The 118,316-nt window shown below is 41.1% G+C and overlaps 2 protein-coding genes, 2 long non-coding RNA genes, 1 other non-coding gene and 2 pseudogenes across 7 annotated transcripts; 5 read left to right on the top strand and 2 right to left on the bottom strand.

The window, feature by feature from the left end:
- Positions 1–3,325: 3,325 nt before the first annotated feature.
- On the bottom strand, positions 3,326–76,214 carry TNRC6B (trinucleotide repeat containing adaptor 6B). Of its 3 annotated transcripts, XM_036019652.1 has the most exons (21): positions 75,948–76,208; positions 71,571–71,592; positions 66,165–66,506; positions 61,975–64,320; positions 60,012–60,170; positions 56,602–56,777; positions 53,316–53,390; positions 52,191–52,236; positions 50,763–50,911; positions 44,971–45,096; positions 34,661–34,792; positions 34,318–34,413; positions 33,953–34,145; positions 27,172–27,309; positions 24,754–24,930; positions 22,988–23,134; positions 22,676–22,771; positions 20,063–20,287; positions 19,571–19,641; positions 16,539–16,678; positions 3,326–15,604 (listed from the first exon to the last, which is right to left on the bottom strand). In XM_036019652.1, exons 1-21 carry the CDS (start codon positions 76,002–76,004, stop codon positions 15,217–15,219), a joined length of 5,301 nt encoding a protein of 1,766 aa, XP_035875545.1. In that variant the 5' UTR covers positions 76,005–76,208; the 3' UTR covers positions 3,326–15,216. The 3 variants fall into 3 exon arrangements, with proteins under 3 accessions (XP_035875545.1, XP_035875547.1, XP_035875546.1); XM_036019654.1 differs by lacking the exon at positions 27,172–27,309 and having other exon boundaries at positions 75,948–76,214; XM_036019653.1 differs by lacking the exon at positions 44,971–45,096 and having other exon boundaries at positions 75,948–76,213.
- On the top strand, positions 59,894–73,247 carry LOC118499193. The gene is made up of 3 exons (XR_004901717.1): positions 59,894–59,903; positions 70,943–70,952; positions 73,115–73,247. It is a non-coding gene; the product is annotated as an uncharacterized LOC118499193 (long non-coding RNA).
- A 4,049-nt stretch (positions 76,215–80,263) lies between the features above and the next one.
- On the top strand, positions 80,264–85,584 carry LOC118499190 (annotated as a pseudogene).
- A 4,760-nt stretch (positions 85,585–90,344) lies between these two features.
- Positions 90,345–94,110, top strand: LOC114512900 (annotated as a pseudogene).
- Positions 94,111–105,790: 11,680 nt separating this feature from the next.
- LOC118499192 lies at positions 105,791–117,933 on the bottom strand. Its single transcript, XR_004901716.1, has 3 exons — positions 116,896–117,933; positions 116,447–116,454; positions 105,791–105,803 (listed from the first exon to the last, which is right to left on the bottom strand). It is a non-coding gene; the product is annotated as an uncharacterized LOC118499192 (long non-coding RNA).
- Positions 106,177–106,499, top strand: LOC114512833 (40S ribosomal protein S27-like). The gene has a single exon (XM_028531952.2). The coding sequence runs from the start codon at positions 106,210–106,212 to the stop codon at positions 106,462–106,464; it is 255 nt and encodes an 84-aa protein (XP_028387753.1). The 5' UTR covers positions 106,177–106,209; the 3' UTR covers positions 106,465–106,499.
- A 6-nt stretch (positions 117,934–117,939) lies between the features above and the next one.
- Positions 117,940–118,063, top strand: LOC114514285. Its single transcript, XR_003686006.1, has one exon. It is a non-coding gene; the product is annotated as a U6atac minor spliceosomal RNA (small nuclear RNA).
- The last annotated feature ends 253 nt before the right edge of the window (positions 118,064–118,316 follow it).

Below are 118,316 nucleotides of genomic sequence, written 5' to 3'. Positions count from 1 at the left end.
TTAAAAATATGTAGTTTCTTATATAAAATCTTGATGTAGCATCCTGTTACCCGTTAGGATCATTCATTTCACCATGGTGCATACTCTGTGCAGGCACTGTATTAGGCAGTGGGGTACAATGGTCACCTGATGAGATGAGAGAGGACAATAGGTGAGAAGAGAGGGAGGTAAACTTGGAAAAGCACATGGTAGCCAGACCTTGAGGACCTTGTTGGAAATATGGGTATCTGGTGGTTTTATTCTAAGCAATATAAAGCCACTAAAAGGCCTTAGGTTGGAGGATGACTTCATCAGGTTTTTTTAAAAAATACCATCCCAGCTATTACGTGTAGACTGGACTGGGGGCAGGGGAACTGACGTGAATGCCAAGCAAGACCAGAACTGACAGGCTTCACGATGGACTAAATCAGAGACGTGAAGCAGCTATGGGCTTGAATAGTTGGGTGAGCGGAGGTGTCATTTACTGACATGGGAAAGAACAAGGAAGTAGATTTGACAAGGAAGGTGGAGGGATTTGTCCACTAGACTTAGAGGTGGATAGGCAATTGGGTCAATTAGGTAGACCAGAGAGATCAGGAGATCAGAAAGGCCAGGGTTGGAGCTGAATGAACTCATCTGGGGGTGCGGGGGGGCAACATGACAAGAAAACAAAATTCAGGACTGAGCCCAGGGGCACACCGAGATTTAGAGGTCAGTCAGAGGACAAAGGAGAGTAAGAGAGGCCGGTGCGGTGGATATTGCTGCCTAGGATTTTAGCATGCAACAAAGGAGGGTTTGGGTGTGAGTGCTGATGAAATCCAACACTCAACCAGATAGAAGAGGATGAAAAGGGGGCAGGAAATAAAGGAACATATTAGACATAGAAGGAAATCCAGGAGCTGTGATATCAGGAGGCAAATGGTCATGTCCGGTGGACTAGGGGCAGCTCTTCTACAGGAATGACGGATGCAGAAAACACATTGGGAGAGGTTCAGGAGGGAGAGGACATTTCTCCAGGGGGAAAATGGGACAGTAGCTGGTGAGGTAGGAGTTAGAACATGAACCCCAAACAGCTTGGGATGGACTTGAGCATGTTGACTGGCAAGGACCCCAGCTAATCACAAGAAGAGAGAAGGGCTAATGGAGAGTTAAAAGTACCCAAGGGGGCAGGATGGGAAAGGATCCCAAGCCCTGGAGGAACCTGTGCTCACAGGGGAAGCACCTCTCTCTGCTCATGGTTGGGAAGCAGGAATCAGGGTGAATTTTTCTGATCCCTGCAACATTCTGTGTATTAGTGGACACACGGGATGCTTGTTGCGTACTGCCAAGGTCTCAATGCTGGCTGGTTACAGTACATTTATAGGAGCCCCCTCCACCCAGCGATGCTGCTTTTGGGTGCATTTTGGATAATAGGATTTTTCCAGAGTGGGGATTTTGTCACATGTAGGTGTCAATAGCAACCATGTTATTGAAATTATGGGCTATAAAATCTAAACTGGATTAGGAAGTGAGAAAAAGGAGAGGGATGATGGATTGGAAAAAAAGGAAAGAGGCCAGTGTCCTGGAGTTGTTGATGAGATCATGACACAGCCAAGGAGTGGGAACCAGACGTTTGGGAAGACAGGAGGTCAAGGTCAAGAATGCTGGAGTTAGTGATTCTGGAGAAGGGCCAATTTTGGTGAGTATGGGAGTGTGTGGCTGAGGTGGTCTGGAGGAAGGAGTGTAGAAGCCTGGCTTTTAGCACAGATTTTCTACGCATACACTACAGCCACCAAGGGAAAGGCAGAGCATGCCACTGAGGAGGGCTGAGTAAGATGCTCAAGTCTTAACCGCCACCTCTAATTCCTCAACACATCCCCCCTTCACCACTGGTGCATTTTTAATATGTCCAAAGTTTTTGTTGATAAAGCTCTTCATAGTTTTTGCAATGTCAATTTCTTCAAGAAAAAAAATTAGCACTTATGCCATGGCAGGGTGGTCAAGTTGGTTGGAGCATCGTCCTGATGCACCAGGGTTGCGGGTTTGGTCCCTGGTCTGGGCACACACAAGAATCAACCAATGAAGGCACGGATAGTGGAACAAGTTGATGTTTCTCTCTCTCTGGCTTACCCTCTCTAAAATTAAAGAAAAATAGCACTGATTTCTAACAGACTGGCTCTCAAGATGTTTTTGAAGCATTCACCTCTTCTCACTAATGCTTCCCAAGAGTTTATCTGAATACTATCTGGGTTCTTCACATGGCTGAACCAGTTACTGACACACATTTCAAATAAATAAGTGAATATATGACACGCTTAGAGCGGTGCCCAGCTCATAGTAAGCAGTCAATCAATGTTACTCCTTATTAACCGATTAAATTATTCTGAGCTGCAGCTTCTCCATAAAATGGGTTTGCTATCACACAGCATCATCCTGAGAAGTCCGCCCAATACAACAATGCCTGGGAGTTGGCAAGTATTAGTTTCTCTCCCTTCCTCCCCTTTGCCATTCTAGAGGTGTTCCATAATCACATGTCTTAACAAGTCTTATTTTAGCAGCTGACGGTCAAGCAGCCGCTGTTGAGGTGGGGAACACCTCCCCTTCAGGAGAAGGCTCTGGCGCCCCTCGGCAGCATGGCGGCACTCAGGCGGGCAGGGAGCGCCCGGTGGGTGTTTTCCAGACAGAGCTGGCTGGTTCCCATCCCCGGGGGCAGCAGAGGTGGGATGCAGTACAGCCCTAGGCGGGAGTCTCGGCTCTTCTCTCCTCTAGGGCTCTCACTCCAAACGCAAATAAGGATGAAAACGAAACAACAAAAGGCAGAAGGAGAGTATCAGTTTCTCTTTGAGAATGTGAAACATGCACTGTGGCAGGCAGCAGGAGCGAGGAGTAGAAGCCCGCCACCAACCTGCCCACAAAGGACACACCGAGGCAAGACAGACCAAGTGGAGGCTCAATGCAGACGCTGAATTTTGGCTCGCTTTTAGGTGTGGAGCAGGGAGAGAAGGGAGGGTAGAAAAAAATATAAACATTCAATGAACAAGCAAATTAAATTTGCAGAATAAAACAGGAAACCACAATAAATGCTTAGCAGCCAAACACATTTATTAGTCTTTTTTCTTTTTTTTTCCAGGAACCCAAAAATATTTTGTAGTTATAATGTAAAGCAACTGAGTTGCACATAATACAATCATATCTTTCCAAAATAAAATAAAATAAAAAACTAAACGAAAACAAAAATAAGCCGTTTAAAAGCCCCCAAAAAACCCTTCAGAAAACTCTTATATATGCATTACATCATCTCTCAGTTTTAATGAAATGACGAAGACTTAATTCCTTATTACTCAACCTGTCACAATCCAATAAAACACCCCCCTTTAGTTGTTTTTTTTTTTTTTTTGCTTTTGCTTTTTTTTTTTTTTTTTTGAAATCCAGCATGAGAAATACAGTACCTGCTATGGCAAAAAATACACATAAAATGCAACTTTTCAGCTTATTTGTACATTAGTAGAGTTTAACATTTTATTGTTTGTTTTTTAAGTGAACCAGTGATTTTAAGTACCACTATACTAAAGTAAAATAAAATACAGAAAAGGGGGGCCCAGCCTGCCATGCAAGTGCACCTCTAAAGTGCCTAGTTTCTGTGTCCATGTAAAACCAGTAATATGAGGAACAATTTCAACATATGGGAGTTTGATTAAACCTCTATGCTTAAGAAAAAAAAAAAGACAATGCCATATCCTTCCTTTTCTCCCCTCAAACTTCCTTGAATCACATCATCCACTTTCTCTATTGCCCACTGGAAGAGAGGAAAGAAAGCCACCAAAACAATATTGTAAAAGCTATTTCAAGTATAAGAAAAACAAAACACTTCTAGGTAACCTGCAGAGAGCATCAGCGTTGTGCAGCTATTCGGTCATGTTTACAGGTTCTGTTTCTGCTGACAGTGTTTCAGATGAGAGGATTTTTACTGTACCTTCCTGTTACCTGTTTGTGTGCAAAGTTGGAAAGCTGCCTTTGAACACTCCAGCCTCTTTTTGATGTCCTTCTCTGCACCTTCTGTTCAGAGTGGGCAAGGAGAGAAGTGAAGGGAGGAGGCTGGAGGAAGGGAGCAACATGTCACCGGTCACTGAAGTGGGTTCTCCGTCTCTCCTCCTCTGCACCCCTCCGGTCCCCTCACCGGTCTTGCTCACCGTCAGTGACTAACTCTCACTGCAGAGGTTCCGTTATTCAGTTTCCTGATTTGGTAAGGATGTATTTTACTCTGTAAACATAGCCCCCTAGGATTATGGAACCCAAAGCAGCATTTACATCTCCATCTAAGTGGAGAAAGACAAAATAGTCCAGAAATCTCTCCTCAGGTTGTTTTTGTTGTCTGTTTTTGGTTCTCAAAACAGGGATGGGTTGGAGGTGGGCATGGAATTTGAAGTTGTAAGCAAATAGTGGAGAGTTAGGAGCTGGCACAGCTGAGCTCTTGTGTCTGCCTTTTCCCCTCTCCCTCCCAGAAGGGACTTTTTTTTTAAACCTATTAAGAATGTTCCTGCCCCTTAAGTCATACTGAGGTTAAGGCCAAGGGTGCAGAATCTTGTGCACGTGTCTCTGTGAGCACATTCGTGGTGCATGCACCATTTTTGATGTCTTCTGTGAGATCACTGGACACACTTTGGTCACTGGTACGTGTGCAAAGGATGGTGGTGGGGGAGTGAGCGTCCCAGGAAAGAAGTGCAGAGATCAGCAAAGCCCTTTGGGAGGATCACAGAGGGACAAGGTCAGGAAGAACTTCTGATGGATCAGAGGACTGATAGAAAAAGAATCTCCAAACAAACAAATAAAATCCCAAGGCTGATAGGGCCCAGATCGGTGGGTGGTGAATGCACGTGCATTTATAATCAAGCTTCTTCCCCTCCAAGGAAGTCGTCATGTACAAGTCAAAACTAAGAAGGGCTTCTTGACAGATGCCCGGGTTCGTCTTTAAGACTGGGGGTGGGGGTGGGTTGTATGTGAAGAAACTATTCAAAATGACCCATTCTGACCCTGCCTTGAAAGTGGCCAGCCAAATCTAGGAGAGCAGTAGCTGACAGGTCCCTACAAGCAGCATTTGTTAAACTTTTGTCCCTCAACCTAATGTCAGCCAAGCCTCACGGAGGGGCAGTGTCTGAGGGTGCACATGCCTCTGGGGGCAGTTGTTGCACATCTCAGATGAGTTGCCTTGTAAGTAAGAAATCAACACATTTTCAGCCTCTTGCAGCGATGAAGCTGTGAATTCTATAGCATCAAACTGAAATGCCAGGGACTAATTCCCTTTGTGAATTACAGAATGCTGCTAACTCTGTGTGTGTGTGTGTGTGTGTGTGTGAATCAAGAAAGGTTGAGAACTCAAGGTCTCCAGTGGAAAACAATTCTGAACCCTGAAGGGGATGGATCTTTCTAAAGGAGAAACTCAGACAGTCCCCATCCTGGAGCTAGAAGGCTGGAACAGACGGCATCTATTCAAAAGGGGCACCAGACACTGGCCTGCCGCTGTGGACAGGGCTGCCGAGAGAACACCAACCCACAGTGCATGCCCACGCCCTGACCTGTTCTGTGTTCTCTTCTGCAACATGAAAGAATAAAATTGAAAACTTCTGATGGCTTAAAAAAAAGAGAGAGAGAGAGAAACATCATATTTTAGGGTTACTTTCACAGCAAAAAAAATTATAAAAGTTATCCTGCTATTTACATGTTCATATTTTCAAAAGGATAACCCACTTTTGTCAGAAAAGGAGCGGGGAAGTCAGGGGCTACACTGCAGGGGAAATGTACCTCGAGGTATTACTTTGTGTTAGACAGTTGAAACGTCAGGATTTTAATTTTTTTTTTGTTTTGTTTTTTTGTCTAAAGGCAATCTAACAGATTGAGACCCTGATAAGACCGTGCCCGTGCAGCCTCGCCTGGGCACAAGGAGACTGTGGTCAAGTCTGTAACTTGTTACAGTACTGTGGACAACAACAAGAGCTGCCGCGTGGAAACACTGAACACAGGCAGGACGATCTCTTGTGCACGATGCTGCGTGTTGCGAACAATGCCTAGGCCGGAGCAATGCAGGTGCCGAGAGGCGCCACAGGCAAGACCCACAAAGGAATTCTGTGAGGACAAACAGAAGGCTGCAGGCTTTCCCGGGTCAAACACCTCACTGCTCGCTAGCTAGACACAGCTTAATAAACGCCAGGGAAGAGAGAGATCACGTTTGGCTGAGGGGTAGTGGATGGGGAAGAGAAGCCTTTTTTGCCTGCCAAGCAATAGTCTTCTTTCCCTTAGAACAAGACAGTTTCCTTGTAATTAAGTTCACTTCGAAGTGACTAAGAAGGAAGAACAAAAAATTAAAAAGGAGTGAGGAGGAGAAGGGGGAGGAGGAAGAGGTTTCTGGAGTTGACGTAAAGACGAACTTGAAGGTCAGTACGAGTGAGGCGTGGTTTCCTGAGCTTGAAAGGGTTCTGAATTCAGGAAAGGATGAGTACTTTCCCCCAGGGAACACGGGGGGGGGGCTCTGGGGCCCCTCTGTCCCACTGGGTTAACACTGCATGGCTAGGATGGAGGATCCTGTACCACCTTGGTTTTGCTGGGCCACCAGGCCTGCCAGCGACCACAGGAGGACCCAGAGGTCTCTGCACCTCACTGTACTGACCTTACTGCTGCTTGCTCTCACCCCCCTTCTCCGCCAGGACATGGGATACCATGGACACAGAAACCATAGAACAAGATGCAAAGCTACTTCCTTCCTCTTTCTGCCCTCTCTTCCCCCCTTTTGCAGAATGCATAGTTACAATTCACGTTAACAAAATAAAGCAATGATGACCACATATGGGACCTTTTTTTTTTTTTGAAAAAAGAAAAAAAATCCAACAACCTCTTCTTAAATTCAGTATCAAAATTCACATTTGCATAATAATACATTTCAAGGCCATTAGAGAGGAATGAGAGTGAAGCTCGAGAGCGAGAGCGGCAGCATCTCTCCTCCCTGTGTCTTCCTGAATGAGCTGGAGGAATCTTGCGGGAGGGACTGGTTTCCTCTTGGGGAGTTCTGAGGAATTACGGAAATGGCCCTTAGCGTTCACTTGATATCTCTTTAGAAGATCAGGAGTGGGGAGAAGAGGCGGAATCGTTTGAAACAAACAAAAACAAATGAAGAGACACTGCAGGTTTCTATGTGTAGCTATAATAGTTCTGAAGAAATAAAATATGATTTCAGGTTTTTCTCTTTCCTTTCTCAAACACTTCCATCTTACGCTTTCAAAAGCCTTTTCCTTCTGTGTGTTACCCTGTTCGCATAAACAGCAACGTGAAGTGACTTCCATTTGGGGAAGCAATGGCCTTCTCGGGACACGGACGCTGGGGGTGGAAGGGTGCTGCCAGCTCTGCACGCGGGAGCTGGCCAGCGCCTCCTGGACATGCATGGATGTGTCACAAACATCACCGTATTTCAGTTCTCCAGTGCTTACAGAAAAACAAAAAGTAAAACCACCACACGAGCACACACACACATACACGAAGAAAACTAGGCAACGCAGATAGGTAATTCTACCTGCACTCTCGGACTAACCTGGGTCTCTGTCACCTGTGCACCGTCACCTCACTGCCCCCTCTCCCAAGCCCCAGAACTCTTCCACACAACCCTACACTGTGCAATATTGATGCTAATGAAAACAACAGCTGCCCCTGGAGACTGCCAGGAGAGACGCTGACTTCCCTAAAGTCTAGGAGGACCGCCGTTCTGTTTCATCCTAATGGATAGCTTCTTCCTAAAGCAGACGGTCTCTGTACTCACAAAGGCACGTTCAGATCAGAAATACTACACTTAAGTAAATAATTCCTTGGACAAAATTAAAAAGGGGGGTAGAGGTGGTGTTTTAAACACATTTATTCTAATTTATCCCGAAATTTCTGGCAAGAAGTGTATGCTGAATGCACCACTTACTGAGAAAATATACTACCTTTAAAAGGTACATAACTTCTTAAATGGTTCCAAAGGTTTTTCCCCTTGGCTTTGTATAGATACCCCTCTTTTTCATTTTTGGCGAACACTTGTAGGATAACTACCTTCCTCTCCATAAAGCTCTGCTGTAAGGCTAGTCCTGTAAGGCCGCTCCACCTCACCTCCAGTCACCTCTCACACCCCAGCCCTCCGAGAGGTGCGCACACCTTTCAGCGGCCCGAGGAGGAGGACTGCCAACTGCAGTAAGAGGTCCAAGAAAGCAGGGGAGGAGAAGGGAAAGAAAAGCACTTCATTTCACAACTTGGCTACAATATTGTAAGCTACCCTCACCACTTGTCTTTTGCTGCTCACCATTAGATGTGAAAAGGAATTTCACTTTTTTAAAAAACAATCCCAACTTCTTAATATTGCCTTGAAATGGGTCAATTACAATGGGGATTTTTTTTTTCCAAAGCAGTGATTTTTAGTTTGAAATCAGAGTTGAGGCACACAATGCTTTAAGGAAACACTTTCTTTAAAAATTTTAAAACAGAACATCTCTTGTCTTTATCGGACCTTCCCCCTCCCAGGATCACAACAAGTGTTGGCAGAATGAAGAACCAATGATGGAGTCTTGCAGAGACCCCGTGGTCAGGGTAGTACCGTTTTTCCTGGTGTGCGGTTGGTTTCGCGTTGAAAACAAACTCAGGTGTGGCGCTAACTGAGAAGGGGAGTATTTAAATTCTGTGAGGCAAGCACTGGCAGTTCAGGTCACTTTTGCTATTTCTGGTGGTGGTGGCAGGTCACTACAGAGATTGACAGCTTCAAAACCACTCAAAGCTTAGAATACTTGGTAATTACTCCAGATCCAGTCCGAATGACCACCTGCAGGGCAGCACGGAAGCCCAGGTGGTGGGGAGGCACGGTCTCCGGACCAGTGCCCCTTCGCCATCCTGGGAATGCTCATGGCCTCTTGTCTTTGGCAGTGTGGGTGGGGAGGAGGCGTTCTGAGCGGGGCAGGGAGGGCCAATGTTTGCTTTTTAAGTTACTACATTGTTTAGAGTTTGAAGTTGGTAATTATTTCAAATCTAAAGAATGCAATACCAGCACCTCCTTTGTCAAATTTAAGGTCAAGAAAACACCACCATCAAATGGGGACCACCTCTGAAAATACACACGCCTTTGGCACTGGTCATAAGCCTACAGATCACTTCACAGCGTGTGCTCTAACCCTGGAACTGTATGTAACAGTTTATGATTTTTTAATAGATTGACAATGTCCTTGACAACATCATGGATATCTGCTTGTTTCCAGACTGTGTGGACACCCTGCACTTGCAGATGAGAAAGCAGTGGGGGCGTGGCAGGGGGTGCAGCGGAGGGAAAGAGCAAGGGCGCCCTATTTTCTGTCTAACAGTTGACAATTCACTGTATACACACAGGCTGGAGTATTTTCATCTGCACTACCACATGCAGCCTTGTTGTGTACTCACAGGAGGGCAAACAAAGAGTACGAGTTCTTTTTGCAGTAACACTAAGAAGCGTAGTTAATGCATAGACGTGAAGTATGACAAAACTTGGCAAAAACACTGGAAAAGAAAAGTTTGATTTAACCAGCTAAAATATATATATCTCTACTCCTAGCTAAAGACCTTATAGATAATTAAAACAAAGGAAAAACCCAAACCCCCCAAAATAACCTACAAAGTGTCATATGTTGAATGTGAACTCAGAGGACGGGGGAGAAGGGAACCTTTTCTACATAAAGACTCAATTGTTCCCTAATCTTAGAGATGGCTGTTACAGCCAAGTCTGCTGAAAACATCCTGTTTACACTGCAAGGAAAACAGGCTTGGCCTAAGCAGTTTGCTCAGCACACAGACATCTTCATTCTGTTTTAAGAGTCAAGATGCCAGAATATAAAAACTAAAATGAAAAAGTACACAGCATCTGAGGTCGATATGGAATCTGGCTGTTAACTCCACAAAAATTGCCCCCTCTTCCCACTAGAGTGGAGAAAGTGAGAGTGAATATTTGCAACTAGTTAATAGCCTGTGAAATTTTAGTTTCTGCTAGATGTATTAGTAAAAGCTCTTCCAAATTCTTAGGAATTTCTCTTCCTTTTTTTGTTGCATATCTTCTATACCACATTCAACCCACAGGAATTTGGAAGAACCAACTGCTAATTTACGCTACATTCATGTCAAAAGAGGTGGGAAAGTTCTTAGAACAGGAGCCATAGTAATAGGAAATCAAACTGCTATAAATAAAACAAACTGAATGGCAGTCAATGGATCACGTTGCTTACTGGGGGACACTGATGAAAGATTTTGGTTTGGAATGCTAACTTGCAGCACTGCTAAGTTAACTTCCATGAATGTCGTAAATGAAAAACATCAAGGACTAGGGACTGAGGGATCAGAGATGCCACATCCACTTCTCACAGTGTCTCGGAGATATGAACTGAAATTAGGTCATGGCACTGGATCTCAACTGCCAGCAGAGGCCCCCAGTCTGACGGAAGACATCCCTTCCCCTGCTAGTGCTCCTTTTCTTTTGGCTATTCAAGTGGTAGACAGACGCCAAGTTTGTGATGTCTGAAAGAAAGACACCTCCAGCCACTAGTAATCAAACGTTTAAAGAAATAAAGGGAAACTAGTAAAAATTGGAAATTCAAATTTACATGATCAAAATGTTTATGAAAACCTGTGTAATGAGAGGTGACCAGCAGGCCTCTGTGCACATGCCAGAATGTGGTGAAGAGAAGATGCTCCCACATAATTTTCTAAGTGGTTCAAAGACACCTAACCTCTCAGCAGACACGGCTCCTGCCAAAAAATACCATGGAAAGAAGAGTTTTTCTCTTCTATTACATCTCACTGTATCCTGTTCTTAGGTCACTGCCAACCAATAAAGCAAAGCTTCCAGCAAGTTGACAAAAAAAAAAAAAAAAAAAAAGTTGGGGGGCGGAGAGGGGTTGATGGGAAGGGAGGAGACAAAGTACAAGAACAGAAAAACACGAACCCCTTTCTATTGGCCCAACACAGAGAGACGGCCCAAATCACTGCAGTTGCCACGTGGATGCACCTGGAGAAGTCGATGCACAGTAGTGGAGGGCAACAGTACAAGGAAGGGTCTTGGCATTCCACGTTATCAAGACAGAAAAGCGCATGTAACTTCCTTGTTTATTTATTTATTTTGAATGTAGCCCACTGCCTTTGGGGCCTGTCCAGAAGCACTCCAACTTCCTACACGGGCAAGTACTTTAATCTCCGCGGAGTGACCGGACCACCTGCACACACACGCGTGTCCCTCCTGCTCAGGATGTCTGGGTGTATGTACGAAGGCACTAAAGCGGTTTTAGAGAAATTGCAGGCAGCAACCCCACCCACTCCCTTTACCTGTTGAGCGGGAGTTTCTTTCCCACTGGGAAGCTTGGACGTTTAAAAGAAGCTGTGGTCATGCTTAGGAATTCTGACCCCTGGCCCCAAGAGGGAAAACAAAAGGAGAATTCGACATTACCAAAAACTGAAAGGAAAACACTCCACATCTCCGGCTGAGGGATGGGGATAATTAAGCAGCAGATCTTCAAAACAGCAATTAGAATGAGCACAACAGTAGCTGGGAGCGAAAAAATTAAAATCACTTGTTTCTTATTAGATTCTTCTATTATTTTCTCCTCCTGCCTTAACAAATGGAGGTAAGACAGACATTCTTCATTAATAGAACAGCTGATAGATATTTTTCCTCTAGTAATGCCTATATTTAAAATTTGTTCCAAAAGTTATTAACCTATATTTCCTAACTCTTTACATAGATTCTCAGCAATCCGACTGCACTATTTTACAGGTTAGGGTTACTTTTTTTTAAGCAATTGTTTCTTTCTTTCTTTCATTTGTTGGTAGGGCTGGGGGACAGGGAGAAGGGTTCCTTAAAAAAAAATTAGTAGGGGAGATTTCAGTTCAGTCTTAAATGGAAAGGAACAAAGTGATGGAATTCCCATTTATATACACCAAACACTCTCCCGTTAAATAACACACAATTTCAAATGAATCTGTGATAGAGCTCTGATGAAGCTCAATCCTTCTCCCATATTTTTTAAGATAATGAATTTATCTGTTGCTGCTAAATTGATCATATTTAAAAAATATTTCTTTCTACATGTTTTAAAATGTGTGATCCCCAGTATGACAATAATGTTTGGAGACGTTTTTACATTTTTTTAAGTAAAAATTGTTTAAACTTTTTGAAGTTTCAGGAACTTGTAAAAGTTTATTAACAGGAAAGAAACAGCCATCTATCTAGGATAAGATACGGTTAAATAAACCATCTTCAAAAAACTGGCTTCCTACCCTAGAATTCCTGAGAATGCTTGCAAATTTTAAAGCAGGAAAATAAATGTTAAAAACAAAAACAGAAAACACTGTTAAATGCTCCCAGAGTTAGTCTTCATCTAAAATATATATTTATATGTATATATATATATACGCACTTTTTGGTCTTTTTTAAAAGTTTTTAATTTTTTTCCCTTTAAGCTTATGATGGAAGAACATTTTAGCTTCTCATGTTTATTTTTATATATTTCAAATCCCTCATTATGTCTTGTAAACAAGAGGGGCTCTAGCACCCGGCTTTCACCGTAGTATGGTAAGGAACTCAACTAACCCATAGTGCAGGTCAAGGAACCCAGAGGCAAGAAGGGTGGAGGGCGGGGAAAGACACGGCAGGAAACCAAGAGCGGCAGGGTCGCTCCTGGCTCTCAGGAGCCTTGGGGCACGCTCCTAGCCCAGGGACACTAAGGTTGAGCCTTCTGCAGATGTCTGAACACAGCTGCTCTTCACCTGGAGGGCACCACACGACAGGGTTTTGCTCCACACACAGAGAGCAGCCAGTGGGGGCTGGGAGGAGACATTGTGTATGTGGGCAGAGGTGGAAGGGGCATGGTGGTGATGAAAACCGGAGAGCAGGAAGAGGGCACAGTTAGTTTTCTACAAGGCATCCGACGGGACCAAACCGATGCTGGAAACTCAAGTTTGACCACCTACCCATGAAGGGCTCATAAAGACTTGTATAAGAGAATGCTCACTTGAGTTATGCATGTCAATCTCTTTTGAGGCTAGGTTTATAATCAACAGGGTAAGCCGAGTGGACTACAGAATTCCCATTCTTTGTCTCACAAAACCACTTGAATGCGTTTTTGCCATTTCCTATACACACCCACCCACCCACCCACCCACACACAGACACAAGCTAAAAGCCAGATACATTAGGCATTGTTGTATCCTTCACTGAAGACGCTAAATTAGAAAGAAAAGCTCCTTTGTCCTCACTAGCAGCGAGTCATGGAGGACAGCAGAGGTCTGCTCCCACCAAGGGCTGGAATGGGCAGGTGTTTGCTGGTACAGAATGTCGGCACTTTATGTTAAACAGTATAATGCAGATTGGGATGTCCACACAAGTGCTAGCACGTTACCGGCATACGCCCCCTCCCCCCACCCCACCCACCATCTGCTCTGTATAAAGGGGTACCCCTTCAGGGCTGCTGTAACTCTCTTCACAAAAAGCAGTTTGATACATTTTGATTCCAACATAAGTACATACACGTTGGTGATAACTGTGGATTAAAAGTTGCCTCCTATTCGGCCCAGAGTACTACTACATTGATGCTTAAAAAATGTCTTTAAATATTGAAATAAAAAAAGCAACATTACAAGGAAAAAAAAGAGGTCAAAACCAAAAAAAGGTGCAATATTTAAAAGTCTTTGCTAAGTTATACCTGCCTAAGCAAAACCACGTACACAGGAAATACACAACACAGAAAAACAAAAGGAAACGCTTGAAGTACACACTGGTTTAAGAACATTCGTTAAGTAAACGTTTCTGTCAGTGATGGCCTGGTGCTGTAACACGCCACGGCCTGGCACAGGTAACGCTCAGCAAGAAAAGAGCAGAGAGGGAGGAGCTGCGGATGCTTTCAGGAGGCTGCTCACAACTTACTTTTTTGTTTCCATAAAATTAAAAAGAGAACAAATAGAAATAACTGAATTCAGCATTACGTGACTTTCTGATGAATTTCTCATACCCGATTACACAAGGAAGGGGGAACACAGTTTTTCTGCTTTGGAGACACCACATTATTAAAAACTATCTCATCACCTGTCCCCATTCAAAGTAACGAAAAGGCCTGCATGAAACTTAACAGATACTCAGATGTGCCTAGTGGCCACTTATTTAAAAAAACAGAAATAAATAAACACACAGATGCTCCAAGAGGTACCTCCTACTCTCCTAATATTTTGGACTTGGCAGTGCTCCACTCTACTGCTAGGTCAAAAGAAAAGCTTAGAGAAACTCACTTGCAGATGTGAAGGAGCTCACTGCTTTCATCATTAAAGAGCATTCTGTTCACCTTAATGCAGCCCAAAGGAGTTGCTTTAGTAGCAGTGGCTCCTCGTGCTTGTGTGTTCTCATAGTTAAAAAAAAACAAACAATCAAAACTAATAAAAGTAAAAAGCAGATGGCCGGCCAGCCAGCCTGCGGACTGTCAGCAATGCAGCTTTCTGAGAAATCAGAGTCAGGGAGGAGGAGGCGGAGGCAGAGGAGGACACAGGCACACACACACACAGAGACAGAGAGAAGGATGCACGCGGATGCACATGAACACACGTGCACACACATACCAGAACGAGCATGCCTGGGCAGTTACATGTGCCAGAACACACTGGTATTTATCAACCAGCCAATCACAAATGTTTTCCTTTTTTTTAGGTTTTTATGTTTTTGTTTTTAAAGTGAGGCTCCGTCAAGTCTTCCCTCCCCCCACCCCAACAATTCTTTTGAATTCCCCTCCCTCCCAAACATGGTAGACCTAAGGACGGAAACACACCCAGTGCAAACAAAGTTAAAAAGCTATTTTTTCAGTATATATGTTTCTTAGCAACAACTTCCATATAACATGAAAAAAGTGAAAAACTAGAAACTAATTTTTTTAATTTTTTTTGTGTTTAAATTTAAATGGTATGTGTACTTGCTTCACATTGTCTTTCTAGGTTGGCGTTCATGATTCAAGTATTTCAAGAGTGATATGTTCTCTTTTTGGATTCATATTCCAAACGAAAAAACTGAAGATATAAGGGAGGCAACTATGTGCTCAGACAGTCTGTCAATGACCCACCTTTTTTTCTCTCTCCGTTTTCTTTTTTCCTTTTAAAAATGTATTTATTGCAAGTTGAAAAAAAAAACGAAAAGGTCAAGTTAGTGCTGCTGCTGTTCCAAAAAAGGTAACGAGGTCAGAGTTGAAAGTTCTAAGTTCAGATTGAATCCGACCCTCCTCCCAGAAGGTCACCAGGTAGTAAAGGAGCAGGGCTGCCCATCCTATGGGGATCTTCCACAGTTGGGACTCCCCACAAGCTCGAAGAATAGTTTGGGGGCCCCCACAATGAAGCGCCAGCAAGATCGGCCCCACTGCTGCCACCAGCACTGCTGCTCCACTGCCCGAGCCCTGTCGACCCACCGAAAAGATTCAGAGCAGGCCCGACGGGATCTGACTGGGTCTGGCCGGTCTCCAGCGACTGCCAACCTGCTGCGGGTGCACTCGGGGTTGCTGCAGGTGTGGGGGGCTGAGCTTGTGCCAGAAAGCGGCTAACTTCATCATCGGTGGCAAACTCAGCCAGGATGGTAGTGTTTCCCAACACACACCTGGAAAGAAGGAGAGGGAATAACTACAGATTTGAGGAAAATACTAAAGTGCACAAGGGACTGAGTATTTTGAATTCTCATTATTTCAAGTACAGTCCTTTGAGTACAAGCTTCCACATTCCCTGGATACTTTTTAAAATGCAGACCCTCAGGATCAGAACCTGTGTTTTAACCAGGCTGCCAGGTACTGATCTAGAGCAATAAAGCAGATATCCAAAGACTACTGCAGGATACTATAGGTCGATATCAACTGGTATGTGAAATATGTATGTCACGAATAATGTCATCTTTTTTCCTTTTCCCCGTGGAAAGTACGAAAATCACTCATCAAGCAGCAAGGTGACCCAGCTTCAGACACCTGGAAATGCTGCTCTGTCTCAGGGGCGGGCTCACTGCCTGAGCCTCACCATCACTTGCTTGTTCTGTGTATAGCTTTTTACGGTGGCAGCTGCAGCCACAGGGAGTCAGGTCTTTCCTGTCCACCAGTTTGAGAGCAGCAGGGAGGGGTATGGCCAGAGTCTGACCCAATCCCACCTACTTCATGCAAAACTCCTGCTATCTACCAAGGCCACAATATTTCATCATCACCCACAAAGAAGCCAAAGTAAGCAGTTAGATACTATTATAAAAAGTGACAGTAATTATGCTTTCACATTTTCATAAATATTGGCTTTGTTTTATGGTACTTAAAAATTTACTCACTACCTCACAAATTCTTTACTTGTAGAATTCTGATTATTGGCCTAGGATAGACACAGGACAATCATGCTTAGGCAGATAAAGATCAGCCACCTTAGTACCAAACAAATGCTTATGTGATGATGGCATTTTGGGCCTGTTCTCATGCATCTTTGTTTAATTAAGCACGTGCTAGAATACTCACATGTGCATCTTCATGCATGTTTGTCTCAGTGAGCACAGGATGGATACTCACATGTGCAGTGCAGTTTGGGCCTTGGCCGCCTCCTGTTTGGTGCTGTATCGGATCAGGGCGGTGCCCTGGGTTAGGTTCAGATGGAATGTCAGCAGTGGGCCATGCTGCATGCAGATGGTTCTCAAGGTTGACCCATCAATCTAAGGAGTAAGGCATTTGTGAGATAAAAACTAGAAGTGGGGTGTGAAAGAAAGTCAAGTGACCTTTCTTACATATGACGAAAGAAGGGTTTCTGGTTTATAAATAATATAGCACAGTGTCAGCACTAAATAAGTCTTAGAGGGATAAATGAAGAACTCAAAGCAAGGAGAATGCACTGAATATACAGGTCTTAAAGGGAAATTTAAAGATAGTCAAAGCATTGGCTTGAGATCGAATGTGCCCATTTTGCAAATAAAAAAGTTTGCACAAATGCAGCTCAAAACAAAACCGTATGATTTAACCTGTGGTCTATATTTTTTAAGAGGCAAACAAGGACCTATATATTTTTAAGAGGCAAACAAGTGAACGTAAGGTAATTTGTAGAGGTTTAAAAAGTGGAAGTAAGCTAGTACCCAAATAAGAGTTTAAGAAAACATGCAAAGTTCTCAGCATCATTACTAATGTATTCTTACACCTCCCAAGTTAAAAATTGCACAAAGAGAGAAAAGCCACAAACAAGCAAAGCACAGCTAACCATCTGATGATAGAGTGTTGACTGCTGCCCCAGCTCACAGACTATTCTGTGTCCTTTTACTCCTACCCTGGCCATCTCAAGACCAGAGTATTTTGCCCTGGATGGTGTGGCTCAGTGGACTGAGTGCCAGCCTGCAAACCAAAGGATCACTGGTTTGATTCCCATGCAGGGCACATGCCTGGGTTGCTGGCCAGGTCAGGTCCCCACTAGGGGGCGCACAAGAGGCAACCACGCATTGATGTTTCCCTCCCTCCTGATGTTCCCCTGTCTCAAATAAATAAATAAAATCTTAAAGGAAAAAAAAATCAGAATATTTCTTCCCACTTCTCTGTTCTCTGCTGCCTGCAGCCAATGGGACCAATGGCTGTAGTCACTCACCTTAGTCAAATTCTCACCACTAAGATGTCCAGTGATTGGGGATAACTGCCCTCACCTATGACTCAAATGAACAAATCTATTTATTCACTCTAATTAATTTATTTGTATCAAAATCTTAACTACATTTATTTAAGCTGCTTAGTCCAACATTTCAGTTCATTTCTTTGGAAGTGAAACAGATGACTGTTGGAATAGCCTTCAGAAGCTGTGCTACTGGCAGCAGCAGTGGAAACATTCTGTGGTTTCACCATGGAGACCCCGCAGGAAAAAACTGGCAGTTTCACCACAGTTCTTTATAGAAAATGATTGGAGAAACAGCTCAGTGTTGTTTTTAAAGTGACGTCGGACTACAGAAGCATACCAGTGTATGCCACTAGTGACTTGTCAGGATAGATGTCTTCCAAACAAATTTTAGGTGATAAAAAGTAAATTTATCCAGGTACCAAAGATCTGACCTTGTAACTTCCTTATAAGGTACAACTGAGATTAGTCTGCTATTAGGTAGTGTTGCTTTTCTTTTGAAATTAATCAAGTCTTTCTAATACAAACACAGCCAACCCCTATATTCATTTTATATACATATACAGGTGTCCTTACTATTTTTCATGTTCTAAAACAGAAGTGAACAGCTGGTTAACTTGCCCAGGCTCATTTTAACACCGTGTACCCCCTATCTCATCCTAACCACATTACACCACTACACCATGTGACTATTTAGAAATAATGAGGCAGATACAGTTTTGAGGATGGTTATGTAAAATCTTCATGTTTCAATTAACTATTACTTAAATAACCTTGGGCTTTTAGCTGAGTTATTGTACATACAGGGATTAAAAGCCAATTCAGACTCTTCCTCATGTTAAACCATATTTAGGAAACTGCCTTCCTCAACATGTTCTATGAAATATAAGCCCTGGTTATACCCCCTACATATGGGTTCACAGGGCAAATAAATTTAGGAGAAGCTGTATTTCCCCACAGAGTACATGTGGCATATTAAAGAATCCAAGATGTCTCACAGTGAAGAAACCTGCTTAATTTTATTTAATCAAGTACATAATCCAAGCATATTAGGCCAGACACCTATTAACATCCCATGGGAACCACTCTGGAAAGTGCTAGCCTAGTAAAGTGTACACAAATCTGTTTATCAATTAAACGCTAGGCTAATCATTCTGTGTGTCAAAGGCAGGGGGGCATAACTGACCCCATTTAACAAAGTGTTGTAAAGGTTGTACTGTCAAGTCCAAATGAAGGTTATGGGCTAAGTTTCAATGGGTTCATTTAACTTCACTTGAATGTTCAAGATGCTGCTGCAGCAAATACTTCAGCTGTCAACAACCAATGTGAAGGGGAGGGTGCTTTGGTACAAATGAAGTCCCACCATAGTACAAACCACCCAGAGGGCATGTTCTGATGATGGAAATCAGTAATGCCATCTACAGAAAAGAGGGTTAACAGAGAAAACATCAGAAGTACCCATGGGACATTCGACATTTAAGCTGTGAGACAGACACATCACTTCTGCAAAGATAGATGGGTGATTGTTTTTGAAGCAGAAAAACAGTTAATATTGAGCCTCAAGTCTTGGATACCTAACACAAAAATAGGTAACATTTGTGTGTGTGTGATTAAAGCACTTAAACATCCATTTCCCACTGAGTTCCAGATTCTGACAGGCAGATCTACACAAGTTGTCTCTGCTAACAGAACTCACCAGATAATACCGCTGCACTCTTACTATCTTATAAACCACATACATTAACATCACCACAAAGGAAGGCATGAAGCTGAGTGGCCAACATCCCCCATTCAGCAGTAGGCTTCGGGCCTTGAGTGGGGAGACCCACCCTTGCAGGCTGGACCTCTTTGCAGTGACCAGAAAATAAACAAGCTTTCATATCTGCCCACAGTTCCCAGTTTCTCTCCCTTAACACAATTAAGTCTTATCTAGAAGATCACAAGAAAGCACGATTACCTGTGGAGTGAGATTGTGAAGGACCAGCCAGTAACTAGGACGAACTGAACCACCATCACTCCAGGTAGAAGCTGTAAGCAACCAGACAAAAGATTAGGAAGAGCCATCAAACAATTTAAAAAGAGGCAAGAGTGAGAAACATTTTCATACAGTGTACATGCTGCTTCTCTCCTTTCACAAATCATTCTTTTCCCCCCTCACTCTGACTCTTACCTTGTCACTGGATAGCCAGCTCTCTTCTCCCAGACCCAGATCCCCACACACTCGCATGCCTTCTCTACAGCACTTTCCTCCTAGTGCTCTCACACTCTGCCATTTGTCATCTTACTCCATCAGCACCCTGGGAGCTCTTGGGCCCCTCTGCTTTACACTGACCAGGACAGAAAATGTAGTTTTCTCTCTTCCGAAGACTTTATCATGTCTTTACCATCTGTACTAACATCAGACCCTTGTGTTTGAACGATGGTGCTCCTTTAGGCAGATCATCCTCACCTGTGGCAAGCCGCGAGTCCTGTGTCCCCCACCCCCTGACTGATCGGGGTGCTGTGCTGCTCCAGGGAGATGATGGTTTGGGGTTAGTCAGACCAGGAGGTGGGCGGGGCAGCGGTGTAGTGTTCCTTGAGGAAATATGGTTTTTCCACATCTTGTTGGAGAGATGAGTGGGGTTGTGTCCTATGGGATCTGGGGACCATGTTGATTTATAATCAGGGAACTTTGCTATAAGAATATTGAAGAAGGAATAAGGTTAATTAGACACAGTCACTTGTCACCAAATATACATAAATGTTAAATATATACACACACATTTAAATTCTAAAAATAGTAAGTGCATATTTCAAAGCAGCATACAAAATAATATTGTTCTTTGAGCTTATTAAATATAAAATTTTCAATGACTACTACTCAGAACTGACAAATTAACAAATGGACTAAAGATTTAATAAAGTAACTAAATCTCTGCTTCCTTAGCAAAATACAACCTGAAAGGGAAGATTAATTCAAGGCAAGTACTCCTGAAGCCATTAGTCTTATTGAGAACAATGTGAAACTGAGTGGGTGTTCTATAAATACTTACCAACTTACTGAAAAGTGTATTAGAAAACGACACTTTTCTCGATCCAGAATATTAGATATCAATATTCAGACAGATTTTTAAAACACAGTACCAAAATATTCAATAAAGGCTTATCATGCTTTAAGGGGCTACATCAGTGTGTGGGTAATATAAACAGTTATTCTCAGTAACTTCAAGTTCAGATGGGAAGGAACGGATGAGCAACATAACTGGTAACCCCAGGCAAGATCATGTATGTTCAATACCCAGAGGAGAAAGACAAGGCTGGGCTATCAGCAAAAGCTTTGTAAAGACAGATCTGGAAGGATTTACATAAATAAGTGGACTCAGAAAGCCTGGAAAATATAAACCAAGTTCAATTTAAACACTTTCTGTACCAAATGTTTCCCCTCAATTCTGGTTGAACAACATTTCCCAGGGGCAGAGAGGTAAAAGGAGGCTGTACAGGCAGCCTGGGGACTGATTAAAATACTGTCAGGAAATCTGACAGGAGATTCAGCACGCAGTGTTTAAAGTAGGGTCGAAAACCTGGATAGAACAGAAGACACAGGTAAGAGAAATGATGGCAGACTACACCACTTGGAGCAAGGGGAAAATAAAGAGCAAAAAAATACTGAGATTTTGTGACTTAGTGACACACGGGAGCATCACTGAGAAAAATACCTAGTTTAGTTAAAAGGAAAGATGATTTTGGAAGTGGGAAAATATGTGTTCGGTTTTAGACATATTTAGGGCAACTGTTGAGTCACCTCTCAGGCGAATGTCGAACTGTAGACAAAAGATAAAACAGGTCAACCTGAGATACGGGCAGTTTACAGGAATGAAAGAGGTAACAGTGAGTTTCACATGTAAAGGAGGAAGTCCTATAAATGTACAATCTCAGGGTAGTGGTTAGAAATAGGAAATACTGAGCTGGCTCCTTTGCACACTCACTCAGACCTGAGGCAAACTGTATCAGCCCAGTGGACCTCAGTTTCACCTACAAAGTGGAGACAACACCGGGACCTCCCCAAAGACTCTGGTGCAGGTACGATAAGAATTCATGCTGATTGAGGACACATGCACAAAGCCAAAGGGGGGCAGGATCAAGGGTGGGAAGCAGGGATGGCTGGGGTGGGAGGAGGTGGTGCGGAGTAAATGGAGACAACGGTACATGAACAACATTAAAAACATGTGGAAAAATTGAAAAATTAAAAAATTAAAAAAAAAAAGAAAAGAAATTCATGCCGAAGTGCTTGGCATGCTACCTGGTTTACGGGAGCTTTCAATAAATGATAGATTATCATTACTCTTGATATGACTCACAGGTGGAAAGAAAAAATAGAAGACAATTTGTAAGGCTATTAACCTGCAGTGTCTTAGTAGGTAGCTAAGGATTTGTTTTATTTACTTTTGCTAGACAAAGAACAGAAACCTTAATGACTTTAATGGCTTAAGATCCAACTTTTGCAAGACCAAAGTGCCAATTACTAATGATTTGTTTACCAATCTGTAAGGCCTTGTGTTCAGAGACTTCAAAGGCTCTATTACACCCATTAACTTTTCCATTCCCTCTTGTCTTCCTCCCCAAACCCCTCAAAACAACACAACAAAACAGTAAGGAACTCAACAAATGTAGGTACAATTAATCAAGGTCCTCTTTTTTCCCTCTGGCCATCTCACCTTAGCCTTTTGTAAATGGAAGGAGTTTTAGAGAAAAGCCTTAAGAATAACAACCTGGACTTCACTGGCTCTTCCCACGGTCCTGGATTCCCTTGGCAGACTGGTTAAGAGGAAAGCGCTTGGGTCATCAGGATATGATCTCTGCCCTCACAAGACCCACGACTCCCTGCAATTATGTCACCCTATGCCTTGTCCTAAAGCTGTACGTGTCTCAGCTCGCCTCTTGGAGACCAGAAGCTCCTGGAGGACATGGCCGACACAGGAGTCACGTCTCCAAAAGTATTTTTAAAGAAATAAATACCAATTTCCTCTGTAAAAGGGAATCTGAAAAGGGCTAACCAAAAGGAAAAAACAGGTCACACTCCTACCTGAAGTGCTATGAACGTTGGAAAAGGAGTTGTCAGAGGCACTGTAGGGCCAGGCACCAGGTGAAGGCAGCGAGGTGTTGAGGGAAGAATTAGACCCTTTGAGTGGCAGATGAAAAATGAGATAAAAATATTGCAGATAAATGTCAGTGTAATAAGTGGAACCTTTAAGTACGTATTTTATTTAACTTTCAATAGAAGGGAGAACACAATATATTTAAAAAATAAATGTGAAAAGCTTTATGTTCTTATTTTCTGGTTAAATTACTTGATAACAGCAAGTCCATATACGCAAGGGATGTGTGACTTATTCACCTGTGGTGTTATCCCGCAGAAGTTGGTGGTCAGTATCTACAATAGGAGATGTGGCTGTACCCCCCAGCACACTTCCTGGGGTGACATAGGGATCAGATTCAGGGTCAATGTTTTGGATACCTTTCCATGGCACTCCTGGTTGGAATTCTGAGAAAAGAAGAAAAAGTATGGGAGGTAAGAATTTGTTCAAAAAATGGTAAAATAGTTACTTTTGATAAGAAATGGATCTGTAAGAAGTCTTTAATTTTAGATTTTCATAATGAATTTGTAAAAAAAGTCAGCCTGAACATATACTCTGCCAGCAGCACCTTTGTGTTACCACAACACGTCAGCCCTCCCCTGTCTCTCTACGGCTGTGAACTTGATGCCAGGGCTCATTGGTGCCTGGCCCCAGAACCTGCTCTTCCTGCTCCCAGGGAAACTCGGTCTCGAGGGCAGGGAGGCAGGGTTAAGTAGTCTGGTGCTCATGAGACCTGGTCAGCCATCTAGGACAAGAGCTGGGAGAAAATCTAGGTTGGAGATCCATAACTTCTCCCATTTAACTTGCAGGAAATTGGCCCTGACACACAAGGAAACCCAATGCAAGTGACCACTATTGTATGGAATGTGCAGGGTTAACTGGCAGGAATAATTTGGCTAATGAGAAAGCCTGGAATATTTATAAATAAGTGTTTATGATTTTTAAAAAATACTTTATTTACTTATTTTAGAGAGAGGGGAAGGGAGGGAGAAAGAGAGGGAGAGAATCATCAACCTGGCACTCAGTCTATTGAGCCACATCAGCTAGGACTGTCTACAATTTTTTATTGGTTAATTTAAATCATATTTAAAGCTATGGAGCCTATGAATCAAAGGGTCACTGGTTCAATTCCCAGTCAGGGTACATGCCTGGGTTGTGGGTCAGGTCCCTGACTGGGGTACATGAGAGGCAACCACATGCTGATGTTTCTTTCCCTCTCTTTCTCTCTCCCTTCCCCTCTCTCTAAAATAAATAAAGTGTTTAATAAAGAAAAACAAAGTTATGTGATAGTACTACTAAATTTACTTTTCTAATCATGGTCAGGACAAGTAAGATGCATAATGTATCAACAACAGGTGTTATGAGTGTGCTCATAGAATGAAACTCGACATGTTCCCATCAAATATGACTGTATAAAGAGAGGTTTAGAAGGACATACCAAATTTTTAACTTTTATCTTTACTATACTAAATTTTTTTTGTACACTGAAAATAGGTTATCTGTATCAAAACAGAGAAAAAAGCAACGAATTTTCTCATTGTATTCACTACTGCAAACCTATAACCTAACTGGTAATAAATACCTCCTTCAAAAATTAAACAAATCAATTCAATAGACATTTCAGAAGAACCCAGGGTATAAGGCATCCATGCTATGGTGGATGCATGCCAAGTCCTGGCTGCAATTGTACCTTCTTTTATCTTCACATTCCCTTCCTCTGACTTCTTCAGCTTATCCAAGTCCATGCAGTATTTACCATACAGTAATTTACCTGGTCAGCGATCAGTGCCAACACCTTATTTTCCTTACTGAATGCTATAGAGCAGAGACCTTATGTAATGAAAATTTTCTATCTTCCCACAGCATAGCACATGCCTTGCTTTTATCAGGCAATTACTGAATGAAAAAATGAAAGTGGGTGTCTTAGTAAAGTAGGTGGCAAAAACAATCTGTTCAGAACCTAAAAAAAAAAAAACCACCCAAAAAACAAAATGATACCCCAGAAAACACACTTCCTGGACAATACCTGGAGGCCAACTGGCATTGCTGGATTTACTTCCGATTTTATTTGTTGGTGGAGATTTGGCAGGTAACCAGCTATCACCAGCAGGACCCGTATGGCCACCCAGTGTGTCACCTGGGATTATATCAAACTGGTTGTATGGTGACCCTCCTCGGGTCTTCCCAGGGGCCACTATAGCGCCTGACAAAAGAGAAAGAGGAAATTAATTCAAACTTGGAAAGGACTCCTGTGAACAGACCTTGTCAATCTTTCATTCAGAGAAACTCAAACAAATGCAGTATTCTGAAGTTTATGCAGTGGAAAGAGTACCACAATGGGAGGGCACACTCGAGACCCAGGATACAGTGAGTACGCAGGATGATCATGAACAATTCATCTCACTTCTCTGAGCCTTTCAGTTTCTCGGTCATGCACACAGCACTGTTTTCATTCTCGAATGTTCCAAATTCCATGGCCTTAAGAAGTTAACTAACTAAACTCTCATAAACTATGAATCATACCATTATCCCCACAGTTTGTATACTCATGACCTGAGACAATATAAATGGAGGGAAAAGCATCTGCAATTGCTTTAAATTCCAAAGCGATGAGACGGAATTCCTGCCGGGTCTCTGCCAGCACAAGACCAGCGGTGGCCTCTGCAGCTCGGAGGTCCACGGCCCCACACAGGAACAGCAAATCCTTTGTAGCTGCTTTCCCAAGAGGATTTCAGCGGTTTCGTCAGTGCCTCCTTTATGCATTTTATATGCCACGAGGCAGAAAAGAAATTAAAACCTTGAAATTCCCATAAGCAAACAATGAGCTTTAAATAAAATTTTTTGGCCTCTGTTAGATACCCTTCCACCTATTTCTCAATCAAGTTTTACATGTTGTATTGTGTCACTTGAGCTATTCTTAGTTAGGATCCTATTTATTGTACTGATAAAATTGTTTCCAAGGTAATATATTAAAATATTTGTATAAATATTGATTAGAATAATCTGTCTGGTTTGGCCTAACAGGAATACCATCAAAACTGTCTCCGTGCTCAGTTAAGAGGTCACCGATTTTCTGGAGCCTCTGAAAGAAATCTGATTCAGGGGCACATTACAGTGAAGTAGTAGAACATGAGAAGCTGAATCCCCTCAGGGATTGCTAAGGAAATAGGGGAAATTTCTGTAAGCTCTAAAGAGGTAGGTGACTCTTACTTTTGAGATGTCCTCTCATATGCCGTTTCGCGTTTACTGTCATGCACCTATCATGTCTTTGGGGAAGGAGGCAGTGTCAGTGCTCGAAGCTGTAGACGTTGGGCTTGGATTACTCAGTTCAGAAACAGATGCGATACTATGTGTAAATCATTCTTTATTCTGTGGCACAAAATGATGATGCTTTGGGATAGCAGGCAGAGAGCTCCAAGTGGCCACTTCAGCAGCCTCCAGATGGGTACATTTTTAAGAGTGGCTTCTAGCCCTGGCTGAGTGATTCTGTTGGTTGGAGCACTGTCCTTTACAGCAAAAGGTTGCAAGTTCAATTCCCAGTCACAGCACATATCTAGGTTGTTGGTTTGGTCCCTGGTGGGGTTCGTATGGGAGGCAACCGATCAATGTTTCTCTTACATCAATGCTTCCCTCCCCCACCCCTAAAATCGATAAATATCTCCTCAGGCGAGGAGTTAAAAAAAAAAAAAAAAAAAAAGAGTGGCTTATGAAGGAACCCTGGAAGGCTTCAGACTGATGGCGTCGAGGCCCGCCAGGGAGCTGCGGGAGCAGTTTCACACCTATTTATACTTGGTTCTCATAGATACAGTTGAGTCCAAGTGAATTACTGTCAACTGAGACAAACAATGAAACAAAGGCTGAAGGAAGACTCCAAGACCTTTTGTTTGTCTTATAGGGAAATGGAGAAGCTCTTACAGAGAATTATGGAAATGAAGGGCTGACCCACAGTGACAATCAAAGCCTGGAATGACCTCAATTGCTGTCCAGCAGATCTTGTAATTCATAAAGAACTAGAAAACTCTGTGGAAATTTCTAATCTCATGTATTGATCTATCAGTCATCTTTTGGAGCTGGAAGCGTTCAAAATCAGTACGATAGGTATTTGTTGTGACCTCTTACACCTCATTTGCTGATTCCCTTCTCTCAGCCAGTTCGTTAGGGTTCCACACTAACGGACGCTCAAGTTCACTTCCACCGCCCTCAATCCCATCCTGCTGCAGGTGGGAATTCTGGTCCCTTTAATTAGAACTAGCATTTTAAGCTTCTTATAATTTGAAATACACACAATCTTTTTTCATAGGTGATCATAAGATTTGGGGGAAAAAAATCAAAAGACATGCTAAGAAATAGCTAAAGATCCGTGTTTTAAAATAATTTTACAGGACACTTAAGGCCTGCTGAAGGTCAGAAGAGCTGCAACTCATAATGCTTTGCTTGCTCTTACCATTTTTGTGCATATTGGCTTCCTGTGTGGCTACAGAGGGCAACCCCTCCATCATGGAGGTCCACTGTTTAAAGCGAGACTCAGTTCCAGCCTCCTTCCCACCAACCATGCCATAGTCCATGCCGCCAGAGCTGAAGCCTAAAACAGAGAACCACATTTTATGTCTTTCTATAAATTTCTGGTATCAGTAACCAAGAGTTCTGAGGCAGAACCCATGAATAGCTTCATCTGTAACTTAAAGACTAGTTCACAAGGAGTCTCATTCAGAAACAGATATTTTAATTCATAATGCTGATCTGGCTCTTGCTTGCTGAAAACATAATGACCACTAAGATATGAGTCGTGATGACTGCCATGTAATTAAGACCATCTTACTCACTTATTACTTTAGCTAACATCTGTGACACACAGAATGCTGGGACCTGTGGTTCTCCAACTGAGATGGAGGTGTCCACACATCAACGTAATTTGGAAGGAGAGCAGCTCTGAGGTTGAGGTGAGAGTACTGAGGGAGGAAAAGCTCTGATTTGGGGCCTAGGGGAGATATGCAAGTCAGTCAAGGAAACCAAGAACAAAGCTCTAACTCATGACAGTAAGACATATTTAAGGAATGATGAGAACCCAATGTGACTCCAAAGCGTGGCTAACTACGGACGAAGTGAGACGGAGTGGCAGGACATGGGAGAGAAATGAAGAGTCATGCCATACAGGGTCTTTATGTACCAGGTAAAGGAGTCTGGGCTTTCCCCTCTCTAGGGCAGGAGATAAAATGAGGGAGTGAGAGGGAGGTAACTAACTTTATATTTTAGAAAGGGAACTTGGCAATGTGAGAATGGGGTAGATGAAGGTCAGGATAGACTCTGAGGGGTCAACTTGAAAGTTTTCATGTAGTGATCAAGACCCCGAAGCTTGAATAGGTCACCGGTAAGAAGCCCAGAGTTTACTTTGCCGTGAACCTGTGGGGAGCTGCAGGTGTCAGGCTCTCAGCACGAGTTTGGGTCGGTAAATGTTTCCCCACTGGACAGGGCTTGAGAGGCGAAAGCCAAAGTGAGAGGCTTACTGATGGAGCTGCACAAGGTCTACCATCCACTCTGGATCAGAATGTACTTAATATTTTTTCAAACCAATTGTCATAAAATAGAGGATTAAAATAAAGACATGAAACAGGGAAGGGGAGGAACAATGCAGACCCAGAGAGACCATTAAGAGCCATAGTAAACGTGGCCACCCGGAGAGGCAAGCAGGGTTCCCACCATGCTAATGTTTAGGTGGCCTGCCGGAGCCAAGGGCCAATCTACTCTTACTGTAGGTGTGCAGCTCAGTCTTACTCCAGACTCCACGCTGAATCCGCTTTATACTCCTACCATCTGCTGGTGTCTTATTGGCCTCTAAGTACCATTTATCCAAATCCCGCTGAGGGTCTAGGTCATGTGTTTCTCCCCTGTGCTTCTCCCAGTCGTCAAGGATGATTTTATAAATGTATGATAAATCAAGTTCAAGTCATTTCTAATACCTTCTTAACCTGTGTTTAAAATGTTGCTGTAATTATAGAAAACACTTCATGCACAGTGTAACTGACTTCACTAGTCTAGGTGATTGAAGGGTGGAGAGCAAAAATCCTTGGAATAAGCTGGAAACATTTCAAATTAAACAATTAAAAGAAAAAGGGTTTCAGGTATTTTCTTCTTTTGTCCCATGTAGCTGAGCTGAAATGAGACCGGAGGGCAGGAAAGTCAAAAGCAGCCAGGGCTCTCTCTGACCTAAGCTGTAATGGCCCACGTGCGCTGCTCCTCGGGCAAATGCAACACTGCCTCCGACGGGAAAAACCAGCGCGAGGTTTTGGACTCCAGGCTGCCTGAAAGGTGCCTCCAGTCAGTGCGAACGAGCTTTTGAAAATAATCCAGGGTTCTGGTGAAGATTAAAAAACATGTAGGGAGTTGTACGAGGAAAAGGAACCATTCCTTACACATTAATTCTCTTTCAAGTTGCTCTAAAATTACTCCAAAACTCATAGGGAATTAAAGATATTAAATTTCAGCTGTTTAGAGTTCTTTTGTGACACACAAAGTGTAGAAAATTTGTAAGAGTTATCTTAGGAGAGGGAAGAGTTTGAGGAGTCCATTTGAATCTTAGGCAAGTTGGGCATTGTTCCCATTAGAAACTTGGGGATCACATGCCACCAAAATATGGCAGCACCATAATTAATTAACAAGGTTTGGCAAGGAAAAAAAATGAAAGGGGTAAGAGGAAGAACAGAAGATAAAACTGCCTTCAAAGGTTCATCCTACAAACCCAGAACCATAGGAGGAAAAAAGTCAGTGCAAGGTTGTACAGAACTCTGTCTTTCTCGATGTCATGTAGCAACTGACGTGACGTTAGGATGCACTCAACAAACCTGGAGAGGAGGGATTCTTGAGCACTGTGCTCTAGTGGCTGCATTACCAGAAAGCAGAGGAACATATCAATTGTGACTTCTGGGCTGTCTATGCACTACCATACCTCTGAACCCAGGAAAACAATGACTTCATTATACTTTGTTTTATTAAAACCAAACTTGCTCAGTCCACCAAGTGGCCTCCCTGTAATTCTCCAGCTTACCAACACTTTAATTCAAATCAAACAAATCATTTGATTTGAACTAAACAAATCATTTAGTTCAGTTTAATGAGTATTTATAAAGAGCCTAATTGTGCTAGGTTCTGTGTTAGCAGCTGAGGTACAAATAGAGATAAAACATGCCCCTTGCTTTTCCAGGGACACATTTCACTAATATATTCCTTTCGCCTGTCTTATCATTCTTACAAAAACAACCCTTTGCCTCTCATCAGTCCTTTCTCCTGCTTCCACACACCTTAATCCATCAGCTACTCAACAACGCCACTAGGCTCAATGCTTACCACCTGGAGGACACTTTCAAATGAACTTGTCCTTAGCTGGTCACTCCTTCACTCCCTTTGTCATTCTTTATTTTCTGCTACTCCTTTTGTTGTAAATTAAAACACAAACTACTGCTTTTGCAATAATTATAGTACGAATAAATTATAAAATCAACAAATTACTGACACTGACCATTTAACACAACAGTTCTAATCCATGTCCACATGTACATGATATTGCCACATTCATAATTCAGGACAAATACAAATAATTCTCCTGCTATTTTAATAATCTATAATATCCATAACTCTTTCTCACTGGTTATAACACACATAAATATTATAAATTTTGTTACATTTTAACATAAAAAGTGAGATTTTATCAGAAATGCACTTTTTAGTAAGATGAGTGACTGTGAATTAGTCCAGCTACTGTGAATGACTATGACTTATTACTAAAATAAGACCAAGTTCACGCTACTGTATGCCTATTTTTACAAATTTCTGTAGACATAAAGCACAAAGAAATCTTATATAAGTAAGCAGATTGGAAAAGAAGGAGTCTTGTTGTAACATCTCTTATTTCTTTGAACTTCTTTTGAGTATATTCCCTTCTCCCCAAGGTTTGATAACACACATACTAAAACATAACTTTTAGATATGTCATTATCATCTGATAATTTAATGAAGTATATTTTTCAACTTTGCTACAAGCAGAGAATTATAAAACCACCTATTTTACAAAAACAATCAATTAAGAATTAGTTAAGCAATCGAAGTCATTCAGTTTTTTAATTTTGAGAAAACATACTAAAAGAGGCTTTATTAACAAGGAACTTTTACTTATTCCTCCTACTCTTTTACCCACAGGTATCTTTTTGAGTTTGATACACTCAGCATTACAAACACTGACATATTATTCATTTTGTTACATCTTTGCCATATATTCTTTCTTGACAAAAATTTAATCTGTATAAGCTATGTATATATTTTCCTGAAACTTTTATAACTATAGATTTAGTTTATTCAAAACAGGCAGTCAAATCAGACTTACTTTCAGTTTCAAAATATATTTTTCAATGAAAAAAATGAGGTAATATATATTAGGAAAAATAATACAAAATGCATCTTGTAAGGAAGGCTGTAACTGGTCAGATTACAACTAATATGATAAAGGGCTAATAAAAATTTAGCCCTTTATTTAATAAGTTATGAAATGTAAACAAGTTAGTAAGTCAGTATGTTCTTTTTCCTTACTTCATTTGGATTATGATACATAACTAAATTTATAAGTTCCTTATGAAGTAGGAGTACAAAAAATGAAAAATTTCTTTAGTAAATAACACCATTAATCTAACCAGACATCATGATAAAATTTTCCTATATATTTAGTAAATAATAAAGGTATAATATATACTGCTAACAGAGATTTGAAGCTAACATATAATTTGCTTTTAAAAAAAAATCTTCACCTGAGGACGTTTTCATTGCTTTCAGAGTGAGGGGAAGGGAGGAGGAGAGGGAGAAAAAATCATCGATGTGAGAGCCCAACATTGACTGGTTGCCTCTCATACGTGTCCCAGCCGGGGGTCAAACCTGCAACTTGGGTATGTGCCCTGATCAGGAATTGAACCCGTGACCCTTCGGTCTGCGGAGCAATTTTACTTTTAATAGAAGATAAAAAATATTAAAGATGTTGTAAGGACTGACTGTCAGTGGAATAGATACATCATGATTTTAGGTCTTTAACAATTCAATTAATTGGCTCATGTATACCCAGCCTAAAAGAAATCATGTAAAAGTTTATCCACAAACTTTACCTCATGCATTGTGAAAACATGTTTTTTTAGGAGTAAGTGTCACTAACCTATATGCTCAAGCTGTTTGAGGGTGCTTTTCTTTCTACCTACAACATGCTCTAGGACAGGGGCACCAAACTCATTTTCACCAGGGGCCACATCAGCCTTGTGGTTCCCTTCAAAGGGCAGAAATAATTTTAGGACTGTAGACATGCAACTACTCCTTCCTTAACTGTTAAGGAGTTGAAATTACATTTGGCCCCTTGAAGGCAACTGTGGGGCTGATGCGGCCCCCCGGTGAAAATGAGTTTGACAGCCCTGCTCTAGGATGAGTATTGAGAAGAGCTGAAGAAAAGAACCATATGCATTTAAATACATGGAAGCTGCCTTTCCATGTATTTAAAGCTGCCTGTGCCTTCCAGGTGTTCTCTTTGCTTTGAACTGACTGACTGCACTGTACTTTGAGAACTGTGTACTCTGACAAAAAGAAATGGAAGAAGCTAAGTTGCCCTTCTTTATCATTGCATATGGTATCTTAATTCAGAACAACACATAGCAAAATACTCAGGTTATTACGTCAAGCTTCATCCTTAACAGAAAACATGATGAAGAAGGTAAAAGATGGGAAACCCAGGAGGTAATGACACCTTCATCAGTCATTATGGGAGGCTTCCTCCTTGCCTGGTACCCTGGCATTCTACACCCAGGTGAGCATGCCCTAGTAAGATGGGAGATGGTGGAGAGTTTACCTTTTTTTAAGTCAAGTGGAAGAGGGGTTATATTGAACTTAAGTCAGTTCTCAGGTAGATCTTTTTTTTTTAATCCTCAGCTGAGGATATGTTTGGGTTTTGTTTTTTAATTGATTTTAGAGAAAGAAGAAGGGAAGGAGACAGACAGAGAGAAAAAGATCAATTAGTTGCCTCCCGTACATACCCTGACTGGGGACTGAACCCACAACCTAGGTGTGTGCTCTGATCTGGAATTGAATCTGCAACCTGTTGGTGTATGGATGACCATCCAACCAACTGAGCTACCTCGCCAGGGATCAGGTGAACCATTTTAAAGAAAGAATATAGTTGATGGAAGCTGAAAATCTGGAAATTAACTTCCTTAAAACTATCCTGGATCAATGAGTCCTTGAAGTCTTTGCTCTTCTCTGCATGTGGACATCCCAGTAGGAAGTGGGTACCTCATGCAAATTGAGTGCAGAGAGCAGGGCCATTTGCCTAGGGTCACTCTGTCACCCAAGAGCATGGATTTCAAGTCTCCCCAGTTCTTGTTTTTGAGTTTGCACAGAGTATCTTCCTTACCAAAATAAAACCCAAATGTCAGTGTGAGAAGAAACCTGCTGTGGTGTGTAGTATCTTTTTAATTTTTACATTTTATTTTTAAATGACTGTTGCCTCACTGATTGGATTCTGCTTACAACATGTTCCCAGTTCTGAAAAGAGCTACGATTTGCCTGCCAACAAATTCTTGATGAATGTCAAAGGTGTAACCTTACTTGTACCAATTCTATTTAAATCAGACGAACTACAAATCAGAACGATTTTGATCATTTTGCCTTATAATTTTAAATGTAGTGCTCCAGTTTTTCAAGAAAAGGTAATTTTATCAGTAGAGCTAAACATTTCAACTTGTACATACTTTAATGGATTATAACCTCAGGCACGTGCAGCACTCACAGCATGTACAGACATTTACACTGCCTTTTGAAAATTCCTTGTTCTGGGGAAGTGGACTCTCATTGGTTAGAGCATTGTCCTGATACATGAAGGTTGTGGGTTTGATCCCCAGTCAGGGCACGTATAAAGAGCAGCCAATGCATAAATAAGTGGAACGACAAATGTCTCTCTTCCCCACTTCCACTCTCTGTCTCTAAAATTAATTTAAAAAGAAACTGGAGTCCTGTTTCTGCTACTTACTGATTGAGTGGTAAGCTTCTGAAAGCCACTGAAACTAGTGTGTTGCTAACTCAGATACCTCATCTGTAAGACAGAGAATTAGACTATCTACTTTGTATGGCTGTTGTGAAAACAGAGGGTAGTGTAGGTCCAGCCCCGACCATAGGCTGAAAAAAAGTAGTTTCCATTACTAACGACTTACCAGAACCATATCCAGGTATTGGCCCTTTGGTTTGAAGGTCTGGGAGCCCCACATTCAGAGTGTTGGGTACCATGTTGTCCAGATGTGGCTTGGGCCCAACAGGATGAGATGGCGAATGCTTCATGCTGGGCTGCCGCTGCTGCTGCTGCTGCTGTTGCTGCTGCTGCTGGAGTGCACTCACCATACGAGCCAGCTGGAGGGGGGCAGTCGGAGCAAGGAGGCCCAAGAGAAAATGGACACATGATAAGCCAATATCCTGAACTTCACAGGAAATGACTGCATATGATTTGTTTTTGTTGTCAAAGAGGTTAAGCAGAGATGCACCTCATTAAAGAGCATAGAGGGACCCTTCCAATATCACGTACCTGCTGCTCTTGCTGCTGGCGTACAGCTTGAGAAATCTTTCTCTGGTTCTGTAACAACTGCTGCTGCTGCTGCTGCTGCAAGAGAAGCTGACATGCCTATGGGAAAGAGAGAGAGAGGCCCTAAGTAAGTTTCCTAAGACGGACTCACTGAGGACACTGAGATGGTGTGCGCACTGAAAGACAGGTCGTTGAGTCAAGTGTCCATGAGGAAAGTACCACTAAGCTCCTGGTCTAGTGGTCACATTCACCCTAGTTGAGCACACACAAAATGAAGCAAACCAAGTTAAAGAAAAAGAAAAAATGTATGACCTTCTTCGCTACGGGAGGAAAATCTGCTACTTACCAACTGAAACTGGGGAATCTGTGGAAGCTGGCTCAGCATGGCGATTTGTTGAGGAGATAACTGGGGCCCCACATTGAAAAGACCTGGATTCAGGCCACTGTTGGGAAACTGCTTGAGCATTGAGGCAGAAACCTAGCCAAAAAAAAAAGAGAGAGAGAGAGAGAGAGAGAGAGAGAGAGAGAGAGAGAGAGAGAACCGTGAGACTTTACAAGATAATTTTTTTCTGTGTGAAAACACTCTTAATAGATCTAAAGCAAGAGCCAAGTTTTTCCTTGAGAAATATTTATGAAATATATTAAATGACTGGGAGAAATACACTAAAGTGTTAACAATGGTTATCTGAGAGGTGACATTGTATAAGTTTTAAAATTCTTTTCTTAGACTTTCCAATCTTTCTACAACAGAAACGATGGAACTTGGCAATCAGGAAAATATCTGCAAGACCAGAAAATTTTAAAGACAATAATTTTTGTCTGATAAATTATTACTTAAAATGTGTCATGAGACAAAACATACCAAACTACATAAAGCTACAATAACACGCTTAAAAGTATTTTTGTTATATGAATACAAAAAATATTAACTTGTAAACAAGAGTCACCGGAGTTTCAACTCATGACTTTCACACCAAATACTCAGAGTCACAGAGAGGCAGAGAAGGGCCTAGAAGGTCAAATGGCTCAGGTGGTTCCTTCTCCATGGTTTTTGGGACTGAGCTAAGCTAGGTGGCAGGAACCTCTAGGAAGAGAGAAAGGACACCCTCCCATACTGGGACTGATCATTTAAGATGTTTTATCTGGCCTGGATTGAGTTTCTCTGCCCTGTCACTGAACCCAAAGAATTAGCTGGTGTCAAGGACAACCAACTTAATCCCTTTTCCTTGAGTGGCAAGCAGCACACTGGTTAAGAGTTTAGTTCACGAGGCAGACTGCATGGGTCTGCCATGTTTCAGCTGAGTGACTCAAGGCAAGCTACTTAACTTTTCTGAGCTTCATTTTCCTTATCTCCGAAAATGGAATAATAATAATTTCAGTGATTGAGAATTTTATGAGTTAATCCATGTCAAATGCATAGAAATGCATTCCATAAATGTTCTTATTCCACAGGATGGTTTTTCAAATGTCTAGAGACGATTACAGTTCTCGAGTCTTACCTTTAGGCTAAACAGAAATTTTTTTTTTACACCTGTATCTCATTTGAGTTCTCAGTGCAGGGCCCAGAACAGGGAGCCATTTCCCAGAACAGTTAAGTACTTGGTAGACCTGACCATCACTAACCTTTCTGTTAAAAGCCACACTTTTATTAACAATGCCTAAAATTTCTGATGACTGCATTATAACTCCCAATTCATACAATAAGCTTATTGTCACTTAAAACCTACAATATTATTAAATGTTTTGCTTCTGCCCTGTCTGGTATAGCTCAGTGGATTGAGTGCCGGCCTGAGAACCAAAGGGTCGCTGGTTTGATTCCCAGACAGGGCACATGCCTAGGTTGTGGGCTAGGTCCCCAGTAGGCGGCGTGCGAGAGGCAACCACACATGGATGTTTCTCTCCCCTCTTTCTCCCTTCCTTTCTCTCTAAAAAGAAGTAAATAAAATCTTTTAAAAATGTTTTGCTTCCCTATGTAATATTTAAGTGGCTTGGTTTTAAATTTTTATTAATTTATGCTTTGATCTTAGGACTTTACATTTATCTTTATGTGCATGGCACACAGTAGATGCTTGATAAATACCTATTAAGTGAACACTGTATTTTAACTTATTAACAGTCACTCCATCAACTTCTTTTCTACTCTATTATTCCACTTATTCCCAGTTTGTGTTTCTTCATTTGGTCATCCATGAGACTGTTGAACTTGACAGAGCTGAGGATAATCTAGTGGCAAGCCACTGAAAACTCCTTTCTGACCTGAAACTGATTAGCCTGGGAATAGTCAGTCAGTCATTTACTAATCCACACAACTGTTTCATCATTTAGCCTACATTTTTCCATCTCGTCTAAAACAAAGAGATGGCTTGTCAAAACAGAGATACAACTGTATCATTTTTATAACCCAAGATTATTTTTACCAATCAATGAAGGAAATGAGTTAAGCCAGAACTTGTTGGCAAGTTATGATTCTTGATTTCTATTCACAGGTGCTCAAAATCTATCCTTTTGATAATCTAGTCCAGAATGTTGCCTGGAACTGGCACAACGTTCACCAGTCTTTAAGCAACTTTCCTTATTCTTTCAACAATTGTTTTAAAAATTTCCCCATTTCCATCACTTCCTAAAAGGGCAGAGGTGGGTCTTTCCCACTTCTGATTGGACTCTCAGCAGAGGGGCATCTGCCTTTTTCACAATTGCAACACTCCGGGTCTCCTTCCTTTTTCTTTTAGCAAGCCTACAGGGAGAACTACCCCATTCCAGTTACTGGGGTTAAGTCTGGAGCTCAGCATTACGAAGCTCACCTTCTCCAGTATCAGCTTTCTCAGTACTAAAGGGGATATCTGGCCTCCATGTGCCTTTCCCTTTTGTCTTAAAAATTTTAGATTTGGGCAGCAAAGAAGGGTTCTGCCCTTCATGCTGGTCTATTAATTCCATCATTTTGGAAAGTCTTTTGGTTTAAAGCGATAGTTCTCCCAGCTGCTCCCCCTCTATCCTCTCAGAGATGCTAAGTGTTACCAACTAATGAAAAATTCTGTTTGATTTTCTATTTTAAGTGTTGGACCCCTAGCAGACGTGAGCACACCACTGCTGTGCATTTTGCCTCTATCAAAACTGCCTTTTGACCCAGCATTTCCATTGCTGGGAAATATACCCTAAGAACCCTGAAACACCAGTTCAGATGAACCTATGCACCCCCTTTGTTCACAGCAGCACTACATATAATAGTCAAGTGTGGGAAACAGCTTAAGTGCTCATCAGTAGGTACATGGAATAAAAAACTGTGGTACATTTATACAATGAAATATTATGCAGCAGAAAGAAAGAAGGGATTCCTACTCTTTGCAACAGCATGGATGGAACTGGAGACTATTGTGCTAAGTGAAATAAGCCAGTCGATGAAAGGCAAATACCATATGATCTCACTTATAAGAGGAATCTAATGAACAATAACAACAAAAAAACCCACAAAACAAAAACCAAAACCTAATGAACACAACAGAACCAGAGACATGGGAACAGAGAAAGACTGACAGCTGACAGAGAAAAGGGGGGAGAGAGGGAATGGTGGAAAGAAGGGGAAGAGATTAGTCAAAGAACATGTATGAATGACTCATGGACACGGACAACAGTGTGGGGATGGCCTGTGGGAATGGGGTGGGGCAGCATGGGAAAGGACAAAGGGGGAAAAACTGGGACAACTGGAATAGAATTAATAAGAATTTAAAAAATAAATAAAAGTGCTACTGAACAAATCAGCTTGCCTCCTGATCAACATATTTCTCTTGAGAATGTATGCCATCGCTTGGCAAGAGCCCTTCCATTACTCCCTCCCCTTACTCTTCCTACTACTCAAACTTAGCTAAAAAAGCTCCCATTTGAAGTACAAGATGCCCGTAATGTAGTGACCTAGAGAAATTTGTCCAAGGACAGAAATTTAAGAATATTCAGAGCAGCACTGCTCATAAAAGCAAAAATCTGGAAATAGCCCAATGTCAACTGATAGTAGAATTGGCAAATAAATGATAGCATATTCATACAATGAAATACTATATGAACCATAACTGCCAAAAGCAACATGGGGAAAATCTCAGGAACATTACTAAGTAAACAAAGTCAGAGAAAGCTATATACTGTATAACTTCATTAAATAAAGTGCAAAAAAGACAAAATAAAACAATATATTATTTAAAGACAGACATAAGAAATACTATGAAGTAAAGAGCAAGGTATTTTTAGAACTTAATTTAAATGCCAGCATCTCATATGTTCCACAAGTTGACAATTATAAAGACTTTAAAGGTTATACTTGAGGACTTCCTATCTAGCTTTGCTCAAACTTTCCCTTCTCCAGACTGCCCATGTACTGTCCTTCTCCGATGAATACAGAAAGACCAGAGAGAAGCACCACTAGCTCCTGGCAAACAGCTATTTGTACCAGGGTTGCAAGGTAATTAAAGCGCAGGTTTGCACATTCCCATAGCAGGGAGTTAATTATTCTGGCTTAACAGCCATCGATCTCCAGCTGGGTTGGAGAAAGTGAAGATCTAGTTGGAGCCAATATGACATTTAATGAAGCACTGCAGGTGCGAAATGACAGCAATTTAAAAGCAAGACAGGTCTGCTAAAATACATTACTTTCTGAATATCTGAGAAAGGATGAAAAAGGCAAGGTAGAAAAACCTATTGGTTTCAATGTCTTCTATGTTTACATGAAATATTGACTAACTCTTTTAAGTAGTTAACATGGGTATAAAATTTTAAAATATTTATCAAAATCTTTAAGAATGATCAACATGAAGACTACACAGCAGAGGAAAACTCAAAGCTGAAGGAAACAGCAGGATATAGAGACCACGAATGCAATGATGTGAAAAGCACACCTGTACGTGGAACAAAGACTGAACAGCAGGCTGTGTAGAAATAATCCCTATCATTATAGCTGGATGGGGGTTTCTGGAAGAATTTTTTCTCCATGTCCAAACTTTCAGTATGGCTATTATATTGTCTTTAAAAATGTGTGTGTGTGTGTCTGTGTGTGGGGGGGGCACACAAACAAAAAAACACCCAGAGGGCGGGCCTCTTGTAGTACAGGTGTCCCCTGCTATGTGAGTGTTCTAGGAACCCATCTGTATCAGTGCACCAGCTGGCGTTGTTGTGAGAGGCTATGCTGAGCTCCAGTAAATTTTTTTCTATCAATTTTATATAACAATGTATCAAGACATTATAATTTATATCTTCTTTTGCATTTTCAAGTTTTAGCTCCTACATTTAGGTAAAAAAAACTCATTTCCTTTTTATTTTTGTGTTTTACAGTTGTTCCAATTATTTTCCCCTTTGCGTCCCTCTGCCCAGCCTGCCTCCCACTTCCATAGTCAATCTTCACCCTGTTGTCCGTGTCCATGGGTTCTTCATGTATGTCTCACGACTAATCCCTTCACCTTCTTTCAAACAGCGCCCCCCCCCCCCACTCCTCTCTTACTGCTATCAGTTTATTCCATGACTCTATGCCTCTGGTTCTAATTTTGCCTATTAGTTTATTTTGTTCTCCGACTTTGTTCTTCTTTCTCAAGGCAATTGAAGCTATTCAGGATCTTTTTTTTTTGGCCCCAAGGCTTCAATGAATTTTTTTGGAAGACTCTTTCAACCTATTTCCTCATTTCTTGATCAGGATTTGTCAGCGCACCTGCCCACACCACAGTGAGCGCTTAGCAGTTTTTGCCCCAACAGCTGCACGAACCCTGTTGTCCTGCTCTCCCTATTCACCTGATCTTGCCCTGAGCAACTTTATTTATTTTGTTTCCCTGGACGAAAAATTCCTCAAAGGGAAACATTTTGCTTATGTAGAAGAGGTGAAACCAAAAAATGACAGAAACACTAAAAGGCTAAAATCAAGTCCAAAAAACTGTTTTGAGCAGTGCAAAAAAGTCTTGATAGATGTTCTGCATGAAATGGAGAGTACTCTGAAGGTGGCTGAAGTTTAAACATGTAAGAAAAACTACAAAATTTTTTAATAAATAAATTCTCGTTTTTTTAGGTCCCCCCATATGCGTCTGTCAGGAAAAAGTCCAGCCACTGTCAATATAATGAGAACAGTTTGTGTGACATCAATGTAACCTGGCAGCCAAAGACAGTGGACTGGAAAACACGTGTGAGCAATGACAACTTTGCTGTACTAGCCAATGGGGGCAGTAGATGCCATTGAGTGAACATGTGTACTGTGCGGCCGTCACATTCAAAATGACTGAGTGAATAGAGCAATGAATCTGCATCAGACTTTGCATTAAGCTTGAACACTCCTCTGCAAAAACTATTTCGCTGATTTGGAAGGCTGCAGCTGTGGGCAACCGGTGACTGGCAGCTTCATCACCACAATGTACCCACTCACAGATCACATCTTGTACAAAGTTTTTTGGTGAAACACCCAATCACTCAGGTGACTCAGCCCCCCTACAGCCCAGATTTGGCACCCTGCAATCCAAAACTAAAATCACCTTTGAAAGGGAAGAGATTTCAGACCATCAAAGAAATTCAGGAAAATATGGTGGGGCAGCTGATGGCAACTGGGAGAACTGTGTGAGGTCCCAAGGTGCCTACTTTGAAGGGGACTGAGGTGTAAGTGTCCTACGTACAATGTTTCTTATATCTTGTATCTTCTTCAATAAATGTCTCTATTTTTCATAACACGTGGCTGGATATCTTCTGGACAGGCCACATATATGGTTTCCAACTGCTTTGTTTTTTAAAATATGGAAATGTCAGAAAAAATGAACATCCCACTGTTTAATATTCTGCCCTCATCATGAATTAAATACATGTCAACTACACTTTATTCTAAATTTAAAAATGTAGGAAAACACAAATTCTTTTCCAACTAGAACGGACAGCTTGGTCATAAAGAGATTTGCAGCCCCTAATCTCTGGGACAAGTTAACAGTGCTTTCCTATCAATTCCACTTTCTAAGTCATTCAGAAACACATCTTCCCACGACCTGACATAAATTCAGTGAGCTCAAAATCTGTGGCCTGCAGTTGTGTGTTCAGGGTCCAGCAGTGAACAAGTCAGACACACATCCTGCCACTGTGATGCTGATCACACTCCAAGCGAGGGTGGGGAGGGGACGAGAAGGGCGAGTACAACAGTGGTGGTGAGGTACTGAAGCCTCTGATATGGGGCCTTCCAGTGGAGACCTGAAGGAAATAAAGATGGAGTCACGTGGCAGTCTGTGAGAAGAGAGACCCAGAACTGTGCTCAGTGCACTGGGCCCGGGTGGCAGGAGAGGCCTGAGCACACGGGAGAGTGGAGGGCTGGGGTGTGGATGTCACCAAGAGCATTAAAGATCCCAGTTAAGAGACGGCTTTGTGTTCTCAGTGACAGAGGAAGCACCGCGAGAGAATTCCCAGTAAAGCAATAACATGCTTTACTTAATTTTCTACATTAATGGAAATTTTCTACAGCTGTACTGTCCAAAGAGTAGCCACTAACTAGCTGTGGTTATTTAAATTTAAGTTAATTAAAATAAAAAATTCAGTTCTTCCATTCGACTAGTCACATTTCAAGTGCTCACATGGCTAGTGGCTACATTGGACAGCACAGTTTTAGAGGATCGGTCTGAGTGCTGAGTGAAGAGCAGGCTCAAGGCAGGGAAGTGTTAAATGAAGCAGGGACCAGTCAGGAGGCCCTTTCCAGGAGAGAAATGGTGGTGGCTCGGGCAGGGCTCATACCAGAGGGGATGAAAGGAAATGGTCAGATTCTAGACAAAGCTGTGAAGGGAGGATTTGTTGCTGGACTGGATGTGGACTGTGAGAGACTCACAATTACCGCTGAGATCTGTGACCCGAGCACTCACAGAATGGAAGTACTTGCAGAACTGGAGGAAGAGGATGTTTCTGAGGGGAGTGTGGGATGAAGTCAGAAGGTCCGTTTTGGACATGTTACCTTAAGATGCCTAAGGCATCCTAGGAGAGATCCCCAGAAGTCTGTGAAGTTAAGAAGAGAGATCTAGGCTGAAGACACAACTTTGGAACTGTAAGTATTTAAAGTCATTCCCCAGGGTGAGATCACCTACCAGTTGCTGTAGATGGTGAGAAGAGTCTTGAGGTTTGAGACTGGGGCACCCTGATGTTGAAAGGTTGGGAAATGAGAAGGAACTTATAAAAGAGCTGGAGAAGAAAAGGCAGCTGGAGAACCAACTGAAAACCAAATGAATAAAGTCTGTCAAAAAAGAAGGGAGTAACTGACTGGGCCAAATGCTGCTGATAGGCTGAGTGGCTGAGTAAGAAGAAACTGGAGAGCCCTGGCTGGTGTGGCTCAGTGGATCGAGTGCTGGCCTGCAAACCAAAGGGTCACCAGTTCAATTCCCTGTTTGGGCATATACCTGGGTCTGGTCCCCAGTAGGGGGCACAAGAGAGGTAACCACACATTGATGTTTCTCTCCCTCTCCTTCTCCCTCCCTTCCCCTCTGTCTAAAATAAATAAATAAAATCTTTAAAAAAGAGAAAGAAACCAGAGAACAGACCATTGTATTCCACAACACAAAGATCACTGGCAAAAGGTCTTAATTCCTACTGGCCCCAAACTCTTGGACTTCTAGACTGATCTCCTTTGCTCTAGTAACTCTGCCATTCAAACATGCCCTTTATATTACTGTCAGCATTATCTTTGTAAAACATAAATTTTCCTACATTGCCACTCAACTAAAAAAAATCTTGCCTTGTACTATATGGTCTGTAGCAGTAGCCGCCAAACTCCAGGGTACTCATAAAAATCACCCAGGTGTGAACAGCCTCTAATACCCAAGATTCAGTCAGTATACTAGGGGAGACCTGGGAACTCAAATATGTTTTTTAAGAAACAGGTCAAATAATGCTTTTAAGCCATGCAGACCAAAGGACAAAGTCCAAACTCCTTAGCAGGGCAAACAAAAAAGCTTTGCCAAGTTTGGTCCCCAAATTCCTGACTAGTTTCTTCCCATTTACTCTGGACAGCATCTGTTTGCTTCCACAAGCTCAAACTACCATATTTTTCAGACTATAAGATGCACTCCCCGCCCCCCAAATTTGGGAGGAATAATGGTTGTTAATGCTGCTGTTAAGTTCTGTTTACACTTACATTAGTGAAATATTATGTTATTTATGTTATTAAACACTACCACATTTTGTGCTTCAAAAAATTTTTTCCCTATTTTCCTCTAAAACCTAGGTGTGTCTTATGGTCCAAAAATACGGTAATTATTCAAACTTAATGCATATCCCTGAATGTGCCATATTCTTCCAGATATTACTGCCTCTTGCATAAGCTGTGACTCATGCTTTAGTACCCAGCTTAAATGTCACTGCTACTGTGAGGCCTTGCCCAGCTCCCCAAACCATGTGAAGCATTTCTATACATTTATCACACTATTTCCTGACTCTTCTTCCATCACTGCCACCAACTCCAGAAGGCAGCGATGTGAAAGAAGCCATCTTCTTCATCTGTGCATTGTCAACACACTATCTGGCACACTGCAGACATTCAATAGCCATGGGTGATGCCGATCTGATACTAAGGCACACTGGAGAGTGCTTCAGGAGTTAAGGTGCTGCCTCTGTAAATGCCGAGGAAGAACAGGTCTGTTTGGGGGGCATACCACCACCTGGGACTTAAAGTATGACTGGAACTTAGAGAGTGCCAGGGCACAGAGATAGTAACGGGAATCCCAGGCAGGACCATGAAGACAGGGGTGGGTGGCACACAACGAACATTTCTTCCTCTACGAAGACAAATGTGGACTCAATGTCAAAAACAAGATTTGAAATCTATAGATTATGGTTTGAAATAAACATTTTATGATTTTGTCTTAAAAGACATTTCAAAAAACTAAACAAAACCTGACCCGTTACAACCTGTTGGCTGGATCTTGAAAGTGCCCCGCCCCCCTTTATAGATGGGACTCAAAGCTCTTGCTCCTAAGTTCATTAAAATAACAGGAGACTAAGGTTACATGCTGAATCCTTACACAAGCTTATCAGCTTTTACTTGCTCCTAAGACCGTTTTCTCACAAAGAGGTATGAGGGACAGTATGTCACAGGTTGGCACAAATCTCTTACCTGTATCCACCTGTATCCTCTCACTCCATATCTCCTACTAGGAAAGGGACCTAAAAGGCTCCCATAGTACCCGAAGACCACGTCTTACGGAGCTGCTCCATGAGTGAGTTTCTGCCCCTTCTTTAGTTCAAGAACTCCCCCCAGAGCACCTATCTGTATTTGAACAGATAGATCCTCAAAACTTTTCAGAATAATCCAGAACCTGGCAATTCTCTGGTTCATCTGTGGGTGAGTCCTTGAGGACAACCAACCTCTGAACACTGACACAACAGAATTTATAAAGCAGTTTTAATCACATGCAATTAAAAAACCAATACAGTATTAGAAAATTACATAGATGTAAAAGGAATACAGAACCATAATGCTTGTCATTCAAAAACATCTACTTTGTATGTGAAATATAATAAAAAGGATTTAATACTTTGTTTAAAAAATCTTGATCCTTGGCATCTGGGTTCTTCAAATTTAAGACTGCTATTATTCCCTTTGTGCCCACAAAACCAGTCAGTTAACTGGTAACCACCTGGATGGGATTTACCTTTGAATTGTGGAAACACACAATTGCTTACCTGGGGAGAAATAAACTGGGGAGGCACTTGCGCCCGGAGACTAGGAGAAGAATTTAGTGGCTGCACTGGTGTGTGCATACCTCTCGATTGTGCTGTGCTATTTCCAAACAAACCATGATTGCCACCCTGCAAACATACCAGCAACAGTAAGGCTTTTTGTTAATGTAAGAAAAAATGCAAATAAGAAACAGTTCAGGTTTTCCATCCCTCAGAAGAGTCATATCCTGTGTTCCGTGGAATCACAGAATTTTATACCTGAAAAGATCCTGATCTTGGAATGCTCAGGAAAAGTATTCAAATTCAATGATAGGCATATAATTACTACCCCTATAGCCTGAGTAACTTAATAAACCAAAAGGGTTAAATTTAGTCAAATATTAGAAAAGATACTCATCTTCTTGTAATTGAAAGATATAGGCAATATAAGATTATTTCAACTTTCTTTTTTAAGATTGGGTTTACCAAATTTATTCTCAAGCATTATAATCTGAGACCCATCTTGAGAAGCATCTGAATAAAAATGTAGGCTTATGAATAACGTCACTGCAAAACAACACATGGTATTAGCTCTTTGCACTGGTTAGTTCAATCGTAGTATCAGTGGCACCCAATTCTGAGCCCAGCTCCATAAAAACCCTATTCCAGATCGAACACCCTTCCTCGTCCTGGGTCTGCTTAGTCCCTTCTTTGTTAGATGAGGAAATCTGAATCAATCACAGAGTGAGATTAAAAGAGGAAAGAGAGAAAAATCATTACAGGGCACCAAACATACATTACTCACCTGTAATTTCTCATTACAATGTTTGACTACTGGTCTAGTTAAAAACAGATTTAACTCCCTGGAGGACCAACTTCCTGGAGCACTTTGTAGACTGTTCCAATCAAAGAGCTATAGAAAGCGAGGCTATGAGATTGCCCTTCCTGTCTACAAAGTCTGTCAGCAAAGACACCGCATGACACTCGACACGGTGCTCCCTCTGACTGAGGAAGTTTTCTGACCACCTTCACTTGGCCTCTGCAAGGCCCAGCTCAGGGGTCATCCTCATCAAGAACACTTTCCCCCAAACCTTCCTCCTTTCACATTCACATTAACTAAGCCCACCTCTATGATCTCAAAATGCTTTAAAGCTCTTTGAAAACATGCATCATCAAATCATATTACAGTTATTTTCTGTTCTGTCTTTCCACCGCCAGCTTAATACCTCCTTTTATGTATTCCCAGAGCTCAATAATGCCCTGGTTTGTAGGGCATTCTTGCCCTTATTTTTCTCTTCAAAAATTTGGGCAAAAAAGTGTACATTATACATGGCAAAATATGGCACGTGAGAACGTCCCACTGAACATCGTCAGTGAAGACAGCTACACCAGTGCTTATACCAAGTATACACAATGAACTGAAGGCACCACCATCATCTTATCCCTGGAATCGTGGTAATAAGGTATGCTAAAGAAGAATTTTGTAAGAGCACCTTTAGGTTCTAGAACACTAAAGATATTTTAATGGCTTAATGATTTGAAATAGATTAAGGGACCACTACAGGGAAATTAATAAACTTAAAAGCACTGAAAATAAAAATGATTATGAACATAAAATAGAAATAGGAATCAAAAATCTATGTATATCTCAAAAGAAAACCCAAAGATCCATCATGAATTTTACATCTCCCAAAGGACTGTTTGAACATGAAAAGAACTTTATTTCTAAAATCTCTTAATATCTCTGCTTCTCCTGTCTTACCAATAAAATTGTCACCCTAAGGTAAAATGCACAGCTCTAACTTTTCTGTGATCATGGTAGTCAGTAGCTTAGCTACTAGTCATTCCCAGGAAAACAGGAAACATTTATTTTGCTAAAAATATTCTGCAAAGTCAGGATGGCTGAGTAGCCTAAGGTGCTGTGTGCAGAACAGTTCATTCTCACACTGTACTATCAAAGTAACAATCTTGTTAATTACGTTTTTGAAAAAAATTTATTTATTTTATTTTTAGAGAGAAGGGAAGAGAAGAAGAAAGAGAGGGCGAAAAACATCCATGTGTCGTTCGTTGCCTCTCGCAGGCCCCCTACTGGGGACCAGGCCTGCAACCCAGGCATGTGCCCTGACTGGGAATGGAACTTGGTGACCCTTTGGTTTGCAGGCTGGCACTCAATCCACTGAGTCACACCAACCAGGGCATTATTACATGTTAATTATTCATGAACTAGTCCTTGGATGGTAGGGTTTTTGGTAGTTCAAGTCTACCATATTCCACGGTTTTGCAAATCTATAACTGCTTTGTGAGGCTCATTTTAAATTTTAATTTTTCTTTTGGTAAGAAGTATTAAAAGAAGCCCTGGCTGGCGTAGCTCAGTGGATTGAGCGTGGGCTGGGAACCAAAGTGTCCCAGGTTCGATTCCCAGCCAGGGTACATGCCTGGGTTACAGGCCATAACCCCCAGCAACCGCACATTGATGTTTCTCTCTCTCTCTCTCCCTCTCTCTCTCTCTCTCTCTCACTCCTTTCCCTCTCTAAAAATAAGTAAATAAAATCTTAAAAAAAAGAAGTATTAAAAGAAATTGCTATTTTTAGTTTCTGTAAAATCAAGCCCTCCTTTCCTATTTCCAGTAGACAGATTCTACCCCACTTCCACCATGGATTTTAGGTTTTCAATGTCAAGTGTCCCTAGAGCTATACCAAGCACTTTGATACATGTGATGTGGTTAATACTACAGATGAGTCAACAGTGGTCTATCAAAAAGTACCTTCTCTATTTTTCTTCTTCTGTATTTTTTTATATGGAACCTTGGCTCCATAAGCTGATCATTTTCTTGGCTCAGAAGTAGTTATTTTGCACAACAATGTATTCAGTGGCAATCATACAGACTGACTCTTTTTTTCAAAAGTTATATTTACAAATTAGGAAAATGGTCCTCAAAAGGTTGTACACGTTAATGGCGGTTTATCTGGCTATTTCTAAAGCTTCACCGTTATAGGTGAGGCTTTTATGATTACCTGAGTCCTAATAATTATTGGTGAAATCTGTCACAACTACAGTGTTTAAATTAGAAAGGTATATAAATTGAAGTTGTGAAGCTGATTGAAATCTTCTGTGATTTGAAAAGAAAAACCTTAAAGTTTGTTTGCACTGAAAAACACTGTGAAAAAACCATGACCACATTTGGACAGAATACGTGTATCAACCTGGCTCATGATGGACCTTGCACAGCTAGTTTGGCTGGCCTGTTATGCTGAAGTGCACGTACTGACAGCAGCTGACAGTCATGTGATCCTGGAAGCATGTTTATAATTACCATTACCCAAAAGTGTTCTGACGACTTTATATTTTCTATACTTCTACTCAAAACAAAAGAGCCCCCCACCCAAACACTGATATAATTGGTTTCTTCTATGTTTATGTAAGTAATACATATCCATGTTCTCTGTGGAAACGGTAAGAGAAACAGTGAAATACAAAGGAAGAAAACAAAAAGTTACCTATAACCCCCAATCCAGAGATAACCAATCTGAACACATGAATACCATATATTCCACTCTAAAAAATGTACTAAGACAACAATTAAAAAGCATATGAAAGACCTATATGCGTACCGAGGACTATGGCGTAAGAGGTGTTTTGTATCATTCTTTACTTTATATGTGAAAGTCATCATGAGGAAACAACAGGAATACAATGAAAAACTGAATGTCCTTCCCTGACATCCTGCGGTGCAAGTGGCACTGACAGATGCATGCTCACAGAACACGACTAGGAAAATATCATTGTTGGAGTCATTGTCACAAAGGAGCTGTCTCCATATTCCTGGTTTTCTCCGCAAAAGCTGCAAGAGCAATCAGACAGAGGCCTGCTGCGTCCCCTCAGTCCTGTGAAAGCTGGCGGGCTGGCAGGCCCTGCCAGCCCTGCCAGCTTTGCTTGTGCGGCATGGCCCTTCCTTGGGGGACAGACAGAGCAGAGCCTAGGAAAGGGGCTGCTCCAGGCTGAACGAAACACTGCCACATCTGAGCAGCATCCGGTCTTCTCAAAGCCTAGTTATCTGGTAATTATTATATTTTTATATTTAAAGACACTAGATTTTAAGATGCTATAACCCTCAAATACTTAGTATTACTAGTTTTGCTATTTTCCAATTAGCCGTTTTGTAAATTGAAAAGACATCACAAGTATTAGTACTTTACACTCACTATAATGTTAAAAAAAGGGCAAATATGTTGCTAAATGAGGTGATTTAAGGTACCTATGTAGCCTCTTTAACATTTTCCTAAGGCAGTTGTTAGTTAACTAGAGAGCCTCATCCCCAAATGTGAATTTACGACCAAAAATGAGCAGACAAAAGAAAACAGATTTAAAATAAAATCTATGTCGAGAAACATGAAGAGAGATGGGTTCTATGGGCTGAAAGATCTAAAGCCTATATTTAGTATCATTCTGTGCATTCAGTAATCAACAAATTTCCCAAGACAGACAAATGATGCAATAAACTGCAGACCAGGGCCAAGGTGAGGCCACAGCCAAGCAGTTAAAAATCTGAGAGGCCTCCTTACTTGTCTAGCAGCGAAGTTTTGGGGGTTGAGCCCTGTGCCGATTGCTCCAAGGCTGACGTTGGGTAGTGTGGAACCAGAGGGAGACAGCTTGTAGCTGGGAGAAGGGGAGAAGGGAGAGCAGGGAGCCTCATCCCCAAGGCACCCATCTTGATTGGAGAAAGGCAAAGTCAGCTGAAAAGTAGTAGTTAGCCAATCACAATGAGTGTTGGTTAGTGAAGCAACAGAATGTGAGAAGGGAAAAGAGAGAAAACACTAGGAATAAACAAGTTAGACTGTATTAGCAATAAACCAGGAGGGAATTTGGATCTGATAATAATCATCACATTTTGCCCAAAGACACCATCTGTCATCCTCTTTGATATAGATTTTTCTTATCCTCTAAGTTAGTAATACATTCTGTCCATTGCACTAAGACAAAAATTGCCAGACACTTTATTTTTATGTATCTAATATTGATTATTTTTTGCGGCTGCTGAAATAGAAGCCAGAGTAATCTTCCTGTGAATATACTGCTGTCTGGACTAGCATCAATGGTGTCATAAATGTGTCAGATCTAAAACTTTTTACACTTTAACTGCTTTCTGAAGACCATGAACCTGGTAAGTTGGTATTCTGAATCAAAGAATAATCTCCATTAGAAATATGAAAATTCAAAACAAATGAGTATACACGACTTATTTAAATCAGGTAGCTAAGAATTTGAAATTATACCACCATACTATATAGAATACTAGGGAAATGGAGAAAGGATCACCAAAAAACTCTCTTAGAAAGAGCAAAGGAGAAAGTTTTGGGCTATCTTGACAGCTAGGAGGCAAGGCCTTAGGAGACACAAGAGTATTTGCACAAAATCTTGAAATTTAATTTGTAAATGCACAAAAAGTAGCAGAAAAAAGAATTCGAAATAAATTTTTCTCTAATATTTCTTCTCTAATGTTTTTTGGGTGTATAGTTCCTCCCTCAAGCAAAGTGAAGCCATTTCCCCCCTCCGAATTTCATGTATTTCCCAAAAGCCTAGACCTTCTTCACAATACTCACATCCACATCCCAAAGACAGATGGTTTAAGCTTCTGCCTAATCATCTGTTGACATCAACTGTTTTCAAGTCACCATTTAAATCAGGTGATGTTTATGTGTTGTTCATTAACTTAGCTCAGTAATTCTATGCTTCCTCCTGGAATTAATTATCAAAAGACAAATAGAAACCAAAGTGGCTCTCATGAATTAATATCTTAAACAAAGGATTCAACTCACCTTCTCAAAATAAGGCCCACTATCTGTGGTTCCCATGTCTTTGGAATTAGGTGGACGGAACCCAGATCGATCCTTCCTTATGATATCATTAAAATCCCCGAGATTCATTGCTCGCTTGTCCACATCAAATTTCTTATCTGTAAGGCTCCCTGCAAGGTACCACAGAAGGAGTAAAAATTTCAAGAATCACGGTCTCCCTCATGACCAAGAATGGCCTGCCCCACTCTCCTCCCCGGGTGCTCAGTATAACTCCAGAAGAGTTCTCAATGGTTCAGGCTGCTGGTGATCTTCCCTGGAACACATGTTGGCTCTTTTTCTTTCCAATTATTACAAAGAAAAGAAAAAAAAACCCAACATGTGTCAGTTGTAGTTTGTTTTCTATGGGAGAATGAGAGAGTCTTGGGGCTAACCTGGTAAATATCTGACTAAAAAAAATTTTTAGACTGGTTACTGATATGCTTGATGAGTATGTCTTGCTCATAAATTCAAATGTCCTCTTATTGCTATTATAACATGTTAGAGATAAATGGTTGAGGTTCTGAAACAGTTATTAGTAATAAGAAGACCCAAGTTGCCCCCAAAATTTAGCACTTGAACAGAGGAGATGGTGTGCTGCACACTACCGGGACAATGCCATTTCCCGGGCTCAATGATTATTTCCACTTTTCCTTGATAGCTCTATAAATTTGCTATGGTACACTGACATGATCCGTGCCTTAGGAAGCTAAGGTCTTAGTTATTCTCATATTTAAAATACCACAGACCAAAGACTATGTTCTTATTATCCAGGACTGTGCTAATCTCTTCTTGGCTTCAGAGTGAGCGGCAGCATGCTTGCAAGATCCCACAGAGGGAGGGCTGGTCCTGCGTCTGCTCCACTGGGAACGCGAGAGCTTGTCGATAATGAAACGGCCCAGGGCAGACAGGACTGGCAACCTGAGAGCCGAGTCCGGCAGGGCCACAGACACATTTTGTTGGGCCACATACAACATTTTTAGAAACTTGAATTAGTTTCCAATATTTAAAGATCAGGATATCAATATACAACTGAATTTTTTTTTTTTGGCCTCTACTCAGAATCAGAAGATCTGGCAAAGCTGAGCCTGAGCTCCTCCAGAGCAACAGCTGCTAAGAGCCAGGCAAGACTGGTTCCTTTAGGGGCTACGTATGCTCTCTGCAGCTAAGCAGGGCCCCCACACCCCAATTTCTTACACCTGGCACACACCACTCATTTACCTTACTTTCTTGGCTCTTGCAGTCACTTGAGTTTTCAACCCCTACCTAGTGTCTGGCAACAGTACCTTTGACAGAGTGAGTGTTCAATACTTATGTCTACTGAACTGCACCCATCCCAACTCAGACTGAGACGGGGATCCCGACAGGATGTCATTAACAACATTCCATTCGTATTGGTGGAGTGATACACACCTACAGACAAATCCATTTTGCTGCTTGGATTATCTTCGGTTTGACTCTGGAGAGTAAAGAACAGGGAGAGAAAATTAAAGGTTTGAATTAAATGTTTGAATCACAGAAGAGATGGCATTACTGATGTAAGAGTCACATCTTACTACTGACACTATGCAAGGTCTAACATTGTTTGCCTTGGCCAGTATGGCTCAGTAGACTGGGCATTGGCCTGCAAAGTGAAAGGTTGCCAGTTTATTGCCAGTCAGGGCTCATATCTGGCTTGCGGGTTCAGTCCCTGGTTGGGGTGTATACCAGGGGCAACCATTTGATGTTTCACTCCCACAATGATGTTTCTGTACCCCTTTCTCCCCACTTCCCCTCTCTCTAAAAATAAATAAATAAAATCTTTTAAAAAAGATAATATTTTTAATATGACTAATCTGATTGCTGCTGGTGCCTATATTCCTAAAGTCAATTTTCACATAAAATTAGCTTCAGTACATCTGTGGACAGAGCACTAGCTGAACAGCTGCTTGTAGAGATAAACCCCTGTCTTCAAGCTCCAGTCGGCTCGGGATCAAGTGTCACAAGTGGCAGCCAAATGATGACGACTTCTCGTGACTTGTCACGTCATCCGATCTTGAACTGTGCAGCCAAGTCAAAGTCATCTGTCTTCTGGCAACCGGGGACAGGGTGTCCCCATAATGTTCCCAAGAGATTAAAAAAATTAGAAATTCTGTAAGAATTCCCTATATAACTGATCACAAACAGTTTTTCTATCTTGCTGTTGTCGTCTTTTAAAAAATGGTAATATTAAAAGTGGTACACTAGTCAGAGAAAACTATATACATTTTAAGTGCCTGTCTCTTCCCTAGCTGTCTAAAGAAAAGGCTACAAGGACGATACATTTAAAAAAAAACATTAACCTTTAAATATTGGCATGTTTCATTAAGAATAAAAGGATAGATAAATACTGTTTAATTCAAATCAGGAACATTTCTTTTTTCTTTTTTTTTTTTTTTTAGGAACATTTCTTAACCAGTTTCTAAATCTGTAATTTTGTCCTGAATGTGGCAGTGCATTAAAATGTGTACTAAAAGTAAAAGTTAGGATACATTATCCATATGAAAAAATAAAACTTACCAGCAATCCCATATTTGAAAACTGTTTGGCAAGAGGATTCATCCATGAATCACTGTTTCCTCCTTTTAGTGAGCACTATAGAAATGAAATATGTAACTTCAGAACCAAATAATTTATTTTCTTTTCAATTCATATTTGAGTTACGTAAGTACTGATTGAAAATGTAGAAGAGTTTACCTTTTTGAATCCTAATTATTCCTCTTTAACTATTACTCTAAAACATTAATAAACCTTAGTTATATCTATGTTACTTTATTTGTTACACTGAATTAGAAGTAACTGGAAAAATATACAGCCAATATCAGATTTTCTAAATTATAACGTTTGCATGCTAGTACTTTCGAGAAAGAAGCCTAACTACACTGGTTATGATTGTCTGTGTGCATCCACGCAGCACTTTCATCTGCTGGCTTCTCAGCAGAAGAGACATGGGTCCCCAAAGGTAAAGAAGCCTGGCTGATCTTACTGCAAAATAAGGCAGACATGTGTTTTTGTTTCTTTCTTCATGGGACGCGCTAGCTAGTTTCTCCCCTGAACAAGACACTGATCACCGACTTCATTTATTTTCACTTCCTGGGAGAAAGCAGGCAGAACTATGATGGGGACGACTTGCTGGGGGTAGGGGTGACGGAACTTTGTGCCCTTATACATTCTGCAGTTGAAAAATTCTGTTTGTGTTCTGATGGCATTTGTTATATTAATTTTATTATTCTTGAAAGTAATAAGGTCCTTAAGTTTAGTTATATGTTTTAAGGTAAAAAAACCCTCACTGGAGAGAGGAGAGAAGCCATAGTTTCTGTTTAATGGGTAAAGGGTTTGCAGGATAAAAAGTTTTATGAATAGATGGTGGTGATGGCAGCACGACAATGTAATGTACTTAATGTCACAGAACTGTACACTTAAAATTGATTAAAATAGGACTTACAGTCAAGATGGAGACATAGGCAAACACACCTGGCCTCCTCGCACAACTATAGGAGAAATTACAACTAGACTACAGAATGAACATCACCCAGAACCGTCAGAAAATCATGCTGATTGGAAGTCCAACAACCAAGGATTTAAAGAAGCCACATTCATCCAGATGGGTGTGTTTTTCTACAACAGGTCATGCTACTAAGACAGAGAGTCAAAGCGGCTCTACCTAATACACAGAAACAAACACGGGGAGGCTGCCAAAATGAGGAGACAAAGCAATGTGGCCCAAATGAAAGAACAGAAACAACAAAGAGATACCACCCCACACCAGTCAGAATGGCCATCATTAATAAATCACAAACAACAAGTGCTGGCAAGGATGTGGAGAAAAGGGGACCCTAACGCACTGCTGGTGGGAATGCAGCCTGGTGCAGCCACTGTGGAAAGCAGTATGGAATTTCCTCAGAAAACTAAAAATGGATCTGCCTTTTGACCCAGCTATTCCGCTGCTGCGAATATACCCTAAGAACCCTGAAATACCAATTCAAAAGAACTTCTGCACCCCTGTGTTCATAGCAGCGCTATTTACAATAGCCAAGTGCTGGAAACAGCCTAAGTGCCCATCAGGTAACTGAGAGGATAAAAAACTTGGTAAATTTACACAATGGAATGCTACACAGCAGAAAAAAAGAACTCCTACATTTTATGACAGCATGGATGGAGCTGGAGATATTATGTTAAGTGAAATAAGCCAGTCGGTAAAAGACAAATACCGTATGACCTCACTTATAAGAGGAAGCTAATGAACAAAATAAACTAGCGAACAAAACAGAACCACAGACATGGAAATATGGAACAGACTGACAGTGACCAGAGGGGAAGGGGGAGGGGGATAATTGCAGAAAGAAGGGGAAAGGACTAGTGAGAGAACATGTATGAATGACCCATGGACATGGACAACAGTGTGGGAACTGACTGTGGAAGTGGGGGATGGGATAGGTGGAGGAGGGCAAAAGAGAGAAAATGGAGACAACTGTACTAAAATAACAATAAAAAAAGAAAATTCTTTAAGAACATGGAAAAAATGATTAACACAGCAAGTTTTATGTTAACTGTATTTGATCACAATTTTTAAAAAAGGCCCTCAATATGAAAACTCAGAATCATCACTCACAGGGCAGAAACATTTAATTCTCAATTAACTTAAATCTTGGTGGTTACATGAGTGGGCTAGTATCTTTCATTCAGTTGCTTCCTTTCAATAAGCAGTATTCTGAACTGTCTTTTAATTTGGTTTCATTGTTAATTTGTAAATAACCACAACAAAAAAGCCACAGCATACTCAACAACATGGGAGTACAAAAATGCTGAAGTTCCTTTTGTGACCAGAGTAAGAAAATAAAAATCCTTAAAAAGGGAAACAAAATGTTTCCTGAGAGTGCTTAAACAAAATGTCTAATAGTAATAACCTGTATTCCTATGCTACAGAAGAGTTACTGTATGAAGAACAAAATTAGCATCCTGCAGGCAAAGGGAATGAAGCCACAGCCCTTAGCCAACCAAAGAACTTCTAAGATGGCATCTGGAATTTGAAACCTGGAAGAACATTCGCTGTGAAGTGTTTCACAGGCAGCAGGGCTCCCATGCTGAAAGTAAGCATATGGCTGCCCATTTTTTATTTCCATCATTTTATTTGTGGAACAAAAGACTGGAATGAAACAAGAGTGCTTCTGCTGAGAGAGTAGGTCAGGTTCAAAGACTACTATTCTAGACTGAAAACTGAAGTCCTCATCAAACTGCAAACCCAATGAGAAACTGAGCTGTTCTAAGACACGCGAAGTGAAAAGTTTACAACATAACCTGGCACAGGATGTAGATGAATCATTTAGTTGCTGCAGCAGGGTTACACACTGGCTTCATTTTGTTGGGAGAAAGGTCTGGACCTTGGAATTTCCTGAATTAGATGAAAACCAGCCAGGCTGATTGCCACTGGAGAAGCTACCTTACTTTAGTTTCTCTGCATATTCATGGGGATTTACTCTGAGGACTTCCTTGGCTTTAGAAAACACAAGCATAAAACATTCATAGAAAGTGCCTTGAAAGCTTCCCAAGAATTATAATATGGATGCTAAAAGAAAAGAAAAAAAAAAGTTTCCTATCTTTGAAAATCCCATTTTACCCATAGTAACTGTTCTGTAGTCTGTGGTTTCAAAGACAGGGGGAAGGCAAATGAGGGGTAAAGAGGAAGTAGTCATTTGTTACAAATAACCTCAAGGGACTCCAGCTGCCCTACTCCTTCCATTAAAAATTTTCACTTCTGCCTTCTAAGAACGAATAAGCAAGCTCAAATATTTCTAAAGCAGACTACCTTCATTTGTTTCTTTCCTCCTTGTCCCCAGCTTGCTGAGTTGTGGGAGGAAGCACTTCCCTGAGAGCCAGCGGTGTTCCAGACTCCTCCATCATCCTCCTCTTCCCAGCTGGGATGGCGAGTTCCTGTCACTGGCCCATCACTCTCCCCCCAGCCGTCTTGCATAGATTTGGAATCTTTAGGAAAAGAATGAATAAACTGTATGTAATAGCTATACAATAACCACAATAATCATTTCCTGTAAATACATAATAATCGTTCCTTCAAAATATAGCATTTATGTAACAATAACCACAATAATTATTCCTTGTTAATATATAATGTAATTTTATTCATATGACAAGGAAAACATTAATTATATTTTATTGTTCAAAGAGATTATTTATTTATTTTTCGAGAGGAGAAAGGAGGGAAAAAGAAAGGGTTAGAAATATCAATGTATAGTAGCCTCTCATGTGTCCTCTACTGGGGACCTGGCCTGCAACCCAGGCATGTGCCCTAGACTGGGACTTGAACTGGTGACCCTTTGGTGCAGGCTGGCACTCAATTCACTGAGCCACAGCATCGAGGGCTATTATTCGTATTTTAGAGTCCAGAAATGGAAACCCATAAAAGTTCAATGACACAGAATAAGTTAAGAAACTACAGAATTAAGACCTCCTGACTTCTGGTTCAATAATGTTCCTCTTCTACAAAGGTGGACAGAAATTCCAAAATTGAAAAGAACTTATCACTACTTAAAAGAAATTTCCATTTAAATTAAGAGAAATCTGTTCTTAAGGATCATGCTTTACCTTCCTAAAAGTATGTTGTATGATTTATAATGGACACCTCAAATACGAGGTATAATAAGGAATACCTGCCTACCTTGTTTGGGGTAAAATTAAATAAAGAACATGAAAAAGGGAAGGAAAAAAATAAAATTTTGTTAGATTTTTAATATCAATATTATGGTGAAAGAGAAATTCAAAGATAACCATAAAAATTTGAAAGTTATTAATTTATATACTTGGAGTGAGTTAAACACTAAGAAAGATCCTAGGCTAAGACAATGTACAAACAATAGTCTTATGCTGTAAGCAGTGGATTTCAAAGGACAGGTGGGGGAAACTGTTAGAGAATGGGGAAGGAAAGAAGGAAAACAGAAACCACAGATGAGTGCTCTTATGTTCAACAAAGTAGAATGTCAGTATCCAGCTCTACTAACACCCCCTTCTCAACATACATCTTAATTTGGAGATTGGGATAAACCCTTAATCTCCTTCTAAAAATACTATATGGAATCGAAGGATACATTTTGTGGTACTAAGACCCTATAAAACGATGGAAGAAGGGAAAATGGGCTATCTTGCCTAGAGACCGCCATCCACATCTTCACTTTACCAAATGACAGAACATTTATGGAACAGGTAGTCATTTGATTTACATAGCTTCACAGGAAGAGTTTAAAGTCAAAAAGTGACTCTTTCCTTGAATGATGTTGCCACTCCCTGTGACCAGGCCTATGACAGCCATGAGGGCACCCATGAAGTACACAGAGCACAAGGAGGTTGGTTTCTTAGAACTGTAATACCCCCCACCCCCCGCAGGGCCCGAGGGAACCTGATGGACCCTCTATGGGGTTTATCCAGCCTTACATGAAAGGCTTTTTGACTGGACAGCAAGAGGCAGGGCTTGGAACCTATTCTCCCTGCTACTGGAAATGCCAGTGAGAACCAGGTTAGTTTCTTCCACATATGAGACTATTCATTATTATGTAAGCATAGGTCTTATACCACCCTCAGACAAGCAATAGGAATTAAAAGACGAACATAAATATCATACTGACCCCTTTATAAAAACAAAGATGTCCAAGATAAAAAAGATAACTTATTTTTAGGCATAGACATCTGTAGTCTAGAAGATAACAGGTCAATGACCAGCATCAGCTGATAGGCTGGGATGACCTAAGCCTCTTCCCTCTGAGTATTACACATTGAGAATACCCAGAGAAAGGGTATGATACAGCTACGATACAGACGATCCTGAAGAGTAGAAAGCATTTTTAATACCTAGAGAAAAATGAGGTTTTTAAAAAATATTTTATTTATTTATTTTTAGAGAGAGGGGAACACGGAAAGACAGAGAGAAACACTGATGTGAGAGAAACATCGACTGGTTGTCTCTCACATGCACCCCAACCAAACCTGCAGTCCAGGCATGTGCCCTGACCAGCCATCGAACTGGCGACCTTTCACTTTGCAGGACAATGCTCAACCAAGTAAGCCACACCGGGCAGGGCAAAAGTGACAGTTTTATGCTGAAACGGAGGTGATGCTGAGGTTGGGAAAGACATAAAAACCCTGAAACTACTGCTAAAGTACCCCTTTGCGCCAAGAGTCTCTTCATGTCTTCCGACAGTTTTTTGGATCTACTTAATAGTCTCCAGGATGGTTGTTCCCAATACTACCAATTTCACAATGAAAATCAAAGCTTTTATGAAGCTATTTCTATGAAGTTGAAGAGATACTTCATTTAAAAAATGCAGTCAAGTTATATATAGAATGTACCTAAGATCACAATCCTTCGTGTAGCACTGTAAGAGTCCTAAATATCGTAAAATAAACTTTACAATGGAATTTTCAAATTTGTGTTCGAATTTTGAACATTCAGTATGACCACATTTCTAAATCAAAAGACAATTCTTAAGTCTACAATGTAGTAGAAAAGGGATGTTGGAATACTTTTTAGGAAAACTACAAACATGTGAAAACTGGCATTTGAAACTGAAATTTTCATCCGAGGAACATCCACTGAGACATTCCAAAGCACTGGTTTACAAAGTTTTGCAAATTACTGTGACTACATATTGCCAGCTGGATCAAGGACAGCTTAGATTTTTAATGACTAAGAATTTAAGTATTACATGCTTTGTTTAAAAAATTCAAATGAAGAAATCTCTGTCGTGTTCAAGAAACCTTAAATGCCCCTATGCGGGTGGATGTATTGGAAGAGAGACAAAGGGAAAAGTAAGGAACAGAAGCACGAAGTCACCGGGTAGCAGAGACTATGTCCCACATTAAAAACCAAGAAACTTTTCCAATTATACTAACAAAAGAGTAGAAATGCAAAATAGATGTGGAGAGCAATATGTCACTTACTAGTCAAGAAAAGTACCACATCAACATTTCAATTCTGGCCAGATACTAAACCTAACTTAAAACATCATCAACAAAATTAACTTGTGACTTTCAGTTCACTGTTAACATTTTAACATTTGCCAATTCAAGTCACCACCATTTGTTACTAACCATGTATTAAAGGTTCAAGGTCCCAAATCTTATAACAAGTTTAAATAGTAAACAGCCCCCTAAAAATGTCTGACCCCCAAATTAACAGCGAACCCCTCAAAGGTAACAGTGTATACTTACTAGGTTTCATGGCATTTGGAGTGTTGGAAGGTGCATTCCCCCAGCCTGTGGTCGATGCTCCTGTGTCTTCCATTTCACCCCACCCAGGACTGCTTTCATTTGGCTCACCCCAAGCTGAAGTACCATTATCAGGAGCAGGTGGTGTGCTTTTGCTCCAGACTGTAAAAGCAGGAAATGTGTCTCTAAGAATGATGTGTTAAATGGAAAACGATAATATCCATGGGGATGGAGGGGGAAGGAACAGGCGCTCTGAGAAATATAGGTTCCACCTTCACAGAGGGCATTTGGCATTATCACTTTTGGCCCAGTAATTTCAATGCCAGGAAATTATACCATAGTTAAACTTATAAAAGTAAATGAAATTACATATATAACAATGCCCACTGCATCACTGTAAAAACACATTTGGAAGCAACCTAAATATCTATCAAAGAGGGACTGGTTAGACCAATTGTGGATCAACTATAAAATAAATACTATATACAAAGTAATTAAAAGACAACAATTGTACATGGAAATATGGAAAAATTTTATGTAAAATGAAAAAAGCAAGGTGAAGAAGTGCATATACTTATTTGGCTGTGCATAATGCACGACAACCTTGTTGTGCATACCATGCGTGGAATTATGCAATCATTACACCCATGAATAATGCGCGTTTCCTAATTTCCCTAAAAAATCTGGGCAAAAAAGTGTGCATTGTACATGGCAAAATACAGTACTATAATCTCTTCTGTGTAAAATGATTAAAGGATATTTATATTTTGATATAGGCATGAACAAAATGTTTGAATAAGACACAAAATTCTAAGAGATTACCAGTGGGGAGAGGGGACCCTAGGGGCTAAGATTCTTTTATTTATCACCTTTTGCTTTTCTGTACAGTATGAAGGCTTTTACTCTACAGCCATTCCTCAGTACATGGGGGAACTGGTTCCAGGACCAGAATCCATGGATACGCTAGTTCTTTATACGGAATGGAGTAGTATTTGTATATAACTTAATGCACATCCTCCAACATTCTTTAAATCATTTTCGGATTAGCGTTAATACCTAATACAATATAAAGACTATGTAAATAGTTTAAATAGTTGTTATATTGTACTGTTCAGGGAATAACGGCAACAAAAAAAGTTTGTGCGTGTTCAGTACTGTTGCAACTATCACAGGCCTCACTATACAGTATAATAATGTAATTCTGAATTTTTTTTTTCCAAATAGTTCTGATCTGTGATTGGGGAGTGGAGAGTTGAATATTGTGATTAATTTTAACTAAGGAAAGCTAAAACACTTGAGTGGTCTATCTCCTTAGTTTGTTGATATATGCTTTATGGGCACATTCCAGTTGACAGCAGTACTGGTTGATATTACCAGCACTGCTTTTAATTTACTGGGTTTGGTGTTTCCTATTTGAATACAGCGGGAAGAAATTTAAATCCTAGACAACTGATTACCATTAGATAACAATATCATACAAAGTACTCTACTTTCAAAGGTGATCACGTAATTATCTGGAAAGTGACCCACACCTTCCAGATGCCAGCTGTGCTAGTGTGCGGACAGCCCCTGTGAGAACAGCACACAACACTTCCCTTCCCTGGGGAAAAAAGAAACATAGAGGATGTGGCCATGGGTAGAAACAGAATGGAAATCAGCTCTACTCCTGCTATTTTAATTCTTTATTTTTAAATCTAGAGCATAGTTTGTTTACCCAGATATAAATCTTCTGGATTTCGCAGACCAATACAATTACAAAACAATAATTTTGGGAGACCAACACAGGGATACCAACTTCTAAAAAATATCACCAGGATCTATTATCACTATCATTTTATAAAAAGAGTTTCTGTTAATGCAGGAAAAATTCCCAGAACACAGCTAAGTTGAATAAGTACAGCTTAATAAAAATGCCTTGGTTTAGGATTTGTTTTCATCAAAACCTACAAGAAAAGCCACTGCCTACCTGATGCTGATTTACCGGTCATCGGGGTAGGCAGGTTTGGTTCTCGAGGTGCTGGGCCCCCTTGGGAATTCTTATCCCACAGATTCACATTCTTGTAGTTATAACTGTTGGGGTCTCCCCATGCTGAAGTGCCATCATCAATGTCCATTTTCCGACTAATTGACTGTGGGGATGGTTCTTCCCAACCACTGGGTTCCTCATCCTTAGGGGTTACTGGCTGCGGCCCGCTGCTCCAGTTTGAATTGGAAGGTCGTCCGTTGCCTGGAGGTGGTGGGGGTGGGCCTCCCCATGAACCAGAAGCCTCTGGTTGTGGTGGTGGTGGCTGCTGGGGCTGCTGCTGCTGTTGGTGCTGTTTATTCCAGGAACTGGGCTGTCTCCCTGTCTCAGTCCATGCTGGAGATCTCTTGCAATCTTCCCATCCACCTTTGGAAGCTAGGCTTGCATTCCCACTGCTCCCCCAAGTTCCAATTTCACTCTGCCCTCCTTCACCCCACCCAGACACAGGTTTACTTGCAGAACTTTCCCAATTGCTGTTTTTTGCTTGATCAACTTCTTCTCCCCAACCATTCTTTCCAGAAGTCCATCCTTGATTGGTCTGGCGTCCACCTCCCCACCCCTGATCCTTGCTGGAATTCTCATTCCAAGAGGAAGAAGTCTTTTCATCTGGTCGTCCTCCTCCCCAATTGGAAGAATTGTTGTTCTTATAGTCATTCCAGCCTCCTGTGTTCTTGGGTTCCTTCCACTCCGTAGAGGCTGAGAGCTCCCCCCATCCAGACTTCATTTGATTGCTTTGGCTGGGTGCGTCTCCCCAGCCCCCTGAGTTCTTGGTCTGTGTGGCAGCGCTCTCCCACCCCTCAGTTCCTTTGTCAGATTTCCCCTCAGGCCTTGGCACCTCTTCAATATCCCACACTGTGTCCTGCTTAATTTGAGTTTGGCCCCAGCCAGTGTTTGAGAGCACCCTGGGGTCCAAATCAGTTCGGCTCAAAAGAGTCTGCAAGACAGCCTGACAATCAGGATGTGTGGGCCTGTATGACCGACGGCCAGAATTATGACTGTCACTACTTCCTGCTTTGTGGTTGCTTCCAGTGCTTTGACCTCCAACTTCACTTCCTGTGGAGCTGGAAGATCTTCCCCAACAGGGAGCCTGGGCATTGCCTTGGTTTTCAGGGAGGGGGTGGCCCTTTTGATTGTCCCATGCTCCAGTGCTAGAATTTGGTTGGTTTGGACCACTCCATTCTCCAATTTTCAACTCATCAGACCCAGTCGGCTGTTTCCATTCTCCCTGAGAGACCCCAGATGTCATTTTGTTCCCTTCACCCCATTTGTTGTCATTAGAGTCCTGAGGGCCAAAGTTCCAGGACCCACCCGTAGACCTGTTATTATTGTCCCAAGAGTCATTTTTTGAGCCAGTTGACTTCTGAACAGAAGCTCCTTTCCAGGAGTCCTCTCTATCCTTTCCATTGTTCCCATTGTTTCCAGAATTGCTTTGTCCAGAGGCTGTGTCAGTTCCAGAAGGCCCCCTAGCTGCACCCCACGATCCAACACTCCCACTCTTTCGATCTCCAGTGCTTTGTGAAGGGGCATCAGTGCACCTGGAGGCGTTCCCCAAGCCCATTCCAAAGGGCATTCCCTTATTCTCCATGGGGTTTGGTGAACTTAAGTTCAAGGAGTTAGTGTTTCCATTTTTTGGTCCATCAGTGTTATGAATTTGAGCCTGTTCTCTGCCAGAGACAAAATTAACACCCGCATTTTCCATCTTTGACTGCTGTTCCCTGGATGCCTGACCTACTGTGCTAACCTGTGCACTGGAATTACTAGTATCTGTCTCCAATGCCCCTTTCCTAGAATTTCCTTCTTGTACCAGCGCTGGCCAGGCAGATGGGTTGCTATTTGGGTTAAAGTTGCTGAAGCCAGAGCCAGGTCCAATTCTATCCTGACCACTTACATTCCTCCAATTTCCAAGTCCACTGTTGTTCTCTGCAGCAGAGGTGGAAGATTGAACAGATTTAGCCTTAGGGTCAGATTTCCAGACCCCAAGATTACATTCGTTCCCAGAACTTGCAGACTGGCACTGGCTCCCTTTTCCTTTGTTACTAGTGGTGCTTCCTGGCAGAGTGCTCTTCTCAGAGCCAGGGTTCGAGGCACTGTTGTTATCGGTGGTGTTTTCGGAAGAAGACTCAGTGTCTTTGCTGGCAATACAAGGCCACTCTTCCATGTCAGACCCGTCTACAATCACCTTGTCCCAGGTGTGAATTGGGTTGGGGGAGGTGCCGTTGTTGGAGGAGGCTCCCGGGCCCCAAGTGGAATTTGCATAATTTGAAGCAGCAGCACCTCCAAGGGTTGACTCTGGGAAAGAGATTGTCTTATCAGTCAGATACAAATGCACAATCGATTAACATCTCAAGCTGAAACTACCCCCAAGAGAACTTATCATACTTCTCCACAAACTAACATTCCACAACTTGCACCTTCTCATCCAGGCACCATTCCCCATCAGCACTTACTGTTATTTTCTCCTGAATTCATACACTTAAATTTGCTCATTTTTCGGGGCCTAGTTCAAATGCCACTTCTTCTGTGAAGTTTTTTGTTTTTTTTTTTTTGAGCTTATCACCAGAAAATAGTCTTTCCTTGGTTAGAGCCATTTTGGTCAGTGCTGGAGTACTTTGTGTCTTCCCTCCCCTATGTTAGAGCCTTTAAAGGCAGAGACCCTGTTTTGCTAACATTTGAATTCCACAGGCCCAGCACATCGCTGCTCAGTGAGCATCGGCTGAGTATGAATGCCCACCCAGCTGGATGCCAGGGGCAGACAAGCGCAGATCAGTCTGTATGCCCAAGAACTTAATCTGATGAACTAGTTTGGCTCAGCACATATTCTGGTGGAATTTACTATATTTGGCAGGGAAAAAAAAATAGACATGACTTAAACCCAATTATTTCTTCTGAACTTACTTAGCTCCTTTATCCAAGCAGCTTAGTATCAATATGAATTTGAAAAAAAAATTACATAAAGCCATATAAAAGTAAGAAAGCACAGAATCTCACTCTTGAGAGTTAGGGGCCTCCTCGGTTTTAGGAATGTGAACAGGAGATTCTGGCTCACACTGGACCCATGTTGACATGCGGGCCTGGACAGACTGGGTTGCAGAAATGTCTGACACAACTGCCCCTCACACACTTCCTTTTCTATCTGGTTACAAGGGGTCAGGAGGCCTCTCCCAGCTGGCCTTGGGTCTGGCCTGATGGTCACCACAGGGAAAGCCTTATGCACAGGGCTTTCTCTGCATGAAGCCTACGTCACACCAGGTTTCCTTCCACCCTTACTCTGTGCATCAGACGGTGAGAGAATTTTCCAGGCAATTCTATGTTCAGACTTACTAGAATGAAGCATCCTGTTGTTGACAACCACAGTTCATTGTCCTTGCCAACGCTTAATGGTGCTCAAGCTCTGAATTTAACACAGTCTCAAAAAAACATTTTAAGAGATACTTGAAATCTGCTAATGAGCTAAAAAAAAGTTATTTGGAAGTTCTTAGCTGTAAACTGATTTAGTATTCACATGTTGAAAAAAAAATCTCAAAACTTCTAGTAGAACCCTTTAGCCAACAATCCTTGTATCTACATACATTTCTTAGTAAAGTCCAAAATCCAGGGCCTGCTAAAGAAATACTGCTGCAAAAAAAATCTAATAAAATGTAGAATGATATTATTTGGTATCCTCCTAAGATTCTACAGAGTAATCTAAGAGACCATTCTCTCTATCTGCTGAACATTCTGGGAACATAAACACGAGCATCTAAGATTCAGAACACACCCTTGCACTAATCCCACTTCCGGTCATACTTGGAACACACACACTTGTGGCAACTTGGAACTATGGAGGCTTGAAATTGTAATGCTCTTGTCTGAGAAGGGGAAAAAAAAGCTCCAAAGAGCAATGACAGACAGTAGCTACGTCAGCCTCTTACGCCAAGAGCACACATTCACTGGATGCAAAAACCCAGTCTCAGAAGAGAAATGCTGACACACAACTCGTACTGGGATTCTCTCCCATCTTTTGAATGGCCTCGGAAGTCTATATGGCTAATGTGTTCTGTGAACTTTATACCAGGCAATAAATACAGCAGTGCTACCCCTCATCCCTTTCTGAAGCTGCCATGAAATTCAAGCCACCGACACCGATTCCTCACCTGGTGCAGTCCCACTCTCACTCTGCAGCAGCGTTCCTGTTACTTGTGCGTTGTTTGGGTTTGCTCCAGGTGCTGTGGAGGGAGGAGGCCCTGCCCCACCCCCTAGGAGCATGCAGGAGGGTGGAGGGGGCTGCCCACGTTTTAGTAACACTTTGTGGTCCTGCTGGCAACGGAATCGCGGCGGCACCTCCCGAGGCATGTAGCGGGCGGCGCTTGGCGGTTGTCCGTTCGGCACTGCCACCCTTTTGGCATTGTTGCCACCATTGACTGGTGGCGATGGAGAGCTGCCAATTGGGCTGGCGGCCGTTGGTTGGCTTAAACTTGGTTTCGTCACTTCGGGCACTGAGAGAGAGAGATTGGGAAACAACCTTTGAAATCAAATACATTTTTAAGACTTTTTACATGATATCAATTGCAATAAGACAGCCCTTCTTTCATACTATTCCTGATGGACATGGCCTTTCCAAATCGCCCAGCACCTCCAGTTTACTGAAGGATGGAGATTGGGGGTGATGGTGACAAGGATTCAAAGACAGCAATACCATGGAATTCCATTCCTTTGACTAAGGGGGAGAGGAAAGTAATCCCTATTCACTCCCCTAAATCAACAGGAAATTCACTGAAGGGCTGCCTTGGAGGTCTAAGGGTACACATTGTCCCCAGGCAAAGTCCTTAGTAAAGTTCAAGGCTCTCAGCCCAAAGGCCCTGTCCTATCCTCCTCATTCTTGAAGGCCTACTGCTGATAAACTTTTCTGGAAGTCCCTGGTCTAGGGAGGCTCAGCGCCCTCCACTTACGCTCCTGAACACGCCGTCCATTGCACTCCACCACTGGATTTACCACATGACACTGAAGTTCTCCCTTTATAAGCCTCTCTCCCTCGCCCGAAAAGGCCGAGGCCCATCTTCCATCGTTTTTTTCTTAAGGCCTGCCACAGGGAACCTCAACCTAGAGAATCCCAGAATCACCAAATCAACTTGTTGGGTACTACAGCCACCTAAACTCAGAGACTCCTGCTTGGCACTGTGTGTAAATATTAGAAGCATATTAAATCTTTTTGTTTTGTGCCCCCCCCCCCACCCATTTTAAGTATACCTTGCATTTTTTGAAACTCCTTATTTAAAATAAAAATTTTAAAATGTAGATACTTTCCCTATTTAACAGTAATTTAATGTTTCTGATTACTTTGAAAAATGACAAAAGGAAGTGTGGGGATGTGCTGGACGACTGTGAAGCTACACTCTGCAGGACCCTCTGGCTTAACCCAACAGAGGCCATTCTTCTGCACCTGCACCTCCTGTGTTTCATCCTACCAAAAAACTGCCACCCTCCTAAGAAAATATGCCTAGCAAATAGGGGCTGGCAGTCACACAGAAACCATCACTGAGCCTGATAATTCAAATGACTCTGAGGTCAAAATCCCTGACATCCAGGGTAATGCTAGGGCCAGCTCTGGTGGCAATACCATTCTCACTGCTGAAAGGATGCTGAGCCAGCGTGTCAAGCACTGAGCAGGCTCCTTTATGAGGAGAGAGATACATCATCAGAAATCGGGGGCCCAATCTATACCCACTGGACACTGGTGAGTACTCTGAGTAACAGGAGAAATGAGCATCTGCCTGAAGCAACTTCAGGACAACCTTTGGGTTTAACCTTAGCCCATCAGGAGGCTGTACCCCAGTAAGGAAGAGATCCGCCCAGTAAGGAAGAGAGGTAAGAGGACCCATAATGTGATGAGCAGAAGAAACACAGGACTTGAGAAAATAAATTGATCATTGTCTGATATTTTTAAAAAATATTTTATTTTTAGAGAGAAGGAAAGGGAGGAAGAAAGAGAAACACTGATGTGCAAGAGGTATATCCATCAGTTATATCTCTCATGCCCTCAACTGGGGACGTGGCCTGCAACCCAGGCATGTGCCCTGACAGGGAATCAAACCGGCGATCTTTCATTTCACAGGCCGGCACTCAATCCACTGAACCACACCAGCCTGGGCCACCGTCTAATATTTTTAACACAGTACACTCTGCATGAGCTAGAATAGGCAATGGATAAGTAACTGATAAATTGATGAATAAAGATAAATTATTTAACAATCCATTTTCTATCTGTGCCTGAAGATTCTACACCATATGGCATTCTCAATCCCCTTTCCTCATCACGAGAATAAACAAGAAGCTGGCAAGGGCTGGGGGGATTCTTCGCAAGTGGTTTTTAGGATGGCAGGGGCTGTGTTTCTGTGAAGCTGCTCTTCTATAAAAGGGCTACAGTCTTCACTCTCAGTTAACAAGGCCTGTTACATGCTTTGACTCATTTACCTAAAATAGAATAAGACACAGTAAGACCAGCTTACTGGACTGAGGTCTGAACACAGCTCAGCTGATTCTACACCACTCACAGCACAACCTAAGAAATCCGCTGGGTATCACACACTGGGCAAGATACCCTGCTAATGCTCCTTGAGACGTTTTGTCACCGTCACATCTGAGACAGAGGGCATCATAAATCATTCCTTTACTCCCCCCCAAGCCACTTATTTACTCTAAGGATTGAATCTTTTCCTCTTTCCTGTTGCCTTAATTACCTTATGCTATTCTCATCTCACAGTCTGAACTTCTAATGGCCTCTATTTCTGGAATATTTGAGGCTTTGCTAGCCATATGATCTCTGTCCTCATGACTCATCTAGCACCACTGCTCCTAACCAGGTTCAAGTCCTCATTACCTTTCATGTGGGCCGCCTTTCTGAGCCACACGTCGTGCAATACCTTTATACTCACCCTCTCTCCAGAGAAAGCCAGTTCCATCTCTAACAAATGGCTCCCACCACAGTTAGGACACAAAGGTGTCTCTACAAGGTATGAGGGCTACTGCAAGTAATTTAGTTTATAAAATTACTTACTTGAGAAAAAAAATGCTCACCTCAAATATTAATTAGACTAGATTCAAAAATGATCCCAACCATCAATATGCACTCACTGTAATATGCCTCTGAAGAGGCTCAAAAGATAGCTGTGGCCAATGCACGGCAATGCTCCATCAGCCCAGGTGTGCTGGTGGAAAGGTGCTGTCCCTCAGCTGTGTCCCAGGGGGGCAAAGGTTATGAGTTATGGCTTTGGACAACAATATCTAATTTTTAAAAATTTATATTGAGCTGGAAATGTTTCCCTGGTCCTTTCACTCACTCCATTGGTACTTCTGGGATGAGAGTATGTCTTCAAATCTTTGAAGTCAGTTACTTGACCCACCCCAGCCAAGTGGGAAGCCTTGGTTCACATTCTTTAACCCATCTGACCCAAATGCCACACAGTCCGCAGAGGTTTATCTCTGTTCTTTCCATAACGTGGTGCCCATTTCAGGACTGCACATCGCTTTCTAGATACTGTATTTTTTCTAATGCAGCTATGGTCAGCTTAGTTTTTATAAATCTATCATTTCATACGGATACCTCCCATTAAGACAACCATCACCTGAATAACTTTTTTTTATCAGAAGAATTCCAGTTTATTAATTCTTTGTGCTATATTATAAATGGTATTGTGGACGAAAATGAGGTGAATCGAGCTGTGGTACTAAAATAAGGTTCAGATAATTTTTAAACCCTTTTCCCTACATTGTGAGACACACAATGGCATAATGGAGAGAACACTGATTTAGGTGTTAGGAAGTTTATGTTCTTCTGCCACGTATGCCATAAATTAGGCTGCCAACACATCTCGGGATCTTATCCTTCCTTTATCCATTCAAGATCTATTACATTCAACTATTATTGTGTCTGGTACCATGTTATAAAAAGGCTTAAACCATATGATCTCTAAAGATATTTTCATCACTCTGACATTCTAAGGCAAAGGCTCTTGGATTCTATCCCTTAGACTACTCTTCACTTAGTTTCTTTTATTCCTATTTCCACCATGTGAGGACAGGAGCTTACCATCTATTGTATACTCTTCTGCAACAGCCTCTTAGCTTGTCTTCCTGATGTCATAGCAGAAAAGACTAGGGAAGGAGGACAGTGGAGCCTAGCACATGGCATAAATCAAAGATGCCATGGGACTACAGGGTTCCCTAGTCTCACCCCATTTTGACCTCTAGGAGTACATGGGATTGCTAATATACCCCATTCCTGGCCGGGACTGGCTGAGGAACCAGGAGTGTGTCAAGAACATCAGTGCCAGTGGCTATGAAGCACTGGGCACTGCCTTAAACCTGCTTCCCCGTCAATTCATCTTCCATACCATACTCTTTGTTTGATATTCTTTCTATTTAACATCCTCTGGTGCCTGCTCACAGAGAGGAAAGTAAGTTAAAATTCTCTAGCACAGCACAGAAAGCTCTCAGTCTACATCTTCAGCACCTCCTGCCTCTCTGCAACCTACTCTGCCTCAGCTGGTCTAAGCTCTGGGCCATGCCCCTACACATGCTATGTTCTTGCCAACTTCCTGCCTTTCCTCTTTCTTTGTCTCCATTAACAAACTAAAGTCCCCATTAAAGTCACCCTCTGAGGCCAGCTTCAAATTTTTAACCATCTTTCTGACCACCTCCTATTGCTGAGTGTTAATTACTCCTTCCTGTGTGCTACTCTTCCTGACAGCTTAACCCTTCAATCCACTTAACCATATCAACAGTACCAGGAATTTCTGGGACCCAGTACTGACTACCATTTTAATATACTGAATATTTATCTGGCATTTACAAATTCCCCCTCTTTAATCCTTACAAAATCCACATGATACAGGCATTGCTATCTGTACTTTATATATATGGAAACTTAGCCAAGGAGAAGTTAAGTAACTTCTCTAGAGTCACACTGGTAATTTGGTGAGCTGAATAGCTTTTTAACAAGGCTAAATTGCTATGTCCAAATTCCTCCATTACATAGTCTATCTTTTAAATTCCAATCTTACCCTAATCCCTGTTAAATCTGATTTATTACATCAATCCCACAAACTCAATTCTAAGTCTAATACCCAACAAAGCATCTACCTGAGGTGCTTTTTATTATTTGTTACCTGGGCAGCAGGACCAACTGGAGTCCATGCCTTCATATAACCTCCAATTGAAATCCCTGTCCTGATCTCTCCAGAATTTTCACTTAAAAAAAAAAAAATGATGGAAGAATAGTTCTGAAAAGGTTCAGTTCAAAATCATGGCCCATATACTTTCAAAAAGTATTACTTTTTCTAATCTTTTTGCTTCCTAAAAAAAATTTAAGGCCACTACAAATACCACCACAAGTACTTTTTATTTGTCATTGCTGCTCTTCAGTGACTGCAAACCACCAACCTTAATTACTCTACCCTCACTCTCACTCTCACCAAGTGCACTGCAGGCTGAGTAAGCAGGAGTGTAAAATCTAAAACAAAAGGTTCTAATAACTTAAAAGGAAAAAAAGTAAAACAATTTACCTTTGGTTTTTTGTTCCGTGACCTGAAAAATAAATGAACAGATATGAGTAAATGAGATTTGCTAATTCAGTATTACTAGGCTACTTTAATTCTCATAACTCAAGTAACCAGCTATCAGATACACAGTAACAGTTAAAATCCTGAAAGAGAAGGTGGGACATCCTTTTACAGACAATAGTCATCATAACTTACATGACTGTCATTATGAAATCTACAAAAAATTAAAAACAAAAAGCATTCCACTCTCGTTAAATGATAGGTCCTTCTACCAGGAATGCTGTTTGCCATTTTGATTGTTATGACTACAGAGAAGCAAATGGATGTGGCCCAGAAACTGATTAGCTACAGAGACAAAAAGACTCCCGAGTATGGGTTCAAACACTTGATCTCAAACCTAGAAAGCAAAAGTTCAGAGGCCCATCACAGGAGGCATCAGAGGTCATAGTAGGAGAGCAGGATTCAGAACCAAGCTGTGCCACTTCCTGGCTGTGTGATCTGAGTTTTCTATTTATCTGCTGACGGGGGTAATAATAGCATCCTAGCATCCTCCCTGCAAAGGGGTGTTGTAAAGATTAAACAGATATCCTATGGCAAATGCTATTTGTAAATGTTTGCTATTTTTTCTTTTAAATCCTCACCTGAGGATTTTTTCATTAATTTTAGAGCAAGAAGAAGGCAGAGAGAGAAAGGGGAGGAAGAAAGAGAAACATCAACATTTGAGAGAAACATTAATCAGTTGCCTCTAGCACACACCCCAACCAGGGATCAAATTCACAACCTAGGTATGTGCCCTGGCCCAGGAGTGAACCTGCAGCTTTTGGTGTACAGGACAACACTCCAACCAACCAAGCTACCTGGCCAGGGCAATGTTTGCTATTTCTATTAAAATTTATATAAAACAACATAAAATAAGCAAAAGAGTAAAATATGTAAATTTTGCATAAATAAATATTGCTTTGCTAAAAGTATTTCCTTATATAGTAACTACTGTATCTATGAAAGTGATTAACCTAAAAGGTTGGACAGGCTGAATATAATAATGGGCTTTTAGAGAGTTTGGAAATGATAATTAGGAGACTCTTAGAAAACTGTTTCTACTAATAAGAGGAGAAAATAAAGGAGGGCACCTAAGTATACCTGCTCTATGGGCATACATTAGAAAATATCCAAAAGAAAATGCTCAAGAAAAAAAAAAGTCTCAGAATTCCAACAGGGGTTATATTATACATTACATTAATAAGATCATAGGTAATTTTGAACCCTTTTCATAATTTTCAATCTTCTACAGCATTTTCATATTGGTTCTCTGACTCTTGTTACAAAAATATTCCTACAGAAAAGAAGAGGTTTGATTATTTGTGCTAGTGACATACTAAGTTACTGTTATATGAGTGTTCATAAAAACATGCTCACCTTTGGAGGGTTATGGCCTATAGCTAATCAGCCCATTTCACAATGGATTCCAGCACAACAGTGTCAGATGCTAAATCTGAATTAGACAATCTACCTGTGTGGCCTCCTGGAGTGTTTCTTACATTCTTCAGTACACTCTACTGTACTGACTGTCTGGTAGTCAGTGTTTCCCAGTACAAACTGTTACAGAGCTCAATTCAACTGTATACTTTTTGTATAACCCCACTTTCCAAGAATGAACAGATTTGTATCCACATACCAATTCCTTAAGGTAATTTAAGGTTTATACCACTGTAAATATCTCTTAGAATGCCATTATGAAAATCAGTTATACAGAAAGTTGATGTATTCCCCAACTGTGAGTGACAAACCCAAACAATGTCAATGGGCCTTACAACGTGGGTCCTGTTAAAAGAGCTGTCCCCCGCATGGGGAAAAGCTGGATGATCAAAGCACGTGTTCTGCCAACACTAAACAGTGATCCTTGAGCAGCCCCAGCCCAATGAATGTTAATGGAATCCTCCTCTGACACCTCTCATGAATAGAAATCTAACAGTTCACTCAGTGATGGCTCTAGAAAGAGCAAACTGCCACAACCACTGAACACAATGGAGTGAGCTCATGCTTAATTTCTGTGAGAAATAATTTAATTTAGGTTTAAATAAAAGTCAATTTTTAAAGAAAAGTATGTTGCTTGCACTCATTCTTGACCAGTCACTTTTTAACAAACATTTTTTGAGTGACTATCACGCACCAGGCACTCACCATCCCGGTTACTGGAAATATAAACAGGAACCTTGGGAAACTTACAATTAGAGGAAGACAGAAGCAAAGAGATGATCATAAAGCAATGGGCTAGGCAGCGAGAAAGATGTGGAAGGGCTAAGAAGCACAACAAATGTTTGCTGACTGACTGGCTGAAGGACTGCATAGTAGAACCTCTGGCACATTCTATACAATTCTTTGCATCATAGCACATTTTATGCCTCCTAGCTGAGGTGTCATCTCTACAATAAAGGTGAAAACCACTAAGACAATCATGTGGTAAGCTTTGTTCTCTCCTTAAAACTGCTAAATCACAACTTCATTCTGAAATTTCACAATGGTTTAGTATGATAAAACAATACCAAAGACCACGTGTGGGTCTAGATCCTGTGTCAGCCAATCTAGAACATTTCTGAACAAAATGACTGGATTTTTATTGTTCATAATTAACCATCTGAAATTTTATTTATGGTGATTTTTCTCTTTACCAAAACATCTTAACCAACTCTTGATGCAGATGCAAGCACACAGAGATCATCCAGCTGAATAGACTACATTCTCTGCATAGGTAATCCCGACTCACTCTTGAACAGTAAACATAAACCATCTTTAATTTTAATCATTTTTCTATTAGTAGGGTCCATGACGCAAGTTTACAGATGTCTATCGTATTAACGGTTTCTAGATGCCGACGCTCGGTTTAAGAGAACACACTACTGTCTATGTGAAGAACAAGAATGGACTGCACAGATCCTAGTCAACTGCTTTACTTGGCATTTTCAAGTTCCCCAGTGTCCAGCCCATTAACCATCCACTCCCACAGACTGCAAAACCCAATTTTTGTACCAACTTAGTAAATGGAATATGAATGCCCTAAAAGAAAGAAAGCTTTTACCGAGGTTCACTCTCCTATCACTCCAGTTGGAGGGTCAGCATGTGCAGGGCACAGGGGCAATGCTCCTAACACCCTACGGCTGGTGGAGCTGCTATTCACAACCTCAATAATGTGCAAGTGGCTGCATACCCAAAAGGAGGTATGAAAAAAGGTATCTGGGTCATTATCTGACAACTTTAGTCAAGCTCTTTGCTGTCATGCAAGACACTTCTAACAAGCTCAGGTTAGGAGGAGCACAGGCACCCAGGTAGTATGAAGACATGACGGTGGGCACACCACTATTCATAGAAACAGAAACAATAGAAAGCAGACAAAGAGCATTAACTGTCTATTACAGAACCAAAGAATAATGAATACTTCTTTTAATTACGCCATGTAGAAAAGATAAATTATATTTCACAGGTTTCATGTGGCAGGGTTATAGGCAATCCAATTAAAAAAATATTTCCAGTATTGCTTTTAATGCAGGCACTCATAAATTATCCAATTTTAATTAATTTGGAAAACTGAACTATGGGAAACACTACAACCAACAGTGCTGGGAAAACTAGCGGAGTCCCTTTTACCTTCATGGGCTGTATTTGACTGCCTTGAGTCTGTTCTAAATCTAGAGTTCCCTATGAACCTTTCCACAGTTTCCACCTCTGAAAACTTATCTTCAGTAACCTGGGACCACATCAGGGACCCTTAAGCCTGTCTTTCACAGTGAGGCCCTGCTTCCCATGTTCTTCAGACAGTGGTAACAAGAACTGAAGGAAAATTATTTTGCCTCCCAAAAAAGGATTAAAGCAACCCTGCCGAGCCACCATCCACATGAGGCAACAAGTAAAGGAGTGGCAAGGTGGGCTCAGACATGAGCCCAGACAATGTCCAAGGCAGAGGGGCATGCTCTGCAGCAAAGGGAGCAGGGAAAGGGAGTCAAGCCCTCTCTGCTCCAAAAGCCCATCAGACAAACACTCCAGCCCAGTCTTGATAATTGACAGCTGTCTGCCCTTTTTTCCTTTTAACATCTCTTTTCCCCAGATCCTCAGCAAGGGATGTTTCTCTATGAAATTATCAAAAGGCAGGCTCATACAAATGACAACTCTGGAGATGGATCAAAAGGAGAATAGCAGAGCAAACTATGTCAACTCTGAAGTTATTCTATAAGCTTGCTTAAGAAAATGGAAATTAATTATGATACAAACAGGGAAATATGACCAGAGTTCAACTGATGGTAACTGTTTTGCCTTTCTTAATACTATTTACTGTTGTTTTCATAAAATCAGCAGCATTACTTAATAGATATATTTGATTAAACCCACCTTCTGAGTGGCTTCTTTTTTCTTTTTATCCTCTTTCTTCCTTTTCTTGTCTTCCATTAACTGTTCTTCCCTTTCTTGCTCCTTCTCTCTGTTAAAGGAATATCACACCAGAAGGTTAAATATCTGTTATTTGTGGCAAATCAAAAGCTTGTAGATGGTGTACAAGGCAACATTTTATCTCAGTGACCAAGGAGAACACATTATTTTACTTAAACTAGGAGGTTGCAAAAACTCACCACATTTAGTTATCCCCATATATTGGTTTGTCACCCCTTTTGCAAAACATAACATTAAGTTTGTTTTCAAAGAAATACATTAAAGTGAGGGTTTTTAAAAAAAAGATTTTATTTATTTTTAGAGAGAGGGGAAAGGAGGGAGAAAGACAGGGAAAGAAACATCAGTGTGCAGTTGCTTCTCAGGAGTCCCCTACTGGGGATCTAGCCTGCAACCCAGGCACGTGCCCTGACTGGGAATTGAACCTGTGACCCTTTGGTTCACAGGCCGGCACTCAATCCTCTGAGCCACCCCAACCAGGGCCTAAAGTGACTTAAAAACAACAACAACCTTTCAACCAAGGTTCTGGGGGTGGGGGGAGGGGGGCAGAGGTGGGGAGAGAGAAACAATGATTGGCTGCCTCCCATATGCACCCAGGATGGGGATCAAACTTTCAGCCTAGGTATGTGCCCTGACTAGGAATCAAACCCACAACCTTCTAATGCACAGGACAACACTCCAACTAAATGAGCCACCTGGTCAGGGCTAAAGTGAGTTTTTATGAGATCTTCCTAAAAGAACACATACACACTATGTGGGTGTTTCCACTCATCAAAGAACCTGATTTAAATATCCAGTATTTTAAAAATATGGCAACATCCAGTTGGCTTCTGGCAATATTCTTCACAAATAACACAGAACATGTTAATTTAATTATGGTACGAAGGTATTTATCATAATTTAGATGTTTAGCACAACATTTTCAGAGTGATTAGTATAACACTCTACGTTCTACATCTTGTGTTTTTAAGGCAGGTACCAAGTGTCCTATATATAAGGTATTTTTTATTGGGTGAGTTCACTGTTGCATCTTCCTGGCGCATCTGAATCAGGCTGTCCTCCCCTCAATTAAAATAAAAACAATACACAACAATAGGACTTCTGGCCAAGATGGAGGTGTAGCATAGGTAGATATACTTTGCCTCCTCACACAACCAAAATGACAACAATAAATTTAAAAACAAAAAACCAACCAGAACTGCCAGAAAATCGAATTGTATGGAAGTCCAACAACCAAGGAATTAAAGGGGAAACATTCATCCAGACGGGTAGGAGGGGCAGAGACGGGAAGCTGGAGAGGAGAGGACGTGTACCAAGGCAGTGGCTGGCAGAGTGGGCGGTCCCACATTCGCATGTGTATACTCCGGAACAACTGGGGAGCAAGACAGATCACACAAGCCAGGGTTCCAGCGTTGGGAAATAAAGCCTCAAAACCTGACTGTAAACATCTGTGGGGGTTGAGGCTGCAGGAGAAACTCCCAGCCTCACAGGAGAGTTTGTTGGAGAAACCCAGAGTCCTAGAATGTACACAAACTCACCCACCTGGGAATCAGCACTGGAAGGGCCCGATTTGACTGTGGGAAGTGGGAGAAGTGACTGAAAGCCAGCAGAGAGTGGAGCAAGCAGAACTGTCCCCTCTCAGACCCCTCCCCCACATACAGCAACACAGTGCAGCCACATGGGTTGCCCTGCCCTGGTGAACACCTAAGGAAGGCTCTGCCCCTTACTACTAACAGGCCTGTTAGAAAAAACAAACATTTTTTTTCCCCCAAGGCCCAAGTGAAAGAACAGATCAAAGCTCCAGAAAAAATACAACTAAGTGGCGAAGAGATAGCCATCCTATCAGATGCACAGTTCAAAAGACTGGTAATCACGATGCTCACAGAAATGACTAAGCATGGTCACAAAATAAAGAAAGAAATGAAGGCTATACAAAGTGAAATAAAGGAAAATGCACAGGGAACCAAGAGTGGCAGGAAGGAAACCAGGACTCAAAATCAATGATTTGGACCAGAAGGAAGAAATAAACATTTGACCAGTAAAGAATGAAGAAACAAGAACTCAAAAAAATGAGGAGACACTTAGGAACCTCCAGGACAACTTGAAATGTTCAAACATACAAATCATTGGGATGCCAGAAGGAGATGAGGAAGACCAAGAAACGAAAACCTATTTGAAAACATAATGAAGGAGAACTTTCCCAATCTGGCAAAGGAAATAGACTTCCAGGAAGTCCAGGAAGCTCAGAGTCCCAAAGAAGTTGGACCCAAGGAAGCACACACCAAGGCACATCATAATTACTTTACCCAAGATTAAAGATAAGACGAGAATCTTAAAAGCAGCAAGAGAAAAGGAGACCTTACCTTCAAAGGAGTTCCCATAAGACCATCAGCTGATTTCTCAAAAGAGACCTTACAGGCAAGAAGGGGCTGGAGAGAAGTATTCCAAGTCATGAAAAGCGAGGACCTACATCCAAGATTGCTCTATCCAGCAAAGCTTTCATTTAGAATGGAAGGGCAGATAAAGTATTTCCCAGATAAGGCCAAGTTAAAGGAGTTTGTCATCACCAAGCCCATATTATATGAAATGTTAAAGGGACTTATCTAAGAAATAGAAGAAGATAAAAAACTATGAACAGTAAACTGACAAAAAACTCACACCAACAACCGAACCTAAAAAGGTGAAAACAAAAAAGAACTAAGGAAACAGCTAGAACAGGAAGAGATTCACAGAAATAGAGATCACATGGAGGGTTATCAATGGGGAGGAAGAGGGGGACGAATAAGGGGAGGCACAGGGAATAAGAAGCATAAATGGTGGTACAAAAGAGACAGGGGGAGGTTAAGAATAGTATGGGAAATGGAGAAGTCAAAGAAGTTATATGTATGACTCACAGACATGAACTAAGGTGGGGGGAGGGGTGGAGAATGGAAGGGAATAAAGGGGGAAAAATGGGATAACTCTAATAGCAATAATCAATAAAATATATTTTTAAATTAATAAAATGGAATAAAATAAAAAATAAAAGATACACAATAAAATTTTAGTTGAATAAATGTGCTAAATCTTAAGAAATTAAGATAACATAATTTATACCTCACATTTGAAAAGTAAAATTTAATATTCATTCTCACGTACTACAGAATATAATTTAATATATATTCTAATATAATATATATAGAAAGCTGCTAACTTTCACTCTGTGTATCAACTGGAGAAAACGTATAAGCAACCACTGGCATAACTTCAAAGCTCAAAGCAGGAGACCCCAGATGCCATGTTAACTGAATTTCAGAACTTGGAGGATGGCTGGAGATCTAGTTCCCAGGTCCCCAACTTCTAAACAGATACAGCCTGCAGTACTTGTGATTTTAGGAGATCAACATATCAAATCCATGGCTTCATAGATATCTAGAAAAAGGCCAGAAGTCAGACAATTAAAGACCAATGTTAAGGTAAAGGTTTGCAGATACAGCAAAAATTACAAAGACAGTTCCTGAAGGACTCATTGGGGAGTGGAAATCACTTCACTTATACAGAAGGAACTGAAGATCAACACTGAGGTGAGCTCTCATGAACAGGTAATTAATTAATGCTGTACTTACAGAAGAGGAGAACAACAACAACAAAACCCCAAGAGTTTACCGACATGTGAAGTTTTTAGTGGCTCTGTCCACATTCACATTTTCTTGCTTACTCTCTAGACATAAGTATACAAAAGCCTAATGTGCACAATTCCTACTTTACAGGTAACTTCCATGAAAACTTTAAAAATACAATCATGAAAGAGACTTTACTGAAATTTCCTTAGGTTAGAACTGGATTTCTTTGGAGTCAGATTATGCGTACATCAGTCTCAGCATGGAGCTCTTGGTGAAAACCCACTCACAGCTGTGCATTAATAGATTTACGGAAATTGGCAAGATGGATGATGATCATCTAAGGTAGGCTGACCACAGGTCCTGTTACATTTGGCATCCAGAGCCCTTTCCTTCCTCTAGATGCAAAGGAAAGAAAAAGATGGGGTTCTTCATGACCCAGTTACTGTAACTTGGTTTTCATATTTTAAAGTGCAACTGACTACAGGAAAAGAGCAAACACAGCATGCATATCTCCTATTTAAATAAATATTTAATGCTTTACAAAGCATTGTTGTATCTTTCTATGGCTAGTCTAAAATTAAGAGTTTATTTCAAAAATGCAATGAAAAATAGCAGTAACTCTTTAGTGAGACACATTCTTAAAAAAACAACTAATCTTTTCAAATATTTCTCCCTATAAACAGGTAATTCGGAGAAAGGGACTGAAAGTCATGTTCACTACAAGCAAATTTACTTCCAAAACAAATATTTTTCAAAGCTTTCCAGGAGACAGGCTGTGCTTTCACCCTGATCTTTTAAAGTGTATATTGGTAAAATTGAGTCTTCTCTTTAAATTTCACGTCCTTCAGAAGAATTTATTTCCCCAAACCAAACCTGACTTAAAAACCTGCCATTCACTTAATAATGCATCACATAATGTGGGTTCGTCTTTCTTCTAACTCAGTGGTGCTCTATCTTTGCTGCATATTAGCATTGTTTGGGGAGACTGAAATAGTCCAATGCTGAGTCAGAGCCCAAGCATGGTGGGAGGGCACCCATGTAGGGAAGGCATGTAGATGGTGGTGATGCAAGACCAGTTACAGAAGGGAGGACTAATCAGTAAATAAATACATATACTAAGGATAGTGAGTCAGGTTTCTCACTATTACAAAAGGAGTTACCAAAATGAAAAGAGAGAATGCACCCTGTGTAGTTGGATCTACTGGCATGAACTCATGGTTTTTAATATACTATAAGCTACTTGCCTGTTAATTATTTAGTAGTCATCTCAATAATCAGATGAACTGTTCTTGTATCAGAGTGCTTGTGTTCAAGTAACTCTTATTTTACTAAGAGTAATGGCCCCAAAGTACCAGAGTAATGATGCTGTTGATTTGAATATGCCAAAGAGAAGCCCTGAAGTGCTTTGGTTAAGTGAAAAGGTGTGCATAGGAAAAACAGTGTATATAGGTTTTGGCACTATCCATGGTTTCAGGAATCCACCGGGGGTCCTGGAACATACCCCGTGTGCAAAGGGAGACTACCCCCCCCCCAACACACACACACACACACACACACACACACACTCTATTACAGAGAGGGCTTGAGGAACAAAGAACATGCAAATGCCAATGAATGGTATACTTACCACTCAGATTGTGGATTCTAAATACCATCCTTCGCTAAAAAAAATCCATAGTTCTTTGGAAAAAGAGCTGATCTGGGGGCTGAGGCAAGGAAAGTACAAAATGAGCCTGGAATGCTTGTTTGCCAAGAAGCAAGGAAATGTTCAACAAATGATGGGACATGTCAAATGGTGGCAGAGGTCAGTCTGAAGAGGCTTGTACATGTTAAATCTGGGACATGTGTTCGAAAGAAAAGCCTCACACAAACTAGTTAAATCACTGAACAAACATACACGGAGTTACTGCTCCACGTCAGGCACTGACCTATGCACTGCGGATGTAACAGTGGGCGAAAGAGACTGTCCCTGCCCTCTGGGAGATGACACTCTAGATGAGGGGGAGACAGACAAAATAAAAAGGCAGTCCCAGAAAATCATTACAGACGTGGTGAAAAAAATAAAGCCGAGAAAGGGACTAGAGAGTGATCAAAGGGGAAGGGACGAGGGAAGAGGGTGGGCTACCTTATACAAGACGTCCCCTGAAGGCCTCTCTGAGGCGTTTATATCTGAGTGGAGCCCTGAATGAAGCAAGCTTTCTGGGAAACGAGTGGCTGTACAGCAGAGGAAATAGTAAATACAAGGCTTATTTACTCCTGGATGGAGAGCTCATGGTGTGAATTTTTTTTCCTGGAGGGGGAAGGTGGCACACTCCCGTCTTTCCATCACCTCCCTTCATGGCAAACACCCCACACACCCTTCACTATTACTCTGTAGTAGTGCTCACTCCTACCAAAAGAACTGTGCATTGTTATTTCTTAAAAGCCTGCCTTCTCCTTCCCTCCCTTCATTATCCCAGTGCCTAGCTGGTACCAAGCACTGTGCTGGAAGCCGAGAATTCAGCAACAGAAAACGTGCAGTGCTATCTGCCTTCCTGGGGCTCTTAGTTTAACTTCTTAAATGGCTGTACCTTGCCTTACAACAGCTTCAGGGCAGGAAACTCTGTTCTTACTCTGAAGACAGCCTGCAGTGCCTTTGGAGTTTTGACCGTACCAGATCTTTGGATATGTGAATTCATAGCTTGTGATAACCCAGGTTAGAAATCAACTTCCTTCCACAAACTAGAACCATGAATAATAGTTCTTGAATTCAGCTGTCAAAGCCCATCATCCCTCAAACATCAGTAGAGGCGAGGCTGACAATGTCTTACTTGAAAGTGCTAATCACCAATACGCTGACTGGAGTGAAAAGATGTGAGAGTCTCAATTCAGCTAAACAACCAGGACTCATCTTGACAGGAAAACACCTTCAGATATAAAGAGAATTTTCCTTTTCTTTAAGGTGTGGATAACTGGTTATCACAGCATCACAACCTGTTCCTGTGCTCTGTGGTCACTAAGTGTGACCACTAGTGTGGCCTCTAGTGCCAGTTTATAACCAACTCCACACAACGGAGGGAGACAGACCTGAACAGACACAACTGATCCATCCAACATGTGAAACACGCCAGATGTAAATCAACACTCTAAAAGACCTGTTGATACATCAACAATTTAGATGTACCTTCAGAAAATTATGGTAAGTGAATAAGCTAATCCCAAAGATTACATACTGTGTAATCCCATTTATATGACGTTCTGAAATGACAAGTAGGGTTGCCAGGGGGTGAGATGGAGTGAGGCAGGTGTGGTTATAAAAGGGGGCAACACTACTGATCTGAGGCGAAGGAACTATTCTGTATCTTGATAGTGGTAGCAGGTACATGAACCTACATGTGATAAAACTACAGAATTAAACACACATACACACAGAAGTACAAGTAAAACTGAGGAAGTGTAAATAAGATCAGTGAGTTGTATCAACTTATCTGGGTTACTATGTTGTACTACAGTCCTTAAAGAAGAAACCATTGGTGGAAACTGGATAAAGGGCACATGGAATCTCTGTGTTATTTCTTACAAGGACACGAGAATCTGTAATTACCTCATTAAGAATTTTAATTTTTAAAAAAGCCCTCAACACTGACTCATCTTGTAGTCATCTGTTTAAAATTTTTTTAAGGGCTTCCTTTAAACATTTTTTTAAATAGCTGTTTGTGAAAGTCATGTAAGAGTCCAAAAGAATTTTAGAAATAATTTAGGTCCTGATATTCACAGAAATGCATCTCCAAATATATTCTAGAATCTGCACTTCACCCTAATATGTTCAAATCATTAGTTTTATCAATCAAGTTTCCTTAAGTACATTATACGATAAATATGATACCACAGGGTATTTAAAATGCTCTATTACCACAGTTCACAATGAATTTTTCTGTAATTGAGAATTTCAGTGATATTAACAGTAGTAGAAGCTATTATTTGACTTTTTGCAGGACACGTGCATCAGCTCAGTCAACTCCAATACCAAGCCCCTTCTGGTCTATTTCCTGACTCCCTTACAACTAGAGATTGGAATGTGCTTTGTGCTGTACCAATACGTTGTGCTTGTGTGTGACTTTAACAGGGAACTGACAGGGTACAGGCCATCCATCCTCTCAGGGAGCACGACAGAGATGATGTGGTCCTAGAGCCGAAGCCTGTTAATGGTGGTTTCCTGAATGCACAGGAAGAGGAAAAGGCTCCGAGGAGCCCCCAGTTTCATAGTGTAGTTCCCAAGGATCTATGAAATAGCCTTACCACTTAATAGAACCCTGGGACAAGTGGCAGTGAGTACTACTGTGTGCATACTAAGAACTCTGTCCAACACTGATTTATATAAGGTTTCCAAAGCATATCTTATATATGTGCCTTTTGTAGACATTTATTTCCTTAAAAGGCAATCAGTAATTTGGCAATTTATAAAACAGTAAGAAAATAACTAGACGCAAAACCATTAACAATCATAGTCAACTGAATATTAATGATAGCGCACACATATTTGGGATGAGGAAAATTAACAAAAGGAATATAATGCAAAAAGAGTTAAGTAATGTGCTTGAAGTATCCATTTAGACTGTTTTTAATTAAAAATGTATTAAGAAAAAGATAACACGTTGGAATATATCCATTCAGGCAGAGGAAATTACATAGTAGGGACTTCTAAATAAATGTATTGGAGTTGTTCTGAACAGTTTTTCATTTGCAGGATCTGAATGAGGGAATTTAATGGGATGCTAATATAATTTGCACATGATATTAAATTAGTAGATAAGATCAAACAGCACCGAAGCATAAAAATCATTCTAACACTGCGTAGCTCACAGGAAGAAAATTTAACACAGCTCCTTCTATATATGGGTTGTCCTATATGAAGTTGTATAAAGCAATGCTTTTCAAACTTCAATGGGAATCTTGTTAAAATGTAGATTCTTACTTAGTTGGTGTGGGTGGGGACCTACAACTCTTCATTTCTAATAAGCTACTGATCTCTGGACCTTACCTTAAACTGCACAGGTATAATGAATTTGGTCGTTTCTTTCCAAGAAGATATGGAATTGTAGCCATTTATCCAAAGATAAAGAACCTCATTAAAATCAAGCTGTGCCTTGTTATTACTATCTGTATTTCAGTGCCAAATTACAATGCAATCTTTATGAAGATATGTATATTGAAAAGCAATTAAACAACTAAGGTAGTAAAAATATGCATGGAATTTCACCGAAATGATAACACTAAGAATAGCTGGACAAGCTATTCCTTAAGATGGCAGCCACTAAAGATGGTTGTGGCTTAGGAGAAGTGGCTGTAGGGAATGAATGGGCAGTAGCTCAACTAATGTAGACTCCCTCCTGAAACAGCCTAGGAATGAGACTACAGGTACAGTACTAAAGAAACTAGATGAACAGTACCAAAAGTATAAGTTTATGGAACTTTGACTTGCTCAAAAGAAAAAAGGCTGAAAGGTCAGATTCCTGAAACTAGCAGATTTCAGAAATTCTAAACACATGCAGAAGAAAGAGAGTCCACCGACTCACTGGGGACCAGACCCTTACTGGCTGATAACCTGTACTGCAAAGCTTCAGTTCCTCCTACTGATAAAGTGTGTCTGTGGTTGGAGGCTAATGTAGTGCTTGAATATATTGATGAAGCTCACACATTGTTGGAAAAGAATTTATTGACTGCCACAAAGAATCTTGATTCGCTTGAGAAAGACCTTGACTTTCTTCAAGATCACTTTACTACCACAGATGTCAATATGGCCAGGGCTTATAACTGGGATGTAAAAAGAAGAAACAAAGATGATTCTATCAAGAACAAAAGCATAATGCTGGCAATAAAATTAAAGTAGTACAGTTTTCTAAACATGTCCATTTAAATACTCCAAAGTTTATCTGTAAAGGTTGAAAAACTTTGAATAATTCTTAACAGTATAAATTATAATTAAAACTTTAAAAAAAATTTAAACTTCAAACAAATTTTACTTGTTCTATCCTTTTCTAAAGTTTTAATTTTATTTATAAAAACAAAGTTAGTTTCAAACATTTTATGAAATTAGCAGCATTTTTATTTTTTTTCACATTTCCAATAAAGTAAAGGTAACTTTCATCAACATCATCATTTTTTTTTGGTTTCTCATAAGAAAAGTCTTAGTTGAAATGGCTGAAAATTGATGTTTGCTATGGAGGCTGAATTCTGGACACTTTAGCACAGTTTACCTTTTCCTTATTAGCTGACATTACTCTTACTTGATGTGGTTAAACCAGTTTAAAGGTAGGAAAGAGTCAGTTTGAAAATTGCCAACTTGCTCTTCTTTAGTACACGTGGGGCTTTAAATCCTCTGTCACTACTTGTCTTATGTACATGGAGATTCATGAATTACTGCTTAGCCAATAACTATTTATTATAATATTCTGTGCTTTTCAGAAAACTATCATTTGCCTTCTTAAACTTTAAAAGGGCTATTGAGACAACACTTTTTCTTATCTCCTATAAATGCACATTGTTTTTGCAACAACAACATAAGGAAGATTTCAGCCAAAATGAAATGACAAAATTATCCACTCAAAGCTCTTGGCTGAGGTGATTATGTATTTCTTTTCTTTTAATTAAAAAATTTTAAAAAATAAATTTTGATTATGCTATTACAGTTGTCCCATTCCCCCCCTTCATTCCTCTCCACCTTGCACACCCTCTCCCACCCACATTCCCTCCTTTAGTTCATGTCCATGTGTCACACTTACAAGTTTTTGGCTTCTACATTTCCATACGATTCATACCCTCCCCTGTCTATTTTCCACCTACCATCTATGATACTTATTCTCTGTACCTTTTCCCCCTTTCTGCTCCCGACTCCCTGTTGATAACCTTCCACATGTTCTCCATTTCTGTGGTTCTGTTCCTGTTCTAGTTGTTTGCTTAGTTTGTTTTTGTTTTTGTTTTAGGTATGTTGTTAATTATTGTGAGTTTGCTATCATTTTACTGTACTTGTTTTTTTCTTTTTCCTAGATAGGTCCCTTTAACATTTCATAAAATAAGGGCTTGGTGATGATGAACTCCTTTAACTTGACCTTATTTGAGAAGCACTTTATCTGCCCTTCCATTCTAAATGAGAGCTTTGCTGCATAGAGCAATCTTGGATGTAGGTCCTTGCCTTTCATGACTTGGAATACTTCTCTCCAGCCCCTTCTTGCCTGTAAGGTCTCTTTTGAGAAATCAGCTGACAGTCTGATGGGAACTCCTTTGGAGGTAACTCTCATTTTGTCTTGCTGCTTTTAAGATTCTCTCCTTATCGCCCTGGCTAGTGTATCTCAGTGGATTGAGCTTAGGCTGCAAACCAAGGGGCCGCGGGTTCGATTCCTGGTCGGGGCGTGTGCCTGGGTTTCAGGACAGGTCCCCAGTGGGCGCCGAGTGAGAGGCAACCACAAATTAATGTTTCTCTCTCGCTTCCTCCCTTCCCATCTCTCTACAAATGAATAAATGAAATCTTAAAAAAAAAAAAAAAGGGATTCTCTCCTTATCTTTAATCTTGGGTAATGTAATTATGATCTGCCTTGGTGTGTTCCTCTTGGGTCCAACTTCTTTGGGACTCTCTGAGCTTCCTGGAGTTCCTGGAAGTCTATTTCCTTAGCCAGAATGGGGAAGTTCTCCTTTATTATTTGTACAAATAACTTTTCCACTTGTTGCTCTTCGTCTCTTCCTTCTGGTACCCCCATAATTCAGATGTTGCAACGTTTAAAGATGTCCTGGAGTTTCCTAAGTGTCTCCTCATTTTTTTGAATTCTTGTGTCTTCATTCTTTTCTGATTGGATGTTTCTTTCTTCCTTCTGGTCCACTCCATTGATGTGAAACCCCGCTTTCATTCCATCACTATTGGTTCCCTGTACATTTTCCTTTATTTCACTTAGCACAGTCTTTATTTTTTCATTTAATTTGCGACCAAATTCAACCAATTCTGTGAGCATCCTGATAACCAGTGCTTTGAACTGTGCAACTGACAGATTGGCTATCTCTTCTTTGCTTAGTTGTATTTTTTCTGGAGCTTTGATATTTTCTTTTGTTTGGGCCAGTTTTTTTTTGTCTTGATGTACCTGTTATGTAGTAAGGGGCAGAGCCACCCAGTCCCTGTATGTGGGGCAGGGGTCCGAGAGGGAACAATGGTACTTGCTCAGTTCTCAGTCACTTGCTAGATTTCAGTCACTTCCCCTGCTTACCGCAAACAAACTGGACCCTTCTGGTGCTGATTCCTGTTTGTGTATGTCCTGGGTTCCTGTGAATCGCTCCAACGAACTCTCCTGTGAGGCTGGGAGTTTCTCCCAGCACCTCAACCCCCATGGGTGTTTTGAGGCTTTATTTCCCCACGCTGGGACCCTGGGTTGCACAGTCTATCTCGCTCCCCAGTTTTGCCTGGTTTATCTGCACATGAATGTGGGACTACCCGGCTTGCCAGCCACCTTGCGTGCAGTGCCCCTCTAAACAATCTGCCTCCTAGCTGGGTCCACCAACTGCTGCTTTGCATGCCCAGGGTCCTCCCACTGCTGCCTTGTGCGCTGGGGTCCGCCAGCCACCCTGCTGGGAGCCCTCTCTGTCCCAGCTCCCTGACTCCGCCCCACCTACCAGTCTGGATGAATGTGTCTCCTTTAACTCCTTGGTTGGCGGACTTCCATACAGTTCAATTTTCTGTCAGTACCAGTTGTTTTCTTTTTTTGTTTTTAAATTGTTGTTGTCCTTCTTTTTGGTTGTGCGAAGAGGCATAGTGTGTCTACTTAAGCCTCCATCTTGGCTGGAAGTCTGATTATGTATTTCTTAGTTCTCCAAAGCAGCTGAACAGGAATATTAAGATAAGTAAAAATGTGAGCTCCGGCCAAGATGGAGGTGTAGGTAGAAACCATTCACTTCCTCGCACAACCAAGAAGAGGATAACAGTCAATCTAAAATCAAAAAACAACCAGAAGCAACAGAAAATCAAACTACGTGGAACTCCAACAATCAAGGAATTAAAGAAAAAATCAACCAGAACAACCAGCCTGGTAAGGCAGACTGCTCAGGCCAACTCAGAAAAACCTCGTGGAGGCGTCTGAGGGGCGGGGCTGACTGCTGAGCTCAGCAGAGCTGCAGGGGAGGGACTGACTTAAGGGCAAAACTGAGGCTCAGAGCTGACTGTGGGCTACAGCTTGGGTTGCCTGGGTGGGAGATACTGGCAGTTTGACTTGAGAGTCTGTTGGAAAGTGTGCTAGAGACAAGTAGGCAAGCTGCATTGTTCCCTCTCGGGCCCTTCCCCCACAGGCAGCACAGCAAAGAGGGTTGCCCTGCTTGGGTGAATACTTAAGGCCTCACCCCTTACAACTTATCATGTGTGCCAAGACAAAGAAATACGGCCCAAATGAAGGAACACAGCAAAACCTCAGAACTAAGCTATGAGGAGACTGCCAACCTATCTGATGGAGAATATAAAGCCCTGGTAATCAAAATGCTCACAGAACTGATTGAGCTTGGTCGAAAAATGAAAGAACAAATGAAAGATACCCAAAATGAAATAAAGCAAAATATTCTCCCTGGCTGGTGTAGCTCAGTGGATTGAGCGCGGGCTGTGAACCAAAGGGTCGCTGGTTCGATTCCCAGTCAGGGCACATGCCTGGTTTGCAGGCCAGGTCTCTAGTGGGGGCCATGTGAGAGGCAACCACACATGATGTTTCTCTTCTCTTTCTCCTTCCCTTCCCCTCTCTCTAAAAATTAATTTAAAAAAAAATTTTTTAAAAGCAAAATATTCAGGGAACCAACAGTGACAAGAAGGAAACCAGGATTCAAAGCAAAGATTTGGAACAAAAGAAGAAATAAACATCCAACTAGATCAGAATGAAGATATTGAAATGTTCCAATATCTGAATTATGGGGGTGCCAGAAGGAGAAGAGCAACAGCAAGAAATTGAAAACTTATTTGAACAAATAATGAAGGAAAACTTCCCTAATCTGGCAAAAGAAATAGACTTCCAGGAAGTCCAGGAAGCCCAGAGAGTCCCAAAGAAGTTGGTCCTGAAGAGGAACACACCAAGGCACATCATCATTAAGTTACCCAAGACTAAAGACAAATAGAGAATCCTAAAGGCAGCAAGAGAAAAGGAGACAGTTACCTACAAAGGAGTTCCCATAAGGCTATCAGCTGATTTTCAAAGAAACCTTACAGGCAAGAAGAGGTTGGAAAGAAGTATTCCAAGTCATGAAAGATGAGGGCCTACATCCAAGATTGCTCTATCCAGCAAAGCTTTCATTTAGAATGGAAAGGCAGATAAAGTGCTTCCCAGATAAGGTCAAGTTAAAGGAGTTCATCACCAAGCCCTTATTATATGAAATGTTAAAGGGACCTATCTAGGAAAAAGAAGATAAAAAATATGAACAATAAAGTGACAACAAACTCTTAACTATTAACAAATGAACCTAGAAGAAAAGAAAAACAACAAAAAGAAAAGCAAACTAAGCAAACAACCAGAACAGGAACAGAATCAGGAAAATGGACATCACACAAAGGGAGTTCAGTGGGGAGGGGGAATGGGGGCGAGGAAGGTACAGGGAAGGAGAAACATAATTCGTAGGTATAAACAGACAAAAGATAAAAAATGGGGTAGGAAGCAGAGGACTCAAAGAACTTGTGTGTACCACCCATGGACATGAACTGGGGGTGAGGAATGCTGCAGGGTTGGGCTGAAGAATGCTGGAGGGGGGATAAAGGGGGAAAAATTGGGAAAACTGTAATAGCGTAATCAATAAAAAATACTTAAAAAAACAAACAGAAAAAGATAAGTAAAAATCAGCAACAGTTGAAAAGACTTGTGAGGTTGTTTTTTTATTCATAATAAAACCTTATAGGAATACTAGAAAATCCCCATGGAAAGCCATTGGTACAGTGGTTAGTAGTGGGGGATAGAGATTCTGGTTAAAACACAAATGTATAATTTCATCTCCATATAGTAAAAAATATATTTGTACAGTGTTTTATACTTATATTTTATGATATTAAAACAGTGAAGTTAAAGCTGAGTAAAAAATAGTTAGGACTGAATCTGTGCACACTAAAGGAAAAAAAGGTCTGGATGACAGCAAACGTAAAGCATCTATAGTCGAAGGGTGCCACCAACTGCATGCAGATGTCAGAGATGTCAAGCACGTAAAAGAAGAGAGTTGCAGACTCAATGAAATAGGTCAGTAAGACTTTTGCACACACAGCCTCTAACTCTTTCCCATTTTCCATATTTTGAGGCACATGCAAGGAATAAGTGTATTTGGAATTAATCAAGCCAAATAAAGTAAGATAATATATTTAAAAGAACTTGTTTTCACTTTCAGAAATTCCATGTGGCAAAAGCTGTAACCAATAATTTGGGCGATTGTTCCCTAAAAAGAAGTTCAAGCTACAATGGTGCCTGAGGAATATCTAATTTGAAACCATAATTCTTGTATATTACATACTCTCGCCAGGCAGCCCAGCAATCTCTAACAAAGGAAGCTCCTGACGTTCTATACAATTGTAGGGCAGCTGTGTAGGAAGTTCTTTATATTGCCTTGGAAACTGTCTCCTTACAGCTTCCACCCACCGGTCCTAAGCTTTCCTTTTCAGACCACAAAGAACAAGTCTTCTAAATATTTGTAGTAATACATTGTGCATCCCCAAGGCACTCTCAATTCCCAAACATTCCACATGTGACCTGGTTTTCTACCCCCTCACCAGTAGGGTCATAATCCCCTAAACAAGTTCCAGTTTGTCTGCACTCATGCAATTACTGGACAAAGCAGTGCCACACTGAGTGGGCCTGCTCCTTCCTTGTCCCAGATAATATACCACTGCTGATATGGTCAAAGAGCAAATCTCCATTTTTGGATAAGTTACACCTTATCCAAATAAGTTACACCTTATTAAATTACGACAATACAACCTCAGTATTTTTCACAGTACTACAAAGTTAGTTCTCCACAGCCAAGTGCAGGATGTTACATATATTCCTATTAATGTTCTCTGTGACCACCACCGCCTACAGTCTTCCCTGCATTGCAGGGAAAGGCTTGGAACTCCATTTTCCAGAATTCCATTTTCCATTTGTTCTAAGTTAGAGGTTGCCAGCAAGAGGGACCCACTTGATATTTGGGAGGCAGAAAGAAGTCGATACCCTTTGAAAACAGGTGCAAGCAAATAACATAGGCATCAGGAGAGAGGACTCCCCACTTTCACAGTAGCTTCCAGATGAGTTAAAGCCATAGTGCTGCTGCAGGCAGCTGAGATCACTGCTTTTCTGGGAACCTGGCACTCCGATTCATCAACTGTAACAGTGACTTCCTTGAATTCCCACCCCCCAGACTTTGTGATGGTTGTGTGAGCCCTTAATTCCCTACATTAAAATCTTTCCTTCTTGAAAAATACAACAGATCCTAAAAAATAAATAAATAAAAAAGACCAGAATTAGTATGCGACTTTATCAAGGTGGTAGGATACAGGACCACATATAAAACCAATTCTATGTACTAGTGACAATCAGAAATGGAAAAAATTTTAAATTTTATTTATAGTAGCATCGAAATTATGAAATAACTTAGGAATAAATCTGGCAAAAAAATGCAATCCCCACACATGAAAAACTCTAAAATGCTGCTGAGAGAAAAAAAAATAAGTTCAGAGATATACCTTATTTATAGATTGGAAGGAAGACTCAATATTGTTAAAATGTCAATTCTCCTAAAACTGATTTATAGATTCAAAACAATCTCTATCAAAATTCCAATAGGACTTTTTCAGTAGAACTTGACAAGCTCCTTTTAAAATTCAAAAGGATCCAGGCTCTGGAGCATGAACAAGAGTGGTGACAGGATGGGGTGGCAACTGATTCCTGGAGCAGCAAGCTGTGGAGACCCAGGTGGCGAGCAGGGCCCAGTGCCAACCCTGAGCACACATAATCTCTGTTCTGTGCATAAACCCCTCGCCTGGCCCACCTGCCCACTATGTACCCACCGTGAACCTGGCCAGCCAGGGCAGAGAGGTTGGCAACAGCCAGCTACTCTTCACTGACTTCCACCAGGACATCACACCAGTGGAAAAGGCACAAAAAACAACTTGTCTCTGTCATCTTGCTCATCCCTGGTCCATAGCTGTTGGTAGTAAGCCCAGTTACAAATTCTTCACCTTTTCTTCTGTGGATAAGCTGGAACACATCTATGAATGCACTGACACTGACTCCGGCTGAAGACATGGGCATCGTAGAAAGACTCTTCTCAAGCAGCCTGGTGGCCATCGTCAGCCTCAAAGCTTCTATGAAGCTAAAAGTTTGCCACTTTAAGAAGGCAATGGAGATCTGTAACTACAGCCACTCTAACACTGTATTGGCTGTGAAGTTGAACAGGCAGAGGCTCACAGTGTGCTGGAAGAGTCTCTCTATATAGACAACATCCGGGGCACAAAGGTACTGCACACCATCAAGGAGACCCCCTCCCAAGCCCAGCAGTCCTGTGTGTCCTGTCCACCAACAATGACAAATGCTACCTGGCATACCCTGGCAGCGCCACCATCGAAGAAGCGCAGGTCTTTGACACTATTAACTTGAGAGCTGCCAACACAATCCTGGCTCACGACAGTTCTTTAGCCATGCTGGCTTTCGTGATTAGGGTATTTTACATCCCAGAAAAAGAAGGACAGAAACTCTCTGAGTTCCGGAGAGGAGCTAAGAGGCATGTGAGCATCAGCTCCCTGGCCTTAAGCATGAATGGCATGTTCCTATCTGCCTCCAGCAACACTGAGATTGTGCACATTTTCAAACTCAAGACTATGAAGGAAAAACCTCAGGAGGAGCCCACTACCTAGATCAGGTACTTCAGAAAGGTGCTCATGGCTCTCAACAGATACTTGCCCTTCCAAATAACAGAAACATTCAACCAGGGCAGAGCCTTTGCCACGGTTCGCCTGCCTTTTTGTGGCCACAAAAACATCTGCATCCTAGCCACAATTCAAAAGATCCCCTGACTGCTAGTGGGAGCTGCTGATGGGTAAGTACCTGGACCCCCAGGAAGGGGGTGAGTGCATCTTGATGAAGCAGCACAAGTTGGATGGCAGTATGAACCAATGAAATCTTAAGACTCCACCTGTCACGACTGTCCCTTACCCTTAGTAACTCAGACCTACAGCAGGGCTGTAGCCGAAGGTACACCTGCATCTCTGACAAGACTTGCCTATGCAGATGAGCTGGGTGCTTATCTAGAGGAAGAAGCCAGAGCCCTGTGGCTGGAGGACAGTGAGCACCTGCTCATGATTCTCCAGACTGACTGAACCTGACCTGTGAACTCTGACCCCAAAGCAGAGAACACTGGCTGACAGAGAGGACTTTGTGTTATGCTGCTATGAACTTTGACCTGAGTTGAAAGAGGATGACAGAGATTTAAAAAGAAAAGAAAAAAATTGTAGCTGTAGTCTCATTCCATATTGTTGAGAAACACATGGTTTTCACTTCAGCAGCTTAAAAATGAATGAATGAATGAATGAATGAGTAAAATCCATAAGGATCCAGAATAGCCAACAAATTTTTAAAAAGAACAAAATTGTGGAACTTATACAACCTGACACCGAGACTTATTACAGATACAGAAATTAAGGCAGTGTGTTATTGGCACCAAGATAGACAAAAAGTTTAACTGGGATAGGATACATTCCAGAAAGAGACCAACACAGGATAGATAACTGATTTTCCAAAAAGATACAAAAAGCCCTGCCTGGTGTGACTCAGTGGATTGAGCACTGGCCTGTGAACTGAGAGGTCACAGGTTCAATTCCCAGTCAGGGCACATGCCTGGGTTGCCTGCCAGGTCCTCCAGTTGGGGACATGCGAGAGGCAATTGATGAATGTTTCTCTGGCACATCGATGTCTGTCTGTCTATCTGTCTGTCTCTCTCTTTCTCCCCTCTTAAAAAAATAAATAAAATGCTTTTTAAAAGGTGCAAAGGCAATTCAGCGGAGAAAGGATAGTCTTTTCAACAAGTGTTGGAACACTTGGATACCCATACGTAACAACAAAACCAAAAAAATCCCAATCAGTACCTTGTACTATATAAAAAAAAAATTAACTCAAAATGGATCAAAGATCTAAATACAAAACCTAAAACTAGACGAAAATGGGAAAGATAACATGTTTCTTCTAGGAGAAAATCCTTATGACCTTGGGTTAGGCAAATTATTTCTTAGATATAATACCAGAAAAGTGCAATCCATAAAAGAAAAAAACTGACAAATTCGACTCATCAAAATTAAGAATGTCTTCAAAAGATATGGTTACAAGAATGAAAAGAGCTGTAGACCTGGGAGAAAATATTTGCTATTCACTTATATGATAAAGAATTTGTGTCCAGATATATTGTATAACGAACACTCAAAACTCAAACCAGCTTCTTAAAGTTAAACATACACCTGCCATATGATCCATCCATTCCAAGTCTAAATACTTACCCTAGAGAAAGGAAAGAATACGTACAATACAAAGACTTCTAAGTGAATATTCATAGTGGCTTATTTATAATAGCTAAAAGCTGCAAACTACTCAAATGTGCACCAGTAGGTGAACAGATAAACAAATTGTGGTACAGCATACAGTGACATACTGCTCAGCAATCAGAGAATGAACTACTGATACACACAACATGGATGAAGTTCAAAATAATTACGCTGAGTGAAAGAAGCCATATGAAAGCACTCTATGTTCCATTTACATAACATTCTAGAAAAAAACCAAAATAATCTATAGAGACATACAGCAGGTCAGTGGTTACCTGGAGGCTGGGGAAGGTGGGAAGGAGAGCTGACCAAAGGGTATAAAGAGATTTTGGGGACAAGGATACAGTCATTATCTCTTTAAAATTTAGTGTCTGCCGAACACTTCAGATATGTACAGTTTATTATACCTCAATAAGGGGCTAAAATAAAAACAAAAAGGAAAAGAGGAAAAAAATCTTTCCTACATGGAATACCTAGAATGACCTCTGTTTTCCTGACAGAGCCCTGACTGATACACCAGTACAAGTGAGATCTCTTTATCAGTTGAAATTTCACCCAGGGTGTGCACACTGTTCCCTAAGATGGCAAATCTTCAAATCGGAGCTTCTGCAATGGATAATGTTCCTACCGTGTACAGTTTCATTTTTAAAAGCCTCCTGTAAAAGAAAGCTTACTAAGTCAAATGTCTCAATTTTTAGACGTTCACCTTTCCATTTCACTGCTCTTATGCTCTGGGGATCCCCATAAACTACGGGCATCTTCACTGGATTTTCTCATTAAGATTCATTCAACTGGAAACACCTATATGACGTGTTCGTGCTGTAGCCATGAATCGAATCTATTTTTTCAATCATTCTTGTGGTTTTGCTTGCCTTACACTAAGCTCCAGCAAACTCAAAGGACTCCTTAGGTTGTACTGTGCTAAAATCTGGTGACTAAATCTTTGTTTACACCATTTCCCAGCTTACTCCTGGAAGTGTGCTCCCATACACTACAATCAGTATGCCAGGCTCCTAAGGACAGCCTGAAATTAGGAGTAGTTCTAATAAATATCCAAACAGGCCAAGGAACAGCATCATCAGGAGGGCTACACCACGTCCTCTAATATTAATATAATATCCTAGAACCATTAAAAACTACGTTTAAACCTTACGGGCCAGACAAACCCACAAAGCCAGAGAAGCACTCTTCCTTAAGCATACAACAGCACAGAAAGTGAAAAGAAATGAGGTATAGGAGTCTAAGCCAGCCAGAGCTTTGAAAATCACTACAAAATAGTGATAAAACATGGTTCTATAGCAGAAAAGAAAATGTTTAACCATCAGAATCCACAGTGGTGAGGCACATCTTATTCAGGAGAATTGACAGCTTATTAACAGTAGATAGTGGGGCTGCTTTCTTTTTTATGTAGCTTCTCCTCCTTCATGCCTGCTTCCATGCATGGTATGACACAATTATTAAAAGAATAAATAAAAATAACAACTGACATTTGAAATCAATATGATTGTTAGCAATTCAACCAAAATTACAGTGAGCTGAAACTCCATTAAAAGGCAATTTTAAAGCAACGAAAGCGCGACATATCCAAGTGCACTGAGGAGAGACTTGGTGGCCAGGCAAAACGCCCGACGTGCTCTGGACCTGTCTAACCACGCCAAGGCCTCATCTTTGAAGAGGCTGCTTCAGAAGCCTTGGGCTGAGAGGTTCAGATCCCTGTGTGTGCACTCCCAGTGGGGACATATGGAGGATTCTGGGAGGTCGGTTGCCCACCAATACAGGGAAAGCTGGTTGGGCAGTGTGTGTCCTAAACTGGGAGACATTACCCTCATTCTCTGGATCCTTCTATCTCACTGACCAAGCCATTTTCTCTCTCAAGGTTATACCTGCACACATAAGGAAGGGGGTTGAATAATGTGTAATAATCTTTAAATGCATTTCTTAAATCTAAAGAACAAAAAATAATTCAAACAACAATTTACTTGGCTCTACTCTGACCAAGGGGCTGACGCATACTACGTTGACAAAGAGGCAGGCAAGGCCATAAAGGTATTGTCATAATGTGGCCCATCAAGGAAAATACTTTTTGAATACCTTTCTAGATCTGTGTCTTCAGGAAAAAAAAAAAGCATTATATGTTAAGAAATTAAATGGAAGAGGTTTGGACTTTCAGAGGTCACATAGTAATTACTGCAGTGAGTAAGCTTCCTGATTCTACCACACCACTACCTACTATTTTATTAAGTTTGTGCCTGTTATTTTAATTCTAGAAACCCTCTGAGGAAGGGTGCTATTTGTGACACTTATCTTGATATTGAAAAAATTAGCAAGAATGAAATCCACACTGAATTCAGAATTCCACAGGCGACAGTTGTACCCTACTTCTCAATGGTTTTAACTTGCGCTCTCTTTTCAGAATAGTAAAAATGGAAAATCATGTTCTTGTGTGCCAGCAGTCAGCATTTAAATTTAGTAAGTTGAATGATAATAAATAAATTACTTTGAGGAAAATACGTAGTTTTGAAAGATAAGCATGCTTCATGTTAATAAGTAACCAACTACAAAGTAAAGCTAATTCATGAGGTTACATGAACTAAAATTATACACCAGTGGGGAAAAAACTTCAAATTTAAAATATTATTTATATACAGCTGTTTGGGAGCAGAGCTAAGCCAACATATACCTATGTTTAACTCCTTCAAGATCAGATATAAGATGCTTAACTTCATTTAAGATGACATTCGAGTCTCTGTATAATACAATTTTGTACCTAATTTCTATTTAGGTATCCCGAGGAAAATTTTTAGAGAAGGATCTACCACTGTAATCTCTAATAAATAATCTCAGTAACAGCTATGTGTAAATATGGTTTTCTGAGCATACTTAAGTTTCTCTTAAACAAGGTTATCAATAGGATCCTCTCCCCCCACTTCTAGTTAAGAATTCTGCTTTCTCTCTATCATTTGAGTCTAGAGGCTTTCTTAATGAATGAGTGTGGTATTTATGTTATTTCTTTGTGTTTCAGGACCCTCAGTTTCCAACATCTTAGCAGTTCCTTTGATTCTACCTCCCACAATCCCACTTCCAAGCATGGTTAATTACAACAAGCAGAGCCCTCTACCCAGGTCACCAGATAAAGTGAAAACACACAGGCTTTGATCGTTTGATTGTTTTAAGACCAAACTCTATTTATCTTGGGACCAGACACTAATGGTAGGAACTTGGGGAAATTACCTGGCCTCTAAGTCAGTTTCTGTATCTATAAAATGGGGGTTATACTAATTCTGTGTGGATTAGAGGTAATGACCACAGATAATGAGAGAGGTAATTAGAGATAACAATACTCAGCCTAGGGTTGCCTTGCTGCTGCTGCTGTTTCTGGCAGCACTGTGCTCCTCCTCCTCCACATCAAACACCTATTATGTATAACGCACCAGAGAAGGAGCTACAGGCAATCAAAGAGGAACGAGACACACACCATTCTTGAGAAGGCACTCAAGAACCTCTACCACTGTCCCTGGCCAGGTGGTTCAGTTGGCTGAAACGTCGTCCCATACAAAAAGCAGTGGGTTTGATCCCTGGTAGGGGTGTGTACAGGAGGCAAGCCATCTGTGTTTCTCTTTCACATCCATGAGTGTTCTCTCTCCCTCTTTCTCGCTGATCCCCCCTTTCCTCTCTCTCTAAAATCAATTAAAAAAATATCCTTGGGTGAGAATTCAAAAATGAATAAATGAAAGTTAACAACAAAAAGATCTTCCATGACTTGAATCCATACATCACACATGCAAATAAACTCCAGATTGAGAAAACAATTAAAAGTAAAGGAGGGAAGGAAGGAAGGAAACCATTAAAGCACTCAAAGAAACTGGCTAATTTTTCTTTCTATAATTGCACAGTAAACAAAGACTTTCTAACTATGACAGACCTTAGAACCCACAAATGACTGTTGTATCCATATAAAGTGTAGATATATAAAAACCTTTAAAATAATTGTTATAAAATCCACCAGGAACAAAGTAAGTATTTTGGGGGAAAAATACATTAACAATTTATATAACAAAGAGCTAGGTTCCATAATACATAAAGAGCTCCTACAAATTAATAAAAGACCAACAATTCAACAGGAAAGCAGGTGAAGGAAATGAACAAAGAGTTCCAAAATATATGAAAAGATGAGCTATTGCATTCCCTATGTGGGAACAGCATATTAAAACTATACTGAGACACCATCTTTCATTTACCAAACTGTCAAAGACAAAATTTGGTAAAAACACAGTGCTAATAAAGGTGTCAGGGAAAAAGACATTCACTTATATTGCTGGTGAGAATATAAATTGATACAATCTCTATAAAGGACAAATTGACAGTTAACTGTCAAAATTAAATTGTTATGTAGTCTTTGATCCAGCTATCTAACTTCTAGGAATATATCACAGGAAAATAATTACATGTGTGGGAAATTATGTATATAAAGTAAATTCACTGCAATATGTTTGTAATGGCAAAAGATTGGAAACAGTCCATCAGTCAGGAGACTGGTTTAATAAATTATGGCTTACCCACACAAGAGAATCCTATGCAATTATAAAAGGAAGCTCTTTATGTACTAATGAAGATAAGATCCTCAAGATACATTGTTAAATTTAAAATGCAAGTTCCCCCCAAAAGTATACTTTGTGTTAACTGTGTGTAAGAAAAAGAAGGCTTCGGCTTCTATGTAATTCTTTTTTTTAAAAAATCCTCACCCAAGAATGTTTACTGGTTTTACAGAGAGAGGAAGGGAGGGAGGGAGGGAGGGAGGGAGGGAGGGAGGGAGGGAGGAATGGCAGGTGGAGTGGGAGGGAGGGGGAGAGAGAGAGAGAGAAACATCAGTTGGATGCCTCCTGTACATGCCCCAACTGGGGCTTGAACCAGCATCCTTTTGGTGTATGGGACAACGCTCCAACCAACTAAGCCGCCCAGCCAAGGCAGTTATATGCTGTCCGGGTCAGCCATGATAAAATGAACCCCTCCTCAGCAACAAGCTCACATGGACAGCTAAGAGGTTTCACAGACTCCCTACTTTTACCTCCAGGAGGGTACTATGAGATGGGGTGAAGACAGAATACCACATGAGAAAGATGATCAGGGGAGACTCCAAAGAGTATGAAGAACTTATGTTGTTTCCACTTTTCCTAGGATGGGATGTGACCCCATTATTAGGTATGAGTCATCCTGCCTCCTGGCTACACCTAAAATAAAAAAAGAGATGGATAGGCCAGGACACTTCAGGGCACTGGCCACTAAAATCTTTCCATTAAATCACCTCTTATATGGACGCCATGCTCACCAAACAACTATCTAATTCAAATACACAGGACACCTACAATAAGGACATGTCTGGCAGAATGTCCAGTGGGAACATGAAATAAGGAGCAGCGGGAGGAAGACAGAAGGAGTTAATGAAGGGAGTATGAAGGCAGCCACCAATTTTCACCTAATGGTACTATATTTAAGAGAAAACAAACAACTAAACAAATCTGCACTTGTCTGTGTTCTAAGTAGTCAACTGGTATAGAAACATTATTCCTAAAACATCAGCTGGACACTGGACACCTGTCTCAGTTGCCCTGACAAAAAGGAATTATGTGCTACTCGGTGTCACAGGGAATGGTGGAAGAACTGGAATCTTCCACATGCTGATCTGGCTTACATGTCCAGGTACAATACAGAATAATATTTCAGTATCAAGAACCGAGCTGGGGCTGGGAGTGAGGTGGGAAGAGCAGGAGGTGGGATACCTTAAAAGTGTGCCGCCATCTCCAGGACACCTAGAGCTGCCCGGAAGCTGCAAGCCTCTCCACTGACAGCATACTAGGTGCAGCTCTGGGGTTAAAATTTACAATTGTTTGCTTCCCCCTTCACGCCTGCTTTGGCTTTATCTTTTCACTCATTTTTTTTTTATTTGACATGCTCAGGGCTCTTACCAAATTAGACCAACAAGTCCAGTCTTGAAAAGCTAACAACTACTTTTCAAACATACCAATTTCCTTTTCCTTAAAGCAAAGGCTTTAAAAGGGAAAGGAAAATGAAGAAAGCTCATTCACATGCCTGCCAATTCTTCTGACCAATTTGGCGTTTCCATAGTTAAACTCGCCAGTTATATATGTGTCTTTTGCCTAAAAAAGAAAAAAAGATAAAAGGAGAAGGGATATAAAACACTGAGTACCAAAACTAAACCATAAAGGTGCTAACCAAAAGTTTTAAAAAAATTCCAAGAAGATAAAATGATTTAAGCAAACACTTGAACAACAGTGTGCACACATACAAAACTATGTAGTGCCCCCAGCAAGGGAAACACAAACCAGTCCTTCCCTTTCTCTCTCTTCTGAGTCACTCTGACTGACAATGACAAAGGTTCCTCAGTGGGTGGGGAGTGGAGGGGATTCAAACCCCTCCACCTCTACCCCTCCCGCAAAGGGAGAGGAAAATGCACCCGCGCACACCTCCTGCAATGACCTACCTCTAGCTCCTGGTCATATCCAGGATCCTGGCTTTGGCTCTAGAACCACTGTGGACTGTCCGTGGCTATCAAGAGTTTGGGGATCCTTCAACAAGGATTCTCACCCTGGCTGGAATAGCTCAGTTGATGGAGCGCTGTCCCAAAGACCGAAAAGTCCCAGGTTTGATTTCCCATCAGGGCACATACCCAGTTAATGGGTTTGATTCCTGTTCGGAGTGTGTACCAGAAGGCAACCAATCAATGTTTTTCTTTCTCTCTCTCTCAAAAGAAATGGAAAAAAAAAAGTACTCTAGTGAGGATACATTTAAAAAAAAGAAAAGAAAAACCAAAAAACAAGGATTCACTATTACACATCCCTAACCAACAAGCAACTAGTACAGATTTAGTCAAAAGGCCAGTGCATTCAAGATAGAACATACTGAAATGCTCCCAGATAAAAGCTCCACCCCTCATTTACTGTATAGCAAGACTTCTCAATGAGATCAGTTGTTGAGCTACATCATTATTTGTTCCTAGTGAAGTTCCTAAGTTTACAAATGACTGGTTTAAAGCAAAGAGTCTCCCTCTGTAATGAAATCTGTTTTCTCCCATGTGTTCACTTAGTGCCCCTTCTTCTGAGTACTCAGGATGGAGGAGAAAAAGAAAAGGTGTTTTCCAGTGAGAGAAAACAGGCATGAACCAGCAGACCAATGAATTATAACACTTCGGTAGTGATCATACTATGAAGAAAATAAACTAGACAGGATAATTGGGCGGAGTATGAGAAGAGCAGAGAATGATTTCTTTTGGATAAGGTGAGGGAAGGCTTCTGAGCAGGTAACATCTGCGTTGAAAAAAAGCCACGTGTGGAAAGAATTCTCTAGGGAGAGGAAAGACCCAGTCTAAAAGTCACAGGGTGGGAACCAATTGTTGAGTACAAACCAAAGTGCATGGTAGATGACAGAAAAGTAGGTGCTAGCTGGAGAGTACGGGGGCCCATGGGGAATTCCTAAGCAACACAAAAGGGGACAGCACCTGTCATCATGTCCAGGGTTTTCCTTTCCTCCTGCAGCAGTAAGAGAACCAAGAACCGCTGGCTTCCTGTTGGTCCTCCTGCTGTCCACATTCTCAGGCCTGGACCTTTGCTTGGGTTATTCCCCTCTCTCCAGAAATGACTTTCTTGCTCCTTCTTATATTGTTTCCATCCAGCTGAAGTTTCCTCACTGAAATCTCACCTCCTCCAGTGTAGTTAGGTCCAGGATTCCTGAAAGCCCAGAGTACTTATTCATTTTTCCTAAGCCAATATTCATTGTCCCACCTACTAAAAGGTCAGGTATTATCCTGATTCTGGGGATACAGAAGTGAACAGACATATGTCCCACCTTCAAGGGGCTCCGTTTGGTCTCCCAGGGGGAGGAACTGGTAAACGAGCAATCTCTATACAATGGGGTAACTGTAACAATAAAGGTTCATTGGACTTTTCATCAGATAACCGCTTCTAATAGCGACTTAACTTCTCTGTGGGTGTATATGATGTCATCTGTCCCTTTATGCGGAATGTCTAGGAAGTCTGGTTTCTACCTGTAGCTCAAAAGGTACTCCTGGTTTGGAAAATGAATCCATCCTACCCATCACGATCAAGCCTCCAGTTCTGCACCTGGCTCTTCAAGTCCACCATGGCTGTGGCCTCGACTCACATCTCCATCTCCTTTACCACACTTCCCTATACAAACCTTCACCTCCTGTTACCAGAACCCACTGTCACCTTCCACCTTCTCTCTGGTCACCCCGTGCCACGCAAGCTTAGTCCAAGAATGGCATTCAGTACATGCTTGTTAAAACCAAGAAATAAAGATGGCCGTCCAACTGTACCAGCTTTCCCAGAAGCTTTGCACTCCCTGCTCAGAATTCCTAGTCCTCACTATCACTTCATAATTGATAAGGTGCTATGCAATAGGATTTTAAAAATTATTTCTAGTATTATTAAACTAGGTCGTCGTCTCTAAGAATATAGTTATAAACATGCTGAAAATAGTAGCTGTAACTTTATAAACTATACTGTACAGAAATAAACCTGAGATTTTAACAATCATATCAAGATTTACTAAGACAATTAGATGTTGTCCCCTTCAAAGCAATTATCTCCATATGACTATACTATGTGTCTTATTTTCTTGGCTCAAACAGTCTGGGACCTCTTCTCATATCTGCAGTCTGCTCTTTAGAAGCAACGCTGACAAGGATGTGTCAGTTCTAGAGGACCAGCCTAGATAGAAACTACACAGTCATACCTCGAGTCCTTTCCTGACACTGCCCTCACACAGCAGGTTTGCGCCCTCACCAACACTGAACACACAAGCCAGGGGGTGTAGAGTCCTGGGGCAGGCCAGTCATCTGCTCTGGCTCACGCATGTGCAAAGGGAACCGGGCTAGATGATGTCAGGATCCTTTTAGCCCTAACATTTAATGGTGGCTTTGGAAAACAAAATCCAACTTCAACAAAAGAATAATTTGGGAATTACCATGTGGGACAAATATTAAGTATCTATTTTTCATTGTTAATTACAAAAGAGTTAATGCCAGTAATGCAGTGATGGAAGAAAAAAGCAATGAAATAAATGCTTCCAAGGTGGGAAGGAACTTTCAGTGTGGTAATGGGCTCCAGGAAGGACATATGTAGGGTATAACTAGCTAGGGCTTTGTCCATGTGACCAAGAGCTTGAGAACAGGAACAGAAGGTGAAGGCACAACGGCATAAAAGACAAGGCACTGTACTGGATCAAGAGAGACAGTTTTAGAAGGGAAATATCCTTTGTTAGTATTTTTACTAAAATAATTTAACACACAGCAAGAGAGACTTTCCAAAAATGTTTATCTTATAATAAGAATTGATATCATCAAGATATCACTGACTGGTCCCTTCCTACTGTTCAATCAGGAAATATTTATTCAGCACATACAATGTGCCAAGCACTGGGGACTCTGGAAGGAAACAAGAAAACACCCAGACACTGACTTAGTCCTGTCCTTACGAAGCTAATGGTACAGTTGGGTAAAGAGATGTTCATGAGGGAAAAACTCACATAAATGCACACTAAGGCTGTAATTAGTGCTGTAAGGGGCACAAGGTACCAAGAGTGCATGTGGAGGGGATATCTGCCAGGGAAGGCAGAAGGGTGTTCTAGAGAAGTTTACAATTAAACTGAGACTAAAGGAAGAAAGAGCTAACTAGGTGTGGGGGTGGCAGAGGCAGTCCGAGCAGAGGGAACCCCATGGGCAAAGGCTGAGCTGGGAGAAACCTGGCTGTTCAGATCACTGTGGCCAGATCAGAGAGACCAAGGAAGTGAAGTTAAGAGAAGACAGTGGGATAGCAGATCGGGTCAGCCCACCCACGGCCCTGAAGGGCCCATGAAGAATGCCACGCCCGCTCCTCCCCCAACCCCCTGCCCACCCTGGCCATGGGTTTAAGTAGGAGGAACATCAGATTTCCACTTCAAAAAGGTCACTGGCTGCAGAGAACAGAGCATGTGTGAGAGAAGCTCAGCTGAAGCAGTCCACGCACACACTTACTGCTGGTTCTGCTGACTTGACTCGTATCAGGCAAGGTCAATGCAGGAAACAGACCACACTCCCTATGTTAACAGGGAGATTTCGATATAAAGAATTCTTAGCTAGGTATACAGTTACTAACTAGTCTCTGAAAAGTCAAAGAGAGAGAACACACTAATGTACCGCAGAGGCAGCAGCTGCTCCAGGGCTGGGGAACAATGGGAAGAGAGTTGGGCAGGGGACTTGGTCAGGTACCACTGCCTAAGGGGTGCAATGAAGCTGGTCTTGCAAATATTGGAAAACAGATTGAGCTGCTGTGGCAAAGAAGTACTGCTCAAGTGGCTCGCATGGGAAGAGGAAGCAGGCAGGAAGAAGCAAGTTCCTTCCTCCTTCCCTGGCTCCACAGTCACCCGCTCACCCCTCCTGTTGGCACTGCCTCACGGGAGAGCCAGGTGGCAACCAAAAATGTGGTTGGTAGAATCCCAGCTTTAACACCACAAAACAGTATAGAACGGTGAGCTTGGAGCTAAGAAACAAACACTTAATAACCAATAAATATCTCACACACAAACACACAACTGTACTTAAAACTTTCACCAGTCATTGTTCTTTTCCAACACAGCCGAATGATCCACTCTCTAATCCAATTTATCAAATCTAGGGCAACGGTGATTGTAAGACACACTAATATTTTAGGTGCCATTAAGAAAAACTGCAGCCAATTAAACTGACTCAATACCAAGTCTCCATTGTAAGATGCATTCTTTTTCAAAGATGTTAAAAGGTGACAAAAAATACCTTAGAATTGATAAAAGAGTTAGAAAAAATACAATAAAAATAAATTAAATATACAGGAAAAAAGCTAAATATTCTTCAGTAATGGGTCAAATTTAATCAAAACAAGACATTTCTGTAGAAAATTATTACTGAGGAAACACCCAGAAAAAAGGACAGGCAATCAAAGGAAGACCTGCTTTATTCAATTTTTTCTTTTAAAAAGTTTTTATTTTAACTTTCCGGCGGTGACGACCTCCCCACGACAATATGCCTCTCGCAAAGGATCTCCTTCATCCCTCTCCAGAAGAGGAAAAGAGGAAACACAAGAAGAAGCGCCTGGTGCAGAGTCCCAATTCCTATTTCACGGATGTGAAATGCCCAGGTTGCTATAAAATCACCACCGTCTTTAGCCATGCACAAACGGTAGTTTTGTGTGTTGGCTGCTCCACTGTCCTCTGTCAGCCTACAGGAGGAAAAGCAAGGCTTACAGAAGGATGCTCCTTCAGAAGGAAGCAGCACTAAAAGTACCACGAATCAAGATGAGTAGGGAACCATCCCAATAAACACATTTTGGATACAAAAAAAAAGTTTTTATTTTGAGGTAACTATAGATTCACATGTAGTTATAAGAAGTAACACAGAGAGGTCCTGTATACTTGTCACTCAACGGTACAATATCACAACCAGGAAATTTACATGATACAGATTACTCAGGTCTCATCTGTTAAATATACTGATTTGTGTGCATGTGTGTATGTGTGTTTAGTTCTATGCGACTGACGTGTGAATTTGTATGAGATACAGAACGGTTCCATTACAAAGATCTCTTGTGCTACCCTTTTATAGCCAAAGCCATCTCTCTCCTCTACCAATACAACACCTATCGATGTTATCTCATAAGGAAAAGAGCTTATATATTATTCAATCATTATTTGTCATGTGAACGAGTCCTTTTTTCCATATTTAAAGAGTGATTAAAGAAGATATCTCAGTTGGCTTTGGGTTAGCTATTCCTTTACAGTAGTATACTGCAAAATGGATGAAGACCTATTCAGATAAGAAAATCTTATTTTTCAAATAAGAGATGGCATCTTTCCTAATCCCATCATTGTACACTGCTCAGTCTCTTATCACCTCCTCCTGAATCACTGCAACACTGAATGTTAGCTGCTATTATTATTGGTGGGACTGTTATTAGCCTGGTTATATCTCCGATGATCCAGTTTTGCCACCCTCTAATACAGAGTAGCCAGAGTGAGCCTCATTAAAAATGAAGTCCAAACATGTCATTGGTTTGCTTAAGATCCCTCCATAGCTTTCCAGACCAAATCTCATCTCCTTAGCCTGCCATTCGAGGCTCTTCATGGCCCAGCACTCCTTGCTGTCCAGCATCTCCAGGTCCAGGCCAGGAAGACACTAGTCACCTCTTTCTCCCAGGCCACTGCTCATATCTTCCGGACTCAGGGGGCTCCTCTACAAAAACTTGCCTGATGGCCCTTCACTGTAGGTTTTGGGGCCCTTCACTGTTCAGGCACTTTTTTTTTTTAATTGTGAAAAATACACGCCACATGAAATTCACCATTTTAACTGTCTTTAAGCGTACAATTCAGTGGCATTAAATATATTATTCAATTTTAAAACATTTATTAATCTAGATGCAGCAGGCACTGAAGTACGAACAGTTTTCCATAAGAAAGGCTAAGAATATCAGATGTTACAAATTAGAGAAGACAGGATGTAAAGTCTCATTTACCAGGAAGGGTTAGGCTATAAGACCCAAACTGACCAGTATAGTGGCCACTAGTCACCTGTGGCAATTTAAATTAAGTAAAATTTAAAAATTAGCCCTTCAGTTACACCAATTCCATTTCAAATGTTCAATTGCCATGCGTGGCTACTGGGTACCACATTGGACAGCACAGATACAGACTATTTCTGTTATCAGAGAAAGTTCTACTACACAACACTGTTTAAGACTATTTAAAAAAGAAGAAATACCCTATTGGTGAAAGGCAGGGCAAAGCAAAAAGGCAGGAGCAAAGCTGCAGCTACAAGGGAAGCTGATGCATGCTGGAAGCATGTAGAAACCCAGCCCAGAGAGACCACAACCTTGGCCTGGGTCCATACCCAAAGGCCATAAAAACTCCAAGCTAATCTGTTCCCAAAGGTATACTTTTAAAAAAATAACAAGTGCTGGCAATAGGGATACTAGTAAGAGTTCTAACTGCAGTTTGTACAGAGGCTAAGAATGGAATGGTTAAAAGGGTAGGGGCATTAAGAGGCCAATAAGGCCTCTCCAACAAAGGCAGCATTCACAGCCTTAAACACAGACTTCAGTTAGGAGGACAGGGTGGACAGGACATTCCAGGCAGGGCCTGAGGTCACAGAGCTGGTAGGTGGTAGTGCCAAGATTCAAGGTTGGTTTCCCAATGATCTTGAACCACTCTACTAAACCCATACAACTGCAAAAGCATGTTTTGTAGCCCGGGTGTCTGGAGCCTTAAGCAAAGCTAGGAAAGTTACATGAGATAAGCCTAAGATAACTTTAAGATAAGCAAGAGCCAATACAAAGAAAGGGCTTTGCCTTGCAGGCTAAATTTGGACTTTAACTTGGTGAGGAAACACTAAAGAAATCTACTAATGGAAGTAATTAAACAACCAAATTTGCTATCTAGAAAGCTAACCTTTGAAATGAAAGCTATCTAGCAGGAGGAGAGACAGACAAAAGGAAAGATGAGTTAGGCTTTAGTGCACAGCAAGGGAAAGGGCTTTGGAGTCAGATCCCTCCCAGTTCCACCCACAAGATAACCGTGGGCGCAGGGTTCCCCTCTCAGAGCCTCAGTTTCCTTACAAGTAAGAAGGAGGTCTCTTCCTACACATTTCTGTTAAAGGTGAGGGGCTGGCCTCCTCTGAGGACAGTTGCCAGGGTTCTGACGACACCCTTCTGCTGAGATGGAGAGCTGTAAGGACAAGTTAGGCTGGGAGATGCCAGGCCTCCTTTGGCTGCTCTGCAGGGAGAGCCTGTCAGACTAAGCAAAGCACAAGCAAGCTCAAAGCAAGCACAGCCTAGCAATATACAGAAGGGTGGAGTCCCAGGCTTCCTAGTAACACAGGCCAGTAAATTCCTCTTTTGGTTTAAAGGTTTGAGCTACTTTTAGGTTGCTTGCAACTCAGGGACCTACAATAAATTTGAAGTAAGGACTACATATGACATATGTAAAGCTCCAAGCACGGTATTTTCCAACCATCAAATACTCCATACAAGTGGTGTTCTTAGTACTATTAAAACAGTTCAGGCAAGAGCCCTAGCTGGTGTGGCTCAGTGAACTGAGTGCCGGCCTGCAAATCAAAGAGTTGCTGGTTGGATTCCCAGTCAGGGCACATGCCTGGGTTGCAGGCCAGGTCCCCAGTAGGAGGCACACGAGAGGCAACCACACATTTATGTTTCTCTCCCTCTCTTTCTCTCTCACTCCCCCCTCCCTAAAAATATAAAAATGATTAAAAAATGTGCAAAGTAACATTTAAAAAAACAGCCCAGGCAAGAGAAAAGAACTTGAAGGTATGAGTAATGAGAATAAAAAGAAAGATAAGATCTCAGAAATATATTCAGGAAACAGCATTAAAAGGGCTTACTAACTGACTAAATGTGGGAGGGGAGGTTAAGGAAAAAAGTATGACACAGTCATTTTCTTTTTTTCTTTTAATTTTATTGACTTATTTGATGTAGGGAGAGAGAGATACAAACATCAACTTGTGGTTCCACTTGTTCATTGGTTGCTTCCTGTATGTGCCCTAACCAGGGATCAAACCTACAACCTTGGCATACTGGGGTGAAGCTCTAATCGACTGAGCTACCTGGCTAGGGCAACACAGTCGTTTTCAACAGGAATGATTTTGCCCTACCTCGCAGGGGACACCTGATAATGTCTGAAGAAGACATCTGATTACCATGACTGAGGGGCCAGGGTCCTACGGGCATACAGTGGGTAGAAGACACAAATGCTGCTAAACGCCCTACAGTCCACAGGACAGGTCCCCAAAACAAAGAATTATCCAGCCCCAAATGTCAGCTCTGAAACTCAGAGACTCTGGTATAGGCTGATTCCCGGGTGCCTGGACTAGACCAGGGTGACTCGTAAAGAATGTGCTATTAATTAAGAGAGCACATGGAAGGAAGAATATAGACCTGGGGCTGGGAAAAGGAGGCTAAGGAGATAATGAGTTCAGTTTTGGACGTGATAAAACTTGTGTGCCCTTGGGGCATTCAGATAAAGATGTTGAGTAAGGGCTTGAAAACTTATCAGAGGAACAGTGGAGCTGGTAACAAGAATCAGGAGTCTTAAGAGTGAAGAGATGGAAGCCCAAGACCTGGCAATAATGACTTTATCCAGGTAGCCTGAAGAAAGGATGGCAAATGACAGATCTAGAATATAAGTCTCAGCAAACCGCAACATAAAACAATTATATCTTCTTTACAACTGCACTAAGAAAGGATGGGTATCAAATGTTTGTTAGCAACAGTCCGTTATAGTCTCCGGTCCTTGCCTTCAGGACTGTCTGCACTGCCAGCTTAGAGGAGTACTTAGGCAGTGTTAGCTCTAGACCAGTGATTTTCAACCCTTTTCACGTCATGGCACACAGAAACCAATTACTAAATTTCGGTGGCACACCAAAAACGTATTGTATTTATTTTGCTGATCTGACAAAAAAATAGGTTGATTTTGATTCATTCACACTGGATGGTTATTGTATTGGCTGTTGTCATTTTTTAATTTGACAATCTAAGGGAAAAGAGGTCAGTGTCCCTGACTAAACAGTCAGTTACTGCATGTTTTAAAAATTCTTGTGGCTCACTAGTTGCTCTAGACCCATCTACCCGTTTTAACTGCTGAAAGCAATGCATAAAAAATGTCAGAGAAAATAATTTTGACCAAAGTAGTAATAGTTCTCAATGAATTTGAAAGTGGAAATTGATACATAAACTCCCTTACCAATTTTAAGCAAAGACTCTCCAAAGTCACATACTTTCAAAGGAATTTTATGAAGATCAAACTCTACATTCAACAAACATTAACAGACCTGCTGGGGAGGAGTGCTGCTGGATGTCATGGAGAACAGTCATCAATGCCTGTGTTCCCACGTGTGTTAGAGGACAGAGCATTTTCATGTCCACTGTCTCATATCACTTGGGTTTGTGTAGCAAGACTGTGACAACCAATACTGCCATTTCTGTTTTATAGTTGAAGAAACCATTCTGAAAATCTAATGTGATTTGCCAATGTGCACACATCTAGTTAATAGGAGGAAGAGATGAAATGCCCAGGAATATCCAAAGGATACAACCTGCCCCCGCTTATTATAAGAAAATTAGGGGCTGGTCCAAGAATAACAACAGTAACAATCATGTGCTTTATATGTATCAGTCCTCTAATCCTTAAACACTGAAGCTGAAACTATTATCTGCATCTTATAAGAGAAAACTGAAGTTCACATATTTTAAGTAAATTACAGTTTTTACATACAGTAAGAGGTGGAGCTGAGGCTTGAACCTAGGGTTGTCTGATGCTAAAGGCCAAGTTCTTAATTTACTCTACTGAATTTTCCATGTTGTTTTGGTTAGATAAAGGTTTGGGCTTTTTCAATTGCTAGCTAGCTAGATGACTCCACCCAGAAAGGCTGTAAGAAAGGAAAGCTAGTTTTATTTATTGTGTTCTTTCTCTCTATTAAGTACAGTCAGACCTCAGTACACATCGCATTTGGATGAGAAAAAAATGTTTCAGCACTTGTTGCTTGCCCAGTACTCAGTTTTGGCACTCCTCACGTGATGTGAAGAGAAAGGGGAGGGTGAAAGCGATCATGAAAAGTTTCTGTACTGGAGAACTCAGTGGGAAAGTAAATGTTCTAAAGGAAGGCTGCCCCAAGAACGAGCTGCTGGCAACTTTGAGGCGCATAACTTTGACTCTACGTCAATCACTCACATTTTGAAGTCTTATCAACAGGGGACGAGGGACAGTAAAATAAAATGGCTGACATGCTGAAAGAGAAACTAGTGTGGGATACGTTTTCCATCTGGCTCAATTACTTAGATGCTAAGAAAAAATAAAATGAACAGGAGAGGGGCATATTGCTACTCCACTAAAAATGTGAATATACTTTCACTTGCAGCTGAAACACAATGTCAAGTCTGTAGGGGCAGAAGCCTTCCTAACACCAAAGTCATGGGACAAACAAGGGCCTGCTTTTCTCATCTACAAAGAATTCAAAACACATGTAAAAATAAGTATTCAGCACTTGAATTACTTTTTGGATGGAGGCTTGACACTTCTGCCATTTTTCTACTCTCAAAAACAATAAAGCTTCTGGAGTAATTTTTAAGAAGTTTTTGTTGTTAAATAGTACATATTACAAAAGAAAAGAAAACCCGTGTACCCACTACTTAGTTAAAGAACGGAATATTCCCAGTATCAATAGCCCCCTCATGCTCCTCTATGAGCCCATCTTTTCCTACCCTACAAGTTTACTACCCCTCAAATGAACGTTAATTGCTCCCCTGCTTTATAACACATAATGCTTTGTAACCTAATGTATCTTTCATTTTATACATTTTGATCTTTATAAATGGAATTATACCATAGTTGACCGTTGAACAACACAGGGGGCTAAGGGTCCTAAACCTATGTACCATCAAAAAAATCTGTTTGATTTTTGACTTCCCCAAAACTTTACTACTATAGCCTACTGCTGACTGGAAGCCTTACTGAAAACATAGATAGCCAATCAACACATATTTTTATATGTTATATGTTTTAGATACTGTATTCTTATAATAAAGTAAGCTAGAGAAAAATGTTATTAAGAAAATCATAGGTAATAAAAACACGTTTACAGATTTATTTAAAAAATGTGCATGTAAGTAGATCTGCACAATTCAAACCGTGTTAAGGGTCAACCGTATTTTACTTTTCTATGATTTGCTTTTCTCACTCAATGCTGTTCTTGAAATTTATTTATGTTGTATTACATTTCATTCACGTAAATGCTGTAGAGTTCCACTGTTAATATACCACAATGTATGTATCCATTTTCCTTCTGATGGATATTTAGGTTCCCAATTTGTACTACTACATTGCAATGTAACTGTAAACATCCTAGTACATGTCTCCATATAAGCATACACACACAGTTCTTCAGTGGGGTGGGTTTGTGGCTACAACTCAACCTGCTGGGTTACAGGGTGTCCACGTTTTCCAAATTTATTAGACACTGACACACTGTTCCCAAAGTGGTTACTACAATTTACCCTCCCACCAGAAGAGTACAAAAATTTCTGTTGAGCCCTGACCAGTGTGGCTATGTTGACTAGGCATCACTCAGCAAAGCAAAAGGTGGCCAGTTCAATTCCCAGTCAAGGCACATGCCTGAGTTGTGGGTTCAATCCCTGCTAGCGGCATATACAAGAGGTAACTGATGGATGTTTCTCCCTCCTTTCAATTCTCTAGAAATAAATAAATAAAATCTTAAAAAACATTCTCACTGAATATAAAAATTCCCATATCTTCAGCCAATCATTGGTATTTTCAAATCTTTTAGTGTTTGCTAATTTGAAGAGTACAAAATGGTATCTCATTGTAGTTTAGCTTGCATTTCCTTGATTACTAATTAAATTGAAAATTTTTTCATTATATTTATTGGCAATTTGGATTTTCTCTACTGTAAAATTTTTATTTCATTTATTTTTTCAGCTAGGTCTTTTTCTTATTGATTTGCAGTTCTTTAAGTATTCTAGGTACAAATTCTTTGTTGATCATATGTGCTGAAAATATTTTTCCCTAGTTTCTTTTTCACTTTCATTATAGTGTCATTTGATGAATATAAATTCTTAACTATAAGGAACATGAATGTATCAACTGCCATTCATGATTTTTGCTTTTTGTATCATGTTTAAAACATCCCTCCCTTTCCCAGGTCTATAAATATTCTCCTATATTTGTTTCTAGAAGTATTAAATCATTTCATATTTATCTGAATCTATTTGGTGTTTATTTTACAAATGGTGTCTGACTGATCCTTATAAAGAGGGAAAATGATCATGTGAAGACAGAGGCAGAAATTGGAGTGATATGGCTACAAGCCAAGGACCACCGAGGAAGAGTCAAGGAAAGACTCCTCCCTATTGTCTTCTCGAGAGAGCCTGGCCCTGCCAACACCTTGTTTTGGACTTCTAACTTCCAGAACTGTAAGAATATAAGTTTCTGATGTTTTAAGTAACCCAGTCTGTGGTATTTTGTTATGGCAGTCCCAGGAGACCAATACAATCAGATGGAGCATCCCAGTACCGTTTGCTGAAAAGCCTATCCTTTTCCCTACGAATCTGCAGTGTCATTTGTCATCTCTCTCCACTGACTGATTGGTAAGGCCAGTTCTATCATAGAGACCATATACGCACAGTCATCCGAGTCTAGGACTTCCACTGTGATCCACTGGCCCATCCCTACCCCTGCATCTTACCACATTGCCTTCATCTGTGGAATATACCTGAAATTAACATCACCATCAAGATTACTGTATGCTGAGCAAAGCGCCCTTTGCCATATGCTTGTACATTGTTGTTATTTTTTTAATAATAAAATTAAATAGTACTGTTTAATAAGATAAAAATTCATCAGTACGTTCAAAATAACAACTGCCACAAGTCTTTTAGTACCAATCATTTCATTTCACTGGGTAAGTGAAAATAAAAATCAGAAAGCAACTACATGTTTCCTTTGCCCATTTCAGTGAACTGTTGGTATCCTACAAAAACTCAGTAACTGTCCACATATTAAAAATAGAAAAAGCAGGAGCAGTGGTGGCCAAGAGAACAGCAGCAGGTGACGTAAGTATAGTGCAGCTTCTTGACGGCCACAGGCAGCTCTGGTTTGGTTATATTACTTGTTACCATGCAGAGCCACATCATGCTCAGAAAGAGTGGTGCAAGCACTAAAACCTAAGTTCCATCAATGGCTCTGCAACCCATAAAATTTACTCGAGTGAGTCACTTGGTAGCATTTTCTGAATACAAGTAGGGCAGAGAAAGGATAAGGATAGGTCAACAGCCTGGGCTCAGCTAGTCTCTGGGAAGCAAGTGGCAGTAGAAGAATCTGGAGGGACTGGCCCTGGACACTGGCCACAGCATCCTGACAATGAGGAAAAGAATTGAACCTGCCTGTCCATTTCATCCTAATGGTCTGTGAATAAATACTACTCTTACATCTTACAGAACTGACAGAAATTGCAAGTATATAAAAAGGTCCTGCCCTCATATGTCCTCTAATACTTAAATAAAGAACCCAAAAAGTCTAAACCCACTACAGACAGCTTATAAAATACATAAGACAGCCCTGGCCAGATAGTTCAGTTGGTTACAGCATCATCCCGATGCACCAGGGTTGGGGGTTTGATCCCTGGTCAGGGCACATATTAAGAATCAATCAATAGGATGCATGAATGAGTGGAACAAGTCAATGTCTGTCTGTCTGTCTGTCTCTCTCTCTCCCCTTTCCTCTCTTCCCCCATCTAAAATCAGGAAGTTAATATTCACATCCTCTGAAAATTTAAGAGATGTGGTAACATAAAAAAAACACACAGTGTAAAGTATTTTGCTCAAAACTTGGCAGTATAAAATGTTTCTTCTTTCTTTTACCTTCTTTCTACTTCTTTACTTTCTTTTTGATTTCTTTCATTAGTGAGGGGCTAGTATGGGTGAGAAGTAGGGGCTGAAAAAGACGATATGCTATTTGGGAGGAAAGAGGGCAGGAAAACTGAGGAAGGGAAGAAAACTGAGAGAGGTACACAATAAAAGGCAGTAAGAGACCAGATAGAGGTCCAAGTCGAGGACAGCCACCAGCCTCCCACCCTGCCAACAAACAGCCCTTCTGAACTCTACATCACTGCACCCTGCAGAAAGACAGGACCAGAATTTTCAGTGGATCCTGAAGGTACTTCTCTCAGCTGCGCCTGCCTTGTGGCAGAACATGAAAACAAAACATAAAGTCGCCGAAGGCCTCACCATATTCTCACGTTCTCATGACTGAATCCAAGGTGAGGTGAAATGAAATGAGGGAAGAGAGGAGAAAGATAAAAGAAAAGAAATTGGGTCTCAAATTTTCATCTTAAATACAGAACTTATAACTGCAAAGATTTTCCATAAGTGGCCTTTATCAAAGTTATCGTTAAGGGGTTTATTGGGCTATCTTTATAATTCTGTTTACTTCATTGCACACTTGTATATTTTTATGACATACCTGGAAGAGATTAAAGTGGAAAGCAAAGAGTACTCTCATGAAGCTGACTTCTGTTATGGAAGGGCAAATGGTGGGACATGGACTGATGGAAAGAGGAAACAAGCCTGATGGGAATCCATTAAGGGGGCAAGCTAGATCCTGGGCAGTGGGGGAAACCTGGCATGTTGTGACATGTGAGGTCTTTGTGATGCACCAGTATCCTGACACCTGGCTGGCCTGACACCAGTACCTTAGGACCAAAAAATGATTTGCTTTGAGCTATTGGTTAAGTATATTAAACAACATTGTGAACACCAATTATTAGCTCTCTCTACTGCACTCAACAAGACAGGCTAGTAATCAGTAGGCAACATTTTTTGAAACTTAGTAAGTTAATGCCAACCTGCAATGCTGAACTGAAGCTCATTCAACACAGACCTTGGCCTCACCACAGTCTAAGGCAACAGACCTGATGTTTTCCTCACTGAATTCAAAAGTGTGTTAAATCAAAATGCTAGTGAAAACCTGGAAAAGAAGAAAGGGGCTAGCAAGAAGAGACAGTACGGGTGGGTAGGAAAGACAGATGGACACAATGGTGGCAGGCTGTAACTTCTGAGACACACAACAGTACAAACTTTCAGACCAAGCATCAATAATTGGAAAACTAGAGTTGTCTCCGATCTGCAATGACCTCCCTGTTCCTGTCGCAGCAGGTGATCTACACATAGGCCCCTCCAACAGATCTACAAAAACTTGACTGAAATCCACTGGGCCAGTGACAGGAAGGAAACATTTTGGTCTTCACAAAGCTATGATGACTACCCAACACTGTGGGCTATGTATCTCCAAAGTGGGAAACAAGTTAATCGCTATCCTGAGACAATACATAAATCAGGTTAACCAATGGATCATCTTCCTCTTGAAGGAGCCTCCCTTTTGCTCCAGTTTTCAAGCATCTCCCTGTATCCTACATGAGTTTATATATACATATACTCATAGCTAGCTAGTAATGGTTTATTTACATTCCTTCAGAGTAGAAGAAAATCACCATCTATTTGCAACTACAATACTCTAAAAATAAGTCATGTGATTCTTTCAAATGTGAAAGGTAAAAAGTGGAAACATTCTAGTGTTAAAACTTGTAATAGGAAGGTGGTCATCTGTAAAATAGATACGCCGGAAGTAAACAAAATAAAAGCCATTCAGAGGTTTAAAAGCCTATGTTAATTTTTATAGTTTTTAAAGCAGTGTTTAAAACTGGGTAAAACAAGAATATATGCATTGAATTAAATGACTTTAAGATAGAATAAATAAGAATTCTCTTTCAAAATCCATCAGGCAAAGTTTTCAAAACTCCCCATACAATATTTTCTTGGCTTATACTACTTGAGACAAAGTAACTCGACAATTCCTAGTGATTAGCATTGCATATATGATCCTTTCAAACTTGAGCAAAACTCATCTAACTATTCTAAAATTGTATTATTTGAACATGGCAAATTTCCAGATTAAAAAAAAAACGTTATTAGACAAACACTTGAGTAGAGATAATAAATCTGGAATTATCCAATGTTTCATATTTCATATTGCTCAAGTTCCAGCTGTATTTAGCAAAGAATTTCAGACAAATGTTCCCCATTCTCTATTTTTCCACATCACTCGAACAGGCTGACAAATCCACTAAAAAGAAAAACTTCATGATACTAAGGTAATGAATTGTTTTTTCAAGTTTCTAGTGTTGTATAAAAGGAGAGAAGGTTAGCACTCCCCTTGACACGGATGGAAGAGACCCTTGGGCCTAACAATAAGCATACAGTTAAGGCACTGGCCACCTACTTCATGCCTAACCACTTGTTTTTAGGTGCTGGAAGCAACCTAGATGCCCATCAGTAAATGAATGGATCAAAAAACTATGGTACATTTACACAATGGAATTCTATGCAGCAGAAAGAAAGAAGGAGCTCCTACCCTTTGCAACAGCGTGGATGGAGCTGGAAAGCATTATGCTAAGCGAAACAAGCCAGGCGGTGAGAGACAAATACCATATGATCTCACCTTTAACAGGAACCTAAACAACAAAACAAAGAAACAAGCAAAATATAACCAAAGACA

This window comes from Phyllostomus discolor, chromosome 2 (assembly GCF_004126475.2).
Source record: "Phyllostomus discolor isolate MPI-MPIP mPhyDis1 chromosome 2, mPhyDis1.pri.v3, whole genome shotgun sequence".
Lineage (NCBI taxonomy): Eukaryota > Metazoa > Chordata > Mammalia > Chiroptera > Phyllostomidae > Phyllostomus > Phyllostomus discolor.
Note: the sequence above shows the minus strand (reverse complement) of the source record. Positions and strands in the feature narration are given on the sequence as shown.

Coding starts and splice junctions, on each gene's coding strand:
- TNRC6B (XM_036019652.1), bottom strand. CDS start 76,004: ATGGAAGACAAGAAAAGGAAGAAAGAGGATAAAAAGAAAAAAGAAGCC. Junction 64,321..66,164: donor TGAGAGTGGGACTGCACCAG/GTGAGGAATCGG, acceptor TCTCTTTCCCAG/AGTCAACCCTTGGAGGTGCT. Junction 34,414..34,660: donor AGATTCCCCAGTTTCAGTTG/GTAAGTAGCAGA, acceptor TCTTTCCCATAG/GCATGTCAGCTTCTCTTGCA.
- LOC114512833 (XM_028531952.2), top strand. CDS start 106,210: ATGCCTCTCGCAAAGGATCTCCTTCATCCCTCTCCAGAAGAGGAAAAG.